General features: G+C 38.5%; 1 protein-coding gene across 2 annotated transcripts; it reads right to left on the reverse strand.

The window, feature by feature from the left end:
• Positions 1 to 29,727: 29,727 nt before the first annotated feature.
• Positions 29,728 to 77,426, reverse strand: LRIG3 (leucine rich repeats and immunoglobulin like domains 3). Of its 2 annotated transcripts, XM_046012968.1 has the most exons (19): positions 77,176 to 77,426; positions 71,464 to 71,535; positions 71,164 to 71,238; positions 48,006 to 48,137; positions 47,311 to 47,454; positions 46,171 to 46,314; positions 45,717 to 45,860; positions 45,156 to 45,299; positions 44,158 to 44,238; positions 43,141 to 43,212; positions 40,652 to 40,723; positions 40,007 to 40,170; positions 37,680 to 38,000; positions 36,290 to 36,571; positions 34,676 to 35,128; positions 33,730 to 33,888; positions 31,981 to 32,124; positions 31,606 to 31,881; positions 29,728 to 30,388 (listed from the first exon to the last, which is right to left on the reverse strand). In XM_046012968.1, the coding sequence occupies exons 1-19, from the start codon at positions 77,421 to 77,423 to the stop codon at positions 30,144 to 30,146; spliced, it is 3,372 nt and encodes a 1,123-aa protein (XP_045868924.1). In that variant the 5' UTR covers positions 77,424 to 77,426; the 3' UTR covers positions 29,728 to 30,143. The 2 variants fall into 2 exon arrangements, with proteins under 2 accessions (XP_045868924.1, XP_045868925.1); XM_046012969.1 differs by lacking the exons at positions 71,164 to 71,238; positions 71,464 to 71,535; positions 77,176 to 77,426 and adding an exon at positions 56,281 to 56,296.
• Positions 77,427 to 144,179: the final 66,753 nt, after the last annotated feature.

A 144,179-nucleotide genomic window follows, 5' to 3' on the forward strand; every position in this document is an offset into this window, starting at 1 on the left:
ACAGACAAGGAAGCCAGAGATTGAAAACACAAGAATGATTTGATGTGTCATTGCTGGCTTGAAGATGGAGGGCGTCACTTGGTAAGGAAAGCAAATGGCCTCTAGATGTGGGCGTGGCCCCAGATCAAAGCCAGCAAGGAAATGGGGACCTCAGTTCTACAACTACAAGGAACCGAATTCTGTCAACAAGAAAGAACTTAGAAACTGGATTTTTCCCAAGAACTTCAGGATGAGAGTTCAAGCTGGCCAATAGTTCAAGCCTTGTGATACTCAGAGTAGAGAATCCAAAGTGCATTTTATTTTAGATTATTAAAATATTTGGTCTTTCTCTTTCATGTCAGTTTTTTCACATGCCTGGTAATCCTTTTAATATTGTAAGTTACATGAGAACAGAGACTGTTCTTTTTCCACTGCTGATTAAATTCTCAATAGGTAATTCTCAAATAAATTGAATGAGTACATGAATGAAGGAATGATCTGATAGAACTTTGTGTACAAGGAAAGAACATTGATGACAGAGGTCTGCTTCATGGTGAACAGACTAGAGAAGGTTCCTTTCAGAGATGAACCCTTCAATATTTTGCCTAGAGTAAGTGCTGAGTCATTATGAACACAGATGATTAAAGGGGAATCAGAAGAGTCAGGGTTCAGCATACATATTTATTCTGTCCCCTTGTTCTCAACCCTCCTTATTGCTTCATTATACCAACCATCCCACCATGCTAACTGGAAAACCTCTTTAAGGTTGAGCTGGGCACATAGGTATCTTCCTTGCCTATAGCCCCTTTTCTTCACATGTTGAGAAGATTCTAGTTTCCTCTACATTGTTTCACCAGTTTTTTAAAATCCGTTTTCCAGAAATTTGCTCATGTCCTTATCTGCTGAAGGTTCTCTCCATTCTTTTCATTGTTAAGGATTTATAACATTTTTATTCTCTTATTTTCATTTTAATATAGTATTGAGAAGGGGAGAGGAAGGGAGGAGACACATTCAATTCACAATCTTGAACTAGAAACCCACTCCCTAATTTTCACTACTTTTTCCTACCTTTAGGGCTGTGACACCACAGACCTTTTATCAGAGTTTGGAGAGAAAACAACCAAACTAAATTGATGTATATATTAAGTTGTAAGTAAATGATGCTACTATTAATGATGTCTTATTGTTAATCTAAACTTAACTGGTGTAATTACAGACTAAGTAGAAGATTCTTTTGAGCCTTTCCTTAAAATAACTCGTAAGTATACTATTTTATAGAAGTGTTGGGAAATAAAAATGGGAAAATGAGTATTAAGTGCCTCCTTCTAGTAGAAAAGGCAAGAAAAAAAAAAAGGTTAAGCTTCAAGCTCAGAACTCACAGAAAGATATCTAAATTCTTGGATGTGTCCCTGGAGCAGAAGAACAAAAGCGAAATGTTTATACTCAAACAGTAAAGTAGATTTCCATGACTCTAAGGCAGGAGTCAGCAAACTGTGGCCCATGGCCCTAATCTGTACTGTCAACTGTTTTTATCCATAAAGTTTTGTTGGAACACAGCCATGCCTTTCTGGTCTCTGCTTATCATATAGAGTGACTTTTGCAGACAGCAGCAAAGGTTAGTGGTACAGCAGAGACGGTATAGCCCCCAAAGCCTAAAATATTTATCATCCAACCCTTTCCAGAGAAAGATTGCCTGCTCCTGGTCTAAGGCAAAGAGGAGAAGCCCATTCCTCTTGCTTGTTAACTGATTTAGGAAAGAGCATATGACCAATCACTGTCAGTGAGGAAATTGTGGAGAAGACAACTGTGGGGCTTTGAGGGTGGATTTTTACCACTTTAAAGGAAACCTTTTTTAATCTACTGCTGTGTTGTGTCTGGAAATGTACAAAGGGCCTGGATGATGTGTTTAAACCATTAAATTGACCAATTTAGGAGCTGTCCTCTCTCAGGACTCCTTATTTTATAAATATTCCTTGTTGTTTAATCATTTTAAAAAAGATTTTATTTATTTATTTGAGAGAGAGTTAGCGAGACAGAGTACAAGGAAAGGGGAGGTAGCAAGGAGTGGGAGAAGCAGGCTCCCACTGAGCAGGGAGCCCGATGAAAGGCTCCATCCCAGGACCCTGATATCATGACCTGAGCCGAAGGCAGACGCTTAACCATCTGAGGCACCCAGGTGTCCCTGTTTAAAGCGTTTGACTTGAGTTTCTCTTATATGCACTCAAAGTCTTCTCACTGTAATACTACCCTGCCTCCAACATGAAGGCTGGCAGGAGGAGAGGTAAGAAAAACTAGGTCTCTGTTTCTATTTCCTTTTCCACACTGTCTTGAGGACTGTGCTGCCCTAGTTACATACTCACTTTTTTTTTTTTAGATTTTATTTATTTATTTGAGAGAGAGAGAGAGCATGAGAGGGGAGGATCAGAGGGAGAAACAGACTCCCCGCTGAGCAAGGAGCATGATGTGGGACTTAATCCCAGGACTCTGAGATCATGACCGGAGCCGAAGGCATTTGCTTAACCAAATGAGCCACCGAGGCACCCACATACCCTAAGGAAAAGAGGCCATCTCTGTGAATGAAATGTTTCTCAGAACTGCAGCATCTTGTCTGTGCCAGCAACTACTTGGGTCCTTTTGTCTGTTGGAAGCTTCTAGAACATTAGCCACTTTAAAAAGAAACTCTTGCTTTAGAAGTATGGAGATATGTCTGTCTGGACTCTTAGGTGTTTCTGAGTTGCTTTCTTGAGGATTAAAGAAAAAAGATAGCATTTAAATGCAAACATCAAATGTATCAGGTTTTCTAGTTTCTATAAATTTTTAACATAGTTATGGATTTCAATTCACATTATGTATATATAGGGTTTAAATATTTTATTTTTTTCTCCAGATAAGGGTATAAAATCATGGTAGTTTCTTGAAGCATAAAGTGATTATTTCATCTTGTCTTACTAATAAATACCGAGTGAAGCATTTTATGCGATGTCCCAAAGTAGTATCTTAAATTGAATTTAGTAAATCCGGTAACTTAAACTCTTTTGATTCACCACCTAATCTACATAAATCAAGGTTCCTCAGAGAACTAATTGAAGCTATTTTCCCATTTGTAGTTGAAACAAGTATTTTTGCAGTGCAACCCCATTTCATAATAAAATTCTTGCTGGTAAATTCTCTTCCAGTACGCAATTGTGATAGTCCTGAAGGCACTTTTAATTTTGTTAGGTGCAAATTGTTCATGCTACCAGGTGCAAACATCATAAAATAAAGGTGAAATTCCCAATACATGCAGAAAAATTTAGATCTCATTATTTATATTCCTCTGTTTTATCTGTTTAATCTTTTATAAAGTTTCTTTGTATTTCAAGAGGACAAATAGACACTGACACACTTTTGAGAGGGGATTTTGAAGTTCTTGGTAAATGAAAGTTAAATATGTGATATTCTTACCTGAAAATATTCCCGTTTTTCCTACTGCTCCATTTATCTATTCCTTAGTCTGATTTTGGCAGCAAAAAAAAAAACAAAAACAAAAAACAAAAAACAAACAAACAAACAAAAAAAAAGGGGCGCCTGGGTGGCTCAGTGGGTTAAAGCCTCTGCCTTCAGCTCAGGTCATGATCCCAGAGTCCTGGGATCGAGCCCCACATCAGGCTCTCTGCTCCGCAGGGAGCCTGCTTCCTCCTCTCTCTCTGACTGCCTCTCTGCCTAGTTGTGATTTCTCTCTGTCAAATAAATAAAAAAAAAAATATTTAAAAAAAAAACAAAAAAACAAAAAAACCCAAAAAACAAAACCCAACAGCAGTTGCAATATTACAGTCTTAATCTCTACTTGGGAAAATACATAAATTCATTTAATAATAGCCCTACTATTATTATATTATATTACATTACCACCATTATCTTGCAATAAAAGAAACCGAAGTTTTTCAAGGGTGGCCGAGGCCACACAGCTCACGAGTAGTAGTTCCTCTACCAAGTCTGTTCTGTCTGACCAGAGAGCCACCCTATGATGTTCAGAGACGTTCAAGATCAACAAAAAGAAATGAATTATTGATATGAATTTAAGTTAAAAAGAATTGTTATGATAAACACAACTTGTCTATAAGATGGAAACATTGGAAGAGAGAATTTAGTTACCAGTTAATAGAGTTTCCACTCACTCCTCTTGTTTTTCTAATAAAAAATAAGAGCAATGGTGAAATAACAGCACCTATTTTCTCAGAACATCAAAGTAAACCGAGGTCTTTCACCTCCATCTAACTCGACTTTTCCAAAATGAATAGGACCTTTACAACTCAATAGCAAAAAAATAAAAATAAAAAAATAAAACAACTTAATAGCAAAACTATAAAACAAATAAACCAGAAACAAATAATCTGATTACAAAATGGGCAAAGAATCCAAGTAGACATTTTTCCAAAGAAGACATGCAGATGGCCAACAGGTACCTGGAAAGGCTCTCAACATCACTAATCATCAGGAAATGCTCATCAAAACTGCAATGAGGTATCACCTTGTGCCTATCAGGACAGCAGTCATCAAAAAGACAACAAGATAACAAGAGTTGATGAGGATACGGAACAAAGAGAAACTTTTGGCACTCTGGGTGAGAACGTAAATTGGTAGAGCTGCTATGGAAAACACTACTGAGGTTCTTCCAAAAATTAAAAAAAAAAGAAATCTGATATGATCCAGCAACTCCACTCACAGGCATTTCTCAAGAAACATAAAAATCTATGTCAACAAAAACCTGTATTTGATTGTTTGTTGAAACCTTATTTATAAGAGCCTAAAATCTGAAAGAACCTAACTGCTCCATCAAGAGGTAAATTGATAAATTGTGGTGTATTAATGCACGGGGTACTACTCAGCAATAATGAACTGCTGAAACACAACAACACAGTTGAATCTAAAATGAAAGAAGCCAGGCACAAAAGACTATGATCCCATGTATAAGGAATTTTAGAAAAAGGGGCACCCAGGTGCCTCAGTCGATTAAGCATCTGCTTTCGGCTCAGGTAGTGATGTCAGGGTCCTGGGATCAAGCCCCACGTTGGGCTCCCTTCTCAGTGGGAAGCCTGCTTCTCCCACTGCCCAAGCCCACTCATGCTCTTTCTTTCTCTCTCTCAAATAAATAAATTAAATCTTAAAAAAAAAAAGGAATTTTAGAAAAAGCAAAATTATAGCAAGAGAAGTCAGATTAGTGGTTTCTGGGGGCTAGGTTATAAAAGGAAAGGATTGGCTGCAAAGACACATGATGAGATTTTTTTTGGGGGTGTGATGAACATGTTCTATGTCATGATTGTGGTGATGATTATGCTACTTTGTACATTGGTAAAAATTCATCAAATTATACACTTAAATTGGTGAATTTTATTATATGTGAATTAAACTTCACTAAAGCTGACCAAATGAAAAAAGAAATGGCAAATATTCTGAGAGTCGATCAGATGTGCACCTCCTTGAATATTGTTTTCCTTATAAACATACCTTCATCTCTCCTCCTTCTTCCCTCCTTTCCTCAGACCGTAATGTGTCCTTTCTCGTGTTTAAGACCAAACTCTCTATCTTGACTTGATTTCATTCTTTCTACTACATTGATTCTCTCCATCTCCTTTAGTATATTGACTCTGTTTATTTTCTACATCCTTGGCTCTTCCCTGGCTCCTCCCTCGTAGCCTTTAAACATGATAAAACGAAACAGAAATACATCGGCCATAGTTTCAGCTGCATTTCTCTTCTTCCCTCTTCAGCCAGTCCTTGTAAAACAGGTTATTCTCTGTGTCTCAGCTCATGCTGTTTCCTTGCCTAGAATTCCTTTCCTTGTCCCTTCATCGGGCACCCTCTATTTTCACCTGATCAACAAAACCTATACAGTCACTGTTATCATTTCCTCTAGAATCTTTCCCTTATATCTTCTGCACCTTTGGGTCTAGATGTTCCATTTTCTCTTCCCTGATTTGCTTATTCCACATTGCTTTAAAGTCAACTCATTTTGAGGCTGTTTTTTTTTTAATATTTTATTTTATTTATTTAACAGAGAGAGAGATCACAAGTAGGCAGAGCAGCAGGCAGAGAGAGAGAAAGGGAAGCAGACTCCCCGCTGAGCAGAGAGCCCAATGCGGGGCTCGATCCCAGGATCCTGAGACCATGACCTGAGCCGAAAGCAGAGGCTTTAACCCACTGAGCCATCCAGATGCCCCTAATGTTAGTGTCTTATGTAACGTAATATTTCATATAAACATTATATAGAACCATGGTATATTCATCAAACCTAAGAAATTAACATTTGAATTTCCCCAGGTTTCCCCTTAATGTATTTTTTCTCAATATTATTTTTTTAAAGATTTTATTTATTTATTGACAGACAGAGATGACAAGCAGTCAGAGAGGCAAGCAGAGAGAGAGGAGGAAGCAGGCTCCCTGCTGAGCAGAGAACCCCATGTGGGGCTTGATCCCAGGACCCTGAGACCATGACCTGAGCCGAAGGCAGAGACTTGACCCACTGAGCCACCCAGGCGCCCTGAGGCTGTTTTAAGGGTATGGAAGTTCTGTCACTCTTTCCACTATAACTAGAACATAGCAACTCTTTTGTGTTAAATGTGAATAATATAGTTTTGTAATGTATAAAACATATAAATGAGAGTCTTCTTTTAAAGTGCTGATACTGGGAAAAAAATAAAATGTTGATGGTGAGCCATTTATAGAAATTAAATTAAATCACCTTTGGGGAAAATTTTTAAAAATAACTCCAAAGATGTGTTACATACTTTAGAAATACTGATCTCCAGCAGAATTTGCAATATGGTTGTGTAATATTTAAAACAATTATCAGATTCTGACATTACATCATACAGATTAAGTAATTCCTTTAGAATTCTTGATACACATGGCTTTCATCATCTTTGTTATGTCTTGTAGGAGAATTACACACATTTCAAAATGCTTTCATATATACTTTGCCATTAGATATGTTCAGGGGCACTATAGCAGAGCTAAGGCACATATTGCCATGTTATATTGTTTTATCTGCTTCAAGGTGTCGTAAAATTTCTGCTGCTGGAGGTGTCGAAGTTGAGGCTGAATGACAGACCATCCCCACTGGGACATTCTCCATCTTTGAAAAGATACAGATGGACCACATAAAAGTCAGTGTCCTCTTGACTCTTGACAATGACCTTTTAGGAGAAGTTATTTTTTATATAGGTCATATGTCACATAAAACTTAAAGTTTTCATTTTTTTCTTCAGAATTAGAGAAATATAATTTAATCCAAAGCAGTCATATTTCACCAGGCAGTCCTTCATGGAATTATGTAATCATAATACATAGTTTCCCTTAGTATTTTAAAAACATGCAGTAGTCGTGACCATCTCCCATCCTTAATGACTTGCCGTTTAAATGGACGTGGATTAAAATAAAACCGCTCCTGGATGTGTGAACTGCCAATAAACTTGACAAACCAAATGTTCCTGGTATCAGATGTCCCATGCTACAAAGAGCTAGCAAATACACTTTGCCTCAGACATGCTATTATTTATGGCTCATATTGTTGACACAGGCACAAATCAATGCAGGTGGTAACTACAGGAAACCCTCATGAGCATCTCTTGAACAATAGGTGTCACTCTTTGTCCTGAATCTGGCCCCAATTTGCTTTGGAAGAGCTAAGGAGTTTAGTTTTGTCATTCGCTGTTTGTAGATACTGTCTTCATAAGTCAAGTCTTTTATTTGCATGAATAGAAAATAGTGTTTCCCTTGTCACTTATAGACAATAATCACCCACTTTACAAATTGCTGATTGAAAAGATCATGGTCATTAACATTTGTTGAGCAGCCCCTGGGTACAATGGGCTATAACAGGAAGAAGAGAAAGGAGAAATGAATGAGAAAGTGAAGGGCAGGTTCCAGAGAGAGTGTTTAAGCTGCCTATCAAGACTCTTAGACATACTGTGTGTGCTACAAAGGCAATTTAATTTAGCAAATATTTATTTACTGTTAACTGAAGCACTGGGATAATTTTAAAAGATGATTTTAAAAGGCCCAGACATTGTATGCTCCCTCAAAGAATGAATGTCCAGTTATACAGAAAGAACATAAGCATGTAAAAGTAACTAACAATACCATTCAGTAAATTAGGTTAAGTGTAACAAAGAGCATGAAAGCTATAGATGTGGACAGCTGTATAAGGAAGACTATATGACTTAGGAGAAATTGATTTTGAGGAGGATCTCTAAAAATGGGCAGCATTTGATGCATGGAAGAGAGATAGGCTATACTGAGAATCAGTGATAGATTCCTACCTCTACTGTGCTGGAGAGGATGTAGAAGTTGTTCTAGAATAATGGGAAGCAACCACCAGAAGATGTTTTGGGGCATGACTGTGGAAAACTGTGAGTAATAATAAATACATTTTGCTTTCATGGATTCTGCAGGACAAAAATAAAGGGATGACAAAATACTTTTTATTTTCTTTTTTGTGCTTGGAAGCTGGTTTTCCTATTGTCTTTAATAACGTCCCCCCAAACTGACTTATAGTTCAACTAACTCACATACCTTGGGTAACTACTCTGAAAGGCATGGGGCCAGGTAACAAAACTGTGCTCCAGAGCTTACTCTGGGCAAATAGAGACCTGATACACAAATCACTCTAATCTAGGCTAGGTACCCTTATCTGTGTAAGAGAGGTTTCAGGGGAGCTGGGATTCAGATAAGGAAGAATGTGTATCTTGCTGAAGGCATCAAGTACCCTACACTTGTGTTGTCTTTGTGACTGAGAGGGCACCACCTTTTGAGTTTGAGAGCTCTTCCAGAGGTTCTTCGAATAACCAAAAAAGAGCTGTCAAAACTCAAGAAGTGGTGCAAATTTCCGGCTCTACGACCAAAAATTGAGGAGATATTGAAGGTGAGGACTACCTCTGAGATATCTGACATCTTTCTCAATAGGTGACCGCTCTGTCTGACTAGAATCACTGAAGCACAAGGAATATTTACCTCTGCTTCCTGTTAACAGTGGGGTGCACATTTGAGCGGACCTGTGTGCCTCTGAGTCATGCATGTGGGTAAGACCATGAGGTCTTATTATATATTAATAGGGCATACCTCATAGTGTCTATTTTATAGGATTAATGTGAGGATCAAATAATATAAATAATTCATTTTAAGTGCTCTAAAAAGTGTTTTTTTTAATAGCAAACACGGGATAATTTTTATGTAAATTAAAATAGTAATGGAAATCCTTTTTTTACTTAAAACTTCAGATTGTCAAAAATTTATAGACATCATTATACTTCTGGTAAGGAAGGACTGGGAAATTAGTTTCTCACATACATTGCCAATTGAGTATAAACTGATGAACTCTTTCAAAAGAATATATCAGCCTTAAAATGTATAAATCCTCTGATCTAATACTTTCTCCTCTAGACATTTGTTCTGAGAAAAAGAGTAACGTTTTTAAACATATTGTTTTCATTAGGGATAAATTAAGTAACTTAAATGTCCAAAAATATGAAAATAGTTAAGTAAATTATGATACAGGTATTCTTTTTATTGAGGTATAATTGAAATATATCATTATATTAGTTTCAGGTATACAACATAATGACTTGTTATTTGTATATACTGTGAAATGCTCACCACAGTAAATCTAATTATATTCTTTAAAAGTATACATGTGTTAAGTATATACATGTAATATATATTTGTATATATGCCAGATATATTTAATGCTATATATATATAATTTGTATATATGATGTTCTATGTGGAAAACAAGACACAAAAATATGATCAGATTATATGTAGATAGTACATGAATATGATGTACACACGGGCTTATCACTGAACAAAAGAAATGACAACTGATTTGAATTTTCTTTCTTGTTTCTAAAGTTTACAATGATTATTTTTATAAGAATGATAATAATAAGTGCATTGCTATTGTTTTCCCTAAAAAGACAAAGAAGACATGGAGGACATTAGGAGAAGGAAAGGAAAAGTGAATTGGGGGAAATTGGAGGGGGAGATGAACCATGAGAGACTGTGGACTCTGAGAAACAAACTGAGGTTTTCGGAGGGGAAGGAGGTCGGGGGTAGGTGAGCCTGGTGGTGGGTATTAAGGAGGGCACGTATTGCATGGAGCACTGGGTGTGGTGCATAAACAATGACTCTTGGAACTGAAAAAATTAAATTTTAAAAAATGGTAAAACATGAAATAAACCTGAAAAATGTGTTTCCTTATCTCTAATTCAGGTGGATGTTGTTAGGAATAAATATAACATTTGAAGAAAAAAAAAGACAAAGACGACATGGGGAATGCAACAGGCATGTAAGGGAAGTTGGCTTTAGATATCTATGTGGTTCAAATTCTAACATGGGAAGAGGGAGGAGCATTATCTCTCGAGCTGCACCTCATCCAAGTGATGAGGGCCAACCCAATCCTTGTTCATTGATTTGTGAGTAACTAGATTGAATGGTTCTTAAAACCAAGGTAAGGCTGTGAATGTCCTGAGCTACGACAAAAGGCAACTTCTTGCCTTTCCCATTGACATCATTTAAACTTTAGCAAATCACCCGCCTAAATGCATATGAATTAGTAACTCATATGGGTGATAGAAAAATTGCATTTGGTTTTCTGACAAACATTTATTGAACATCTAATTCCATGCCAGTGCTTCGCTAGGTCTCAGCAGATACTACAGAAAGGAATAAAGGCTCTAACCTGCTCTAGCAAACTGCTCCCTCAGGCAAAGCAGAGAGAAATGTAACAAGTATTGGAAGCAGAGTAGGGCAGATGTTATGATGAGGGAAGGGACAGCATGCTGTTACTCACTAGTATTTACAACGTGTCTACTATGTACAAGGTGCTGCCACACACTCTGAGGATATATCCAGGAACCTACTAATCCCTGCCTTGGTGGGGCTTACACTCTAGGGAGGGAAGAGAGATAAATAAAAGAAAGAAACAAACTACAATGTAGGTAAGATGGCGAGAAGCTGTACAGAAAACCTAAAGCAGGAAAAAGGGTGGGGGAGCAACTGCAATTAGATGAAAGATAAACGGAGCCTGCCAGAGAAAATAATATTTGCCTGAAGATCCAATGGAGTGAAAGGAATGAGCCATGTGAATATTTACGGTAGGAGCATTTTGGAAGAGGGAAAGGAAGAGGAGGGGGAGTCGGGCAGAAACAGAGGGGCCAGCAAGGGCAAAGACTCTGAAGTCAGAGCATGGTGATGTTTTCCAAGGGCTGTAAACAGTCCCTGTGGTTGGAGGTAGTGAGGGAGGAGAGAACGTAGTAGGCAATGGTAGTAATTCAGATCCTATATGGCCTTGCAGACAAATGTAAAAGTCTTTGCCTTTTGCTGTGAAGTCACTGCAGTGCTTTGAGCATAGGAAGGGCATGACCCATACACGATAGTAGGATTACTGTTATTTTCTTGTAAACACAATAGCAAGGATACTGACTATGAGTATACTGCAGTGATGTAGGTGAGGGTGGAGGTAAGCTACCTTAACAGGTACAGGTTAGAGGCAAGGGGTAAAGTGAGAAGTTGCTGGATTCTGTCTGAATGTACTTTGAAAGTTGAGTCAACAGAATTTGCTGAGGGATTGGAAACAGGGTACCACAGAAAGAAACAAGTTAAAAGTGGCTGTTTTTTTTTTCGAAAGTTGCTCTTCCTATTATCTTCCCCATTTTATTTATCTTCATTCTTTCCTTGCTTAAAAACATAAGCAAGGAAAGAATGAAGATGCCCTTAAATAAAATGGGGAAGATAATAGGAAGAGCAACTTTCGAGGGTGGAAGATAGGAGTTCAGCGCTTGACATGTGAAGGCCGAGATGCCTGAAAGCCATCTAAAAGGAGACGTAAATGAGACAGAGAACTAGTTCAGGGCAGAGATTAGGGCTGGTGCAGACGTGAGCATCATCAGCATGTAGGTGGTATTCAAAGTGATAAGATAGGATAGTATTCAGAGAGACTGGGTATAGACAGATAGATACGAGGAGAGGTTCGGGCTCCAATGTTAGGAGACTGGGAGTAGGAGGGGGAACCACCAAAGACAAGTGAGAAGGAGCCATCCTTGGGTAGAGGGAAAACACTCTGGAAGCCAAGAGAAGAGAATGCTTTAAGGAGGGGGGATTGACTAACTGTCAAATGCTGTTGGTAGATCAGGTATTGGTAGGATTGAGAAGTGACCCCTATATTTGGAAACGTGGAAGTCATAGGTGACCATAAACCATAACAAAGGCAATTTTAGAGAAGAGGTGGGTGTGGAAATGTGAAGGGGGTGAGTCCATGAAAGAGCAGGAGTTGAGGAGTTAGATACAACTGTTCCCAGAGTTCTGTGGTTTAAAAAAAAAAAAAGAAAAAGGGGGGTGGGGAATTGAAGCATATGGAGAAGGACATGGTGTCCAGATGGCATCCAGATTTTTATTTTTAATATGAGAGAAAAAACACTGGTCTGTATCCTCATTTCAAAAATCCAGAATAGAGAGAAAAATTGACAATGCAGGAGAGAAGCAGTTACTAGATCCCGGGCATTGAGAAGGCAAGGCAAGATCGAGGGTGTTAGTGCTGTCCTCCAGAAAAACAAAGCTTCATGTGTTAACATTTTATTGGGAGGGCAAAATCACAAGGAACAGGAATGAGGATGAAGGGCATGTGGTAGGGAAGGAATGAAAACAAATATGAGAGAATATTACCGATCTGACCACAGCTCTGTGACCAACTGTCACAACTGTTTGTCCTTGAAGGACATCTTCAGAGATGCTATATCCGAGAAGTTAGGAAGCCCCCACACAGAGCAGGATTTGTGCAATGGTCCACACCTCCCCTCTGAAAACTCAGGCAAGGAGGCAAGAGAAATGCTTGCGTCCAAAGGAGCAGGGAATTTGCCAGTGGGTTGTACCCACAGTGATTCTGGAAGCTTGGAGCAGTACCCTGAGTGACCTCTTATCTGAACAGCAGTTGTGGTGGCAGCAGGTACCTGGTTCTTTAGTTGTGTAAGCTGTGGTTAGGTTACTCCTGGCAGAGGACGACTGGTCAGTGTATTGATCTGAGGTGATGCATAAGCTGGAAATAGGACAGAAGGTTCTGGCTTTTGACTGGATAACTGACAGGTCCTCCAAAATAACTAGAAAGACAGGAAGTTACTTGGGCATAGATGCATATAGGTGGGTAGTGGTGGAGTCTGTGAAAATTCTTTTCTGTTTCCTTCTGTTTCCTCAACAAAATCAGCTGAGTGAGAACAGGGGATTGATGAAGCTGGGGAGACTCAAGGAGAGAAGAAGTTAAAATGATCATCTAGGTAGGAGTGTGGGAGGAAAAAAAAAACCAGGGAGCCTGGGAGTGCTCATCTTATCTAGGGAGTCTGCAAAAGCTTCTTGGAGAAAGGGGTCTGGAAACTGAGATGTTAAGAATGAGCTGGAGTTAATCAAATGGGTGGGACTCACCTTCTGGAAAAGGGAATATAGAATGTGATAAGACCTAGGAAGTAGAAAAAGCATAACATATATAAATATTGCTGATCATAGTACATGATGAGCAAAGCAGAGGAACTGAGTTTGTAGAGTTAGATGGGTAGAAGAGTCACTTTGCAGGTCTTATATTTCATAGGAGTTTGGTCTTGTCAATGTTGATAATAAAAATACTTGGTGAATTAGGATGATTGAAGTGCAAGTCAAGGGTTAGGAGATTTATACGTGTTTGTGAAATCAGATACACTGGGAATTCCTGATGTCCCAATGAAAGTCACAGTTAATCCCATGAACAGAAAAGTAAGCATAACTGCAATTCACAAATATGGAAAGTGTTAATCATTTTGCAAATAATAGACAACATTATCTTCAGCCCCTCTGCAATATCTCTATGGCTATTACATCAGAGAGGAATTTGATAATACACTTACGATACTTAGTATCTTTAATAGAAGTATCCTAAGAGCACACCCAGAATTACAGAAACACACATCTATTCACATACATAGATATTCATAACTTTGGCAGGGAAGCTAGATAAAATGTGAAATGGAAGAACATAAAAATAAAACCAATTACTATCTTGGCAATAAGAGTTCTTTCACTCTGCTTAGCAACCCTCTGAAAATAAGAGTATGCATTAGCATCAATTCAGATAGTAATATGTTCCAATACTTATATCTCCAGGAGGCTTTTATCCTTCCCACAAATAATCGAAAGATACTTGGACATAATGACATCTTAAACTGTAGAGAATGAAGAGCGGAGGTGACAAAGTAATGAGACTTCATTTTTTTAAAAAGTCGCACTTGGAGTATATTCAGATTTTAGGTCTTCCACTAAACTTGCTACTAGTGTCCTACATATCTTGTGTGTCCTGAAACCCTGCATCATCGAGGACACTCCTTTGATTTGGTTCATTCCTCACTGTTGCGTTGATCGGTTTCCAATGTTCTTAGAGTACTGTTAAAAGCTACGGAGAGGGCGCCTGCGTGGCTCAGTGGGTTGGGCCGCTGCCTTCGGCTCGGGTCATGGTCTCAGGATCCTGGGATCGAGTCCCACGTCGGGCTCTCTGCTCAGCGGGGAGCCTGCTTCCCTCTCTCTCTCTCTCCCTGCCTCTCTGTCTACTTGTGATCTCTCTCTGTCAAATAAATAAATAAAATCTTTAAAAAAAAAAAAAGCTATGGAGAAAACTAAAAGAAGTACCTGCCCTTGGGAAGATTCCCAGAGAAAACTCCTGAGAACGACAGTTCTCCTTTCATTCCCCACTCAACTAAGGTAATTGGCTTAAGACCGTGAGGCTCCTCGAAGTGAAAGAAGGGTCTGGTAGAGCCACATGAATCATGAGTGCTTCCATCATTAGCCATTAAAATACAGTGGAAAATTTAAGTCACCGCATGCATGACATGCTGTGGTCCACAGAGGGGGAGAAGTGGTGTGCCTCCTTTAATTACTCCCACGGAACTGAGCACATGTCTAGCCATGGTCTTTTCTTTTACTATTTTCCAAATAATGAGTACTCTAATTGCTTCAGTTGGAGCGGCCCTTGCTCATTTTAATGGTTGGCTGCCAGGGTTCTTTCTCTTTCTTCCTTCCCTCTATTCTCTACACACACAGTCTCTCCTCCCTCCCCCGTTTTTGGTCTGAATTTGATGAAAGTCTGGTTTTTACTCCCAGAAAGTTTAAGTGGTTAAATTAAATCACAACTTGCTTTGGTCAGTCATCTGGGGAGCTCTTTAGGAATTGGGGAAACATTTTATTTACGACTCAGCTTTCCACCTGTGCTGACATGGCGTGGAATTTACAGCTATATTGAAAGCGTTATAACCAGCAGCTCAGAAATTCCACATTCTCCTGAGCTGCATTATTATGGAACATTTGTCAGGCAGCCAATTGCTGTGTCAGCCCCTAATTGATTTATATTAGCATCTGTAGGAATGAGGTGGAGGGTGGGGTTGATCCTGGGCCCACTTCAGACTACCCAATTGCTGAGTTTCTTATGGGCATTGGAGACTTGCAAACAGAATTGAACGAAAGTACTGGGTTTTCCTTTTGTTTTATTTTTAGGCAACATGTTTAAAATTACAGATGTTAACAAGGCCAGTATAAACTTTTACTACTTTGCGAAAAGTTCGGGGAGCTTAGCCTCTCCCTGCCAGGCCCTATCGCTTAACTGTAAAGAACACCTGCCCCCCTGAGAAATGGGGGGGGGGTGTGGATTAAAAAAAAAAAACAACAACCTAGAAACGCTTTCAAAATGTTTTCCTCTGTCAGCCTTCATTTACAAATAAAGTAGTTAGCTCTAATGGCTCTTTTTTACACTCAGAATCCCCTCCTCCTGGATTAGAAACAAAAATCTCTACTACTCATTTAGAAACACCTGGACTGAGGTTAGGTCCCAGTTGAGGGACTGGAGAAATCAGCAAAAGGGACCATGGAGGAAATGCCCAAGACACTCATTCACTACAACATTGGTTCTTGGGTACCGATGTTTTAGACAAAGGCTCCCAAACGGCAGTGCTCCCAGAGCGTCTTGGACAATGTGATTTTAGGTGTTAGCATCCTTGATGGAAACCATACTCCCTGCCACCTCCTAATGCATCGTATCTGGTTCATGGCACACGTTGAGATTATGTGCCTGGCCCCGTTGGTATATGAGTTTGCGACAGTTCACACACTGCCATCGTGAAGCTTCTGCAAGAGGTATAGGGCAGGGATCGAAGATGATAGGAAATGGGAATGTTGTGAGTATGGAGACCGCAAAGCTGTATCATGAAAGGGAGGTGATCCTTAGGTTTGTCTAGGCTTTAGTTATGGGGCAACTACAGCTGAGAGTAACTCTAGGAAAGCCCTGTCTCTTTCTTAGAGAATGACTGGCTGGTCAGCAGAGGTCCTCGTGGCAGGACTGGGCTCAGCGTGCCTGGCTTGCAGAGCTCACAGAGCTCACAGTGTTCCTTGATTTCCATGTGCCTGGGTTATAGTATACCTTGTTCATAGCATGCTTTGTCACAAGGTACCACATGCCTTGATCACAACCTGCTTCACTTACACTCCTTAGACTTGACACACCTTGGTCAGAAGGCATCTTGGTCACACCATGCTTGTACCACATGCCCCTTGATCTCCACATGTCTTGGTCCCAGCATACTGGCCACAGAACCCCTCTCAGCATGGTACATCTTTGTTGTGGCACCATATGCTTTGGTCATAGTAGATCTTGGCCAGAGTATCCTCATTTTCTTCTGCCTGTGTCCCTGTGGATGGGTCACAGCAGCACGTGATCATTGTGGGCCTCTGTCCCTACGGTCTTGGGTCACAGAGTACCTAGGATGCTTTAGCCATGGCATGATGATGGTCATTCACACCTGGGTAACTGGGTGCCAGAATCATGCCTCATCCAGGTCATAGCATTGTTGTGGTTATAATGTGACTTCTGTTTACAAAGTAATGGTAATTAGAAATCCTCTCGTGGCCTATAGTGTTCTCATGGGATGTGGAGAGACAGGTGGGATTCTAGAAGCCAAGTTAGAGAGGCATCATAGAGCCAGCAATACAGGTCCTCAAATTCAGGTTGATATACATAGTAACAGAATCTGTGTCCCAGAATGTTGAATTGGGCACTTTAAAAACTATCTCTATGCTAATGACTCCTGAATTTATAAATTCTTCCCAGACCCGTATATCCATCTGCTGGCTTGACATTACCACTTTTCTGTCCCTCAGAATTGATGCGGTTCCAAAACTGAGCCAGTGTGTTCTTCTAACCTGATTTTCCTGCAGTCTCCCCTCTGAGATCAGACACCTCCATTCCTCAGATTGTTCAGACCAAAACTTGTGGTCACTCTTTTTTTTTTTTTTTTTTAAAGATTTTATTTATTTATTTGACAGAGAGAGATCACAAGTAGACAGGCAGGCAGAGAGAGAGAGAGAGGGAAGCAGGCTCGCCGCCGAGCAGAGAGCCCGATGCGGGACTCGATCCCAGGACCCTGAGATCATGACCTGAGCCGAAGGCAGCGGCTTAACCCACTGAGCCACCCAGGCGCCCTTGTGGTCACTCTTGACTTTACTTTTCCTCATACCCCACATCCAACACATCCAACAGCAAATCCTGTTGACTCTCAATTCAAAATAGGTAGACCACATATAACCCTCCCTACCTTCGTAACTGTAACTCTAGTCCAGAGGCCATCTTGCTGGGATTATTAAAATGGTCACATAATTAATCTCTTGTCGTCTTTATCTATTATCAACACAGATAGTAGATGAACCTGTTAACATAAAAATCTTTGCTCTGGTGAAAACCCTTCAAAGTCTATGCCTGCTGCACTGGGAAAAGGCCAGTCTTTGCGATGACCCCTAAGGCCCCACAGTCTGAACTGTGTGACCTCTCTGGCATCCTCTCCTGCTCGTTTCGCCCTTAGCCATCCCTGCCAGCTGTGGGCTCCTGCTCGGACACCTTTGCACTTGTACTATTTCCGCCCCACGCAGAGCACTCTGCCCCCAGATGCCAACAGTGCCGAATCCCTCACTTGTTTTCAGCACTTAGCTCAAATGGTCCTGAATTTTGTCTTACTGTTAAGCGCATTCCCTTCCTTTTTCTTTTTAGCATTTTCTTTTTAGCATATGTACCATATCATGTATTGGACTCATTTATTTTGCTTATTGTCTGTCCTCCACAGTACGCCAGGGAGGGCAGCAACTTTCATTTTGTGTGTACTTGCATTCCCTGCTGGTGGAACAATGCTTGACATATGAAAAAGTGCTCAGTGCATGTTTGCTGAATGAATGAATATTAAGCAATTACTGCAGTTTAAATTTCATTTCTGCTCTTTGTTTTTCATTTACCCTTCTGAAAACTCTTTGAGGCTTTAATGTTAATCCCATGTTACCCGTTTGTCTGCCTTTTGGTTCTTTTATTTATTCCCTCTACAAACTCTTCATCTCATACTTCTCAGGACTTATACTAACGTACTTGCTAATCATTCCATGCGGTTTTCTAATAAGGTCCTCAAATTGTATAAAATATAATTCATTGCATTCTACCAAACTTGTCATGTTCTATAGCTCAATTAATGATGCCATAATCTATCTCGTCATAAAAATTAGAACTTGGTGTCTTCTGCAGTTTCTCCATGATAGTTATTTCTAACTTCAATTAGAAGACCTCTTTTTGGCCAGGATGACATTTTGATTTCTTGTTTCCATCTTCAGTTAGCAAATACAAACATTTATATATACATCTATGGGCCTATGTGTATAAGATGCATGCACACACACACACACACACACACCCCAATAACAGAGGTTTTATATAATATAAATAACAGAATATAATATAAAAAACAGAGGTTTTAAATAACAGAAGTCTTTTAAAATTTAAATTCAATTAGCCAATATATAGTACATCATTAGTTTTTGTTCTATTAAGCTTTAAGTTAGGAAACTGGCAGGTACAGCCAGAAGTTTGACTAAGAGCCACAAGTTCCTCAGGTGTCAAAGAGAAAGCAGCCAGGCTCACTGCATGAACTTGGACACTGAGGCAGGGCTCTCTACCTGCAAATACAATGGAAAAAACAGTGACTCCTGACCAGGGTGAAGGTATTTGTCAACCTACACACTTGTAATGCTTGAAGGAGGTACATTGGGCTTGAACCAAGCTGCCAGCCAGCTGCCATGACTGAATTTGCTAAGTGCCGTGTATCACCCATAGCTTCTACTATACGAACTGCTTCTGAACTAGAGGTCCAGCTGTGCCCGCAAGACAATCATAAAAAACACTATAGAGAAAAAAAAAAGTGGTCCTAAAGGGAGCAAAGAAAAATTATAAACCTGTAAACGAAAATTCCAAAGCACATAACTAAAACTAACACTAAAAGAAACAGTCAATGGTATTGACAAGTGGGAGACTGTGTCGGTCTTTAAAAAATAAAAATAAGGGAACAATCTATATGTGATTTTGAAATCCTTTTAAGATTCTCAGAGACACAAAGAAAGGAGGACCCAGGGAAGAAAACTGTGAAATGCCAACCAGCAGATATAACTCAAGAAGAAGTGGTTAAAAACAGACACAACTAGCAATCATGTATATGTAGACAGAATCCTTGACTTAAAAAAAAGGACCTTCTAGAATGTAGTCAAAGAATTAGAGAATTCAGACATTATTGAACATTTGCCTAGAATGAACACAGGAGAGTAAATGAAAAAATGTAAAAGACAATTTGAGGTTCTAAATTTCATCTTAAAGAATTTGAGAATTCAAAAACAAACAGAAAGGCATATAAACAATTATCTAGAAACTAATTTTTCAGACTTGAAGAAAAGAGTTCTACTAAAAGTGCATCCTTTGTTTCGGGTATGGTAAACAAAAACAAACCCACATCTGCACCCATCACGGTGAAACTGAAAAGCATAAAAGATAAAATAAAAAGTTTTGAAATTTATGAGAGAAAAGATGGATTAGCAGCAGAAGAATAACAATTATACTTAGAATTTATTTCAACACTATCTCTGAAATGCCAAGAGAAAACTACCATCAGTTTAACACTTTACGTCACGCTAACCCACAATCAAGAGTGAGGACAAGATGAAGATATTTCTAGACTCATAAATGCCATGAAAATGTACCTTTCAACAAGTTAAAAGAACTTTTAAGGGATAGAGTTCATTGATAAGAAAAACAAATCAAAATTAATGAAATCGAATATGAAGACAAAAATGAAGGATTGGTAAAATTATGTTAGACAATCTATAACTCATGTGAAAGAAAATTCTAGAAACAACATTGAAGATTGTGGGGGTGGTAGGAAGTGGTAGGAACTCAGTGTGTAGGAAAAATGTACTGAAGTCATTAAGAGAAGGACAAAAAAGCTTCACTTCTTGTTAGGAAAAAAAAATGAGAGACAGAGAGAAATGCATGTTAAAATTTTAGTAGTTGGGGCGCCTGGGTGTCTCAGTGAGTTAAGCCTCTGCTTTTGGCTCAGGTCATGATTTCAGGGTACTGGGATCGAGCCCTGCATCAGGCTCTCTGCTCAGCAGGGAGCCTGCTTCCCTTTCTCCCTCTCTGCCTGCCTCTCTGCCAACTTGTAATCTCTGTCTGTCAAATAAATAAATAAAAATATTTATAAAAAAATTTAGTAGTTAATTCCCAAAGAATTAAAGTACAAACAATATGTTGAAATAAGCAAGGGATAAGAAAAGTGAACAAGAAAAATTTCAGCAATCTAACAGAAGTCAGGAAAGGGGAAAAATGAAGAAAGCACAGGAAACAGAACAAAATAAAATGGTAAAAACATTTCCAAATATATTAACAACCTCAAATGGTAACAGTTGAACTCCTCTACTAAAAACTAAAAACCACATTGGGGAAAAATTTCAAGTATGTTCTGATTATAAAAGATACTTTTTTACTGTGGCAAAAAAGACAACAAAATTTAGCCTCTTACCCCTGAAACAAATAATACATTATATGTTAATAAAAAAATTAGCCTCTTAACCATTTTTAAGTGTACAGTTCAATAGCATTAAGTGTATTCATATTGTTATGAAACAGATCTCCAGAACTTTTTCATACTGTGAGTCTGAAACTCTCCTTATTAGAGTAGAGCTCTCCTTCCCCCTAGCCCTGGTAACCATCATTCTACTTTCTGTATCTATGAATTTGATTACTTTGGATACCTCAGATAAGTGAAATTATACTTTTCAAATCACACTAAAAAATGGAAAATGACAGGATTGGGAAAGATACACAAAGGAAATAGAAAATTAGTTGGTATAGAATAGATAGAGTCATACTGGACACTCCAATCAGCTTAAGCACTGAGCAACACCGCTCTTTAAGGAGTGGGCCATGGAAAAAGCATCCATGGAGGAAACCAAGAAAAAATGATTGGTAGAACATGAGTAGAAGAAGAAGAATGTAGAGATTCAGAAAGTAAGGATCATGCAACTATGTAGTAGGTCAGTCAAGAGAGAACCTAAACACACGAGGAAATTTGAAAGTTCAGAGTACTGGTGATCCCTATTGGTGACCTTCGCAAAAGCAATTTCAATTGAATTTGAGCAAATTCCTCTCTCTCAGATTGAAGAGGAATTATGCTTTTGAGAAGTTTGAGAAAAATAGGAGAAATGATAATCTAGAGGTGAGGCTGAGGGAAGATAAATATTGCTTTATAGGACTCATATAACCATACTGATAGATTCAGGGCAAAGAGATTAAAATGGAGGGGTGGCAATGTGTCTCTCCAGCTGCATCTACAGCCCCCACAGAATTACATTTTCGTTAACAGGGAGCCACTCACTGGTCCCTGAACAACCCCACATCTTTACCTCTTTTTGATAATGATTACTATTCCCAGGGCATAAAATTTCCTTTCCTTCTTTTGCCACTTCTTACTCATCTGTTTAGACTTAGCTCAGATATTCTCTCCTTTGTTAAATCTTCTCTGACTCTCCTATGAGAACTAAACTCTCATCCCATTGTATTCATTGATAATGACAATAAGGTATATGTTATTTATATATGGAATATAGTTATAATTTTTTAAATATCTTGTCTACTAGTTCTATTATGCATGTCATTTCTAAGTATGATTTTAGCCATGGAGTCCCCCACCCTTATTACAAGTCGTAGGTTCTTCTGCTTCTTTACACACCTGGTAATTTTTTTGTTCTATATCAAATATTATGGATTTGAAGTTGTTGAGTGCTGGATATTTTGGTATTTCTGTAAATATTCTTGAGTTTTGGTTTCAAAGACCGGTGAGTTACTTGGAAGTAGCTTGATCCTTTTGAGCCTTGATCCTTTTAAGTGGGACCCGAACAGTTTTAGGGCTAATTTTGCCCCATTACTGAGGCAGGGTCCTGAATACCCCACCTGATGTCCACGGAATTACAAGGTTTTCCATTCTGGTTAGTGGGAAAACTACTGGCCCTGTGGCAACTTCAGGAACGTTTCCTTCTAATCCTTGTGGATGCTTCTTTTCCTGGCCTTGGGTATTTGCCTCACATGCATGTGCTAGTGGGTATTCAACTGAAGACTCAAAGGGGACCCTCTGCAGATGTCTGGAATTCTGTGTGTTGTCCTCTCTTATGTAGTATCCTAGACTCCCAGCTCTGTCTCCTTGACTCAGATAGATGGCTGGGCTCCATTCGGCTCCCTTTTCCTGAGCCACAACCTGGTATTATAGGGTTCACCTCGTTAATTTTTATTTTCTTAGGGATCATTGCCTTTGTGATTCCCAGTGTCTGACGTCTGAAAATGATTGTTTCAATAATCAGTGTTTCAATGAGGAAAAAAAAATAGGAAAGCTAGTAGCAGTTTTCAGATTAAACAAAAAGTCAACAGTAAAGTTTTAAGTTATAAATGCATAGCTGTAAAATTTAAACATTACTGATTAAATTCTTTTAATCAAAATGAGATTTTGCATAGGTTTAATGGCTTTTCTTTTCCTATACAGCTGTTATTATTACTAACAAAGAGCTTTTTGGGTATTGGCATCTATGTAATATGATATGTAGACTATAAGGTCACTCAAAAGAGCAAGCTATGTGGGCAACAGCCCTTTATTTTCTAGTAGTGATCAGATAATAATCAGTTGCGTCCTGAGAAAGGCAAATCACATCCACTAATTGATTATATTAATATCTACTTTTATTGTGAACTTTACCATAAAAAAATCATTTTATCAGGATCTGACTCCCTCAGGAGAATTCTTTGGTGATCCAGGCCATGCCTCATTCATTTTTGATATCCCCAGAGCCTAACACATTGCTGGAACCCACATATTATTAGGAGCTAAGAGGCCCTGAAACACAGTTGCAAAAATCTGGATGACCAAGTATACTCAGTAAGCTTTCTTTAAAACTGCATCTACAGGGCGCCTGGGTGGCTCAGTGGGTTAAGCCTCTGCCTTCAGCTCAGGTCATGATCTCAGGGTCCTGGGATCGAGTCCTGCGTCGGGCTCTCTGCTCAGCAGGGAGCCTGCTTCCCCTCTCTCTCTGCCTGCCTCTCTGCCTCCTTGTGATCTCTGTAAAATAAAATCTTTAAAAAAAACTGCATCTACAGTTGAGATGGAAATAGGATATTATAACAGTTACAGGATATACTATTGCAATAAGATATTCAGTAAATTCTAGTGGGGTCAAAGGCTTAGTGACCTACCACAACAGTGGGACCCAGGTCCTGGCATCTGTGTTAAGGCTGCTCACTGAGGCCACCTGCTCATTTTTAAAAGGGAGCTTTATAAATTAATGAAGAACAACGTCAATAAGAATCTTAGGCTGTTCTTCACATTAAAATTACTATTTCAAGTTGGGGCAGGACAAGCTGTTGTAAGTAAACTCGAAATACAATTTTCCAAGTGCAATAAACTTTTTCCTCACTTAAGTTAGGCTTCAAAGCAAATACTCTGGGTTGGTGGGGAGACCATACTCCATATAGCCATTGAGAGACCCATTCTCTTCTACAAGTGAGGTCAAGAAAGAGTAGTTTTTGGCTATGGCTTTCCAATCAGATAGCTGCAAGAAAAGGACATGGAAGGGTGTGTGTAAAGGTTTTGTCGGCCAGGCTTGAACACAGTGCTTTACACATCTGTGCACATTCCACTGGGGAAAGATGTCATATGGCTACAGACACACCTAAACACGAGGTGACTGAGAAATATGCAGTAGCCGGGCAGCCATATGTGCAGTTCCAACCAACCAACCAAAAAAAAAAAAAAAAAATCTGTGACACACCTGGCCATCTGTTTACTTTTAGTAAACTGAACAGGAATTGATATTCCCACCGACTGTTAGACCACATCATCTGGTGATTGTTTAAAAAAAATACAGATCTTTTGACGTCCTTTCTTTATTTCTAGATGTCTTATTGACATACAGGTTAACTGTTCTTAGTATTTCTCATACAGTGACATCACAGCTGGCTTTGTAAGTGACAGCTTCCCTCTGATTTTCTCATGACACTTCATATAAAGTTCTATGGGAAAACACTGCTATGTGTGGGGCAAAAAGGAAAGGTTTGTTTTTGAAAGAAGTTCTGTATTCTAACAAAGGGGAAAAAAAAACACTTCAGGAGAATGATTTTGTTGTGTGTCTAGGAGTTTCTTTGGGGAAGAATATTTATTTTAATATTTTATTTATTTTATTTGACAGAGAGAGAGGTCACAAGTAGGCAGAGAGGCAGGCAGAGAGAGGGAGAAACAGGCTCCCCACTGAGCGGAGAGCCCGATACAGGGCTCGACCCCAGGACCCTGAGATCATGACCTGAGCCGAAGGCAGAGGCTTAAACCACTGAGCCACCCAGGCACCCCAAGGATATTTATTTTAATATTTGTATGTTAATAGCCCAGACATCTAAGATAGGACCTATCACGGTAGATATTCAAAGGCTTCTGAATCAAAACTGAGACAATATGCATAAGGACCAAGTGTACTTGTTGCCAAATTTCAACTTTGAGTTGCACATAGGTCAACGTAAAGCCACAGAGGTGCCTAGGGGCTGGTCAGGGGTACTGTACTGTGAAAAGCTGATGGGTGGGGATTACATACGGGGTATAGCTTGAAGGATGGGTTGGATCAATGAGTGGAAGGTCTTATACACCATAACTGGGATTTAAAGTGTAGCCATCAATGTTTTTTTTTTTTAATTTTTTTTTATTTATTTGACAGAGAGAGAGAGATCACAAGTAGAGAGGCAGGCAGAGAGAGAGAGAGAGACGGAAGCAGGCTCCCTGCTGAGCAGAGAGCCCGATGTGGGACTCGATCTCAGGACCTTGAGATCATGACCTGAGCCGAAGGCAGCAGGTTAACCCACTGAGCCACCCAGGCGCCCCTCCATCAATGGTTTTTTTTTTTTTTAAAGATTTTATTTATTTATTTGACAGAGAGAGATCACAAGTAGACAGGCAGGCAGAGAGAGTGAGAGGGAAGCAGGCTCCCTGCCGAGCAGAGAGCCCGATGCGGGACTCGATCCCAGGACCAAGATCATGACCTGAGCCGAAGGCAGCGGCTTAGACCACTGAGCCACCCAGGCGCCCCCCCATCAATGGTTTTTAAACAGAAAAGTAACCAATCCAGATCTACGTTAGAAAAATAATTCTGTGAACCAATGAATTGGGTAAGACAGAGACAAAGGGCAAGAAGACAATGATGAGAAAGACAGATACGGGTCCGAAGCTGGCAGTGGCAATGGGCTAAGAAGGGAGGCATAAACAATCTTGAGGACTTTCAGGTGCCAGATCCACAGGATTGATGATTACTGATAATTAAACATGGAAGGGAGTACCAGAATTGCAACTGTTCTGGGATGCAGATGGAAAAACCCAGCTAATCAACTTGCTCAAGGACATGCAGAGCGAAGTGCATGTAATGCTTCTAGGTAGTTCAGTTAGACTTAGAGACAAAATTAGTGTCGGTTTCAGGGGCCCTACTAAGCTATAACACTTAACACAATGTATTATAAATATTTATGAATTTGATTCCTGTCCCACTGATAATTAGGACAAGGACCACTTTGTTTCTACATCACCTATTCAAAATATACAACTAAGTATATATGAATTGTTTGACAACTGATAGTGTGCTCTCTGTTTTCAACTCTGAGATAGATCAAAACACAATCATATGCAGAAATATCAAAGTAACTACCAAAACAATGGCAATAATCTCATGAAGGCTTTAGGTGTTATGTTCAAACAGGATTTAAAAAAAGTTAAACTTGTTAAAAGCCAAAGTCAACCATGAAACCCAAAAAGGATATGAGAAAATTATAGCAATCCAGGAGTGAAACTGTAACAGTTGTGAATTGCTTTGCCTTATTCCTTAAAAGGCATTCTAAAAATTCTTTAATTAAAAAAATCTAAGTCTAATAAAAAGCTACATGTGAATACCTGTTATAATTTCTGTGTTCATGCATATCAATCACCATATGGGAAGGTATAGGATTCAGACCCTTGAAACTAAATACAGTAGGAATAAGAAATTAACTTGCAATTTTACAGTAGTGAGAATTTGAGAAATGGTACACATTTCAATCTACAATATACTTTCATGTTTTTTATCCTAATATATCTCAAGTAAAATCAAGCATCTTTACTAAAATACACACATCACTATCAGATTTCTCAAAAAAAACACAACAAATGGCCCCCAATATTGGGATAACTCAGCAAATATACGTTGGCAAAACCTTTTTTTTTTTTAAGATCTTATTTATTTGACAGAGAGAGAGAGATCACAAGTAGACAGAAAGGCAGGCAGAGAGAGAGAGAGGGAGAGGATGGGAAGCAGGCTCCCCGCTGAACAGAGAGCCTGATGTGGGGCTTGATCCCAGGACCCTGGGATCATGACCGGAGCCGAAGGCAGAGGCTGCAACCCACTGAGCCACCCAAACCTCTTCTCTCTTACCCAACTGAAGTATTTCTGTGCCATTTTTGGACAAATCTAAAAACTTCCTGAGATTCTTTCAGGACTTTCTTTTTATACATTAGTTTAAGAAATGACTCATGGGGGGCGCCTGGGTGGCTCAGTGGGTTAAAGCCTCTGCTTTCGGCTCAGGTCATGATCCCAGGGTCCTGGGATCGAGCCCCACATCCAGCTCTCTGCTCGGCGGGGAGCCTGCTTCCCTCCTCTCTCTCTCTCTGCCTGCCTCTCTGTCTGCTTGTGAGCTTTCTCTGTCAAATAAATAAATAAAATCTTAAAAAAAAAAAAAAGAAATGCCTCATGGAAAAGATAAGTTCTGGTAACTGGATATTTCTAGAATATTGAAATTATTCAATTCACAAAGAAACTGTACCCCTCTTTGAAGACTCTAATAGTTTTTTTTGGCAGGACACTGAGTTATTCGATGTGTTAATAGAATGCTGTCTTAAAAAATTGTGAGTTCTAAATTATCCTATTACACAAGTCCAGCCACTGAAGATTCCAAGAGTGGGAGGCACAGAACAGGCACTCGCGGTAACATTTGGTTCTCATTTTCTTTGAAAAATATCACCGTAGCACATCTATTGTAATATTGGCTATGAATTACTTCCTATCACATTAAATCAAAAAGACCAAAACCCCTCAGGTGTATACAAATACCACATCACTTTCTTTTTTTGCACAAAGTTTTTAAAAAATAGTACCAATGGCTTTATTCTGAGGAATACCTTTGGTTTTTCTTCCTGTAAGAAGACTGTGAAAATAAGTTTGTAAATGTTCCAGAGATTATATTTTATAAAATGTTGCCTGCCACAGTTAAGGAATAGTCATCTCTCAACATCTTAAAAAACAGACTCTTTATACATAGTAATGATGTTATCATTAGTGCTGATAATGAAGAAAAAACAGTGCCAAAGTTGGGTGAATATCTATTTAAAGACATGTTGTACATGAATTAGTCTCTATCAAAAGGCATAGAAAGATTAAACTGAAAATTTTAGGCATCTCTTCTCATAAAAAAGCCAAATGACTTGATATTTATCTACTCTTTTCTGAAGTCTGTATTATTTTAGGATACTTTAATACCTAGTAGATGCATTTTAATATGGAATCTCAGTATTATATATCCATGAAAAACTGAACTCCTCCTGTAACATAAAAACATATAACATAAACATGTTATGTGTTTATATAAACAAATAACATAAAATACATGTTATTCATAGGTTTTAGCACACACAGTGAAAGGGAAAAATGGTATTGATGTAAAGTTAATCTAATTTTTGAATCTCAAGTGTTAATCATTTAAACACTTGTGGCTAAGTCTAGAAAAATTAAATCCTTTAAAAGGGGTTCAGGGGCGCCTGGGTGGCTCAGTGGGTTAAGGCCTCTGCCTTCGGCTCAGGTCACGATCTCAGGGTCCTGGAATCGAGCCCCGCATCGGGCTCTCTGCTCAGCAGGGAGCCTGCTTCCTCCTCTCTCTCTGCCTGCCTGTCTACTTGTGATCTCTGTCTGTCAAACACATAAAATAAAACAAACAAACAAACAAATAAATAAAAGGGGTTCATAAACATTGAATAGAACCCTATCAATGCTTGCATCACATCTGGCAATAATGAAGACAAATTAACGGTAAGATTGAGAATCTGGCAAGATGATAAAGTCAAAGCATAAAAATCACTTCTCTGCACTTAGTCAGCGGTGGTCCAGGGAAGGATCAACTTCCTGGACTCTGGTGTCCAAATGAAAGGAGGAAAATCTTAACTGCAATCTGGGGTCCAGGTTTCTGGCTCATGAACAACAAAGCAACATGAACAACAAAGCTCATGTACACTCACAAAGCAGAAAAACATCACCAGCAACATATCCTCTGAAAGGAACCTGCTTTTCTAATATCTGCTTTCACTTTAACTCAAAGAACTGACAATGACATAAATTCACACCTTCTTCAGGTAAGATTTTAAAGCTTAATGTGCTATGTTAACTCTTCCCACATGTATTTAATTTCTCTTGGGCAAATGGATTTGTCTTTAAACCAGATGTAGACAAGAATTTGCTTTAAAAAAAAAATCATTTGAATTGTCAAACTTAAGTTTATGTCAATTACTTGAAACAATGTCACTTAACTTTAAAAATGACTACATTCATTTTGTGCATGTATATATGCCAGTCATGTAATGCCATTTTTGTCTAAATACTGTTTAAAACAAATACTTTAGTTTAATAGATTTGATACTTAGTTTTTGACAAGTAGAGCAGGATGACCAAATTAGAAAAGTTTAAAAGTGCCTTTTCTATTAGAACTGTTCATCCAGCAGAAAATCAGTAAGAATAGCCAACAGTTCCATCAACATCCCATTATCACGGGGAACAGTAGATGAAAATTCACCTTTGTCATAGCCATTCTAACTATAGAAATGTGCAATAAACCACGCTCTTGTTGTAATTAAAGGGATGGTGAATGTGAAACTATTTGGAAAAGCACAAGGCATTAGACCACATAAGGCATTATTATAATTAAAGAAACATGGCTTGAACGGTGATTTAAGCCATGGTAGCTGTATTGCATTATACCAGACTATATCAACAAATCTTTTTTTATTTGTAAAGTTAGGGATAAATTAACATACCTCAAGTCTTCACAGCTCTTTTTCATTCATAATGGTGTTTTCACATACACTAATCTGATTTGAGTCTGTATTACCCCAACTTTGCATGATATGCAGAATGGTCATTTATTCTGCTCATATTTTAATGTGCTGAGTATAATTCCATCAACTTGAGACATGATAATATGAAATTATTAAGCCTAAAATGTGTTCAAAACAATAAAAACTGTAATTGTATATATGGGGCTTGGGATCAAAATGACACATTTTATTAAATGCAGTGTGCAAAATAAAATTAAGTGAACTCTATTTAAAAAGGGTACAAGACAGGTATTATTTAAAATGCTTTAGTACTTGTTTTCAATAAAAAGGAATCTGGCATTATAAAAATACATAAAATAGTCATGGATTCATACCATTAATTTACATATGATTTTTTTTTGCATAAAACAAAGTTAAAATAGTTTAAAAAGGTATTCTTATATGAAAGTTACTCCCAGTATAAAATTTTTATAACATTTTGTAATTTTGGTCCATCTGTATAAATAAGACATTTTATCCTTTTAAAATTCATAACTCCATTTAAAAAACATAGGATTCTCTCTTTTAAATAAAAGTCCACTTGAGGTAGTATGTTTGAGCTCTTCTTGGCTCCCATTCAGTCTATGTGTCCAAGTCATAAGACTGAAAGTGTGGAGTCCTATGGTTTTCTAAGGTCTGTTTGTAGGTACATGTGTGATTTTCTTGCTGAAAATCTGTCCTTTCTTTCCCATATTCCTCTGACTCAGAGTCCAAGTCTGGAGAAGAACGAGCTTTCAGGGGAAAGGCTCTAGGCTGACAATCCACCGGCTGTCCAAAGCTTGAAAAGGCATCCAGATGAGCTCTCTTCAGAGGCTTTCCAAATGTTCCTGAAAGGAAGAAACCCCTTGAGCATATGGGTCCTTTGGCTAGCATTTAATTCAAAACACATTTCAAATGGAGGAGCATCTTAGCCTGTAAGCACGCATAAGTGGGTTCTATAAGCCATTTATGGTATCAGGTGTATGTGCATTCCTGATATGGAGAGAGAATGTACAGAACGGAGCTGGGGAATGAATACATATGTCCCCTCTTTATCTCATTTCATCACTCACAGTAATAGTAATCATTGAGCAATGAAGTTCCCCAATATAATTTCTTCCAAGTCCTGGCTTTAGTTCTTGCCGGTCCGCAATTCTCTGTGAAGGAGATCTGGATTGTTGGTTATAAGTAAACTGTGCCTGGATATGGAAAGTGTCTTTCAAAATAATCCTTGTGCCTTGCCCTTTCTTCTTTACTGGCAGAATGTTACTTAACTGACTCAAACTCTTGTCACAGTCACATAAAACATATTTGCATTTTTTTAAAAAGGAATATAAAAAATTATACTGTGACAAAACATAAAATTTCATAAAAGCTGGGTAAAATATTTTAAAAATCATTTTTTTTTATACAAGACAATCTGTGGTTCATTTTCCCATATCTCCATTCAGTGAAACGATGATCTCAGTTTTTCCATCTACTGTCCCCATGTACAGACAAAAAAATTCACAAGCAAGTCTTGGCGCTAGCCACTGTCTACCACCCCCAACTTATGCTTTAAGGCTCTGGCAGTCTTTTCCGCCAAAGCAGTCAGCTTGGCTGACAAGCAGTTGTTGCCAGGTGGGATGCTGTCCACCCTCCCTTTCTTTGACTGTGGTCAAAGAGTGAGCCACCAGACATCCCAAACCACAATCATGCAGCGCATACAACTCCACCCCAAGAGCTGCTGTAGCCCAAAACCACTTTTTCCACATGGGTGACAAATGGAGCTCCTAAGTCACTCCCAAAACTTGTCTTCTAGATGATGCCACACACAGAGTTAACCAGAAAGCGTCTAAGGCTTAGTTACGGATTAGACACATAATCAAGTAAAATCCCCCATGTCTGACTTTGCCTTTAGAAACACGTATACTAACTCACAGGATGTCATGACTACATGATTAAAAACAAACAAACAAACAAACACACATTTTCACAAGTTTGGCATCTGAGACTCACTGCTCTCCCACGTGAAACTTGGAATAGGAGTCCTGAGTCAAGGTGTCTAATAATTTAATAAACTTACCCATGAAAGAATTACTTGAAGTAATGGATGCTGGCTCTGGACTTGGACTAAAATCCAGAGAGGACTTGTTTAGACACAAACTTTTCATTCCAGGTCCTTCATTTTGAGAGTAAGGAGAGCTGATTAACTTCCTCACATGGGAAGGCCATCCTATGTCACTGACACTCTGTTCACAGGATTCTTCTGAAGGGTAAGAACATGGGTAGCACTCCTTTTTCTTTATGTAACTGGGCTCGCAGTGGTCTATTAAGGCTGTTCTCAGGTCAGGGCCACAACCTTTGACATTTGGGGACAAAAACGGAAAGAGACAGAGTTAGCGCCTCTGGGAAGTCTCTCCAGGAAATAGAACCGAACTCAGGGAAGAAAACCACATACCTGTATGATAGGCTTCAAATGGATCTGAGCCGTACACATTCCCCTTCAAATACACAGGGCCCGAGGAGCCCAAAAAGGGACAAAGGAATGGATCCACGGCAACTTCCACGTCGGCTTCACTACTATTGTCAATATGACACGTCCCTTTAAAACAGACATCTCAGTCACCAAATGAATGTGATTCAAGTACCCTACAACATTCTCTCCACTTCGGGGATTTTCCGTATTTGTAAATAAAAAGTTTGGATTGAATAGCATGTAAGAGGGAAAACTGGAGAAATTTGTAGTAGGGTTTTAAAACATTTGCTGAGGCCTACGGATTAGTAACTGACGAAATCTGTGCCATCTTACAAAGACAGGACGTGACGAACCACTGCACTGCATGTGTTCACTGGGCACTGGCCCCCCCAGTGGCTTCCCAGAGAAACTGATCTGTGTATGCACACTGCAGCCAAAGCAGCCACTGAAACACACAATGCCATCAGCACTGCCCCCTCCCTCCAGAAGGTCAGAGGAGCAGGACCAGGAAGTAGTATTCAACAAATCATCTCTGAATGCCCAGATCAAAGAGAAGCTTGGCAAAAAAAAAAAAAAGCTGTTGTGAGTATCGGAGCCAAACAACTCAGAAATGACACACCAGTTAGGAGTGGCCACAGCAGTTGAAGGACAAGAGATGTAGTGCAGGCGAGAGATGTTGCAATGGGCCATGTGCCTGGGAAGCAGGAACTGGGCACTGAGTGGTCTCAGAAGAGACTGTGTAAGATGTGATCCCTAGTGCCGGTGGCCCTTCGAGCACTCAGAGCAGACCCATCCCCAGCCCTTGCGTCTAAGTGACACAGCATTACTATGTTCCAGTTCTGTCGCTTTAAACTTTCCTAAATGTCTTTTCCATAAACCCTGCTACATTTGAACAATGCTGCAACCAAATGAGTCTAACCAGAACACCCACCTGTATTTGCAGTCTTCTATCTCTATACCCTCTATCACTGCCTTGCCAAGTACTTTGTGATTATTTGTTGCAATTTTCATTTCCCCACAGCCTACACTATGAGACTGAGAGCACATATCCCTCCCCGTCAACTACAGAGTCCACCACAGAGCACACTTTCAATAAATGCCTGTGGGAAAAGATGGTAAAATGTTTGAAAAGAAGTCAATAGTTTTCTCTTTTGGAGCCCTTCATATGTACCAAGCACCATGCAGTTTTCCAACATACCATTTTATTTAGTTTCACAACAACCTAATAAGGAAGTACTATGTAACTGCCCAAGGATACATAGTAAGCGACAGAAGTGGGTCTTGAACCAAGCCTGTGTGTGTGTCTGTGTCATGGTGCCTCCATGATTCTTAAAACCATGCAGTTCTTAAAGCAAGAGTCAGAATTTGATTTCCCTAACAGAATTTTGAACCATTTGACTTTTAAGACCTTACATGAAACCAATTAATGTCATTTAAGAAAGGAGAACATTCAGGGCCAAAGAACATTTATAGTGTAAAGGAAGTATCACGTCGCATGGAGAAATTAAATTTTAATTCTCCTACTTGTCTTCTCTTATTATCCAAAGCAAAGATTTTTCTGCTATTTAAGAGAATGGCATAATAGTATTTAATTTCAGCTTTGCCAGTGAGCTTGGGCCAGCTCCTCAACCTATTAATGTATTGATTGCTTGTGAAAATTAATACTGTACTTGAGCCTTCCATCAGATTGTTTTGAGACAGCTGCAGCCTACGTTCCTTTTAAACACTTACCATTGCCGTCGTGTTGTGGTAAGAAAAACCCGCCTCCTGAAGACGTGGCGAACTGGTGGTGGCTTCCACTTTCTGAGGAGATGTACCCATCCTGTCTGTCAGCTAAGGTTCCCTGAGATGACAAGTAACTAGGGATATCTGCCGGCAAGTTGGTCTCATCTATAATCCAACAACAGCGTTCTGTTAACCAAGACCGACCATACATACCCCACAGACTTCCCTGATGAACACTCTATACTGTTTTGGTTTCTGTACAAATCAAATAAATCTACCCCTGAGAACCCACCTTGACTGTCTGGTCTTCAGGTTAGCAAGACTAGGGCTCGCTGCTCTGGGAAGCACAAGCCAATTTTCTATTTTGTCTTCTATAGGAAGCCCCTCCCAAGTGTCAAAAAAAACAGATGTTTCAAAAGATAAAGCCTTAGGAATTTTTGTGGGGTAGTAGCTAAGCTTTTGGATTAAGCTTGATTTCTGCCATATCTCTAACCAATATTCATCGATGTTAAGAGTTGGCACATATTAGGTCACAGCCTGCTCCCACTAGTAACAGATCCTCCCTAGACGCCTGCACACGTATGCACACGGCAACCTGTGATGAGAGAGAGAACTACGGCAGAGTGTAAACCTCATAAATGAAGGGCTGTTCCTGTTCTCCATCCCCTCTGTGTGAAGGAGTGAGACTGTTTTACACTGTGCTTTGGACTATATCTCACAGCCAACAGGATACCCCGATGAGGTTTTAACAAAAAGGATTAATCTTTAAACATCAGCTTTATTTTGGGCTGGGGTGTTATTTTTAGCTAACCATATTGCTGCAGCTTGAAACAAATGAGTCACCCTTCTGACATGGCCTCGGGCTGAGAGACACACATTCTGGAAGAAAATTACCCCAGGACCACGAGCACACATGACTACAGCACCCCGTGCCAAGCTTCTGTTTACACACCTGTGTTGGTAATGCTGCAATCTTCATTCCTCCGCCTTGTGTGGTATATGATGACCACCCACACGAGCGACGTGCCCACCACACAGCACACCACCGCTATGATCACGACACCCACGGTGGCCCATCCATCATCATCTAATGATGAGGCGGTCATCTGAGGAGAGTCACAGGTGGGAGTGGGGATCACGCTGAGGCGCACGTTGCCTCTCTCAGTGCCCAGGGTGTTAGACATCTCACACGTGTATTTCCCCGCATCACTGACATCAGAGTCCACAATGATCAGCAGCTGATTGCCTGCTGCAAAAAAGTGCCTTTCGGTGACCACCAAGGGGCTGTCATCCTTGGTCCAGTTCAGTCTGGGAGGAGGGCTGCCTCCAGCGATGCACTGCAGGACGGCGGTTTCTCCCTTGGTGACGGTTCGGTCTAACAAGGGCCGCAAAAATGATGGTGTTTCTGAAAGGACAAGTTATGTTTTTAATCTCCTAAATGATATCAGGTTTTGCATATTGTAAGACTGCCCACTTGAATTTACTAAAACTGGAATCTAACACTGTATTCTTCCACAAATTCATACGCATGCTTCTGTGAGAGCCGAAACATGGGTACGACATTCAGAGCCTCATTTCATTATTTGCCTGTCATTTGTTATACCACCTGTTAAAGATAATGTTTACTGTTTTTTTAAATCTCTCACCTCTTGACAAGATTGGGAATGGTGGAAGAGGGGCAATGCAAAATATTCTAGTCAAATGTATAAAAGTAATTTCAAGGAGTACCTGGGTGGCTCAGTGGGTTAAACCTCTGCCTTTGGCTCAGGTCATGATCTCAGGGTCTGGGATCGAGTCCCGCATCGGGCTCTCTGCTCAACAGGAAGCCTGCTTCCCTCTCTCTCTGCCTGCCTCTCTGCCTACTTGTGATTTCTCTGTCAAATAAGTAAATAAAATTAAAAAAAAAAAAAGTAATTTCAAGCATGGGGGGTATGTTGATGGGTAGAAAAAGTCATAATGTTTAAATTTTTAAAGGGAAACTTTCTAGTGCTAGATGTCCAAACCTATGCATAAATTCTGAACGGACTTTTATTACTTGGTATTAACAGGTTACTTTGCTCAACTCTTCTTGAGTTTTGCTCAACTCCTAAGAAACACGTATGATTAACATATTCACATTTTTTTTAAAAGCTCCTGTTCTGGCAAAAGATAAAAGACAAACTCTGATTTCCAGAATGGTAGGGTAGGTCTAGAAAATAGAGTAGATCTTTCCCAATCTGCGAACATGTTCTATATATTTTTATATGTGTTTTATAGTGTGAAGACTATCAGTAGCACCTGTGTGATGGGAAGAGGAGAGCAGAGGAAGGGGAGGCAACAGAGCATTTACTTTTCCCCTCGGAACAGAGGAAGCAGAGTCATCTCACCGGCCACAGGCTAAGATGTCATGCACTCCTGACTTCAAAATTCCTGAGAAGCCATTTGTTCTCTCCAGGGAAGGGCAGTGTCCTATGGATTACCTCTCACCCTTACAACGCCTGACACCAGTACAACTCCTGACACTTAGGGCCTTCGAGTCATTCGGCATCTTTAATTTCTATCACAGAATCTGACAATAGCCGCTTACCTAGGACAGTCAGAGTTGCGTTTGCAGAAATGCTTCCTGCAGTGTTCTGAGCTGTGCAGCTATAAACCCCGATGTCCTCTATCTTCACATCCACGATAAAGAACACATCATCCTCGGGCATAACATGCATGCGTCTCTCCCTCGCGGCGGGGAAGTCTGTGCCCCCATCCTTTTGCCAGGCTATCTGTGGGGCTGGATGTCCCAAGGCAGCGCACTCCAAGCGCGCCATGGCCCCGGCACGGATGGTGAGGTCCATGGGGGTCTTGGTGAAGGAAGGAAGCACTAAAATCAGAGAAAGAATGAGGGCATTAGTGCTATGGCGTTTTAGAGGTTCATTTTCTTTTTTTTTTTTTTTCTATATATACTTACAAACGCCCCTGCCGTAGGTTAGGCTGGAGTTATTTCTGATTACAAGAGAAGGAATCTGAAGTTGAGATAAGGAGATTCCCTCAAGGTTACACACAGGTACAGAAATGATGAAGTCAGGCCAAGACACAGGTCATCCCCTATACAAACTGAAGGTCTTTCTCCTATTTTCTAGTTACTTGTTAGTTTCCTCAGTAATTATCTGTGAGATCTTGGGCAGATCAATTAATCTCTGTACCCTGATGACTCACTTCATCTTTTTTTTTTTTTTAAAGTCCCTTCTGGCTCTAACATTCTATGACTTTAGATATGTGTTTTCTCCTACAACTTTAAACTCAAAATTGTTCTGTGTGTCAGGCCTCACCAATCATTTGTAGAATGAATGCATTAATGAATCATATACAAAAATTTCTACCATGGAAAGTACAAATGATTACTTAATACAGTGGTAAGGTTCCTGGCATAAAAAATGTATTCAGGTCACACAGAGCAAACAATTATAATTTTTATTAATAGCAACTAATACTTACTGCATTTGGTGAGCATTCACTGTATCCCAGGCTAATCCTTTACACCAACTATTTTATCTAATTATCATATCTCTATAAGATATGTACGATTGTTCCTAATAGAAAGATGTAGAAATGGAGGCACAAGATGGTTAAGTACTTTGGTAAGAGTTACACAGCTGTATGCAGGAGTGGCAGGAATCCAACCCAGATCTCTGAATTAAAGGTGGTATGCTGTAATGCTTCACGGCCTCCCACAGCTGACGAATACATTGTGAACTCCCCAAGAAGCACAACCCGTGTGTGGCTCGGCTCTGTGCTACCCACCATGGTGGGGTCCTCAATGCAATCACCGCCGATGCAGATTCCAAGTATCTTAGTTTTGCGGAGCGAGAGGCAGAGAAAGGAAGGGGGTTGGTGGGGAACTACAAACAGAAGACAGGATTAGGAGAAAGAAAGAAAAAACAAATCTAAAAGGTGTCTTTAAATGCAAACGGAAAAGTTAGATCACGTACTGTTGACTGTAAGCTTGGCTTTGACCGAGTAGGATGAACCGAAGTGATTGGAGATGACGCACTGGTATTTCCCTTCACTGGTAAAGTCCACGTTGCGCAGCCGGAGGATGGTGGTGTACTCCATCACCTCCCCACCTTGGGCCCGCAGGTGTGCATAGTTCTCCATTTCCGCATCATGCAGTAGTTCATTGTCTTTCTTCCAAGCAAACGTCATTGGGGAATCACTGCTGCTGGCGGCCGAGCAGACAAAACTCAAATTGGAACCTTTTATTGCCGACTGTGTTTCTGGCTGAACCGTGATCTGGGGTTTAGGAAAGTCATCTGTTGAAGAGGGAGAGGAGGAAACAGAACAATTTTAAGGCTCGACAGTCCAAATGCTACTCAGTTTTTAATACCAAGAAACCCAAAACAAGTGAGGGCTTAGGTTTTATATACTTGGTGTATGTTTCACAGATGGACTACCAGTCCTCATGTTGAAATGATGGCCTGGGAGAGTGTTTATAAACTAATTTGTTCACTTCAAATAGGGGCTGGCACCTATTTATCAATCATTAACTGAGAGACTATTATTCTAGACTATAATATAGTTTATCCTAGACCCCTTATGTTTTTTTTTTAACATAAATATGAGAAGAAATCAGCTAAGAAACTTCTAGCTCACGGATCATCTTTAAACGCTACTAGTAGAAACTGCAATTTTTTCCATGTTATTCACAAAAAAGCAGCAGCTATATTAAGAAATCAATATCACCAAAGACAGCAATTAACACCCCATTCACTAAAAACAGAACCCATATTAAGGAGCAGTAATCTTTAGATCGAGTTGAAACAAATAATTCTGTCCTCTCAAACTCCCCATGAGAGCCTGGCTTCAGCCCGGGGTTGAGGGTGGACCATCAGTCAGGCCAGGCCGCTGTGCTTCACCGTCAGAACTACATGATAATTAGAGCTGGGCAACTCTTTCATTCCAAACGGTTATTTTTAGTTCTCTGTTACTTTTTGGAAAAGTTACCTTTTTTGAACTGCAGTTTCTTGGAGAGGGTCTAAACCCATAAGGAAACAGTTTAGATCTACCAAAATGTATTATCTGCATGCTCTGGAGAAAGGACACCCACTGGCCTGCATGTGTGTGTGTGTGGGGGGGGGGGGTGCGTGCGTGTGAGTGAATGGGCTGTGGGAAGGCTCTGGGAGCTCCAGTGCGGCTCACGTCCAATACCGTGCTGTCATCAAGATGGTTTCTGCTTCTGTACGGCTACTCTAAATTTCTCATCTGATAAATTAATGTTTAGATTCACAGTCGAGGGACTGAAAGAAAAATCCAAGGATACCGTAGACACGTCCCCAAATAATAGAGAGTTCTAATCTTGGGACTAGAGAACTGCAAAATAAGCACCATGGGAACGGCATGGCTCAGGCCCTTCTAGATGAATGCCAAAAGCTTATTTAGATCCAAAAGCTACATCAGACGTTTTATGTCCAGAAACCGCTGGCACTGTTTAATGCTGCAACCTAAAAAAATATATTTTTCTTATACTTGACTAGACAATTGTAGGCAAAGCAGTTTCAAATAAATTTTTAAAGGCCAACGTAAAATTAGGTTCTGTAATATCTTAACACACACGCTAAAATTTAAGCAAACTTTGATTTTGTGTTCTATATGTGCATTTATTTTTACAAAGGTCTCCATGGCAGTGAATAATAAATAGCAGTGTAGTACAGTCGACAGAAGCCTGCACCAGGGAGAGGAGAACCTGTGGTTTTGATCCAGATCTGCGGACTAGCTATGTGAGATTTGAGGTTTGAGATTTCTAGCACTGAGATTCTTCATGCTAGAACAAGGGACTTATGCTGACTGATAATAAATTCAAACTTCCTATTACTTGTAATGCTTCAACCACCAGGAGCAACATTTTTAGCAGCCTGTAAATTATGAACTGATAATTTTCCCTTCGTACCCCAATACACAGCAGTGACATGGGTTAGTTCAGCCTCTGCACAAGCCCGTAAGTGGGAAGGGCAGTCAGCACACATCCCACTTCACATACGCAGACACAGAGATTGAGGGAGAAGGGAGGGCTGTGACTGCCCATCAGTGCTCCCAAGATCCAACGTCCTTCTCGTTCCACCAAACCCCCCTGATGTCCAAACAGAGACATTTGAGGACATTCTCTCTCATCTGTAACATTAAAATCATCAGCACACTATAGATTCGTTTTCATCTACCTCAGCAGAAATAAAAGCTTCATCAAGGCAACATAAGCTTATTCAAGACCATTCACTGGAGGGAAAAAAAGAAGAATGAAGACAGAGGCAACAGTCACACTCACCGCACACAAAGCCATCTGGGCTAACAGCAAAAATACTTCTTCCTTTTAGCAGCTGAGGATGGGCGCAACTGGCATTTATGAAGCTCTGAAAGTTGTTTTCCGCCACCCACTGTGGGAGCCATTTTAGTTGGCAATCGCACAAAAGGCTTGATGTATTTAAATGCCTGAGGAGAGTAATTATGTTCAATTTGTTTTGTATGAAATGCAGATTCTATGAGTAAACTAACTCAAGTAAATATTAACAAAGCAATGAATGTGGAAACCAAATACACAGCCCATGCAATAAATATTCTCTAGTCCATCTTAAAACGTACGAAACATATTAGCACCATGTTGTTGCTGTTTCTGACCTACTGAGGGAAAAGTGCTGATATACTGAAAACACCTCACTCCTGAAGGCTTGCTACCCTGGTCAGGCCTTGCACCACATTAGGTCCCACATATTTAAATTGCAAATTCGTTAACAGAAAGAGAAAGAAACTCCTCTTCTCAACAAGGGAACAGATCGCCAACTCCCTTTGCTTTCTGGTATAAAAATCAAGCTAAGAACGCCCTAGATGCTTTTTATAGACATGTGATCTAGGCTGACATGCCCCCTGACACCAGGTCTCATTTGAAACTCTCAGAAAGAAAAGGAAAGCTTACAATTGCTGAAGTTTCTTCATTTGTGAAAATGCATTGCCTTGTAATGACATGATTGCGTTGTCACTCAGATCTCTGAAAACAAATCAAATACATTAGAGCGAATTATGGTCACTGCCTGCCTCAGGCAAAAGCTGGGCCCACACTGCCCACCCCATTCGCCAAACTACTCCATGTGCTGAAATGCACCAACCAGGCAACTCCAGAGAACCCATTAGGAAGCTTCGATCAAAGAACATGAATATTTGTATCAGAGGCAGATCTGTTATAGTAAAAAAGATTTGCTTTATATCCTCATGTCTATGTTATTGGACTCAGGAAGGCCTACACTGTTCTGTTGTATTTTTTTTTTTTTTTTGGTAGTTATATGGTTTGTTCCTGCTGTATTATTTTACTGTTTCTCAATATTCAAATGAGTAACCAATAGTAACTTTTAAATACACAAGTAAAATTTCTCATAGTTATGCTTTTTAAAAAACCCATCATGTGTAAAATACTTTCTATGACATGCACTGGGTTAAAGGATTTACATTTACATAGTATTACATTTATTCCTCACAGAAACCCCAAAGAAGATGGGTTTTACTACCCTGTTCAGCATGAAAAGGGCAGATAAGATATGAACTCCATTATTTTCCATTTCAACACCTATGCTCTTAGTCAGTAGCCCATTCTGCCACGCAAAACTCACGAGTAGAGACAGCAAGGTGTTCAGAAAAGATGTACTTGCTAAAACACACTTTAGGTAGGACATTTATAAAACCAAAGAATATTCTAGGCTGACTTTATTTTTAACTAGTGCTTACAAGCAGTTTGAATTAAAGCAGTCTCCACAACGATTACTACTCTGTTTTTCTTTTATGGGGTCAGATTATACAAAAAGGATTTTGAATGAGATGAGGGGCAACAGAGGACAGAGGGAAGGTACCAAACATGTGCAGAAAAAGAGGCTGGGAGAGTCAAGAAGGTTTTGAAAACTGAAGCAGAGGTTAATACTCCACTGATCCACTAATTCCACTTTCCCAGAAATGGAAAGGGTCAGATGACAAACCCTTTGGCTAGTTTCCCTTTGAAAATAATTTGTTTCAAGGAGTCCAGCAACACTGGTCTGCCCTTCCAAATCCGGCTTTGCAGAATCATCCTACTCCAGCCTGAACTGCTTCTGTCAGCGTGGCTAGCAATTCGAACCTCCCTTAAACTAATAAGTGAGTCAGGAGACAGAAAGATGGTTGCAGATAATTGGTGAAATCGTCTCTCTCAATACACAGTGCAAATGCGGGTTTGCCCAAATGTGTTCCGAACTTCTTTTGTCCAAGTTAATAGATATTAAAACTTTTGGTTATAAGCATTCCCTCAGAGTGGAGATATTTTGTATCACTTTGTACTCTTGCTGTACAAGTGTAAATATTCCCATAGTTGTTAAGAAGCTAGTTGGTTCAGTGCTCATGCAGGTCTTGATTCCTATCAAGGGTAGCTAGCTTGCCCTCCTAGTGGCTGGAAATACCTGCATCCCTAAATGTCATTTCAAAAATGTGTGCCAGCAGTTACTAAGAGGGGATGGCGCAGAGACTGTGAAGACAAGAGCTAGTGGCACAAGGACATGGACAGCAGAGGCAGTCCTGGTGTGACTCCTGCCTCAGGCGACTCTGAGCTGATGGGTTGGTAGCAAAACGGAACAAGAGAAAGAATGATGGTGGAAAAACAGGTCGTATGTTTTATAATTAAACAACAGCAATGACAAATAAAAGTCTCAAAGTAATGTCACTACCTTCCTAATATCACTCTTAAGGACCATGGGGAATTGCTTTTTTAATCTTTTTTTTTTCTTTTTTTTTGTGCAAAGATTTTATTTATTTGACAGAAGAGACACAGCGAGAGAGGAAACAAAAACAGGGGGAGTGGGAGAGGGAGAAGCAGGCTTCCCACTGAGCAAGGATCCCAATGTGGGACTCGATCCCAGGACCCTGGGATCATGACCTGAGCTGAAGGCAGAGGCTTAACCCACTGAGCCACGTGGGCACCCCTGCTTTTTTAATCTTTAAAATGTAAGTCATCCATCGTAACTGTTCAACACAATCAGTAGACACTCAGAACCTCCACTTCTTTAATTAAAAATAAACAGGAGCTACTGAATAATTTTCATATGAGAATTAAATGAGACTATATATAAATACCCAGCAAAATGCCTGATGTATAGTAAGTGCACAATAAAGGGTCGGTTTTTGAAAATTAAATATATCACTACTTAAGAAAGATAACTCAAAGAAAACCCAATAAATATAGTTCCTCAAATGCAAAGGGAAATGTATACCTATATACTTCCATATAGATATAGATACATAGATAAACAGGTAGAAGATAAACAGATGTGCAAAATATACGTCATGGTACAGAGAGAATGCCAACAAAATTACATTCTAGTTTATCTTTCATGACACATAAATAGATAACCATCTTAGATTCCTTTAGGTAACTAAATTCCAGTCACTCACAGATGTTCTAATGCGTCCAAACCGGTAAAGGCTTTTTTGGTAATAGATCGAATCCGGTTTCCCTGGAGTATTCTGAGGGGGAAAAAAAAAATATATTGGAATAGTTAAAGACATTTGGGGGTGGAATTCTCATGAATAGAATCTCTTAAAATCATTGTGGAAAAAAGAAATCACTGTGAATAATTCTATTTTCTTCAATTAAATGATGCAATCTGCACAAGTGTATTCATGCCATCTATTTCAGTAATACAGTTCAGCATGATCTCAAAGCATTCAACAGAGAGCCCAGCAAATATAGGTATTCAATAAGTTACTCCAGCAGTTAAATTAAAGCCGTGACTTTCAAAGTCTTCTGAAGAGGTAGAAAATTCCTTCCAGGTAAAGGGTTTCAGAACTATAATTAGTGAGGCAGGTTAATAGTGGAGATCTTCTCCTTCCCCTCCTTCCCCACAGATACTTTTATCATTCACGGGAGTTTTGGGCTACATGGAACTCAACTTGAAAACTTAAAACACAAGGCCTCTGTAAGGCCAAACCGAAGCCTGTTTCTTGCCTGTATTGCTCTGTGCCCACTGCCGTATTATCAGGGGACACTGGATCATGTCACTTAAAAAATCCTGTGAGCAGAATGGAACACTCAAGAGTTTCAAAATGGTGAAATTAGGAAGTGTCCTTTTACACAGTGATAAGCCCAAGATTCTAAGTGCTCAAAACAATTTAAAATTCTTGTCTAGATGTTAAAATAAGTCGCATCTTCCCAAAGTGTTGAATAAAACCACCATACCAAGGAAGAAACGCAAATTAATACCCATCTTGTATAGCAACACTCATCTGGGGAGATGGCCAAGGGAAGCAACAAGATTCAGCCTCTAGTTCTAAACTCTCTCAAATCTTAACCTGTAGAATGGACTTCAACGAGTGTAGGTCAGACAGAGAGTTCAGCAGATGTAGGTCAGACAGGGAGTTCAACGGGTGTAAGTCAGACAGGGAGGCAACCATGAAGCAAATCCTACTCACAGCCGCCTCAGTTTGTCAAGCCCAGAGAAAGCACCGTTCATATCTTCAATAGTCCAGGAAATTTCATTGTTCTTCAGATCCCTAATTATAAGAAGAAATGCTATTGAAACTTGTACCAGGTATTTAAAAGATACAAGCATTCTCCTTAGAGAGATGCTCAGAAAGCCAAGATCACCACCCAGGTGGCAAGTAATTCGTAATAAATTCCTCATAATCCCCCATATCATCTCCACCCTTTTCAAAACAATAGAAAACTCTTTCTCTCTCCCAACACTAAGTTTTTGCTCAAAATCAGGAGAGTTGATTCTGTCCTATTAATTCCTCTATCAGGATGACTAAATTCTGAAAGACCTGAACAGTCTGAAAAATACATTAAACTTTAAAACCACTGATCCAACCACACAAGTAGGAGTTAGCCAAAGCACACAGCATGTCTTCCAATTATGTAATGCTTCAAATAGTGAACAGAGCAAAAGCTTCTGACCGTGCAAAAACCAAAAGCCCATTGCACAACATTAAAATGAACATTTCAGAGATTTTTCAAAGGTCAATTAATCCAACTCTCTCTTCTTCCTCTTAGGATGGAGTTCAAGCCTGGATATAACTGGTATACCAAACAGGCATCTTCCTTTGTTCTCCTTGTGTATCTTTTTGCGCTGGGTAATTTCTAATCTGCATTTTTATAAAAATCGGTGGATTTCAGAAAAATCAGTGGATTTAAAATCGTTTCTCTTTTGAGCATTTACCAACTTCCTGGAGATCTGAGAAGGTTAAGTGTAATCACCAAACCAATCTGATCATTGTCCTTTTTAATCTCTCTACGAAACACATATGGATGAAATGGACTGATTTTAATCAAACTGATCTGGGAAAGATTAAGACACTACTTCTGAGGCTGTACATATTTCCTTCACAACAAAGGAAATCTGCTTGGAGAAAAGTGGGCACATTTAGGAACCAATTAGGTTCATGCACGGAGAGTAAAATGTGTAACTTACAAAGTCTTTAAACTGGAAAGCCCCCGGAAGGCACAATCAGCAATATAGCTGACTTTGTTATTCCCAATGTGCAGTGTATTTAGTAAGCTTAAGCCCAGGAAGCTTGAATCATCCAACCTCGATAAGTGATTGAAAGTTAGGTCCCTGTTAAAAGGGGGAAAAAAAAAAAGAATAAAAAATAAATAGTAGCCTTTATTTTCCAGTTCAACAATGATTTGTTTTCAAACAACAGGTAATATATGTAACTATAATAATCCTTATTTTAACACTCTGCCGTCTTAATAATACTCAGGTAAACATTATTTGTAATCCTAGTGGTTAAAAAAAAAATTCTCTTTATTTGAAAATAAACAAACCGTCACTGATTTAGCCCATGTGGCCTAGAACTCAAACAGCACAGTTGGCTTCAACTTATCACAACAAAAATATGACTAGGTTGCATGTGAACAAAGCTGTCACCTTGGAAACTTTGTTATGAAAATTTCACAGATCAGTGGTAAGAAGCTCATGCTCCAGCAGGATCCCTGCTCTCGGACCTGAGGAGAATAAAAGGCAACTCACAGCTCGCTGAGTTTCTGGCAGAACTCCCAGGCATCGGGGCTGATCCTGCTGATGGCATTTTGGCGGAGATGAAGTTCCTGCAGCATCAGCAAGCCGTAAAGCCAGCCTTTGGTGATCTCTGTTAGGTTGTTATGGTCCAGCTGCCTACATTTACAAGAAGAATCAAAAGCAGGATCACAAGCTCATTATCTCTGCAAAGGAGACCTAGGATTACAACCTATTACATATTCCCATTGTTACGAGATGTTTCGGTTTTGTTGTATAAAGACATCAGCAAAAGATACCATGGGCTTATAAATTCTCAGTCATGTTACCTGAAACAAAACTGAGTATTAAATTATAAGACTGTAAATTATGAGATTTTTAACATAGGATCTCAAACAAAGCTACAGCATATTCACTGAGCACTCCATGATTGTACTATCAAAGCAGGAACTGTGATAAGCTCACTTACAAGATTTCCATGTTGCTCAGCCCCCAAAAAGCTCCATCCATAAGTTTTGTTACTCCATTTCTTTGCATTTTCAGAGACTTTAGAGCACCGAGTCCTTGGAATGTGAGCCCATCTACGTTTTTAATCTTGTTCCGGTTCAGTTCACTGCATTGGATAGAATAGTTAAATAGTTTATATGACAAAATTCTGGGGGTAGTAATAAAATGTGACATTACCACAATACAGTTAAACCACTCAGTGTTAAATTACATACAAAGTTTTAAATTTCTAAACATTTTTATTGAGAAGAATTCTGATTTATTAGCAGGGAGTGAATTTCCTCCTGAAATGTGTGATGCATTTTTGGAAAAATGAAATATTGAAACTAGACTACACTTTAATTTCTTTAAAACGCTTATCTACTCAGTGTATTTGTTTTTAAATTATCTAGATTTAGTATACTAAATATTATGTTAAAACATGAAATCTATTCAGGGGTAGGGCTGCCAAGCTTATTCTGCTTACAAAAGTTGGTTACTCTCTCTTTCAAATTCTTTTTTTGTTTAATGCTTTCTCTTCAAGGCAGTCATTTTCAACCTTGGTTGCACACTGGAATCACCTGGAGAGCTTTAAAAATTACCAAAGCCTGGATCATACCCCCAGAGGTTCTAATATAATTGGTCTAGGGTGTGGCCTGGACATTGGGATTTTTAAAAGCTCCCCAGTGCCTATAATGTGCAGCCAAGGTTGAAAACCACTATATTGCAGGAGCCTATTCACAGATCATTCCACCACTATTAACGAGCAGCTCTTTGCAGCCACTTAAGCTATCAGAGCCTCCTGGAGTTGTCAGTATTATTTTCATAAACCACAGCTGTTGGGCGTCGCCATGATTTCGCCAGGGCCACAATGATGCCTTTGTATGGAGACTGTTCAATGATGACACTGTTCATTTTTTCAGTAACAATCTAACCTGCCCTGTCAGGCAAGAGTTTGCACTACGTGGCTGCGAAGGCTCCTTCTGATTCAGAAATTTAGCCACTCCAGTTCTCAATGGGAAGAGAGCCACATTCTTGCTTCGAAACTCCTCTTTGGTCACGTTGTGGATTTTAGGGTTTAGAGGACGTGAAGAAACACCATCTAAGAGAACATCTTACTTACAGGTGTTGTAGTTGGGGCAGTTTAAACATCTTGGGCGGGATAGCTGAGATCCGGTTCCTATTCAGCTTCAACACCAGAAGTGTGTTGGCCAGACTGTCAAAATACCCAGGTTCCATTGAAGTGACTCGGTTGCTATTGAGATACCTGTTAAAAAGTTGGAAGATGAGCTTCTTCTTCTGGCTCTTTGGAAAGTTAAAACACATAAATTCTCTGTATTATAATATCCAGAGAACCTAACCATCATTTGCATCAATGGACACTTAAAAATTAAGTCCTTAGGTTCTTGTGGATGAATGCTGACTACGATTCACACATACTGCTAAGGAAGGAATGACTGGAATGTTTGAAGGGTATAAAAATTTGTTTCAGATACTTATCCAATTTTTATAAAATTCATTTATTAATGAAACAAAGAGTGGCTTAATTTTCTAAAGAAGCACTTTTAACTCCACATAGCTTTTCTAACAAAGGATGTCTAATTTTTTATAATCTGAGAGTATAACAACAAAATAAAGACGGTGGTTATTTGGGTTTGTAGCAAATTACACGTCAAGAAGAAAGTTAAGGTTACACTGCTGATATACCAGCAGTTTAAAAACAAAGGCAGACTTTATTACATTTTAAAGTTGATTTATTATTATGACATGGTATTGTCATCATAGGTGAATATCTTTGTTAAAGAAGACTTGACTTACAGATATTTGAGTTGTAAGGATGGAAGGGGAGTTTTAAGCTCTGAAATATTATTGTTGCTCAGGTCCAAAGTTTCAAGGGATTGAAATTGTTTCAGATGTTCAGGTAATATTTCAGTAATTCTGTTTCCAGCTCTAGAAATTAAAGACAGCACAGATGACAGGGTTAATAATACAACAATCTGAAAGGTGTAATAAAATAATTTATATTTCTAATTTGTTCTTTAAAATATGGAAAACTGATTGTTCTAAACTGTACTTTTAAAAGTTAAACAGCAATTCTTATGTCACTTTAATTTCACCTTAAATAGTAAATCATAATATTCAAATGTGTGAAAAACATTCCTATATAAATCTGGGTGTGTTTAACAGCTATGCTTACCCAAATGTTAAGCACTTGAAAGTTATCTGATTTTTACGTTTTTTTGTTACCAGTCCTTCTTCCTTATCATTTTATTAAACGGTATATAAAATGACTAACACTGAGTTGGCATTCCAGGCACTGATGTGGTCTTTGTCTATTCTTTTTTCTTTTAACAAAGATTTATTTATTTGACAGAGATCACAAGTAGGCAGAGAGAGAGAGAGAGAGAGAGAGAGAGAGAGAGGAGGAAGCAGGCTCCCCGCCGAGCAGAGAGACTGATACGGGGCTCAATTGCAGGACTCTGAGATCACGACCCGAGCCAAAGGCAGAGGCTTTAACCCACTGAGCCACCCAGGTGCCCCCTTTGTCTATTCTTTTCCTTGATTCCTAATCTATTTCTAATTCTTCTCCTGGAGATTATGCACACAACAGTTACTAATGAATTTAAAATACTCATCAGATTGGGATTGTTTTTTAAGCCATGCTAGAGAGCTTTTTCTTTAAGAAACAGCAGGTTTCAAGGTATTGCCATAGTCTTCAAAACCAGAGGATACGCTCCAGGGCTTTGAATATTATAAAAGTATTACATGTTTAATACATAAATAATCTCTCATTAATTAGATTAATAAGGTTTGACATTAACAGTCTTAAACACCAGACCACGATGACCAATATGGTAGCCACAAGTAGTACTCTAAATTAACGGTTGAAATTCAGTTCCTTAATCACAGGAGCCCCATTTCAGGTCCTCAACACACACATGTGCTTGGTGGCTGTCAAATGGGTCAGTGCACATACAGATCATTTCATCACTGAAAGTTCCCTTAGTGAGCCCTATACTAGACCACAAATGAAAAACAAAACAAAACAAAAAGAGGGCAAGTCAAATCTCTTAAAAGGTCATCAACACAACAGCTTTCAAGGGGAAACTCAACATTAAATGACAATCTTGCTAGAAAACAGGAATCAAATTGATGTGCAAGCCATCTTATTTGGCACATTAGATCAGGGAGCCTGGACTTTTTAGAGCATCATTTGGCAGGGGAAAACAACATGTCAACGTAGGAAGGCCAGGACGAAAACAGAGTTCACTTACAAAGAAGATCTCTTTATAATACACCGAACAATCAAACAATGTGGAGGCTCTAGGCAGAACTCTATACATGATATGCCACATGCTGCTGTTTTTACACATAGTCGAAGAGTAAGCCTCATTTAATGAGAGAACTTAGGAAATACATCTCATGTGTGTATCTTTCTACCAATAATGTATTTCTGTAGTGCTCTGAGAATTTATTAAGCTCTTTTGCATTATTATAGCACACAGGCCTCTCACCATCTCAGAAGGTCTCTGAATTAAGAGTCCCTCAAAGATTTTCACAAAAAGATTTTCACAAAATCTTATGTTGCGTTCTGACACAGCGCTTTCATGCGGCTGGTCTTCTCTGCCATACTCTGAGGTCCTCTGAAGTAAGGAGATAGGTCTCTACCCCTCTGTCTTGGACTGTTTATGAAACTGAAGAACGTGGAGAACATCTTAAATGTCAAGCTGAGGCTAAGGATTGTTCATATATTACGCCATTTGGCATTTAATCACAGTAACATTTCCCCCATAGAGGTATTATAGACAACTGTAAAATTAGGAAACTGGGGGTTTTGACCTATGAGGTCATACTGGTACCAAACCAATCGCTGAAGGCTTGTTTCATAGACTATAGTGTAAATATATTTGGCAGTTAAGTTCTTATGTGGAGATGCACACCCCCACCCCTGCCCAGAAAGGGTCACAACTTCCCACCCTTGCAGAAATGCTGAACTTCTGGTTTCAAACTAATGTGGGAATCAACACTGCCTCATGGAGCCATAACCATGCCAACACTAGGGATGTCCTGGAAACAGGGTCTCCCAGTCTTGCTTGTACCCCAGGGAGACAACCGAGGAGTGTACATGTTTGCCATGCACCAGAGTAGAAGACAAACTTCCTGAATAAGCGCCAATGTCAGGCGCTGATTTCACCGCAAGAAAGAACAGTAAGGGAGAAAACAGGTTGGACTTTTTCTATTTAAACTACGATAACCTAACAAAACTTCTCAAAATACTGTCAAAACCCTCTGTATGTTACTTTTAAGGACTGCAGGGAATCATGTCTTTTGATCCAGGTCATCTGGGAATCTAACTATGTTCTCAAGTAATCCTATACAAGGTAACAGGCATAGGTGATGCATATCTTAAGAGCTGAACTTGTCTGTGATTATAGTAAGGTTAAAAAAAAAAAGGTTCAACAATCCTATTTACAAGTAACAAATATCAAGCCCCTTAGTCTCCCATAAAGTCTTACAGACTTTGTTTAGAGTCAAGTCAGCCATGACCTCTGATTTTGACCATTTCCCACATCTGGATTTGCCAGTGTATAAACTCCTTGATCTAGTTGTGAGGTACAGGGTAATGCAAGCGAGACAATTAGTCAATTTCTAGATCCCGGAGATGGATTTAGTCCAAGAGACAAGCCACAGGGCCTTAGGGTCAGGGTGTGTGGGTTAAACAAAACCACACTTTAGGGAACAAAAATGTTCTCTTAAACACATAACCCAAATGTTTGCATTACCAGGATGTCCTCCCACAAACAGCAGAGTAACCCTGAAATGCTCCCCTCTCTCCATTGCCCTCCCCTGTCCCTAGTCACCACCTCCCATCAAACTCTGCATCTGGTTTTGGCTCCCAGGCCGTCTGAGGCTAGTATAGCCACACTTAACATTTAACAACACAAAGAAAATGCTCAGCTATAGATTTTTGCAATAAACGGAACAAACTGGTTTTTTGTGGGAGGGAGAGGGAGACCCACAGGTGTCTATCACGTTGGTCAAATAAGGCCACGAGTTAGATAACAGGCCATACAATCTTTGGTTTATATGTTCGTTTGTTTATTAAGTAATTATGAACAAGGTATTAAAACTGCCAATTACTTGAGTGACGAATAAAATTTTCCTTGCAGTTAAAGTATGCTCCAGCCAAAGCCAGCAATTTCCTGAACTGCACACTTCCTAAATTGCAGTGTGAAAGTGCTCTGTTACAGACGGAGCGTGCACAGTGCCCTCTTTGTCAGCCCTGCTTCCTCGCACAAAAATCCCTTACAACTGCCAGGATAATAGTCCTTGTATCACAGAATCTTAACTCTGTTCTAATGGAACTGAATTAAATCCAAATACCAGTTTCATATTAGCTCTCGGAGACTGACATATAACCACGTGATTTGTACCAGTTTAAACAAAACAAACTTGCTCTGTATCATGTAAGAGTTTGTAAAAACGGAGACAACTCCATTAAAAATTAGATTGAAAGATTTTTTAATCACCTAAAACCCTCAAAATAAACATAATTCTAATAGAGTTGGCCACAAATAGCTGCTTCTAAAAGATAAAGATTCAATTCAACTCCAGCTTTAATTTTTCTCCAAATATGGATGAATGCCAAAACCGATGAACACACTGAAAGCACTGTGGTTAATTAATATTTCTGGCAGGATGTGCAATGCCTTAACAAGACAAACAAACAAACAAACTGAGTGAATACTTTTTTCCATGACTTGATGGAAGTATGATATTTCCATTGTTCAAAAATCACAATACGTAAGTCATATAAGTATTGGAAGGCATTGCAACGTTGTGCAAATCCAACCCAAAAGGACAGCGAACATTTTGGTCATCTGTGTATGTTGACAGTACAAGGTGTTCCGTGGTCAAATCATTGCCGAGGTCAAGTATAATTAGTCCCTTGTGGACACACACAGACCTGGGCGCTTGGTCTGTCAGAGCATGGACGGTTCCCTCAGGCATCTGAGAGGCCACAGGAAAAACAGGAGTCCCAGCTAGTTTCACTCAGCCTTGGCTTCTTGGGCCCAACTATAACGGTTTCACTATGTTGCTAATTTCCCCTTTTGTAACCCACTTTGCCAAATACCTTTAAAATGCAGAGCCAAACATAGCCTGCCATTTTCTTATGGTGAGATTTGCTCTGAGAGTGCTGAAGATCTACCAAGGAATAAGATGGATACGGTCCCTGAACCCATGTAGCTTACATTCTAGCAGGGGGAAGAGGCAGACAGATGGAAGGGGTCACCACCGTGATGACCACCGTGATAAGATGGCAGTGGGGAAGAAAGAACAGCCTCCTAAAAAGGAGTGGCAGCGGTCAGCAAAACTTCCCATGGCAAGAAGACAGGCTAGCGTTCCAAGCAGAAGCAAGTGTGAGGAAGGCAAGGCTTCCCTTTGAGGAAATGAAAGGAAGCCTTGTGGCTGCGGTAGAGAGTTCATGGGTGAAGACTAGGTAGCCAGGAGCAGAGGAATGTAGGTCAAGAGGGACCCTATATACCTCATAGACATTGGGCCTTTATCTCAAGATCAGCTGGGGGAGGAGGACAGAGGATTTCAGAAGGGGGTGACTATATCACGCGAAAGTGCGCTCTGGCAGCAGTGGGTAGAAACACTGGTAGGGGAAACACAGGCATGACCAGGTGCAGGAGCACCAGGAGGTGCAGAGGACCAAGACAGTGTGTTGGGATAACAATGACCTTCTACCTAGCGATCCACTTTGGGGGTGAAGTAGTACTCTACATCTGGTTCCCCAGAGCACAGGCTGTGCTTTTCTCTCCCACTGACATACAGGCTCAGGTTTCCAGCTCTGGAGCCTTTGGACACTGGAACCCAGTCTGGCACCCCTAAAGTTCCCATCCACTCTCCGTTACCACTTCTGTGTGTGCTGCTGACACGGAAGGCCTTCTAAAGCAGGGGGCGCAGACTGGGATCCCAGCTGGCTCAGGTGTGAGATGCTCCTGACCATTTTAATGTCTACTGTCACTAGGAAAAGGACAAGTGTGTTATTCCCATAGATAAGACTGTGTTTGGTTGTTCTGATCCTCTGAACACCTGCACTGAATGTAAACCCAGACTAAATTATAACAGGAGCCTTTGGACACTGGAACCCAGTCTGGCACCCCTAAAGTTCCCATCCACTCTCCGTTACCACTTCTGTGTGTGCTGCTGACACGGAAGGCCTTCTAAAGCAGGGGGCGCAGACTGGGATCCCAGCTGGCTCAGGTGTGAGATGCTCCTGACCATTTTAATGTCTACTGTCACTAGGAAAAGGACAAGTGTGTTATTCCCATAGATAAGACTGTGTTTGGTTGTTCTGATCCTCTGAACACCTGCACTGAATGTAAACCCAGACTAAATTATAACAGCAAAATCAAAGTTATGAGGTTAGTGACATGATCACTTGGTAAGATGATGATTGGTTTTACTTTCTGACTCACTGCTATCTCCACAAAGTGTAAGAGTCCCAAAAGAATTTCATGGACTCTCAAGTGCATAAAAATGGTGTCGGTTTATTTCCAGAGTCTAAAAGGAGAGTGGAATATTCTTTGTGAGGAACTAGACTATCAGGTTTTTTCACACTGGAATTCCTGACCAATTACACTGCAGCTTCTTGGTGAATAAGAAATATCTGTCAATAGTTTCAATGGTCTCCTACCTATTACAGATGATAACGGGAAGCTTAAGGCTTTGCCACTGTGATATGTGAAGAAAGATGTGCAATCTTGGGTATATAAGAGGTTATATGTGAGTGGCACTGACCGTTCAGCGAAGGTGTGGGCAGTGAAGCTTACTTTGAAACCATTTTTTGTATGTTGCAATGCCCTCCCTTCTTAGACTGTGTCACTAACCGCACCCCTTGAGTCCAATTCAGTTAGTGTAGCTAACAAATGGCTGAAGTTGTAGTCATTCTACAGAGAAGGCATATTAACTGTACTGACTGGGACAGTCAGCCCGGCCCCAAGGAAATACTGATTTCTATGTATAACTTGCAAGCAACCACTTCAGCACCCATTTATAAAAGAATTATAAGTTGTTAAAGAAAACACTGCATTTTGCAAATACATTAAAGGTCACTTACATTTCCAACAATAACCTTTGTCCCCCAACAAAATGCTTCCTTGAAAAACACCTTGGCTGGAATAACTAACACCCCATAATATTAGGCTTCTTTTAACAGAGAGACTTGGCAAGCAAATGAACCTCTCCCATGCAGATAAAAATAAACTCTCTTTGCTCATCTTTTTTCTAAAAAAGATAATTAAGAAGTTTCATTAAAAGAACACATGTTCAGACTGGTCCCCTGGTACTGTGGCATCAAAGAATAAAGCCAACTGAGGAAACTTTTGCAAGGAGAAAGATTCTTGATTAAGAACTAACAATACTAAATAGCAAATGGGGCACTGTAAGGAGCAGAAAGTCCATTCTGTCAGCTAAAAGCCAGGTGAACATAGACTATAACTGCCTTTTGGATCAAGAACATGAACAAAGATGGCCATAATACTTTAATACAAACATCCTACAATGATCAGAGCCCTATTTATGGGCCAGTTATAATACAGGTTAAAAATGAAAAAGAAATAGGGGTCAAAAACCCATTTTCATCACAAAGAAAACCACCCCTTTGGATTCCCAAGCGTGAATTCAGTTTAGTTCTTTATGGAAACAGAAATTTAAGGGTGAATAACTTGAAATTTAAGATGCCAAAGAGACTTACTGACCAAGTATTTTAATCTGAAGTAATTTAATTACATACAATAAAAATTAATTCTAATTTAGTAAAGTTTTTTTTTAAATATTTTCTTTCTTTATTTGACAGACAGGGAGCACGTGCAAGGGGAGCAGCAGGCAGAGGGAGAGGGAGAAGCAGGCTCCCCACTGAGCAGGGAACCTGATGTGGGGCTGGAGCCCAGGACCTTGGGGTCATGACCAGAGCCGAAGGCAGACGTTTAACCAACTCAGCCACCCAGGTGCCCAAATTTAGTAAACTTTAGAAGTTTTCCCTTTCTCTTTGAGGCAGAGGCTCTCTATACGTTTTTTCGTATGCCAGACCATTGTTACAGTTCAGCTGTGAGTTTGCATTTCCCACCTGGCTTGTGATTTGCTTGTTAACAGCGAGACTAATTCATCTTTGATCCCCCAGAACTCGGGGTTCAGTGAATGGGTTTGAAACCCTAAGTGACCAGTGCTTCATCCAGAAATTCTAGATCGAGCTTTAGATTGGCTAGTAAGGATTGATCTGAAGTGTGGTTCAAAATGCATATGTACATCAGAAAATGGGATGACCATTACAGCTGCCAGCCAAAAAAAAAAAAGCAAAACTGCCATTTTGTTGAAGCAACAATTCCAATCATAGTTCCCTAGTAAGGGGATTTTGATTCTCTTCTTGGTTGTATTTTGATTTACTAGACTTTGTGGACCTTGATTTTCTCACCTGTCAAGCAGGAGGACATTGAATGCAATGATCTCAAGCATGCCTAAGGAGCTATGATTCTGGATTTCGATGACAAGCCCGGCAGAAGATCAGATTTGCTAGAAAGGCTTCAGGCAAACATTATGTAGAAAATGGAACCTCTTGCAGAACCTGGTCTTGCTTTGGGGGGGACCTCTTTTGGGAGTCCCACTGCCGGGCTGCCCATCTTCACCCTTGGTTTACTCCCTCATTTTCCTGGGGTATATCCTCCATTAGCTCTCCAAGAAACCATGAACAGAGGTGCTCTCCTCAGCCCCCATGTTTCAAAACGTCTTGATAGGATTGACAGTTTGAGAGCATACAGAATTTCGAAGTCATTCTCCCCTAGGATTTTGAAGACACTGTTTTACCCTATCCAAAGCATTCATGAAGTGCTGACAGAAAAGCCAGAAGCCATTCTGATTCTCTGTCTCCATGCTTCTCAAACGTGGGCAGACATCAGAGCCAGAGGACAGGGGCTTCTTCCAGCAGGTTAGACGGAACCTGAGAATCTGCATTTCTACCAAGTTCCCACGTGATACAGGTGTCACTGGTAACACACAAGGAGAACGACTGTCAACCCCCACAGGTCACCTGTGTTGTTTTATTGTTTTCCTCCTCTCAGAGCTTCACTTTACTCCTGGTATTCTGAGACTGCCCAGGATTATCTCCAGTGGTAGGCCTTGTTTCAACTGCTGGCACTCAGTAGGGCCTTTCAACCTAGAAACGTATATTTCTTAGTTCTGGGATATTTTTTTGTTTGTCTGATCATTTCCTTCCTTCTATTTCCACACACATCTCTGTGGCATTCCAATAAGGTAGGGAATAGATTTCTGCCTGGTTTTCCTATTTTCTCATTTTTTCCCCTCCCATTTTCCATCCCTTTGTCTTTCCGTTCTTCTTTTGGATAAATTTTCAACTTTCTTTTGACACTTCTGTTACCTTTTTAAAAGTTTGTTTTATTTTTACCTTTCCAAAGTTCGTCCTTATTTTCTCAATATTCCTTATTATTATTACTAATGATTTAACATTCTTTGCTTGCTTTGTGGCTATCACATCTCTTTTCTTTCTGCACGTATTGGGTTTTCCAGAGGTTTCCTTTTCCTTCCACCGTCTCATTCTCTTTTCCCATTTATTTCAGACACTGATCTTATTTATTTATTTAATTTTAGAGAGGGGGAGAAGAGGGGTGGGGGGATGCAGAGGGACAGAGAGAATCTTAAGCAGGCTCCACACCCAGCATGGAGCCTGACATGGAGCTTGATCCCCTAACCCTGAGATCATGACCCGAGCTGAAATCAAGAGTCAGGTGCTTAACTGACTGAGCCACCCAGACACTCCGTAGACACTTGATCTTATTCGAAACATCTACACAAGTCTGGCGATCACTAGGCTAACCATTCATATTTAATAAAAAGCACTCAAAAGCTTACTGAGAACAGTATGCAGAATAATAGACTTGTTGACTGGTGAGTCCCACCATGGTGGCAGAGAGGGGACCTATTTCATGATGGGATCTCCACATGTCTTATTGCTCTGATCTTCCAGTCTCCAGTCTGGTGGGTCCAAGCATGATTGCTAATATCTAGGAAGGCTCACAGGTAAATAAGCTGGGGCAAGGAAGTGTCATCCTCAGTGTTCAGATAAGATTTAATTTCCCTGATTGCAGAATATGCTACCCTCAATCCTCATCCTTTCTTTGCTCAGTGTGGCTTGTGTCCCAAATTCTAGAGACTTAGTCTTTCAACTCTCCAGAGGGTAACTTCTAATCTTCTGCTGATGTCAGTCACTAGGCTTTGAGTTTTGGAGGATGAGTATGGAGGAGAAACTTGGAGATCTCATTGCTTCTAAAAGAGTTTTAACCTTTCCCTCAATTTCAGTCCTACCCTGTGCCCTTATAGGCTTTGAATTTCTGAACTCAGAATGGTTCTGCTGAAAACAAAACAAAAGAACCAAGTTGCTGCTTTTGGGATCCACTCCATTTTCTCTCTTTTAAGTCAGTTATAATTTGTTCATCTGCTTGCAAAATTTTTATGACATTTCTTATTTGGACTGTCTTCTTTCCATTTTAAGGGAGTTTTAAGAAAGAGCAGAGTTAAATGAATATATTCAGCCTACTAAGCTTAATAGGAAGTCTTCAACAGAAATCCAATCAATGAATAAAACGTTTTTTCTCTAAAAGGCAAAATAAACCACAAAACCTTCCCTCAAAAGAGCTACTGTAATTTTTTTACCCAAAAATTCACCCAACTCAGCTTTGTATATTTTAATGAAAAATTAGCCTATACAAAGGATTTTCGTTCAAGATGATAGTACAAACCAGAAAACACATCATTATTCTGAACCTCAAATTAATAAACAGTTCTCATGCAGAAGATTAATTCTGTATGAACACATCAGGTTAAATTAATGTTATTTTATTTTCTGATATGGTTCGCAGACCAATGGACTAGGAACATCACATTTAACCAAGTATTTAAATTGTTCTTGTGAAAAAGACATGGATAATATGGTGATGATGATCAGACAGGCAAGTGAGCTTATATCCCTTAAATTTATCTTTATCCAGACTGACATGAACCTTTAAAGAAAGTTGTTAGGATACAAAATCAATGTACAGAAATCTGATACATTACTATATACTAATAATGAAACAGCAAAAAGAGAAATTAAGAAAACAATCCCATTTACAATTGCTCCAGAAATAATAAAATACCTAGGAATAAATTAACCAAAGAGTTGAAAGAACTATACTCTGAAAACCATAAAACACTGATGAAAGAAATTGAAGAAACACAAAGACACGGAAAGATATTCTGTACTCTTGAATGGGAAAAACAAATATTGTTAAAATATCTATACTACTGAAAGGAATCTATAAGTTTAATATTATCCCTATTAAAATACCAACAGCATTTTCCACAGAACTAGAACAAACAATCCGAAAATTTGTATGGAACCACAAAGACCCCGTAGCCAAAGCAATCTTAAAAAAAGAAAACAAAACTAGAGGTATCACAATCCCAGAGTTCAAGATATCCTATAAGCTATAATCATCAAAACAGTATGGTACTGGCCCCCAAACAGACACAAGGAATAAACACCAATTATATGGTCAATTAATCTCAAAAAAGGAGGTAAGTATAAGCAACAGGAAAAAGTCTCTTCAACAAATGGTGTTGGGAAAACTGGACAGATAACATGCAAAAGAATGAAACTGGACCACTTTCCTTACCATACACAAAAATAAATTCAAAATGGATTAAAGATCTAAATGTGAGACCTGAAACCATAAAAATCCTAGAAGAGAACATAGGCAGTAATTTTTCCGACACCAGCCATAGCAACATTTTCTAGATATGTCTCCTAAGAAAACGGAAGCAGCAACAAACATAAACTATTGGGACTACATCAAAATAAAAGGCCTCTGCACAGGGGAGGAAACAATCAACACAACTAAAAGACAACCTACCGAATGGGAGAAGGTATTTGCAAACAACATTATTGGATAAAGGATTAGTATCCAAGATATATTAACAACTTATATAACTCAACATCCCAAAACCAAAAGATCCAATTAAAAAATGGTCAGAAGGGGCGCCTGGGTGGCTCAGTGGTTTAAGCCACTGCCTTCAGCTCAGGTCATGATCTCAGGGTCCTGGGATCGAGTCCCGCATCAGGCTCTCTGCTCAGCAGGGAGCCTGCTTCCCTCTCACTCTCTCTGCCTGCCTCTCTGCCTACTTGTGATCTCTCTCTGTCAACTAAATAAATAAAATCTTTAAAAAAAAAAAAAAAAAAGGTCAGAAGACACGAACAGGCATTTCTCCAAAGAAGACATCCAGATGGCCAACAGGCAAATGAAAAGATGCTCAACATCACTCATCATCAGGGAAATGTGAATCAAAACGACAATGAGACAGCATCTCACACCTGTGAGAATGGTTAAAATTCAGAAACATAAGAAACAACAAGTGTTGGTAAGGATGTGGGGAAAAAGGAACACTTGTGCTCTATTGAGAATGCACACTAGTGCAGCCACTATGGAAAATAGTGTGGTGGTGCCTCAAAAATTTAAAAATAGAGCTACCCTCACAATCCAGTAATTAATTATACTACTGGATATTTATCCAAAGAATATGAAAACACTAATTCAAAGGGATACATGTACCCTTATATCTATTGCAGTATTATTTACAATAGCCAATTATGGAAGCAGCCCAAGTGTCCACTGATAGATGGATAAAGAGACGATATACACACACAGACATACATACACTCAGTGGAATATTACTCAGGCATAAAAAAGAAATTTTGCCATTTGCAATGACACGGATGGAGCTACAGTACAAAATGCTAAGGGAAATGAGTCAGTTAGAGCAGGACAAATACCATAATTTAACTCATATGTGGAATTTAAGAAACAAATGAGCAAAGGAAAAAGAGAGAGACAAACCAAGAAACAGACTCTTAACTACAGAGAACAAACTGATGCCTGCTAGAGGGGCGGTGGGTGGGGGATGGGTAAATAGATGGTGGGGATTAAAAACTACACTTATCTTGATGTGCACTGGGTAATATGGAACTGTTGAATCACTAAATTGTACACCTGAAAGTCATATAACACTATTAACTATGCTGGAATTAAAATAAAAAAAAAAGGAAGCTGCTAGTGGCTGTGACTGGGTCAGACTGTGGCCCTTGTGGGGTCAACATTTGTATGAGCAAGGACAGTGGTGGGAACAGTCAAGTACAAATGTCACAGAACTACACGTACAGTGCATCTATTAGATGAATCAGCATCCCAACCTTTCAACGTACTAAAATGATGGTCTAGAAGCAACCAGAGAAATTAAACTGGGATAAGGCAGTGTTTTGAATTTTTAATCAATCATTTTAAAAAGGCCTATGTAAAAGCAATTCCTATGAAAATGACAATAGACCTGGGGAGCTTGGCTGACCACAGCTCGATAGGAGCCAATAATACAACACGGTCCTTAAAGGCTAACATAATTTTAAGCTTCATTTATGTCCATTTTTTTAAAATTTAAATTCAATGTAGTTAACATGTAGTGTATTATTAGTTTCAGGGGCAGAATTCAGTGATTCATCAGATACATGTAATACCCACTCCTCATTGTATCAACTGTCCTCCTTAATGCCCATCACCCAGTTACCCCCTCCCTCCACCTCCTCCTGTCCAGGAACCCTCAGTTTGTTCTTTATCACTGAGCGTCCTTTATGGTTTGCCTTCCTGTATTTTATCTAATTTTATTTTTCCTTCTCTTGCCCCCATTCATCTGTTTTTGTCTCTTAAATTCTCCATATGAGTGAAATCATATGGTATTTGTCTTTTTCTGACAGACTTATTTAGCTTAGCATATCTTGTTTGGGTGTCATATTTTACACTGTCATGCCAGATGAAGTGTATATGGGAGGACTTTAAAAGTCTAGACCTGCATTGTGCATGTGTAGCTACTTAAATTTAATTGAAATAAAATTAAAAATGGAATTCTTCAGTACACTAGTCACATTTCAAGTGTTCAATATCCATGTGTCTAGTAACTACCACAGCAAACAGCATAGATATAGAACATCTCATCACTGCTGAAAGTGCAACTGCAAAGCTCTGGTCTAGACTGTGTATCACACAGGAAAGGATAATTGGGATTTGAGCCAGGAAAAAGAGAAGGCTTTAAAAAAACCTTGAATTTTAAGACTTATAGGTATTAATTTGAAGAAAATATAACAAAGTTATTCTTTCCAACACACAGAACTGACACAACAGGTAAAGGTAAGGGAAGAGGTCAGCTTAACAAAAAGTCCCGGTAATTAGGACTATTCACAATGGAACAGTGTGTCACCAAGAAGTAAGCTTTTGTCCCTGAAAAGGCTCAAAGGGAGGCTGGATAACTTCTTCTTTCCAGAAATCTCTCCATAGGGAGAAATGTCTCTTCCCATTCTAAGTTACCAGGATTACAAGCAGATACACAAAACCAACAAAAAAATTGGTTTTGACCAGTTATACAATCTACTAAACCATTGCTAATTCCTCTCATCCTTTAGTTGATACATAAATGGGGATGACGGTGAGGAAGTGAAAGCAAAATGGACAGGAGGAGAAGAATAAGAGAAAGAGGGATTTATACAATTAACTACATTTCCTGAGTTTGTAAACATCCATTCATCTTTAAAATGTACTGCCTCTATTCCTAGGCCAGTGTCTTGTGCAGGATTACACGGCAATTAGTGATTAACTTCAAAAAGCATCTTATTTTTTTTTCCCTAAAAAATAAATGCTCGTTTTGATTCTATTCCAATGTTTGTTTTGGAATAAAAACATTTAAAATTGCTCATGCACAGTAAAACTGACAGTCCAAGAATGCACACCATGTTCATCCTGTGCTGTAGGGTACTTGCAGCATGAATATTACCTCGATATTTCATTTTGCCTTCAACCTTGTTCTAGAAACGGCTCTATCTGCCACCTAAAGCTTCACAGGGAGGAAAGGAGACTGTCAGGCAGGTGATTTTAGAAAGGAAGTGCTTATACTTATAATTGCCTTTCCTTTCATGTTTTGAATTTAGCACTTAAGTGACTTTCAGCCAAGGAAAAAAGTGGTGGTACTGGTTAGCAGCCTGTTTCATTGTTTTGGTCTCTCTACCCAACTAGAGCCCTGAGCCTCTCATCTGTGGAAGATGGCAGAGATACTAAAATGAGGATGAGAAGGAGGCAAAGGAACTAGGCTGGGAGAGAGACATGTTGACTCTTGCCCCCACTATCATGAAAAGCAATTGGCTGTAACGTTACTGTTTTGTCTGTCTTGGCAGCACAAGCTTGGCTCAGCACAGAAACGTCTCTGGCAGAAGCTGCACTTGATACTTCAAAGCAGCAGTCAAAATGGCTAGCATGACATTGAAGGGAGAGATGAGAAAATGGTGCAGGTTCAGGATAGACACTGGTAATACAGGAGAATTTCTGGCAAGCTATGCTGGAAGGACAAGTTCAAAACCATTTTATGGGCTCCGAGAATGGCGAATGAACAAAGTTGTCCACTGGTTCATGACGTCATATCTAAGAATGTTGTTACTTGAAAAAAGCAAGTTTTAGTCATGAAAATGATTTTTAAGTGTATATGGAGGGGCACAAACAGAAAGGTTAACTGAATAGTTTTTTCTACAATTAACTATATACAATATTAACTGGGTCTGGGCTATTCATTGAGTCATTCATTCAATAACGGTGCATTCCTCCCAGGTGCCAGACACGGACCTACATGCTAGGGTTATGAAAACACACAGGCATGAAAACACACATGCTTTCAGCTTTTAGGAAATTTCATTCTGGTGGGGGAAAGGGACATGAAAGAATCACAGATACACAATTGACAGGTGTCACCACGTGTATGATAATAATGTGGACTCTAAGGAAGGGCGATAGGAAAACAACTCTGGGCAAGGGTGAGTACTGTAGGCTGAGAGCAAAGTCTGTAACGGGACCTGACACAGAACAAGCTAGCACACTGCTAGAAGGGAGAAAGAAATCTAGAGGAAACTCACTGGAAAAGAGGACTCAGATCATCCAGACCATTGGAGGTCTTGGGACAGATTCTGCTCTTGACCTAAGAGCAGTAGGAAATTTGTCAAGGGTTGAAAGCACCACAGCAGGATTACAAATTTACGTTTCAAATCTAAATTGAGAATTCGAACACCCAGCAAACTTGTATTGTGGGGACTGGTTTATGATTAATTGTGAAGATAAACATAGAGGGTAGAGAATACATCTCTGTGTACAGTAAACTCTTTTATGTGCAAATCACGTACAAACACTTTAAAATCCAATAAAAGAATACAACTTATCGTATTACAATGTTTATGTATTTATTTTGTAAGACTTGAGCTTTATGAGCTAATTCCCATTAAACACTATAACGTCTGGTTTGTTTATTCTGGTGAAGGCTATAGCCCTCTGATGCAATGTCCTTTAAATACAAAGACACTAGTCCATTCGTCCACATCAGTGGGGCATACATTTGGGGATGAACTTTTCAGTTAAGGGGCTCAAATTCGATGGGCTCATCTCTACCGACAAATGGGTGAAGATGGGATTTACCATCTTAATCAGAAAAAAGCTCCCTGATTCCCCAGAAACTTAAATTCTAAGGTTGACCAAAGCTTCTCCCTACTTCCCTAATTAATATGATGCAATGGTAACCTCCTTTCAAAAGCTGACTTACATTGGTTTGGTTTAAAAACAAATAAACAACTACTTGAACTTTACCACAAAGTTACAAAATTACTTATCTACATCATCACTTGAAAATGTAACACTTTGCGTTCCCTGTATGAAGCTGTGTCTCTGAGCTGTGAACTATTAAAATATCGATATGCTTTAAAAAATCACAAAGTAAGTTTGATAAATTATTTAAATAAACTCACTGCCATACAACCTAGCAATAGTCTCTCAAATTACTGTCTCCCGGTTTTTTTATTAGGCTGATTTTTGAAATGTTCAATGAAAAATGCATGCTTATGGATGAAGTTCCCACCTAATACAGTGCTGGGGTCAATATATTGATAAGAGAATACTGCAGAGCTGATTTCTGATCACTCACCCAACCCTACCCTTTTCATTATACACACATCATACATACATATATCATACATACATCATACATATACCATACACACATCACACACATATAATACATACATCATACATATATCATACATGCATTATACATACAAGTCAACAATTACATGACATCCACCCTATGGTCAATTTCCTTTTGTGGGGACAAAGAAAGATATAGCCCTAACATAGAGCAAGGCTCAGAGCTGGGATAGTTTTAAGGATGGCTGGATAGCAGGTATTTGGCAAGTCATAATTGTTTATGATTAAAAAAAGAAGCACATTATTTATCTTCATGGCCTTTGATTTTTAAAATGAACATGGTTTAATGACTACCTGAAAACAAGGAGAGAAGATGATTCTGTGCGTCTATGAAATGTAGTCATTTCATTCCCCTAAGAAATACGTCACTCAGTCCCCCAAACCTTTAAAACACCTAACTGCATTGCTACCAATGTACCCCATGTCTTTTCCTTCTCTAGACCTCACACACCCTTGCCCTCTGCACACACGGAAGCTACAGCGCTCTTCTGCACTGGCCCAGCGGGGCATCTCCCCATCATCCAGGGCATCATCCTACGGGGAGCATGTCTGTATTGTCCATCTTCCCTTTGTTCATTATTCAAAGCCCCATGAGGGCAGAGGTCAAGTTCTATTTTCCTTTGTTCCCCAGGACTTAACACATAGTAGGTGGTGTTGCTGGGCACCCAGAACAGCTTAAAATCCTCCTTATAGACGCACAAGCCCTTGGGCTAGAAATGTTGCTCCGTTATTAATTACAACTGAGTGTTTACCAGCTCTTTGAACTACTTGAAGAGAGCAAAAGTTTTCCAGATAACCTAGTTCAGATGCAAAGTTCTTTCTCTCTCCCTCACCTGCTGCTTCCAGGATAAGGTTTCTAACTCCTGCTGTCCTTCTTGGATCCAACTGTTGTGGCTCACACTTTTCAGAGTCCTCACCTGTGCTTTATGCTATTCGATTCTGTACTGGAACTACCTGAGATAGAGGTACAGACATCTCCCACTGCTCTTACAGATAAAGCAGAGGTAATTAAGCCTGCCTGAGGTCAGACAAGATACTAGCGAGAGACAAGACAACAACATGTGTGCCCTGTTTCCAGCTCGGGCCTCCCTCTCGTCCACTCAGATGTTGAAGGAGAACCTCCTCTGGGCCAAATTCTGGCCTGGGCATCTTGGGGGACTGACAGTTCAGTGAGACCTGAGTTCTACCCTGAAATGCATGAGGGAAAACATCTATCACTAACACACCCTGGAAGATCCCTTATAACACGAGCAAGGTGTTCTTATGCAAACACATCTCCTTCCCTCTCCCTCTCTGAGTCCTAGAGGGCCAGTTTTTTCTTCAGTATTGGAACAGATTGATTTTGCATTTTGTTATTGTTTTTTGTTTTGAATTTTTAGTTTAGGACCCGATAAAGTAGTTCACATGTGTGCTGGACACACGGTCTATGAAAAATCTGTATCTCTGAAGACAAAAGCCATCCCTGGTGTATTGAGATACTGAAACTGAAAAAGGCAAATATAAGAGGGGACTTTTATTTCCCACACACTGCCATCTCAAACACACTATAGGGCACATGTTCACTGGTGAGAGTGGTGAGCTGAATCCCTTCCCTACTTAAGCCACTTCTTTCTTTTACTTATTATTGTTGCTGTTGTTACAACTTATTACTATTATTTACCATTCATGCAGAGCTGAACATAAGTTAAGTAAAACATAGGCATGCTTTGTTTCCACTGTAAATTTTTAGCCAGGAGCACAGACAAATACACCTGCCTGGATAATGTTAAGTGCATGTGGCTTTCCATAAATATTCCTTAATTGTTATACCTAGCACCAGCTATATGCCATACACCTGCATTTAGTGCTGGGGAAAATAAGAGTCAGCCACAAGCCCCAAAGTATAGCATGGGAGAAAAATAGAAACACACTCATTCATTGCCATGTAAGAGTTGGACATAATAGGCAAGATGGACCTGGAGAGGGTAGGGGAGGCTTAAGGAGATGACCTTCACCCCCAGGGTGCTGCACACAACCCTTACCTCCCCCTTCCCCCACTCAATTGTCACCTTCCTAGCAAGCCCCTCCCTGCATCCCCATTGAAAACTGTCAACCCCTATTCTGCCACACACACTCCTCTGCCTCCTTGCTGCTTTTTCCTCCCTAGCACTCACCACCTTCTGACCACATCTTTTACTTGACTTTTTGCCCTTCTCCTTCCATGAGAAGGCACCTCTGTGAGGGCAGGAATGTCATCTGTCTGTTCACTGCTGAATCTCCACCTTAGACCAGTACCCAAGCACGTAGAAGGATTTGGTAAATACTCAGAAGGCTTTCCCAACCACATTAAAGGGCTCTTCTGGTCCTCCTCCCTTTTCCTTGACAGCATGTATCAAGAAAATGAAGTGATCTTTAAAAAAAAAAATGTTACTCATTGTTCTTTTACTTCTCACTAGAATAGAAACTTCATAGGAGCAAGTTGTCTGGTTTGTTCACTGCTGTATCCACAGCCCTTAAAACAGAGCCTGGCCCTGCTCATTTATTCAGTGAATTTCACTCAAGTGCATGATCGTCATCATCATGATCACACCTCATAGTCACTGAGCACTTAGCATATGTCCAATGGCTTTTTTTTTTTTTTAAAGATTTTATTTATTTATTTGACAGTGAGAGAGAGAGAGATCACAAGTAGGCAGAGAGGCAGGCAGATTGAGAGAGAGAGGGAAGCAGGCTCCCCGCCAAGCAGAGAGCCTGATGTGGGACTCGATCCCAGGACCCTGAGATCATGACCTGAGCCGAAGGCAGCGGCTTAACCCACTGAGCCACCCAGGCGCCCCTGTCCAATGGTTTTATCTGCATTATTTTTCCAAATCCTCACAACAACCCTATAAAGTGGGCATTGTTATAATTCTCATTTTGTAGATAGTAACTTGACGAAGATCTCAAACCTAGCAAAGGGAAGAGGCAGCAAATAACTCTAAGCCATCCAACTTGAGCTTTGCTTTAATCACTGTTCTGCTGCAGTGACACAATGCTGTCATCACTCTTGGGCTCCTGCGGTGGTTCTTCCCTCCTACCCCACGGTGATCTGCCCTCTCTATACCACCCTCGCCACCGCTAGGACATCTTCCACACTAAAGCCACACCGCTAGGACATCTTCCACACTGTCAAATAGCAAAACTGATCACTTTACTCTGTTTTAAATCTCTTCATTGGCTGTCCATTGGTAGAACTCACATTTTGGGATCCTATCAGCAAAGTGATCAATATTTATAATAATCACTCTGGAAGGATGACATTGCCATTTTCAGAAAAATTAGAGACTATGAAGATCATGGTGGATAAGGGAGAAATGCTCTACCTTTGAGATAAGAAATAATGAGAAAAGGCTTATTTGATTATAACAAACTGGGGTTTATCAGTAGTTCCAGAAATATTTATGCAGTATTTCATCAGATGTGGTAAAGTAGATGTGTTAAAATGGATATTCCTGGGCCCCGCCCCATCTCAATTCAGAATCTCTAGGGATAGGGTCAGGAAATCTACATTTTTGACAAGTAATCGGGGTACTTCTTTGACACTTAGGGACCCAAATCTTTTCAATTCTAACATATAGATAAGTACTTACATGTTGGGCACTATTATATAAACCATCAATGTCAAGACTAAGACCTAACCAGCTTTATTTAATGACCAATGAGAACTCTCTTGTTCAACAATAATGTTATAGGACTCATGGATTCAAACCTGTCCTAACTCAAGTCACAGTTTTCAAAAATGTCCCATGCTTGAGTGGCTCATGCCACTTCACAGGAAGCTGAAACTACCATGTCTGGTAAAATCAACTTACTTATGCCAGGGCAACAGTTTTACTATATGTTCATTCCAAACCTTATGCATTTCTTCCCTTAAAATATAGCATCCTGGCTGGTAAGGCTACAAGATAGCGGAAAAAAAGAACAACAAAGCAAAACAAAACCCACAACCATGTCCTACCCCTAGCAGGGGCTTGACTTCTGAGATCATGCTAGGTGGGATTCAAAGGAAAGCAAATCTGTTCAGTTCTTTGGCATTCTCACAGATCCCCAAAAAGGTGAGAGATGAGCTCTGTTAATGGAGGAGTTCCATGCTCATCCAACTAGCACCCCAAGACCCTGGTACTTTTCCAGGCTTCACTGACATTATCAGAAGTGCTCTGAACATTATCAGATGTTCATCTCTGGACATGGGGTACCATTTGCTGCTAAAGATGAGCAAGGAGGAAGGTTCTCACCAGGTAAACTTCCCTGCCTCCAGCTGGGAAGGGTCCCCACTGCTCATAGCAGCAACAGAATGGAGCACCAACATTAAATCTTCTGCTCAAGATCCCAACTGATTTTTCCTTTCCTTTAACATATTTTCAAATGATTTAACTTGTGCAAATGACCCCCAAAATCTGCTTCTCTCCACAAAATGTTAAAAAACAAAATAAAACAAAACCCTTGAGCAAATAAAAGTCAAACAGCTCTGAGAGCTGCTTGGAATGACATGGTGTTTAACCATGGTGCCATGGAAATTTTCTAACTTAAGCCATGGTATATAGTTGAACAATTTCTTATGAAATTTCAAAACCTAAGTACCAATTTTTAGCTCTGATGGTCAAGTTTTTCTATATAAAAGAAAATGTTCTACCCTATATAACACAAGACAGAAATTAATGGTGCTTTAGAAAAAATGATGGTGTACTGCAATATCCAAAGACATCTACAAGAGAAAACAGTTGTAGAAGAGCCAGAGAAATACATTTTCAACATATTTCATAGGTATGAAGACAATTTTTCACAACCCACATTGAATTAGCAGTCTCATCACATAAATAACCCTCTGCAGATACTACATAATCTCAGTAATAAGTAGTATCTACCATTCCATAAAATGAACAAAATAATCCCTGGTCAGATGCAATGCAACAAACTAAGGAGAAAGAAAAGTGAGATTATTCAAGGTCAGTAAGGATTACTTAGCACTCACTAAAATGAAACAAATGAAAATAGGGAAAACAATTCAAATTTTGCAAGGTTTCCATCTTTCCAGACTGCATTTCGGTTTTCTAATTACAAATGAAAGTTTGTAAGTATAAAATCACTGGGTAATTTATTCCCAATAGAAGTTTCTAATTTCCTTACAAGTTATTAGGATTTCAACTCTATACCAAGGCAAAGGGAAGACTGTTTTCTCCACCCCACCCAGATTCCAAAACTCCACTGTGGACCCTCTCAGCCATGAAGCATGCAATGACTCTCAACTCAAGACTCTCTTGAACATGCTGACAGAATCTGCCAAGACACAGAGTAAGAACAGCAGGGGGAAGCAGCATTCCCTGGGAGTTAGAAAGGCCCCATTGGTCAAATGAGAATAAAGCTGTTTAAGATTCCAAAACCAGTATTTCACTTAGACTCTAAATTCTTAAGCAAATGTGAAAGACAAAGAAAACAGGTATTAATGCTAGCATAAAAATGTTTTTGAAATTTAGTGTTTATTTGTCAAATACCAATGACTCCTTTTTTTTTTTTTTCCATTCCTTTCTGTTTCTGATCTTTGAAAAAACCACATCAGTATCAAATGTCACTTAGTTCTTATTCAAACAGAGGGAAGCAGACACAGCGGCTGCACCCGTGACTTAGGTGACCTGGGCCCTCAGTAAAAACCGACCTCTATAAATCACCAGATGTAAGCAATTGGGTAGTGATCACTTTAATTAATTGAACAGCTTTCCTGAAATTTACTGTATAATTTTAACCCTCGTGACACCTTTCTCAGAAGCAACCAATAATGGTGGGCTTTTAACTTGTTTAAGGAAGGAAAATATTTTAACCTCGGTGGCTTAGGTATATTTTTAAATTATTCAAGATTAAGGTGGCAAGCTACTTAAATTTTAGAAATAAATACTGCACATTCTAAATGCTACCCTTAAGTGCCAAAAGTCAAAAGTATTCCAAAACATCTCCAATGCATGACTATAAACATGTTAGGTCTTAAAAATACAGAAAATTTAGCACAATTTTTATTTTATTTTATTTATTTATTTGACAGAGAGAGAGGTCACAAGTAGGCAGAGAGGCAGGCAGAGAGAGAGGGAGAAACAGGCTCCTCACTGAGCAGAGAACCTGATGTGGGGCTCGATCCCAGGACCCTGAGATCACGACCTGAGCCGAAGTCAGAGGCTTAAACCACGGAGCCACCCAGGCGCCCCTAGCACAATTTTAATTTGAAAACTCATCTTTGCAAAACAACATGCAATGGTATTTATGACTTCAATCACATACTTAATTTTAACTGTATAAAGTTGATATTTTGAGTTGATGTTTCTGAACCTTGATTTCTACTCCAGGTACCACACTTAAAAGAGAACACTCCAGTGCCTTATTACCAACTCCCACTTCCTCTCACAAAACTACTCCGATCACCCTCCAGTAGCAACTGTGTAATACCCAATCCACAGATCCCATGCCGGCCACTGAGTAATGACCAGAATTAGTCCTAGTCTGCAGGACATAATCAAACCCATGTCGCTATGAGGTGAAGGCAGCTTCTCTGAATCTGGGATACCAGTTCAGCAATGATAACAACATGGAAAGTGTGTTGTTAAAATGGTACTTAAAATTTCGGAAAGAAAAAGGATGGAAAACAAGCCAACCAATTTTTAAAAAAACTTTCTCCATTATCTGCAGAACGAAGTGTTCATATTTTGTTCATAAGACACTTACTCCAGCCCATACGGAACTGTGAAACTGCTACCCATGGTCCCTGCAAACATACATGCAAAATCCTATTAACATTCACTTACAAGGACAGAAGTGTAATATTGGCTGAGACTGGTCCTAGATTCGGAATGGTCTCCAATTCATTGTTGTTCAGTTTCCTTTAAGTGCCCAAACAAAACAAAACCAAAAAAAAAAAAAAAAAAAAAAAACCAGAAAAAAAGAAAAGCTGATTAGATCACCTGTAAATCACGGAGGTGAAAACGTCATACAATTATTTAAAAATACCTCCCAAGTTAAAAATATTTTAATTAATTGCAATCCAAATGTTCTTTATGGTCAAATAGCATATTTTATTCAAATCTCAAATAGAAAGTAAGACTCACACTTCTCGAAGGTTTTGAAGGTGGCTCATGGAATTTGCCTTGATGAAAGACAATCTGTTGTGACTCAAGTCCCTACGAGAAAACAAAAAAGTCAAGTTGTAAGTGGTTTCCAAAAATCACTAGTAGTGTTTAATGATGTGCAAGATAGAACGGATTTATGAAATACCTCTATCGACACTAGTGACAATGTACAAAGATCTGGTTCATCCTGTCCCCAAACTAGATGGCAACCAAATTGCCAAACTCAAAAATACAAATTCTGAAGACAAAATTAGTTTAGGAGACTGGTAGGTTCAAGTGCTTTAAGCCCACAGATTTTTAGGAGATCTTTTTTTGGCAAAGGGTGAACAGGTCTTTTGTGAACAGGTTGTTTTGCTTCACCCTCCCCATCTCCTACCATCTCCTCACCTCCAACATGATATGATGAAGTCATGGCCTATGAAAAGTGGCTCGTTAGGCAGGCTGTTGAAACTCAAACCTCTAAAGAAACCTTTTTATTATTATCATAAAATTAAGCATCAGTATTCTTATTATAGGCAAACAAAATAGAAATTGCTTTTCATACCTATTTGTTTCTCTGGGTTTAGGTACCAAATTACTGAAGGTATCATTGCGCGTATGTGTGTTGAGAGAGTCGAAAACAACAACTCTGCTTTCCTGAATTCCCCAAATCTCAGTAACTGATAATATAATGTATAATTTAAGCCACATAAACCACGTACAATGCAGGCTATATAGGAACCCACGATCAGATTTCTTTGCAATCATTAAATAAATCTGCTTCTTAGAGACTTCATCGAACTTACTAACAATTTCCATAAGACACTGTTATTTTTAAAAAAGTGAAACAGAATTCCTACATAGACAATATTCCTAGACTAGGCCATCCTGGCATTTAAGACTCCGCAATGTTAAAGAAAGCCCAGTAAACGTTCGCTTACATTCCTTTATGTGTTGACACACTGAGTGTGTGCCTGCCGTGTAGTGAATTGAAAGTGAAAGGCTGGAACAGCTACTGAAAACCAGACTTACAAACAGTATGGCTGAAAGCTCTCCCCTCCAAAGAGGTTTACCAACCCTTACCAAATGAATTCTTTCAGTGTTTACTTTTAACCAACCAGCGTTTTAGAGAACCAAACTGTACTGGTGCAAAGCATGAACCAAAAATGAAAGGCAGAAACATCACACCCAGAGAAACACAGTATAACCTCGTCCAGTCTACAATGTGAACAATGAGAAATCAGGGATCCTTTTAGTCTTTTCATATTTGTTTTGAGAATAAACCTGGATTTCTCCATTTTACCTAAAAAAAAAAAAAATCTGCAAAGGTTTTATTTGAAACATGTTTGCCTAAAGACCTACCAGACAGTAACAGACATGAGTAGATTTGTTCTGGTAGAGTTATAACATGAAAAAAAATCTGGCACAGTCTTTAAACTATAAAAATCCTGCAATTACAACCACTGCTGTGCATGCTCACCACGCTGGAGCCAGACACTTTCCCTCCCAGCCCAGCTCACGTCCGTCTGGAGTTCATCAAGGAACCCGTGAGCCCAACAACTCATGTTAGGATTCAAACAAAACCTATGTGCTTTTAGCACCACAGACAGTCACAGATTTCCCACAGGGTTTCAAAAACAACCAGAAGAAAGAGTCCTTCACCTGGGAGGTAGCCTGAATCAACAGAAAGTCTCATTTGGATCCACTTAACGAAAGAATATTGAACCAGCAGAAAACTGCATCCCCTATTGTTTTAATGTTTAAAGGGAAAAGGGGAACCGATCTGGCATTTACATTTATTACAGGTGGTTTTCTTTTTAATTAGAAAAAAAACGAAAACCACACTTCGCTTCAATTTAAGGATTATTTTGTAAGGCAATCCTATGAGAAAAGAGGATGTTTAACTCCCCCCCCCAATCAGTAATGGGACGAGTTCTCCAACAAAAGACTTCAAAAATGAGAAACTGCCTTCCGAGAAGTGTGCACATGCTGGAGACCACTCATTTCTGATCCAGAAGCGGGAGCTGGCAACCTTAAATATTTTAGTTATTGCAACACACTTCCATTCCTGAGTTTTGTGTACTATTAAAACCACACTATGTGGGAGAAAAAAAAAAAAATCACCTCTTAAGTGACTTTTACTGCTAAATACTTAAGCCATGAAAATTTAATGTGTCTAAATTTAGGTTTAATACAGTTTATGTTTCAGAAATGATTATTTTCCAGTTAAAGGATGTCACATTTTCCTAAATCTTCCCTATATTGTTTTTATGGATAGACCACATGAAAAACAAAAACAAGTTGTTCAATGTCGATATTTTCTTAAACCCATGAGAATGTTCAGTAAGAAAAGAAGATTCTTCATTTTCAGAGTTCCATGTATTAACATCTTCCCCAGGAAACCTTTTCAAAAAACTCTGTGTAGTGAGGTTAATAAATGGGATAAGTGGTAAGGTGGGGAGGTGTTAACTATTTACCTAGAACTCAGCTGGCCAAATGTTGGAAAATCAAACTCTACATGGTAGAAAAAAATGTCTTTCCTCCTGCACATTAGCAAGCGAATAAATATATATGAAAATAATTAATTTATAACATTTGGTTCCAGCCATCATTTTCTTCCTTTTAGCATTTGGAAATCTGACTTCCAAGTCAAATTTTAAAATGCAAATCCAGCACAGCTTCTTAATCAATCCCACTGGGGCCTGCAGAGCTGCTAATTCAGCAGAAATCTGGAAAGCTGAAAAACAAAAAGCCAGGCTGTAGCTGTTTTAAGACACTGATCCAAAGTGACTCATAAATCAGCCTATGTTCAAGTTTTAGTCTGGAAAATATAGAAAAACAGCTGTGAAAACCATGAGGACCATGACCCCCACCCCAGCCCCAATTCTGGTACCGACCAGACGATTTATAACAGGCGAACACTAAAGAAGCCACAGCAGCAGAAAGTACCTTTCGGACTTTCACCTCAGCCTAGCTCATGCAAACATTTCCATGTGATAAGATAAATAATTCTGAAATTCCAGTGAGATTTTAATACATTAAGCTCTCATTGGCAATTGAGCAACTTTTCCCTCTTTTGGCTAACATATTCCAACAAGCAACTCCTTTTTGGGTTCAGAACTCTTTGTAAGCACAAAATCCAGACGTAAACTCAAGTCTGCCTTTAAAGGCAGTTGTAAGCAAAGCTTCAAATAGTTATTGTTTTAAAAGCCACTTTCATTAAAGTATTACAAGTCACTCTTTGAAAGGAGAACTACAATATTATTATTTTACAGCTCAAACTAATTTTTCACACGTGAGATTCTTAAGGCAATAAATTACAACTAAATAAAGTGAAAAAAAATACATGCACACGTATTTTAGAGAAATTATTTTTTTAAACTTGCAAATTCAACAAATGATACAAAAGATAAAGTTTCCTTGAATGGTGCTCTCTTAAATTAGTCCCAAGGCAAAGGTTTACTATCTTAATTACCCGAGAAAAAGTTAAGATATGGGAAAAAACAATATGTATTTTTCTACTTCTGAACTCTGAAACAGTCTACCTACTTATATAATTATGTAAAATTTAAGAAGCAGCTATCTTATGCCTCTTGTTCCAAACACCGAGTAAATGAGAATTAAAGCCCAATTCCACGTGTTTTTCTGCCTTTTTCAAAGGCAGAGAGGAGATCTCTAGAGCTTTAGGCACAAACAAAAGAAACATTTACAATAAAGAATTCAGACCACATGGTTTGGTGACAACTACAAAGCTGGTTAAAAGTCACACAAGTCCAAGAATGACAGAGCTGTCCAATGAGTGATCACAGTGGGGCTTCTGACAACAGACCTAGTGCTTATTTGTACAAGTGGAACTTATTTTCACATATATTTAAGGAATGTGGACTTGTATTGAGACAATTTACTGCTGGCGGAAATGTAATTAAAGATTGTGCTAACCAAATAAACTGTAATTTGTTTTTAGTGTGCCACCAAATTATCTGCAAAACAAAATCCTTAATTAGGTCAGCTACTTTTAAGACAATGTTTAAATAGGTATCAAAACCCTTTTGGTTTAACTCAACTTCTAATCAAGACTAATAGTTTTTTTAAGACATCCAAATACACACACAAAATATATATTGTACACTGGCTTGACCCAGTAAGCTACTTGACAAGGAGAAACTACTAATATGAGCTAACTTTGGTGAATCATTCAAGCATTTCTAAACACACCCCAGGAAGAGCTATTCATTTTCTTTTCCTCATCTCTCTATTATTCATACATGTTCACCTCCAGTTCAGTACCATATGTTGTCAATAGAGCCATTCACATTTCATGAATAAGGCAGCATGACCTCCACAAGAGGCAATTGAACAGAATTAGCCACAACTAATTGAAAGCCTTCCTGCTTCAGGTTAAAGCCCTTATCTCCTTCTTCAATTATAAAACAAAAACAAAACCAAAAAACTATTAAACAAGACATTCCATGATAAGAGATTAGAAAATCTAAAACTCTGATTCCACTTTTTTAATAAATTAAGGTTTATTAACACAAAGAATATGATTTTGATGGCTAACCATCGCACAATTCACAAAGATTTTGATTAGCACAATGATTCAATGCTTTAAAAACCATTTCTTAAACTATGGAACCAAACTTCCTACTACTATTATTAGGATGTTAGGACAGTCTAGTAGAATTGTTTTAAGAATGTAGAATTTCCATTGCAATTCTGCTAGGCCCAAATCTGAGGGTTAAGGATGGACTGCACTTTATTTCTTTTAGACAAGATAACTTTTTTTTTTTTTTAAAGAAACACAACTTGTAATTGCTTATATTTTACACAAGTCCGCCAATTTTAACAGCACTCGTGCTGGGAGAGAATAAGGAGATGACATTTGGAAAGAATCAGCCTTTCCAACTAAACTACATTTTCTTCCTTGTTCTTCCACGCAGTTGGCAGTGATTTCAGGTTTTCAGAGTTCACAACTCGCATCCAAAAACTTGCATAACAGCGCCCAGTCCTCTCTCTTAAACTCTTTGCTGCAAAGCTACAGAAATCACGCCCTTCGTTCTGAAAACTCTAGTTCCTTTCTTTCCATAGCTACTGATTAGTTTCGCCAACTTCTTACCGCAACCAGGATGTGTTACAATTTGGTTGAAGCTTTATGGAATTTCCTACAGCGAAATTAAGCACAGGGGCGAGAACAAGACGATGTCTACTATAGCTTGGACAGTGACCGAACTCTGGTGAGGAGGCTTCTCAAATGAAAGGAGCTCATTCAATCACTGGCTGGGAACTGGAAAGGGGGCCTGAATGAGTTAGACACTGTAGTTGAGCCCCAGGACCGCACCCTCCGGGAGAACTGCGAACTCTAGTAACCCGCAGATTGCCACCTCTGCTGTCCCGCCCCCACAGGGGCGCGCATTTGAATCCACTTGGCAAGCTCTGGGCTCAGGACCTGGACTCTACTCCTCAGAGTTGTCAATGGCTCCTTTCCCTCACCCAACTGCGGCCAGGTGGGGCAAGCCCAGGGCCCACCGCGCGGCCCGCTAGGCACGAGGACTGGGCAACTGAGGCCTCGATGGCTCCTTTTCCATCTCCACCGAGCACCGCTTGAGGCCCGGGTCAGGAGCAACTGCCCCAGAAAAGGCAACCGCGCGCCCAGAGAACCGGCCCCTCGCTATTCTCAAGCGGGTCCCCTCAGCCCTCAAGGAGAATACTTACAGGCGAGCGATCCAGGGCGGGAGAGACTCGGGAAGGCGCGCCAGCCGCTGGCGGCTGCAGTCCAGGAGGTCCCCGAGGCACCGGCAAGGAGCGGGACACAGGCGCTCGGCGGCGACCTCGGAAGACTGCCCCAGTGCCCCCGGGCTGCCGCGACCGCTGCCCTCGGCCGGGCCCAGGCGTCCCAGCACCGCACCCAGCAGCAGTCCCAGTGCCACCGACTGCGTGCGGAGCTTCTCTGGGGCGCCCATCGCGCTCCTGCGGCCTCTCACCCTGCCCGGCGCTCCGCAGCCGGCGCGCTCTGGGGGCCCGACACCAACTTGCAGCCGAGAGTGGCCGCGTGCGTGCGCCCTTGTCCTGCGCTCCGGACAAAGTCCTTTCTTCTACCGCCAGCAGCTCAGCCCTTGCATGCCCCGGAGCGGCGAGAGGGAACCCGGAGAGGACGGCCAGCGGCGGCTGCGCTGCAGTCTGGGCAGCGTAGGCGCTCCCAGGTCCCTCTCGCCCGCAAAGAAACTTTTTCGCCTCCTCCCCGCGATAATGCGCCAAGTCCCGGCGCGGCGGAGTCGGGAGGCGGGGTGTGCGGAGCAGCCGCGCGTCCATTGGCCGGCGCGGCCCGGTCGCCCCGAGTCCACGTGACAACAACAGGGCTCCAGACCCCGGCGGGAGCGCGGGAGAAAGTGGAGCTGAGATTGTAGGAAACTCGGAGTTATATTTTCCAGCCTCTGCGGCCAGCAGTCTCCACTACGTCCTGGGAAACATATATCAAATGGAGTTGAAGAGAAAAAGGGAGTGTGCAAACAACTGAGCAAAATTGGGCCAGCTTTCGAGTTGGAGGTATTTTGACGGACGTGAGGGGAGTAAAGTTAGCTTTATCAGGAAAACTTTAAATTCCAAATCGAAAAAAAAAATTAGAAATTATCCTACCATCCACAGATGAAACAGTGGTTTCAGTGAAAATACAGTAATATTGGTCGATTTTTTCCCGTTTAGCTCAAAAAATAAAAGCAATAAAATTGTTGGAAATGGTATATTGCGTTACAAACAGCCACCCTTAGTGCACTGGCTAGAGCTATGGGGAAATTATGGTAAGTGACCTTCTAATAAGTTGTGATGTCAGTCATAGAGTGTATGCAATAGCTGGAAATAATAAAAATAGTCACAGTTACTTCAAGGCAAAATGAGAACTAGGACCTTGAAGGAAAAGATTATCATAGGCACCCTGGTCTACCTGGGCTTTGAGTGATGACAAATTCTTAATGAGAATGCTACCAGGCTAGAAGTACTTGTCTACCTGCCTGGGGTGGGGGGTGGATTCAGGCACATGGGACTTCCCCAGTGAAGTCTATGTTCTGATATGACTCTTGCAGGTGATTGGGGCAGCAGGATTTTGGAAACCCCAGAGTTCATCTGTGAACACCCTGCTCCTCTAGGTGAGGATATATACCCAGAGAAAGTTACTAACCTGTTTGTGGTAAAAAGAGGGAGCTTATTTTAAAAATGCGACTTCTGCAGTCATTGTTTCTTATGCTGTCTGCCAAAGCATTCTGTAGGGGCTGTTTAAACTGCTCATTATTGAGGAGTAGAGATAGTTTGTAGAGTGGAGACTTTAACTTTTTAATTTCCACTGTAGCAAATCACCTGTTAAAGCACTCCCATTCTTGAAGGAGAGAAAAGACTCACTCTGAAGGTGGAAAACACTTTAGGTAAGATATCCCGCCCTCTTCCAGTTACTGTCAGTGTCAACCCCACCACTCTTTCTGATGATGTGCAATTAGGAAATATTTATAATGATGGCACCTTCGTTTTGAACAATCATTCTGCCTGCTTGGAGTCAAGAAACAGAACAGTCATGCTATGGATTTTTCAGCTCAGTCTTCTCCATCTATTTCATGTAGGGAAAGTCAGGCGTAGTTCATCAGAGTTTTTAAAAAGAAGTATGCTATTATACACATGACTTTGTGTATAAGTGTGGCAACTTGCTAAGTAACATATCACCCATATGACAGAAATCGTGAGAAATGGGCTACCATTTTGAGGAAGTTTGGCTTGGTTTCTTTCCCCATTTTCCACTTTCCTTATTTCATTTTCTGTAAATGTATTCACACCTATGCACTGATATTTACCATATCCATATTTCTGGCCCCATCTTTCTCTTAAACTGTAGACTTCTTTATTCAACCACTCATAGGTCATCTCACACTGGATATTCAAATGTAACATGTCTAGAATTAAATTTCATCACCCCTCAGCCTTACCCTTTTTCCTCCTGAGTTCGCTATTGTGAGGAATGATACCTCCCTCTGTCCCGATGTCAACTACTCCAGAAACCTAGTTCACCCTTAATATTTCCTCATTGTCACTATCACCTCTACAATCAGTTAGCAAGTCCTAATGAAGCTAGCGGCTACATGTATATCTCTTATCCATCTCCACAGATACGATGCCAGCTGAAACCACCAACAGCTCAAGCTTGGATTACTGCTACAGCCTCCTCTGTCTGGCATCGCAGTCTTTTCTCCACATTGCACTCAACATGATAAGCCAAAAGCTCACATCCGAGCCTGTGACTCAAAAGCCTGATTCCTGCTTTTCTCAGAGTAAAGTTTAAATTCTCTAGCATAACATGTGTTTGGCTTCTACTCACCTCTTTAATTCATTTTGTTTAATCCTGTTCCTTTTACTCTAGGAACTACTGGCAGTTCTTTTCTTATGCTGCCCTCATTGCCTTTGGCTCTCTTTCATCCCATGGGGCCTATGTCTCTCTTCCATCTGATTGGTTTGGGCTTCGACTTAAGCATTCCTCTTTTTGAATCCTGTTTTAACTATCCCTCACACTTCCAGCATATCCACTATTCACTGGAATATAATTGGCCATTTTTACTCTGGAACTTCCTAGATAATGCTTAGAATTTGCAAGTCAGTTCCCTGGATTAGCTGTTACTTTCAATTCCTTCTGTAAGATTTATTGACTAATACCGATGAGTAGCTGAAACCTAGACGCAACCAGCCCCTACCTAGTACATCCTTTACAGGGTTGCTCCTTCCAAGAGGAGGTCGATCCATAGTAGTTCCGGCTTACTTATGTCTATAATTACACAAGTGAATTGAGTATTATGTTAACCAAATAAATCCGAGTGCAACCGGAAGTAGCTTTATTCCATGTAACAAATAATGAATTTGGTAGCTTAATGCTAGCTAATGATGAATTAGAAACTTGGGAAAGATTCTTACAAGGTAATTACTAAAACAATGCTATCAGATTAGGTATGGACAAGACAATTGAATAACTGGGGAGAAATTATAGATTAGGAGATTTCTTCACACGGATTGCTGTGCAAGCATCTTGAAGTTCTTCTTTCACTTCAAAGTAATTGCAATTGGGAATCAATCAGCAGAGGATATTTTATGGACATGGCTTATGCTTGCTCAGAACTTCACATGGTCATTGGGAGAGCTAACAATGATGACATGAAATGGTTTTAGCACACATTAATATGGCTATTCTCCATCTCAATACGACCTCAATGATTTAGTCAATAGAAAGGGGAACTAGTTCTACATGGGAACTTTAAATCATTGTACTATTTTCCCAGACTTCTAAAACCCTTTATGAACCATAGAAGAGAACTTCTATGGTGTGGCTACTGAATGAGCAGTATCCTTACACGCCTGTGCCATTTCATTTGTAGGTATGTAGACAGTAGGAATGGAGGCAGAATGTCAGGAAAGATGGTTTGTAATAGAGGAGGAGAAGGAACGTAAAACTCTGTTTAATCTCCTCGAATTTATTGGTGGATAACAGTGGTCCAGGAACAGTTTTAACGTGTCATTGAGTTCTCTGATCTTCATATGAGGTAGTTTATCTGTGCACACACATTCACACCCGCAGACACAGACACACACACACACACACATACATACATAATAGTATCAAATGTTGATTTTCCGTTCTTTTGGCTAATCTCTCATAAATAAGGATTTAGTGTGAAGGAGCCAGATTCATTTTGAACGAAGGTCTTTTAACATTTGGATTAAAAGGAGATCAAGTGCTGGATTTCTGTACTCCTTCAGAGGTTTACACTGGTTAACTGGGTGGTTGAAAACTGACTATGGGAATGACCTACATCACCCCAGACAGTTTCTCATTAATAACTTTGTCCTGGTGAATGGCAATTCCCATCCATTTTTCTAAAACAGCCTTCTGTCGCCCATTTTGTGGTTAGTGTAACCCAGCCCCAGTTCTCTTTTCAGTTTTCCTGTTTTGTTTTGTTTTTCTCTCTTCCTCTCTCTGGCAAGTGTGAGACTTTCTTATCTTGAGTGTTGGCAAGGGCAATGACTCACCGATAAAAAGTAATAGAGGTGCTAAGCTGTCAGTTTTAACATCCCAGGGCAAGAATGAAAGCTAAACACTCAGTACTTGCTTTATCATTACGATGAATGACACAGTTTGTGTAAGTGTGAACTGTGAAAAGGGAAAAGAGATAAGGCAAAGGAGGAAGAAAAGCACAAAAAAACCCCCAGATAATGATGCCAAAAGCAAATGTTGCTGTACTCTGTAACCTAACCATATCTTTCCCCATTCATTAAGGCATTTTAGAAGAAATAGATAACCCTCCTCTCTCACAAAAAGTGCAGTGCTTTACTTAGAGAACAGGAGAATAGAATCTTACTTTATAAAAGCCCTGCTATGAATATGTCCTAACTCTTCAGAAAATAGAAAAATGAAGATGACCACCCATCTGTTTCTCTCAAGTTGGCCAACTGTGTGATATTATTGTAATCGAAAACTATGTTATCTGAACATTCTATTCATTTAACCACAAATTACACATATCCTATCTTTTATTTTACCCATTTCTCAAGTCACCCACTAGGAATAATGAGTGCTCTGAGCAGAATTCATATTGTGGACAGAACTAGATACCCTGGAAATCACCTAGGTGTAGCCAGGAGATACTGGGAGCGGGGAGCCCTGAGGTGGGTGTAAGGAAAGGATGAAAGCTCAGGGCTGTGACCTCCTCCAGATTCTTCTCAGTGGTGTGTCCTTCCCCCGCAACAGATCCTTTCAAGGGTCTCCGGTTTCTCCATTCCTTTAAGGACTTCAGGGCACATTCTCTTCTTTCCATGTCTATTCCCTTCTTTTTCTGTAGCCAGCAGTATTACTAAGACCCTACTGGGAATCTCAACAGATAAAAAATAGCCGACCCTGTCAAAAATGCAGAAATCCAAATGATTGAGAGTTTGTTATGGAGGATGTGAGATATTTAGAAGGCTGACAGGGAGGTCAAATGCAGTGTGTAGCTTTGGTGTACATTACGTCATGGTGTTGGTCTGTAAAACAGGTGAAGACTGACACATTGCTAAATGTGTTTGCGTGACTGCAAAGCCCTGTGTAGATTCTAGTTCCTGTTACTAAACTCCCAAGTTGCTGTTTTCTTTTCATGTTTCAGGGATGTAAAGTAAGTTCACTACAGAAACATTCTGCTGTTGGGGTTTTTGACCAATGGAATACTGGAATTAAGGAAACCCTCAACTATTTGTCCTGAGGAAAATAAAATTTAATCTTAAAATGGAAAACAAACAAAACATTTTATAACCTTCATATAAGACCCTTAATCTAGGTGTTATGACAGCATACTATACATATCATGAGATTTTTAATAAGTCTCTTATGCCATCTCCAAAAGTTACTGCATAACTCAATTTGTTATGATTTATGTCATGAGGTCAAAAAGAATCATTAGGCATGTTTACTGAAAAGACTCATATATCCCCCCTGAGAACTTTTCTAAAGAATATTTTTCTTTCACTTCTTGGATGTGCAGTTGGTCTATACAGTATTCGAAGAATTAATTTGCATTTCCAAACTGTAAGAGCCTCATAAAGGAGTTATTTATTGCTTTTATTTACAGATTCATCCTCTTACACTCTTGATGTTTACCGAGGTCTATCAGATTAAGGTGACTCTGTCATGAATATTCTCAAAATCAAGTGCCCTGCATTAAAACTCTGCTTCTATGCCTAAATATAAGGATCTCTATCAAGCTACAGTGTTTACTCTATCATTACACATCAGAAGGATTCTCAAATAGAAAATGAAGAAGAATTTTGGTTATATGGGGTCAGCTTCAACGTAACACTGTGCTCCTGTCATAGTGAAAGCAGAAGAAATACTTTTGTCCTAAAATCTTAAGATTTTAGCCCAAAGCTTTACATGTTTCTATTATGTTTATACACACATACAGAAAGATTCCCTTGGAAATATATACGTAGAGCTTGAAGAAGCTTTCAAGGGCACCTTACTTATCCACTTGCCCCAGGCAGAACCATGTCTGCGGCAGGCAGCATCCTATGCTCCCATGGCAATACTTTCAGACTTGAACACCTTTTTCACTCACAGGACTCGTCCTTACAGCCCACATAAATAAATTCCTCCTGCTCTCTTGCTGTCATTGGATTTTTTCTGCTTCTTTGGGGCAAAATAGAAACGGTTCCTAGAAATATTTCTTAGTTTTCTTCTTTGTGAATTAAATAATTGCAATTCTTTCTTCCTTACAAGCACTACCGTTCCTCTATCTTGCACCCTCATGAGATCAAGAATGTCTCTTTTCTAGTCATTTGCCTTGCATAGGTGAGTGTGGCAAAGGAGAAGAAAGAGATTCCTGGGACCCGACAAGTGAAGATAGTCAAGCCCTGTCAAGCTTTCACTATTCTTAAAATTTTCTTAACATTTGCTGTGTGTCTCCTCATTTATTACTTACTACCACCCTGTATGATATCATCCCCATGTTGCAGACTAGGAAACTAAGGTATGGAGATGCTAAAGAATTTGCCCATGTCGGAGATGGGTTTGCAACCCAATCAATCTTACTCCATGGGTTTGCAACCCAGTCAATCTCTGAAGCACCATGCTACACTGCTTTCCACTAGAGTCAGAAGAAGGAAGTTTCCAAAGCCTGCCTAAATGCTCCAGAGAAGCATGTCTCCTTGGTAGGTTGGAATCAATTGGGGAAGCATGCATGGAATTTGCCTGGTAATTTTTGATGGTGTCTGACTACAGTCATTCCCTCTCCTTTCTTTCCCTCCTTCTCCTTTCTACTTTAATCCAAGTTTAGGGAAAATGATTTGTCTTTATGTAGATATATAAATCAGTCACTTGACTTTCGGATTCATAAAGGTTAATATGCCTGCCCAGTATCAGAGTGTTCCTTGAAATCTAACCATTAGAGACTAACTATGGGCTCAGACATGACTGTCTCCCTAAAGTTCTCGTCTGCAATGTCAATACACTCTCACCGCCAGGAGTGTCATGTAAGGTGTCACTGGCATTTCAGAGTCAGTGTTCTATAAAACTCCAAATGGCTAGCAGGAGAACCTAGGTGGTTGCTAATCAGAAGATGGTAAAGATGCAGAAAAGGAGACAGGCTTGGCTTTCTTTGCAATTTGTCTAGGGCTGTACCTAATTAGGGGACTCATGAATGGGATACATTTGTCTGAGAAACCCAGAGAAAAGAAATATTAATACTAGAGATTATATTTCAGCTGTTGAGATGCTTTATATGTGGTAGCAGAATTTTCTTTAAGCTTTTGGTTTATTAGGTAATGTTAATTTTTATGCTTTCTAAGTCTTCTAACAGTGTATGGAGAATTTTTCTTAAAGTGTCCCAGATTGGCTAGTTTTGCATTCTGGTTTCCCAAACAACTTTTTTTTTTTTAATATTTTATTTATTTGACAGAGAGAAATCACAACTAGGCAGAGAGGCAGGTAGAGAGAAGAGGAGGAAGCGGGCTCCCCGCGGAGCAGAGAGCCCGATGCGGGGCTCGATCCCAGGATCCTGGGATCATGACCTGAGCTGAAGGCAGAGGCTTTAACCCACTGAGCCACCCAGGTGCCCCCCAAACAACTTTTTTTTAAAGGGTGTCCTTCAAGTCCATTGCCCCAGGAACATCTCAGAAGCTTCCTTTCTTTAGGGGACTCTGTGCAAGTCGTCTCAGTGATGCTTGAGCTAGAGTCTTTCTCACATTCAAAGACCCAACTCAAGTTATGAGAGAGTAACTCTCATTGTCTTCATTTACGCTTATTAAGCCATCACCATGACAAATAGTTTCTATTCTGAGTAATATAAGAGACATCATGAAAATGAACTTATTGGAGTTCTGATAAAAAATCTATATTTTCTAATATTATAAGAGAAAGTGCTAGAGACACAGGCTCCCCTGTATTAAAAGTTGTTACTTCATTTTTGAATTTTTATTATCATCCAATGTTAAGAGCTCTCATCTATGATTTTATGAGTCTATACACAAAAATAATTCATATAAAGTATATTGATTTTTTTCCAGTTATTTCTTAAGTTATTAAAAATAAAGTTTATTTGAGCAGTTTTTCCTAGAGCATTAAATTATTTAATGCAGTGGTAAAATTTTTAAAAGCCAAGACCTATCTTAAGAAGAGGAATATGGACACAATCTTTATTTCACCTAATGAGAGTATACCATAGGAAGTTAATGAAAACATGAATAATTAATTATAATAAATGCTGATGGGTCTGTCCTGAAAGGATTCTATGGCATTAGAAGTTGATGAGCATTTTCCTGAAGTTTGTGATTATTCATTGAAATTGATATGCTTGTAAAGGGAACAATAAAATGTACTATTTTTTTTTCCTTGTAACTTTGGATCTTTTCCTATATATAGTTTTTCCTATAGTTTTAATGAGAGTCCATGCTAAATATCTCAAGGTGAGGGTAGAATTCTCCATCTTGTTAGTAATTATACTTGACTTCTTGTGATCCAAGACGAAAATATTGGAAACAAAATTATGCATAATTTGAACATACTGATTGCAGTCACAAAAGCTCTTTCTAAAGTTTTTGCCCTAGGCAAGAAAAAAAAAATTAAATCACCTTTTATAAAATCACTCAAATGTAGCATGCTTGCCTCCATTAAAAATAACTAAAATATCCTAAGGCAATCCATATTTGGAAACTATAGTTACTTCTTTAAGATGTGTTTTATGTGTGACTAGATCTGAAGTTAAGAACAATCTGTAGGTATGCCATTAAATTTTGGGTTCTTTTCTAAAAAAATAAAAAATAAAAATAAAAGGTTTAGGTGAGACAATCTTTGAAACATCTCTCATCTTTTGTTGTCCTTCGTTCTAAAACTTTATACTGGATATGACTCATCTATGTACTATTTAGAAGGCACAGGATAAAACAAGGGTACTTATAGATGATAGTGTTTCTCTAGGGTGATCAGTATAACTTTAGTATCAGACCCAGGGTTGACTTAATAAACAAAAAGACTGTTTGGCCCCTTTCTCAATGTACTGAATAAAAAATTCTATAGATGGGTTCTGCATTTTAACACCCCCTCCAAATTTTGGGAATCTGCAAGTTGCCACTCTGGAGTTGTGGGAGTTTAATTCTCCTATTACTATGTGACCTTTCTTATAGTTTCTTTCCATGGGTGATGAAACCCTTACCATGAGTGCATGAAGCTCCTCTCTCTTCCTACTCTGCTCTGTCTAATATAGATGAATCTTATGGAGTACAGAAAAGGAGACTATGATTCTATCCTGAGTAATCATGGTTGCCTAGGACCAGTATGGAAATCTGGCAAAAAAGAAACATCCTTTCCCATACATTTACAGGGACAAGAAGGATACATTCTGTGGTGACAAGCAATAGATATTTATATGATATGTAACTATAAATAATACGTTACTGTACAAACCAATTATACAATCAGCCAATACTAAAATACCATGTATCTCAACAGGCCACACTATTCAGTGTGACCTATTTATGTTAAAGGCAAAAGAAGAAGCACTTACAGTTATGGAAAATCCAGAGATCAGGAAATTCCTGAGTGTATTTGTGTTACAACACTTGTCAGGTGTGTGTGTTGGTTTCTTCCCTATGATGCAAGTTCCTTGAGTCTTTGAGACCAGGAACTGTCGCGAGTCGCCATCTCAGCTGGTGGCACCACCTCTCACCTGTTCACTGGGGATTCTCCTCCACTCTTTCTCTCACAATTTGCAACTCACCTCTCACTTTGGCAAGTCCTGTTGGTTCTATTTTTGAAATATATGCTGATTCTCACCAGTTTCCACCCCTCCATTCCCACAACCCTATTTCAGCTGCCTTCATCTTTCTTCTGGATTAATAGACAAACTTCCTACCCATCTCTGATGCCACTCTTGAATTCCTATTATCAGTTCTCCACAAAGCAACCTAAATCTTTTTAAACATAAACTAGACTCCTCTATGCTTCTGTTCCAAATCTATCTGCAGATTCTCTCACACTTGGTATTAAATCCAGAGTTTTCCCTGTGATGTGGTCTGCAGGGCCCACAGGAGTTGCAGGGCCCACCTCTCTGCTCTGATTTGTATCAATCTCCCTCTGGCAGCACCATGCTTAGTCTCTTTCCTCTTGTTTCTGGAACATGCCAAGGTTATACTCACCTGAAGATAGTTTCAGTTGTTGTTCATTCAGCCAGGCCTTGGCTGTGCTTCCTTGATCACCCCCTAGATCAAATTTCACCTCCCAGAGAAACTTCCCTTCCACAGCTTTAAAATAACCTCCCTTTCCTCCCTCCCTGCTCCTAGATAAGCTCTAGTTCTTGCCTTATTTTACTTCTTTGTATTATCATTACCTGATAATGATTATATCCTCTCTCTCTATTTCTTTTCCTTTTCCTTTCCTTTCCTTTTCTTCCCATTCCTTTCCTTTCCTTTTCCTTTTTTATCTTCTCTTTTCTTTTCCCTCCCTATCTTTCTCTCTTCCTTCCTTTCTTTCTTCTTATATCTCCCACCAGAAGGTAGCCCCTTGGCAGAGTGGGAACTTGGTCCTGTAATACCACTAAAACTCCATGCCTACAACACTGTCTGGCATGGCAGAGTAATCAGTGAAACTTCATTGAATGTTTGTATCTTCAGAGCAATCACATAATGAGAGGTTTGTATACGGGGCTGAATGTCTCACTGAATGACTATTAAAAGCGTTGTGTTTCCAGTTTCAATATTCCCCTTAAGCAGAATGTGCCCCCTTCCAGATGAATGCCCTTACCTGGTCCTCTCCTCTGTCTCCTTGGTCATATGTTTTTCCATCAAAACAGATTTGTTTTCTCCTGTTTGGATTGAAAGAAAGTTAAGGAGAAGTTAGTTCTTATTAAGTAAAAAGTAGCATTGTGGGCTGAAAGTATGCAGGGGATAATCTCAGTCCTTTGGTATCAGTTGAGACCTGATTTGTGACCCAGTATGTGGTTTGTTCAGGAGAAAGTTCCATATGAGAAGAATGAGTATCTTTTGTTTTAGGTTGAAATGTTCTTATTTATCTACAAAGTCCCTCTGGTCCAATGTATCATTCAAAGCTATTGTTTCTTCGTTGATTTTCTGCTTAGACTATCTGTGCATTGCTATGAGTGGACTGTTGAGGTCTCCCATTACTAATGTATTATTATCAATATGTTTCTTTATTTTGGTTATTAATTAGTTTATATAATTGGCTGATCCCATGTTGTGGGCATACATATTTACAGTTGTTAGATAAAAAGCAATTTGGGGCTCATTTCATCCTATAAAATAATCTAAAAATTAATTTTGCCCAGCGAAAGGATAGAGAGTGTAGACCCTAACTGCCTCACTGTCACATTTCTAAACAGAAAGTCTATCTTTATGGAATGGACACTTCAGAACATGTATAATTGAAAAGCTGAAGACTTTTCAGTGGTACAGTGGTCTTATGGAAATGTATCTTCCTCTTAATACCTTAAGAAGTATCTGAAAAGTATCATCTATTATAGGAGGGGAAGTATGGCTTCTGATAATATTATCTACAATGTTTGGGAAATAATGCTGATGATTAATGCAAATGAACTAATAAAATTCTTTTTGTTACAGTCCCCCATCCCCACACTTAGAATTCAGTTTGAGGATAATTTCATATTGGTGAACAACTGCTTCCCACATGTGAATTACACTTGAGTTATACCAATGATGTCACTGACATGGAATAAAAAGTGCTGTGATTTTTAGTGATGGCCATTTCACCACAGCTGTGAGCAATGTGTTCCATAAAGACTGGTATAATTCTCCCAGGAGCCATGTTAAAACCTCACTCTTGCAACTCTTTAGTAAAATAATAATGAATTAAAAGTGGATGCTAAAGACATTTACCCACAAGGTCAATATTTTATGTATTTCCTAGTTAATAAGTGAAAAAAGAGGTTCTGATATTGTTAAATACATGATATATTAGGCTAACATGCAGAACATGCTTTATTATTAAGCAAGTCTGCAAATTAAAATAAGAGGGTGATCAAGTACAATAAGGGTGATTTTCTGGTTTGAAATAAAAGTATAAGCACATGGTGCCTTTGAACTTTAAATATTTGAAGAAAAATAGCCTGGGTCAAAGGTAGAGCTAGATTTTTTTTTTCTTTAAAAGCTTTAAGATTGCCTGCTCTTATTTTGGTTGGATTAAAGCAAATCGTTAGCATTACTGTAACCTGGGTCAGAGCCGGCCTGAGGGGGATGGCTGTGTGCCCAGCAGACCCATTCTGTGGGCAGCTGCCATGGTGGCCCTCTGCCCAGGTGTCCTCCACGGAGCACAATTCTCTCCTTGTGGGGTCTCGATGATTCACCATTGAATTTTTATTGAAGAGAGTTTTCCAAAATGGGAAAGGAAAACAACACCCAGCAGCTGAATAGAAGCAGCTGTATTTAGCATAGAGAAAGTGAAGTCACTGCTTATGTTCAGAGTCCTTCACCTGTACGTCCCACATCTGATATGATGTGACTGAGCAGATTGCTGCCTTTGCCCGAGACATCTGTCTGTCTGGGCCGTGGTTTGCCACATTTTGCAGAAAAATTGTTTATTCAAGTCATTGCAAGAATAAAGCCACCTGGGTTAGGTTTGTATGGGGAAGTATGGTTATCCAGGAAGGTCGAAGACTTAAAGTGAATGTGGAAAATGCCTTTTCTGTCTGTGTTCTGAGTTATGTATTCATGAGCTCTGAGAATGCATACATTATTTCTAAATTATCTTTCATGATATACCCTGAACTTAGCCATGTGCCTAGCACCCAACACATTTTATATGCTGAAAAGGGCTGTATGTATGTGTGTGTGCTGGAATGAATAAAAGGGAAAGGAAGAAACATGAAGTTGGAAAATAAAAAGGATGCTGAGTATCAAGTCTAAAAAGTGGTATGTGGCCATTTTCAGAGAAGTACGTGGATCTCTGAACTGGAAGAGCTAGGCTGTCGAACAGACTGCAGATCAGTGTGGGTGTTCAGGACTGAGATGGTACATTCTGCAAGGTAAGGATACTGAATGCCTTTCTAAAAGTTCCTCATAGTGTGGACACAGGGCTGTCCTGACAGTTTACAGAAACTGCCCCTGGCAGGGACAGACCCTGCAATGGGCACCTATCCTCCTGTGGTTAAGTCCTTCTTAGTAACACCTGCCCCACTGTGCAGTGCATTTTTTCCTTGTGCTATCCCCTCCTACTTTCCCCAATAGAGTGCACATAAATCTTAAGAACACCATGGATTGGCCTCTCGGCCTGGGAGATGTAGAGTGGTTTCCAAAGACACTTAATGTGCAATCAGGAAGTAACTCAGACATCAAGCTATTTTGGCTTAATTAAGAAAAAAGATCTTTGACAGCTACAAGTGGAAAGTTCTTGGGATGAAACAGCCTTTAATAGCCCAGACTTGGCAACCCTCAAAACAAATGCTGCCAGGTCTTAATTTTAAAACTAAGGCTATATTTATGCAACATTTAAACAACTGGTTAATTCAGTGAAACTATTGCCACAATTTAATTTGATGACATGTAGATGAATAGACCTTAGATTAACTAATTCACCTTCCAATCACTTGTCAAGATGTTGCAAAAGTAAACTGATTTCTATTTCACACAACTGAGATTTATGGTATCATTAAAGAGCCAAGGTTCAATGACTTTAAACTATGCTTGAATTATGACTTAAAACACTGTCTTGCATTAATAATGGTGGGGATATGAAGATTTGCTTTTAAACATAGTGTGACTTTTTGGCTTTTACTTTAGTGACATATTTATCAAAGGTAAGTATGTTTTTTTGCTTTTGCCTTATACTCAGAAAACTACAGCATTCTTTTTATTTTACATTTTATGATGTTAATCTCTTTCCTCCTATATAACCTATATTGTTAAGGAAATCTTAAATATTATTTCGTAGTGTAATTTTCATCCTTAAAATCTTTAATACCAAATATGTGTACAAATATCATCATACTCAATCTAACTGAACATATGAAAAATAATAAAAATTTGGACAGGTATACATGAAGGTAAGGAATATGAAGAGTTTAACTGAATTTTAAAATTCTTGTTTCTTATCTGTTTTCTCATTTTCTGTGATGAGTGTATCTTGCCTATGGAAAAATTTTTTAAATTTCTTTTTGTTTTTATTTTTTATTTTATTTTTTAAGGATTTTTAAAATTTGTTTATTTGAGAGAGAGAGCAGAGAGAAAGATAGAGAGTAGGCACAAGCAGGGGGAGTGACAGGGAGAGGGAGAAAGAGACTCCCCACTGAACAGGGAGCCTGACAGGGGGCCTTACCCCAGGATTCTGAGATCATGATCCAAGCTGAAGGCAGACACCCAACTGACTGAGGCACCTGGGCACCCCCTCTTTTTGTTTTTAAAAGTTTGATTTAAAAAAAAAGTAGAAAGCACATAAGAAGATTATAGAAATTATCCAAACATTGTAGTAGTCGTATCATAATCAATGTAAATAAGTTAAACTTTCCAATTAAAAAGTAAATCTCAGGTTGAATTTTAGACCAAATGCAAAAATAAGCCATGTTCAGTTCATGGTATACGTATTTAAAATATTTGGATGAAGATTTAAAGTCAAAGGACAGAAAAAGTTTGTTTACCACCTAGTGGTAAACAAAACAAATTGGTGTAGTATTTTATTGTCAGAAAAAGTAAACTTAAAGTCTAGAAACATTCCTAAATATGAAGGTTTCAAGTCACCCCTCAGATGAAATAGTTCTCATTTTTTTAAATAATCTCTACACCCAGCGTGGGGCTTGAACTCATGACCCCAAGATCAAAAATTGCATGCTCTACCAATTGAGCCAGGTAGGCACCCATCACAGTTCTATTTTTATATGCATCTAATAACGTAGTCTCAAATTGCACTAGGAGAGCCTATATCTCTCAGTAACTGATAGATCAAAGCAGACAAAAACTTCAGCAAAGCAATAGAAGATTGAACAGTACAGTTAATAAGTTTGATCTGTTTAACATTCAGGGAACATTACACTACACGATTAGAAAATAAATATTGATATAATACAGCTCATATTTCCTAATCCTAAATTCCAGTGAAGTTAGAAATTGATAATAAGTACGAATCTAGGAGGAAAAAACAAAACACTTAGAAACACATTTTCAGAGAACTAATTGATTTTAAAAAATCATAATTGAAATTATAAGTATTTAGAACTAATTGGTAACAAAAATACTATAAATAAAAATTTGGTGTAGAAACTGGACTAACTTTTGGTATGGATTGTATAGCTATAAATACAACAGAAGTGAGCTCAAAATTAATGATTTAGATTGTTTATACTCATAATAAAAGATGGTTTAGTAGTAGAAAATCAATTAATGTAATTTACTACATTAGCACATTAATTGAGAAAAGGTGTTTAATTATATTAATGAAAGCAGTAAAAAAAAAGTTGGACAAAATTCAACATTCATTCATGATCATAGATCTTCCCAAACTAGGAATACATTGGAGCTTCTTTAACATGAAAAATATTGTACACAGAAGTGTACAGCAAGTGTTCTACTCAATGTGAAATGTAAGAAGCATGTTTTTAATAATCCAAAACAAGCCAAAGATGCCCTTATCATTGGTTCTAATCAATGTTAAGCCAGTAAGGGAGTTTTACAAGTTTATTTCGTATAAAAATCAAAATACAAAACAATTCTATATCCAAGTACCAATAAAAATCAGGAAAGGTAATTAAAATAAAATGGAAAAATATGTTCTTTCTAATATCCCCTAAATTGATAACAACAACTACCCACCATTACCCACAACAAAAAAGCCTATCAAAATATGCATGCCTTTTATGGAGAAAATCATTATATTTTATTGTAAGATATTAAATAAGATCTAAATAGGGTAATATATACCGTGTTCTCAGGTCCTATATTACAAAAAAGTGAATTCTTTTGAATTTTGTCTAAAATTCAAAGTAATTCCAACTTGATTTTTCATGGACTTGAATAAACTAATTCTAAAATATACATGAAAGAGCAGAAATGAGTGATGTGATGTTACTTGCGCAACCAGATATTATAATAGTGTGTATTGTCACAGAAGAAAGACAGTTAGACCAACGGAGCAGATAAAGGATCTAGACAGATCCTTTCCTATTTGGAGTGTGACCTTTGGATTAACAGGCACTGTAAATCAGTGGGAAAAGAAGGAACAATGTTATAAATGATGCTGGGAAAAGTGATAATTCCTGTGGAAAAAGTAAAATTGGAGCCCTGTCTCCTCCCAAACACAAAAATTAATTCTAGGTGGGTTAAAGGCTTAAATGCAATATTTGAAACAGATACTTAGAGAAGACAATATAACAGGATATTTTTATATTCTGATATTAGGGTTTGGAAGCATCTCTTAAGATATTTAATAGACATTTAAAATAAATAATTTTGTTTAGCAAAAGAAACCATAAATAAAAAGAGTAAATAATAAGCCAGAGACTGGACAAAATATTTCCAGTATATGTCACTGAGAAATGTTTGCTATCTAGTTATGTGTAAAGAATTCCTTTGGCTCAGAAAGTTAGGAAGAAAACCCAATAAAACCTAATAGAAAAATTGGCAAAAGGCATGAATAAATGTTTCACGTAAGAGGAAACAGGAAAAGCTCATAAGCATATGAAAAGATGGTAAATATCATTAGTAATTAAATAAAATTCAATTTAGTATATTTGTATGTTAACCCACAATGAAACATTTCATATGCACCAAGTGAGCAAGGATTTTAAAGTCAGAAAACTCCAGGTGTTTACAAGAATATAAAGGTTGGCAAACTTTTCTGTAAAGAAAGTATCTTTTCTGTAAAGAAAGAAAGTAAAGATAATAAGTATCTTAGGCTTTGAAGTTTATAAGATCTCCTGTGACAACTCAGCTCTGCTTGATTCCTGAAAGCCGCCAAGGACAATAAGTAACCAACTGGTGGCTGTGTTCCAATAAATCTTTATTTACAAAACAGGTAGCTGATTTCATTTGGCTCATAGGCTGTAGTTTGCGGACCTCTGATACAGAGAAAAGAGAAATCACATGGGCGTGTATGTTTTGTTGAAGTTATAAACCCAGGAGTCCACATACAAACCACTTCTATATATGTGATTTAAAGTAACTCCAGCACATGTACACTGGAGGCCTATGCAGGAATGTTCATATCAGGATGTTTATAATAGCAAAGTAGAGAATAATCTCAAATGTATGTCACCAATAACACGGATAAATTTATTTTAAAGTAGTCATGCAAAGAAATACTGTATAGCAGAGAACATGGGTGAACTTCAGCTAGAGGTGAAAATATGGATGCATCCCAAAATTATAGTGTTGAAAAAAAGGAATAGGTCACTAAAGAAGACACTATGAACCCATCTGAATGAAGTTCAAAAGAGACAACACTAAACACGCCTTTTTTAGAATGACGTATAAGATGACAAAACTCAGTTGAGAAGCAATAGAATGATTATACAAAGGGCAGGCTAGTGTCCATGTCTTTGAGGAGTGATAGAATATGATCTGGGAAGGCTACATAAGGGCTTCTAACAGAGTAGGCCTGTGCTATTTCTTAACTCATTTGGTAGATCTTTTGGTTAGGTTTCATTTTATTCTTTCAATGCTAAATATATATGTATATATGTTATCTACCTTTGTCTATGTGGTATTTTGTAATAAAATATCAATTTAACTATAGTGTGTAACTGGGGAACCTGGGTTTCTCTGTTGTTTATCCAATTCTTGATTTCAGTTCAGGTCTTAATCTCAGGGTCATGAATTCAAGCCCTGCATTGGGCTCCATGATGGGGATGGAGCCTACTTAAAAAACAAACAAACAAACAAACAAAAACTGTAGTATGTGATCAAGTTAAGTAATGTTTCAGGAAGATTACTCTGGTACTCAGGACAAACCAGAGAGGAGGAAGAATTATTAGGCAGACTAGTTAAGAAGACCACATGTGTAGGGAACAGATATAAAGGACTTGGGTAGAGGGAATGGGAAGGATGGATAAACTAGGTGAAATTTTGTTGTTATGATGTTGTTGACAATTTGGGTCTCTTTTATGTTTTCTGAGCACTTGTTATAAATATTTAAGAAAACAAAGGAAAAACTATTGAAGAATTTTTGAGTAAACCAAATAATTTCCCCCTAGAAGAGCCTAAATGAAATGTTTACTGGAATAAATACAAAGTAGAAGACACAAACAAAAATTTGTTGTAAAAATCCCCAAGTAAATTTGAGGAGCCTTTGTTTTGACATAATGAAAGAATAGGTCATGTTAACATTATTTAATGAATAACAAACCAACCCCTGGCTCCATACATATATACCTGCGTAGAACATAGAAACATAGGAAGAAATGTGATCATCTTACTACGTGGTTAAGAGCCCAGGTTTCAATTCTGAGTGATCTTTGACAATGTTTTTGATCTTTCTAAAGCTGAGTTTCTAGTCTGTAAAATGGGCGTAATGATATCTATTTCAGATAGTGTTTATGGGGCTTAACGTAATGCTCTTATGTGCTTACTGTGTTGCATTCCACACAATAAAAACTTGGTAAATGACAAGTAATGAAAATATGATATTTTGATAAATATAATTAGGTCTTTTTAAAGGAATAACTGGTAAATTTTTTCCTCTAACATTATCTGGGTGTATTTATAATAATATTTTTACAAGTGGAAATATCAGCCACAAAGCAGCTTTGCTGGTATTGCTTTTTCCTCCATCACTTTAAAGAAATGTTGGATAATACAACTGGATTTATTTTAGTTCATACTTTGAGACATTTACTTTTCTTTCAATGACTTTGGAAAGGGCACATTCACTGAGTTAGACTAGTTATGATTTCACAGAACATATCTCACACTTCTGTGATTTGGGGGTATATCCTTAAAGAAAAAAAAATTGAACATATACAACTCACTCCTAGCCTTCTGCAAGAGATAAATGGGTAAAAGCTGAGCTTACTTGCATTTAAATTCTGAGTTGTGAGCATCTCTTTCCTGTGGGAAACTCAGTTATAATAAAAAAAAATAGTATGTGTGAAAGGAAGGAAAGTAAGACCCCATGCAAAAGGAGGGAAGACTGTCACAGTTTAGAGTGAATAATTTAAATCAGCTGCCTGTACAACCCAAATTGTGCTGATAAGGGTTGAATTTCCTGCTTTGTTTTTTTATTGGGAACATTCAGTCTTTAATGGCTCAAAACTTTTCTCCCCCATTTAATAGTAAGAACAATAAAGTCATGTCTTAGGTACGTGGATGGGGATTACTTTAAGATTTTAAAATTGCCTTGGGAGAAAAACATACAACTTTCAAGGTGAAACTTGAAATATTGCCTTTAAATTATTAATTATATTTTATGGAGATACTATTTCAATCTCACTTGACTTTTGAATGCGATTATTTAATGCTTGGGGCCATACACAGCCACTCTAAGAAATTAACTTCAGAAATATTTTAAAAGAAAATAAAGACAAAGAAAATGGAAACTCTGCATCTTTATGAAAAACCTGAAAAATCTGTCTAGTAATTTTCAAACTGATTAAGGAGGTGATCTTTTATTTATCATATTTGTAATATTTTAAGTTACTAATCATCAAACTAACATGTATATAGAATCACTTTGCAGGTGATTTTAGTGTTTTACATACGAGGAAAAGTTAGATTTTCTTGAAGAGGTAGCTGGTCTTGGAAATTTGTGGGGATGCATGGAGGGCAGTGGTAGGCTGATCATTCTAATAATAATTTGTTGTCATTCACTTGGTCTTTCCTACATTTTCATATGTCAATCCAATTAGATAATGAGAAAAGGAAAAGATCAAATAAATACACATGGAATAATGGACATTCTTGCCAAGGAATACATTCATTAGAAAAATTCCACAACAGTATCACAACTTCCTTCAAAAACTAGGAGAAAATAGGTGATGACCAATATAATGTTTACATAGATGAAAAGCATGGATACATTCAATCATAGCAATTAAAAAAATTCAGTTTGGTAAGATCCAGTTGAATGTCTTATGACTTCTTAAAACAAATGATCTGAATGCATGTTTTGCTTTTTGGGAGTTAAATGGAGAGGAGCGAATCTCAGTGTTGGTTTTGTAGGATAAGCGTCCTTGTGAAAGCGGATCTGATGGTTACAATGCCCGTAGCTCTCTCTGATGGGTGACAGAAGAAATGGTGAGCTGTGGACTGAGCTGAAATCACTCAATCATTGTTCACTCAGACTGTTTACCATCTCTCAGTGATGAAGGATGGAGGAATATGGCAGGCAGGAAAACCCAAGTGTGTTAGTAAATAAAGTGAAAATTGAGAGCTAGGCTCAGGCTTATTAACTCCACAGCAATAAGAACATAAATGACAGAGTCCAAACTCCATAAGATTGAGAAATGATTATAATGGCCAATATTTTTTATTTAGTGCTTGCGGATACCCTAGAAACTTGACAAGAATTTTATATCTCTCGTATCATCTCTTGACCTTCCTGACAACACTATATAGGAGTTACTTTGTTATCACCATATAATGAGGAGGAAACTGAGGCCACAGGAAGCTAAATAAATTGGATCAAAATCACAAGTTAAGTGAATAAATTAGCCAGGTTTTGAATTTAGGTCTCTGATTCCATAGCCTATATTTTCAGTCTCTTACTGTGGTTCAGGAGTAAGAGAAGACCTAATGACTCCCACTGAAGGAGATCCTATTGTGACACCAGGATTAAGTATTCATTTGATACTAATATTCTTGATCAGTTTGATTTGAGGACCTCGTAGAATATCTATGTCCTCTGGGTGACCAATAGTAAATATGTAAGCTCTGATAAGAAACATTGCCTGTTTTAATTTAGATAAGCTGAAGAAAATATTCTTTAAATGTTCCATCTGTTGGCTAAAGATTGTTTTATGAATATCTGTCAAATTTCCAACCGCCTATGGAGGTTCAGAACAAAGGGTATCAGAATAAAGATATCCCTAAAGAATTTATTTTAGGGAAGCTGTGAAGTAAATGAGGGACAAGGCACTAAGTTAATTATTGCAGCCATTTAAGATAATAACATAAAGTCTATGTAACATCATTTAAAAAAGTAATGAAAATAATAATTAGCATATGTAGAGTATAAGTTGCATGTATGATTATGGTTATATTTTAAAAGGTACTCTTTTAAAAAACACAAAAATACATCAAATGCTAACAAATGGTTTTATCAAGTTATGAAGATTTTATTTTTCTTCTTCTAATTATAAATTTTAAATAATGTAATTTAATTATTTTTTATAATAGGAAAGAACGAATAAAGAAAAAACCAAAACAGAAAAGCAAGAATATGTTTGAAAGAGACATTTAAGGCTTCTTGACCTGTGTATGTGCTTGATGATCAATAAGGAGGAGCTGAAGGTGATTCCTAGTTTTCCTGAAGAATGAGATGTCTTCTCCAAAATAAGAGGAGGAGCAGGTTAGGGAGGAAGAGAATTGAGTTCAGTTTAGACATTGTTGAGTGTTGCAATTAACCCAAATATTGAATGCAGGAGAAGGAGGAAGAGATTTTTGGAGGAAAAAAAAATCTTTTAAGCTTTTGTCATTAGGTTTGTCATATGCTGACTATCCACAGGACAACTGGTAATTTTAAACTGATGTTTGGAACAGAATTTAGGGCTAGTGATTATCATAGAAGAGCTACCTGCTGATGCATAATGACTACAATTCTGAGAGTGTGAAATTACTCAGAACAAAGGTTTTGGGGAGAAAACAGAACAAAGGACAGAACCTTGGGAGACTTGAGTATGAGCCATGGATTTGAGCAGGTGAGATTGGGGGCAAGGAGACCATTTCAGTTATTATTAGCCCTATGTTTCTTTGTGAGTTATTGAGAACATTGAGAATGGAAGCCAATGTGGAAAGTAAAAACAATTTAGGTGTATAACTTTGTTAGAAAGGTGCTGAAGAAAGGAAATCAGTGTAACTTCAAGGTACCTACCGGTTTGAGTGAATAAGTGAAGGGTGTTGTCACAACTGATTGATGGGATAAAGAGGTTGAGCAGATTTAGCAAAAATTCATGAATCTAGATTTTGAGTATCAAATGTCCATGGTCCATCCAGGGAGAAATAGACAATCAACAGATAGATCTGATATGAGTGAGGTCAGGGCCAGCGATAAAGATCAATGTGGAGATGGTGGTGAAAATCATGGTGGTAGATACAACATTCCAGAAAGAGTAGGTCAAACAGCATCAAATGCTGCCGAAAGGGCCAGGACAAGGACTAAAAGGTTATCATTGATTTGGCTGTGGGAAGAGTCATTTGTACTTTGGTCAGGGTATAAGACCGAAAGTCCAGTTGTGTTGGGTTAAGTAGTGAGTGGGAGTAGCAACAGTAAAGACAGACAACTTTCTCAGGAATGTTGGTAGATATAAGGGGTCGAGTCTTTTAGACTGAGGGAGAGAGGCATGGCACGTGTTTAGGATTTGAAAAGGAGTTGGAGAAGGAAGAATGGTTGAAAGTACTTTAATATAGAGGTAATGGATAAAGTAGGCTCCCTAGAGATGGTAGATGGGGGTAGAGTAGGAATGGAGTTGCCATGGACAAAATAGTGATACCTACTTTTCTGAGCAGACCACCTTGAAGTGCTTTGCAAACACATGTTAAAACAATAGTTCTCTCCCTTTCTACGCCAAACTTAAATCTATGTTACAAATAGACTGGCATTATTCCAGAAAAATAATTAGCAATCTTCAAGCTAATAAGTTCTCACCACTTTTCACCCTTGAGCTAGCTATTGGAATTACCCAAGTAAGAAGTAGCTCTATTAATAATCATCTCCTGATATTCAGATTGTCTGTCCTTTTGACTTTGAAATCACAGCCTATTTTCTCTCAGCCCTTTGGCAGTGGAGAGTGTTTTACGTTTGAGATGCCACTAAGCCTTCAGTGTGAATAATCTGTGGGGCTTATATCTTAAGTCAGATCACCCCAAAATGTCCTCCAAATTTAGTGAAAATCCATGAGGCAAAAGTAGAGAAAAAATCAATTTCACTTATATGTATTTTAAGCATATATTACATATTTTTCATCTATTGCCCCAAACCTTCATTTTCAGAATGAAGAAAAAACTAAGAGATCTGGAGGGATGAGGTAACTTGTTTTGGGTCCTAGTGCTGGTTGGTAACGCAACAGGAGCTATGAATGAGGCTTCCTGCCCTGAATTCTAGTGCTTTATCCTGTGGCATACAGTTAGCACTTTACGAGAAACATGTGGATGCTTTTTTGTTCTTCACCCTTTTCCTCTAAAAGGATATCTATACTTCATTGTAGGGGCCTCAGCATTGTAGGGGCCTCAGCATTGTAGGGATGATGTAAGGCACATCGTCTTATTACCCTGGATGATCTAATTTAGGTCTTTTTGAAAGTTCTCTTACCAATGTATGTGACAGGAGCTGGCTGCCAGAAATACAATTTCTGCCTGCCTTATGGGGGATCTTCTAAACCAGCTGGGAGCGGTCTGGTTCCAAATTATCCCCTTCGTGGGGAGAATTGACTTGGAGGACTTCTTCAGCTTTAACATTTGCATGGCACGATGTACTGTATCCTGAGTAATACATAAATGAAGATGAGGGGTGCCTGGCTGACTCAGTCGACAGAGCATGTGACTCTTGATCTGAGTTGTAAGTTCAAACCCCACATTGAGTGTAGCGATTACTTAAAAAAAATACAATCTTAAAAAAAAAAGAAAAGAAAAATGAAAATAAACCTATCTTAGAACTGGTATGTTATTTGTCCCAAAATTTGATTGGTTCTAGTTTTATAGATTTAAATATAAAACATATGAAAAGATTCTTTTGAAAATTGAGACTTTAAGATTTTCTTCGAGGAGGAGGTTCTGCATGTGTCAATTGAATTAAACATGACATGGGATTCCCAGAGTGGAAATTTGAGTCTTTCAGGGAGTGCTAGGCAGTTAGACTGAAGGGACAAATAAACCAGACTTGGAAAGCTTATAGGTCTTATCAAATCTTATTTACACTCTTGGGGGTGGCAGAGTGTAAAACAAATTAAGATGTGTCACTGTTGCTATCTAAATCCCATGATCGTTTGTCAACAGTTTCCTGGAGTAACAACCTTACTTAGTTTGGGTTGATGTCATTTTGTTTCAGAATTGGAAGTTCTTTTCTATTCCTTGGACTTTTGTCTTTCATTGTAATTATATTTTTTTTTAATTTTTTTTTTTTAGATTTTTTTAATTTATTTATTTGACAGAGAGAGATCACAGTAGACAGAGGCGGGCAGAGAGAGAGGGAAGCAGGCTCCCTGCAGAGCAGAGAGCCCGACTCGGGACTCGATCCCAGGACCCTGAGATCATGACCTGAGCCGAAGGCAGCGGCTTAACCCACTGAGCCACCCAGGCGCCCCTGTAATTATATTTTTTGATGCTAGAGATTGAGCATAACTAAGCAAAACAAACCAATACCCATTGCTGACTGTGTTGTATTTAAGGGTATTCCTTCAAAGAGAAGACATAAATAAAAGTGTATCAATTAGGAATAGGTTGGTCTAACTTTAATAATTAGGTGGGCAGGAACAGGCTTAAATTATAGTTTAGCTGTTGGGGAAACCCTTCTTACTCTATGGCTGAAATCTGTAACTTAGAAGTAACACTACTGTGTTAGAAGTTCTTATATGTAAGTCTTATTTGCAATGAGTATCACTATAGTGCATGCACTTTGGCATTTCAAGGTCTGAAAATTATCACAGCAATATTTTTTAATGTTTATATCAGGTGATTTTTTTTCTTTGATTTTAAAAGTTTTACATGCATCTTGTCTTAAATTTATAAAAAAACAGAAAAATTTTTTAAATTAAAAAGATTTAGGGTGCCTGGGTGGCTCAGTGGGTTAAGCCGCTGCCTTCGGCTCAGGTCATGATCTCGGGGTCCTGGGATCGAGTCCTGCATCGGGCTCTCTGCTCGGCAGGGAGCCTGCTTCCCTCTCTCTCTCTCTGCCTGCCTCTCTATCTACTTGTGATCTCTCTCTGTCAAATAAATAAATAAAAATCTTTAAAAAATTAATTAATTAATTAATTAATTAAAAAGATTTAAATTATAAACATTTTTTAAATTTAATAATTTTTAAAAATTTAAAAAAAATTTAAAAGATTGCATGCATCTTGTCCTAAATTTATAAAAAAACAGAAAAATATGAGTAGAAAATTATAGTCCCATATTAAACCTACTGTGTAGAAGTAACCACTGTAAACATTTGGGTCTTCTTTTCTCCTAGATTAAAAAAAAGTTAATCATTATCATAATACAACAATTCTAGCCATGCCAATAGTTATAATAACATTTATTGAGAATTATGAACCAATAAATCATTTCTTTATTGAATTTATCAAATGAAGAAATTAATATAAGCACATAGAGTAGTGCTTTATATATTATAGGTGCTTTATGGAAGTTTCTTCATTTTATCCTCACAAGCATATTATAGAGTAGGTGAATACTACTCTTCCCATATTACAGGAGACTAAAATATGGAGAGGTTGAGTAACTTGCCGAAGAACACATAGAGTAAAGTGGTGGAGTACTGAATTCAAATTTAAGCAGTCTTACCCCTGGGTCTGAATATTTAACCATTACCCTTTGCTGTCTCATATACATGCTCATTTATATTTAATTTAAATCATACTGCAGAAGCGATGTACTATCTGCTTTTTCATGCAAATGTATTATAACAAGGATTTCCCATGTTAATAATTCATAAACATAATTAATCACCCAGTGCATCATTATATGACTGCATCCTGTTATATGTAGTTATTCTCTTTAGAATTATTTACAGACTATTGTAAATTGCATTTAGGTTATTTACAGATTGTTGATGTTATAAATAATGATATGATTAAATCACTTTTATGTAAATCTTAGCATTTCTTATCATTTTCTTAGGATAGATTCTAGAAGTCTAGAATTATTGCTTGCTATGAAGACATTTTAATGTCACACTTTTTAAAATTACAATGAGTACAAGTTAATTTTGGAAAAGAATTACCACATCTACAAATAAACTCCAAGTCTTCTTTTTTTTTTTTTTTTTTTTTTTTTCCCCCTTTTATTAATTTTTTCAGCGTAACAGTATTCATTCTTTTTGCACAACACCCAGTGCTCCATGCAAAACGTGCCCTCCCCATCACCCACCACCTGTTCCCCCAACCTCCCACCCCTGACCCTTCAAAACCCTCAGGTTGTTTTTCAGAGTCCATAGTCTCTTATGGTTCGCCTCCCCTCCCCAATGTCCATAGCAAGTTAATTAATGGGAATACCTATGTTTTAGAAGCTTTTATGATGTGATGAGAGAAGGCAGGGGTCCAAGCAATGGGAAACCATTCTCTAACTCCAGCCTGACCTTTGCTCATTAATAAGCCACAGCCTTATCTTTGTACGAAACCCCTGGAGTTAATCCACACATGGATTGCCCATTGATTTTGAAAAAGCTGTCTTAGAGCAGCTTTTTAGGGACACACAGAAGGAAAAGAAATTAGGCCAGAGATTGCAAAGCTTCTATAGATGCTTAAAAGTCACAACATGCAATGTTGTTTTTAATCACAATTCACAAAGATCTCTTTGTAACATGAAAATAAAATAACAAAGCAGAACTCTGTTCTAAAGTAGCATTTAGCACGAATATGGGAATTTGGAGGTATATTATGAAATAAAGGCATGATGAGCTCTCTACAAACATCTGCATTTTCACAGCAGAAGCCTGTTCCAGTAAAGTGAGTAGGTCTAAGATTGTCTTGGTGGGAATGCAAGTTAGTGCAGCCACTTTGGAGAACAGTGTGGAGATTCCTGAAGAAATTAAGAATAGAGCTTCCCTATGACCCTGCAATTGCACTGCTGGGTATTTACCCCAAAGATACAGATGTAGTGAAAAGAAGGGCCATTTGTACCCCAATGTTTATTGCAGCCATGGCCACGGTCGCCAAACTGTGGAAAGAACCAAGATGCCCTTCAACGGATGAATGGATAAGGAAGATGTGGTCCATATACACAATGGAGTATTATGCCTCCATCAGAAAGGACGAATACCCAACTTTTGTAGCAACATGGACGGGACTGGAAGAGATTATGCTGAGCGAAATAAGTCAAGCAGAGAGAGTTAAGTATCATATGGTCTCACTTATTTGTGGAGCATAACAAATAACATGGAGGACATGGGGAGATGGAGAGGAGAGGGAGTTGAGGGAAACTGGAAGGGGAGATGAACCATGAGAGACTATGGACTCTGAAAAACAACCAGAGGGTTTTGAAGAGGGGGGGGGGAGGTTGAGGAACCAGGTGGTGGGTAATAGGGAGGGCACGTACTGCATGGAGCACTGGGTGTGATGCCAAAACAATGAACACTGTTATGCTGTAAATAAACAACAACAAAAAAAGATTGTCTTGGTGAGACTCAGTAGCTGAAAATGTGGCCGGCTTCCTTTGGTAACTCACCTGCTGTTTGCTGTCTTCTTGCATACAGTACTTCTCTTCTGTTGTTCCTGCTGGCTTTATCAGTATCATCCCCTGACCCAATCTTACTGAACCCCCTTGCTGCTTTCTTCCTGTCCACTATTTTCTATTTTGCTTTCGTTCCCTGCACTCTAAAAGTTAGAAAACCATTTATTTGGGTCTACCTAGGTTTTTATATACATACATACATTTACACATTCATGTACACATGTGTACATATGTGTGCACCTGTGCATGGTTTATATGTATAGACATGCATACACACGTGTGTGCGCATATAAGTAAATATATATATATTTTAATGTATGGAGATGTGTGTATATATGTAAGTGTACGGATATTTTAAATATATTCATCTTCACTAACCAAAGGATTGACCCCCCAGCTGAAAATGTGAGTCATTATTCAGTGTTCTGTCTTTATTCTTTCTCTTAACTCATTCAGTGTTTTCTTACTGTCCTGTGTCACGGGCAGGTTTTCCCACCTGGGCCCAAATTTGTCATGACCATTTTCTGAAAAATGACAGCAGCTAAGTAATTGAATGAGCAAATTCAAGCTAAATGAAAGGACATGTTCCTGGCTCTGGTAAACTGAAAAATGAAAACGAGAGGATTAAATATGAAGTGATTACAATGAGAATACATCAATATGCACTTAGGTTCATTAGGAGATTAAGTTCCTGCAGTTACACCTTTCCTTAAATAACAAAGAAATGCCCCCTTTCCAATGCTCCCTTCAGAGAGGGTAGAACTATGTATAATGTTACCTATTATAAAGGATCTATCAGATTTAAATTCTTGACTTTTAAGGAACACTATTAAAGAACTCCCTTTGGTGAATCTAAATACTAAAAAGCAATGGCTCCGGAATTTGGCTGCACATTTGAATAACCTGGGGAGATTTATAAACATGCAATGGGGCCTACAAATTTATATTTTTCGAAAGTTCTCCAGCTGATTCTGATGCTTAGCCAGGTTTGGGAACTGCTATTTAAGTGGCTGCTTGAATATTAGCTACGTCAGCTTTTGTGACTTCAGTGGGTATGCAGTAGGTGGCTAACAGTTGTTGAGCTCCTGTGTTGTGCCAATCACCCTGACATTTTATATCCTAGGAAATTTACCTAAGTTTCTAAGTGGCAGAAACTGGTCAAAGAGGTCAAAACAAGACTCTGCCCACTCATTCTCTGGTAGCCTCTCAACAAAATGTTGGTGACTAAGATACAAAAAGAGGTAAGGGACAGGCTGAAGTTAAAAATTCACTCTTTAACTCTCACCTAAGTCAGATTCTTCACCATGAAACGGAAATACTATCTTTATAGGATAATTTTTACCTACTTTATTCTAACATAATTCTCTACTTTGAGAAGTTTTTGTAAAGCTGGTACAGTCCTTTCTATGTACACTTCACCCAGCTTCCTCTAATTTTAGCGTCTTTTTTTTTTTTAATTTTATTTATTTAATTGACAGAGATCGCAAGTAGGCAGAGCAGCAGGCAGAGAGAGAGGAAGGGAAGCAGGCTCCCCACTGAGCAGAGAGCCTGACCCGGGGCTCGATCCCAGGATCCTGAGACCATGACCTGAGTCAAAAGCAGAGGCTTTAACCCACTGAGCCACCCAGATGCCCCTAATGTTAGCGTCTTATATAACGTAATATTTCATATAAACATTATATAGAACCATGGATATTCATCAAACCTAAGAAATTAACATTTGAATTTCCCCAGGTTTCCCCTTAATGTATTTTTTCTCAATATTTTTTTTTAAAGATTTTATTTATTTATTTGACAGACAGAGATGACAAGCAGTCAGAGAGGCAGGCAGAGAGAGAGGAGGAAGCAGGCTCCCTGCTGAGCAGAGAACCCCATGTGGGGCTTGATCCTAGGACCCTGGGATCATGACCTGAGCCGAAAGCAGAGGCTTTAACCCACTGAGCGACCCAGGCGCCCCTCTCTATATTATTGAGAAATAATTAAAACACCTCATTATTTACATTTAAGGCATATAGCTGGTGGCTTGATTTACGTATATTGTGAAATGCTTACCAAAATAGGTTCAGCAAACATCCATTTTCTCATATAGATACAATAACAAGCAAAGAATAAAAAAAGAAGGAAAAAATTTCTCCTTGTGATGAGATCTTATAGGATTTATACTCTTGACAACTTTCCTGTATCTCTCTTTCTATGAGTTGGTGTGTGTGTTTTGTTTAGCTTCTCCATGTGAGTGATATACAGAATTTTCCTTTCTGTCTGACTTATTTTCTCAGCATATTACCTTCAAGTTTTACCCATGCTGTCAAAATGAGAATTTCCTTGTTGTTTTTATGGCTAAATGATATTCTATAATCTCCACAATCTTCTTTATCTATTTATCCATTGATGGACACTTAGGTTGCTTCTGTATCTTGGTTATTGAAAATAATGCTGCTGTGAACACGGGGCTACAGATACCTTTTGACTTAGTGGTTTCATTTCCTCTGGATATATTCCCAGAAGAGGAATTTCTGGGTCATATGGCAGTTCTGTTTTTTTGAAGATCCTCCATATTGTTTGCTTAGTGGCTGTACCAATTCACAATCCCACCAAATGTACGCAAAGGTTATGTTTTCTTCACCTCCACACCAACATTTATTATCTCTTGTCTTATGATGGCCCTTCTGACAGGTGTGAGGTGATATGTCATTGTGATTTTAATTTACATTTCTCTAATGATTAGTGATGTTGAGCAACTTTTCACAGACCCATTAGCTTTGTGTTGATCTTTGGAAGTCTATCTATTCGGGCCCCTTGCCCTTTTTTAAATTGGGTTATTTGGGCTTTTTGCTTGTTTGCTTTTGAGTTGTATGAGTTCTTACATATTTTGGATATTAACTTCTTATCAGATATGTGGTTTGCAAATATTTTTTTCCTATCCTGTAGGCTATCTTTTCACTTTGTTAATGGTCTCTTTGGGTCTGCGGAAGCTTTTTTTTTTTTTAAAGATTTTATTTATTTGACACAGAGAGAGAAAGAGATCAGAAGTAGGCAGAGAGGCAGGCAGAGAGAGAGGGGAAAGCAGGCACCCTGCTAAGCAGATAGCCCGATGCAGGGCTCGATCCCAGGACCCTGAGATCATGACCTGGGCCGAAGGCAGAGGCTTAACCCACTGAGCCACCCAGGCGCCCCTCTGCGGAAGCTTTTGTTTGAGGTAGTCCCACTTGTTTATTTTTGATTTTGTGACTTGTGTCATATCCACAAAAATTATTACCAAGACCTATGGCAGGGAGCTTTATTCTCACCTTTTCTTCTAGGAGCTTTCTGGTTTCAGGTTTTACATTAGAAGTCGTTCATCTATTCTGAGTTAATTTTTATGGCCGTTGTAAGATATAAGTCCAGTTTCATTATTTTACATGTGAATATCCAATTATCTCAGCTCTATTTATTGAAAAGACTATCTTTTCTCCATTCAGTATTCTTGGCTCCCTTGTTTAGTACTAGTTGACTGTCTATGCTTCAGTTTGTTTCTGGTCCTTGATTCTATTACATTGGTCTATTCATCTGTTTTTATACCAACACCATACTCTTTTGTTAACTGTAGCTTTACAGTATAGCTTAAAATCAGGATGTGTGATGCCTCCTGCTTTGTTCTTCTTAGGATTTTTTTGCATATTCAAGGTCCTTTGTGATTCCATATAAATATTATGAGTATTTTTCTTCTATAAAAATGCCATTGGAATCTCAGTAGGGGTTGCATTGAATTTATAGATGGCTTTGGTAGTATTAACATTTTAATAATATACATTTTTCTAGTTCATGAGCACAGGACACCTTTCCATTTATTTGCAACTACTTCAGTTTCATTTATCAATGTTTTGCAGTTTTCAGAGTGAAAATCTTTCATCTCCTTAGTTATATTTATTCCTAAGCATTTTATTGTCTTTGATGATACTATTTTTTAGAGATTTTATTTATTTAATTGTCAGAGAGGAGAGAGAGAGAGAGCAAACAAGCAGAGGGAGAAGCAGGCTCCCAGCTGAGCAAAGAGTCTGATGCAGGACTTGATCCCAGGACCCTGGGATCATGACCTGAGCCGAAGGCAGAAACTTAACTGACTGAGCCACCCAAGCATCCTGGATGATGCTATTTTAAACATAATTGATTTATTTCTTTTTTCAGAAAATTCATTGTGAGTATATGGAAATGCTACTAATTTTTGTGTGTTAAATTTGTATTCTGCTACTTTCCTGAATTTTTGGATTAGATCAAATAGTTTTTTGGTTGAGTTTTTAGGATTTTCTATATATAGTCATATCATTTACACATAGAGTCAATTTTATGTCTTTCTTTCTTTTTTTTTTTCTTACAATTCTTATACCTTTTTTTTCCTTGCCTGATTGTTCTAGGAGGATTTCTACTGCTGTGTTAAATAGGTGTGGTGAGAATGCCCCCCTCCCCCCATCTTGTTCTTGATCTTAGAGGAAAAGTTTTCAACCTTTCACTGTCAAGTATAAGAAGTCTTTTGTTGGCTGTGGGTTTGTCATATATGGCCTTTATTATGTTGAGATATGTTCCTTTCCTGCCTAGTTCGTTAAGATTTATTATTCTCTATAGATGTTGAATTTTGTCAAGTGATTTTTCTGCACCTACTAAGATGATCATATGATTCTTTTCTTTCATTCTGTTAATGTGATATATCACATTGATTAATTTGCTTATATAAAACCATCCTTGCATTTCAGGCTTCTTTTAATGTGCTGCTGAATTTAGTTTGCTGTATTTTATTGAGAATTTTGCATATTCTTTGGTGATATTGGCCTGTAGTTCCTTTCCTAGTAGTGTGCTTTTCTGGTTTTGGCATCAGGATTATACTGGCTTTATAAAATGAGTTTGGTAGTGTTCCCTCCTCTTGGATTTTTTGGGAAGAGTTTGATAGGTATTGGTGTTAATTCTTCTTTACATGTTTAATAAAATTCACCAGTGAAGCTGTCTGGTCTTGGACTTTTCCTTGGTGGGAGATTTTTGGTTACCGATTTAATCTCCTTACTAGTAATTGGTCTATTCAGATTTTCTATTTCTTCCTGATTCAGTCTTGGTAAGTTGCATATTTATAAGAATTTTTGCATTCCTTCTACATTGTCCAGTTCTAGTTCTTTAGGGTGTAGAGTTAGTGTGTTTATTTTAGTGATCTTAATGATCTTTAGTGATATTTCTTGCTCTTCATGTAGGTGTTTATTGCTATGAACTTCCCTCTTAGAATTACTTTTGCTATATTCCACTTCTGGTATGTTGTGTTTCCACTTTTGTTTGTATCAAGAAACTTTTTAATTTACCCTTTAATTTCTTCTTTTATTCTTTGGTTGTTCAGAAGAGTGTTGTTTAATTTCTCTGTGTTTGTGAATTTTCCAGTTTTACTCTTATTATTGATCACTAGTTTCATGCCACCGTAGTTAGAGAAGATACTTGGTATGATTTCCATCTTCTTGAATTTGTTAAGACTTGCTTTGTTGTCTGTCATAAGGTCTATCTGGGAAAATTTTCCCTGTGTTCTGGAGAAGAATTTTTATTCTGCTGTTGTTGTATAGAATGTTCGTATATATCAGTTTGATCCACTTGGTGTATGGTGTTGTTCATATCCACTATTATTGATTCTCTGGATGATCTATCCATGTAAAAAGTAGGGTATTAAAGTTCCCAACTGTTACTGTGTTACTTTTCATATCTCCTTTTAGTTCTGTTAGTTTTTTTTTTTTTTCATTTTTTCCTTTTTTTTTCTTTTTTTTTTTTTATTTCTTTTCAGCGTAACAGTATTCATTGCTTTTGCACCACACCCAGTGCTCCATGCAATACGTGCCCTCCCTATTACCCACCACCTGGTTCCCCCAACCTCCCACCCCCCGCCCCTTCAAAACCCTCAGATTGCTTTTCAGAGTCCATAGTCTCTCATGGTTCATCTCCCCTTCCAATTTCCCTCAACTACCTTCTCCTCTCCATCTCCCCATGTCCTCCATGTTCTTTGTTATGCTCCACAAATAAGTGAAACCATATGATACTTGACTCTCTCTGCTTGACTTACTTCACTCAGCATAATCCCTTCCAGTCCCATCCATGTTGCTACAAAAGTTGGGTATTCATCCTTTCTGATGGAGGCATAATACTCCATTGTGTATATGGACCACATCTTCCTTATCCATTCCTCCATTGAAGGGACAGAGAATAAAGAAGCCGAGCAAAAGAGGGACAAACAGCTACTGGACCATGAGGGGAGAATTCGAGAGATAAGTGACACCATAAGACGAAACAACGGGAGTTCTGTTAGTTTTTGCTTTATATATTTAGATGCTCTGATATTAGGTACATAAATATTTATAAGTCTTATAACTTCTTGATGTATTGACACTTTTTCATTTTATAATGACCTTCTTTGTCACTTTTTACCATTTCTACTTTAAAGTCTAGTTTGTCTGATATAAGTATAGCTACCCCTGCTTTTTTTGTTTTTTTATGTTTTGTTTTGTTTTGGTTACCATTTGCTTGAGATGTCTTTTTCCATCTCCTTACTCTCAATCTATGTGTGTCTTCAAGGCTAAACTGTGTCTGTTGTAGGCAGTATATTGTTGAATCTTATGGTTCTTCTTTTTTTAAATCCATTAGCTTTCAATTAGAGAATTGTCTTTTAATTAGAGAATTTTACACCCTAATGTTTAAAGTAATTCTTGATAGGTAAGGACTTCTTATTGCTGTTTGGCTAATTATTTACTGATTATTTTGTAGATCCTGGTTTATTATCCTTCTGTCTTTTTTATATTTTGCTGTTTTGGTGTTTGTATGCTTTGACTTCTTTATCATGGTTTTTTGTGTAATTATTACAGGATTTTTCCTTGTGGTTCCTGTGAAGCTTACAAAAAACTCCTTAAACTTATAATACCTTATTTTAAACTGATAATAACTTCAACATAATTTCCAAACTATACTTTTACTTCTTCTCCCCCCACATCTTAAGTTGTTGCTGTTATAATTTACATTTTTATATAGTATAATTAGTAATATGTTATTGTACTTATGGTTATTTATACTACATTTTTTCCTTTTGATTTTAAACTAGCCTTATAAGTGAATTATGCAATACTATTACCATATTGCAGAATCTATGACTATATATTTACCATTACTGGTATCTTTTTATTGTTTTTATTTTATTATAAAATTTTATTTTATATTTTCATATTTTAAATATATTTTTATATATCTTTTTATATTTTTATGATGTTAATTAGTGTTTGTTTAATTCCACTCAAAGAACTCCTTGTAGCAAATCTGGTAATAATGAACTCCCTAACCTTTTGTTTGTTCAGGGAAGTTTTTCTCCCTGCTTTGTTTCTGAAGGACATCTTTGCTTATAGAATTCTTAGTTAAGAGTTCTCTTCTTACAATATTTTGAATATGTCTTCCCACTCTCTCCTCGCCTGAAAATTTTCTGTTGAGAAATCTGCCCATAATCCGAGGCTTCCCTTGTACATGACTACTACTCTCTTTTCTCTTGCTGCTCTTAAAAATCCTTTTTTTTTTTTTTATCTTTAGCTTTTGACAGTTTAATTACAGTATGATGTCCCAGTGTAGCCCTATTTGGATCCAACCTATTTGGAGTCCTCTGGATCTCATGGATCTGGATATCCAGATCCATATCTCTCCCTAGTTTTAGGAAATTTTCAGCTATTAATGCTTTAAATATGATTTATTTCCCTCTCATTTTTATTTCTCCTTCTGGGATTCTCATGATGTGAATATTGTTTCTTTTTCATTGTACTCCACAATTCCCATAGGCCTTCTTCTCTCTTTTTTATTCTTTTTGCTGCACTAATTGGGTAATTTCCAATGTCCTATCATCTAAGTTGCTGATTTTTTTCTACCACAAGGTTGACTCTACTTTTGAACCTCTATTGAATCCTTCAGTTCAGTTTTTATATTTTTTCAGTTCTAGGATTTCTGGGTTTCTTTGTGGATTTTATTTATTTATTTATTTATTTTTGATGGTGGCTATTTCCTTGTCAAACTTCTCATTTTTTCATACATTATATTCTCAATTTCACTTGGTTTTCTGTATTTTCTTGTAGTCCATTAAACTTCCTTAAGGGGATTATTCTAAATTCTTTGTCTGATAGTTAATAGATCTCCATTTCTTTAAGGTCACTTTTTGGAGTTTGATTAGTTTCCTTTGGTGGTGTCATATTTAACTGACTTTTGTGATTCTTATATTGGGATCTATACATTTGAATAATTGGTCTCCTCTTCCAGTCTAAGCAGATTTGCTTTGGCAGGGACAGTTCTTCACCAGTCTGCTCAGTTTGGGTTTCCAGTTGTGTCTGCTGGTAATGTCTTTAGGAGATGAGGCCTCCTATTATGGTCTGTTTTTGGTCAAGGCAACTGTTCAAGGTTGAGGATAAGGATAGGGGCTGTACCACTGGCTGAGGATAGTCAGATAAGACTGCTGGATTGAGTCTGTGAGTGAGTCTGTAGGATGAGCTCTATGGTTCTCTGATCAGGCTCAATATATGGGCCAGGGTACCGTATTCAGTAGTACATGGGGCTATGAATTAACTTCCCTGCCTTGGCAGGTCATCAGTTCAGTACTCAAGCCCTGTACAGCTCATTGTTAGGGGATCCAAATCAGGCCAGGGTGTGCCCTGAATTCCCTGGTCAGGTGAAGTTTGAAGATGAGGAAAACCCATGAGCTGTGCTCTTTGTTCGGGTACCATTATGTATGTATGTATGTATGTGTATATGTATGGCTTTTTAATGGGATATGTACTCTGGTTAAGTTCCCTAACCAGAAAGGCTGAAGGTTTTATTCAGAGATGAGTGGGACTATGAATTAGGGTTCCTGCCCAGGGGCAGTGGGAGAAGCATCTCTAAAGCTGGTAAAACTCTTTGTTTGCTGTGTTAACTCAAGCTGACCTATACCGAAGTGTCCTGACTGAACAGGGACACTGGCTTTTTTCTCTAAACTATTGGCTCTTCCTGCCCACCTCTTGGCTCAAGTACCAGTGTGCTGTGGGCTACACATCTTCTTGTTCCATTGCAATAGGCCCTTTGAAAGGTTTTTTACAATATTACCTCTCAAAAATATTTAAGAAGATACTACATGACTATTTGCAATGCTCAAATAATCCTTGCATTAGGCAGGATCTTCAAGACCTTTTCCAGCTCTAAAAGTCTAAAACTAATAAGTGAACATCACAAATAAAAAGTCACACATATGAGATGATTATTCAAATTATTACCCAGTTTGAATTTGGGTAGAATTCAAAGACTAGAAAGAATCAGCTCTCCAAAGAATAACCTCCAACTTAGAGAGTAGTAGGGTTTTCCTACATGGGGACTAAATTCGGAATGTGATATCTCCATTATATTGGGGGCTTTCCCCCATGTGAAGGCTTTATTAGAGTCCCTGAAGAGGCATCTGTAAATAAATCTTTTCTGTATGTAATTAAAGCCACTGAGTTGCTCTTGTGTTTTTCCTTGTGTTACTAAAAATTAAATTGATGTGTAATAAGTGGAAAGCAATCTAATTTGAAAGAAAGCTGTGATCTGATTCTAACTATGACCGTGGTTTGGATATGTTAAGTTACCTTTTTTGCTTAATTTCTCTGTGAATCCTAATTCTTACAGAAACATATATTCTTATACTGGACTCAGAACATATGTCCAAGAGCAGAAGCTGCGGACAGGTGATTGGAAGTGATGATTGGGATTTAACCTATACACACAAACTTTCATGTCTCCTTTCCAATTTGAGCTTGGTTTGTTTGGACTGCCCAGTGAAAAGAAGCTACTTTCTAGTTGTTTGATAGGCTCAGGTTGGAAAGGCAAAGCTACGTGTACAATGGTGCAAACTTCCTTTCTCCTTCCTTCTGGAGCTTTTGTCAGCTCTAACTAAAGGGATAGGGTGAAGAAATGCTAGCAGGAGAAAATGCCTCAGAATTTTTGAGAAATGTTGATATTTGAAGGTATAGAACTACCTTCTGGCCTGAGGCAGTGACCAAACCGTAAGGAGCTTTATTGTCCTATCTTCAGGATACATAGACAGGCACCCTCTAGATGGATTCATTCTTTTTTAAACCAGTGTTTCTGCTCTTGGTTCACTAGAAGTGAATGCAGTTATTAGCTCTTGCAAGGCAACTGTGAAAGATAAATACTGTAGCATGGAAAACAAAATAAATCTCCAGAAATACAATGCCTACCCCTGGCAAATGGGATGATTTCATACTTCAACATGTGTATTATAAAGGTGCTTCATTAAATTTAAAGAATGAAGACACCAGGGTCTCCTGGTTGACTCCGTCAGTTAAGCATCCGACTTTTGCTTTTGGCTCAGATCATGATCTTAGGGTTGTGAAATCGAGCCCCAAGTTGGGCCCCACTCTCAGGGTGGAGTCTGCTTGTCCTTCTCTCTCCTTGCTCCTCTCTCTACACACGCTCTCTCTTGTGTCAATACTCTCTAAAATAAATAAATAAATAAAATCTTTTTTTTTTTTTTTTTTTTTAAAGAACGAAGATACCAAATAAACTGATTTATTTTAAATGGACTAAAGTTCCTTTGGAGAAGTGGGGAACAACTGTGACCCTGCAGATGCCATGTTGGAATGTTTAGCGTATATATCCTTGGAAAGACTGTGGTGCCAAGGAAAATGCTCTTGGAAATCAGAATGCCTGATTTAGGACCAAGGGTGCAGCCACCTACCAGATGTATGCACCCCCCAAAAATCTCACCATTTGGCTTCTTCATCTATTACATTAAGAAATCAGACATGATTTCTAAGATCCAGTTTCTAAATTCTATATTTTTAAAATTTTTTTGAGACTTCATCCTTTATATTGATGAAGCTGATGATTCTGTATTGCTAGTATACTGTATATAAATATATTATACTTAAATTCCTTTAATATTCAGGAAATGCTTGATCATATACTTTTCCATATTAAAAAAATAACTTGTAAGTATCCTCACACAGTTTAATAATTTATTTGAAAAAATGATACATCTCTGTCTTTGTGTTTCTTAACTAGATAAAATGCTTCACTCTCAAGGGAGAGAATAGTTTTGTTATGAGATTTGAATATTGGAAGTAGAAAATAATCTTATACATGAATATATGAACAATTTAATGAATACATTGTCTATCTGCCCAAGATCTTCCAAGTTATTTTATTGGCAGGAAAATGGCTAAGTGTTTGGAAAACAGTTTCATTGTGATAAGTATAATCAACACATTTCCTGTACTGTAGTTAGAGACCTGTTCATAAACAACATTAAAAGAAAAATAAAATGACATAATGTCTGGGAGAGAATTCTCTAATAGAAACAGACTCAAATCCATGGTTTGTGGTTTTGCAAGTACACAGTTCCTTCTAGGAGGCCCTTTTGACAGATTTGTCCTGATCACAGGAGTACTGTATAGCTCTGCACAAAGGTGGGATCATTCCACTGTGGTCTGTTCCATTCTGTTATCCTTGCTTGACCAAAGAGGGAGAAGCAAATTACCCAACCAACTCAAAACTGTACTACTCCTCCTTCTGGAACTTTTGCCAGGTCTGACTAACCCTTGAAGGCATAGGGTGAGAAACATTTTTTGAGGATCTTTAATGACCTTCAGTAAATCCCCCATTACACTGAGAGGCAAATGGAACTTTGTGGTAGGTCAGATGTCTCATGAATAAGTACACTTGTCACTTCACATTAAATTCTATTCTGCGATCAGGGCGCCTGGGTGGCTCAGTGGGTTAAAGCCTCTGCCTTCGGCTCAGGTCATGATCCCAGGGTTCTGGGATCGAGCCCCGCATCGGGCTCTCTGCTCTGAAGACAGCCTGCTTCCTCCTCTCTCTCTCTGCCTGCCTCTCTGCCTACTTGTGATCTCTGTCTGTCAAATAAATAAATAAAATCTTTAAAAAAAAATTCTATTCTGGGATCAATCCCAATTTTCAAGTTATTTGCTTTTAAAAATAATGGGGAATCAAGTTCTTCATTAATGGTATTCTATAATGGTCTTAATGGTTTATAATAAACAAAATAAACATGTGGACTGCTTCAGTAATCACTCTCAAAGTCAGAATAGTTGCAGTCTATATAGGAAATGGCAAAGTCAAACATTTTCAATAATATATCTGAAACTTGTCAGCACACTGTGAATAAGGATACCATACTTCATTGTCAGTTGTGTGATAAATATTTAAGAACTGGCTCTCTGGAGAATAGCTATGATTTTTGTAGTGTTTGTCCATGTCTGTGGTGTAAATATTTTCTCAAGGGTCAATTTCAAGCTGCTAAGATTACTGATATGGAATTAGGAAGAGCTGTGGAAAGGTCAGTTCCCAGGAGTCAGGACTAGCAAGTTTTATCACAACACGAATTATGCCTGTTACATGAATGGAGAAAGAGGAAGAACAAGGAGGCAGAGTTAGTGCCACGGATTAAGAAACAGGAAAAGGCATGTTTCCAGGTTCAGTCAGGCAAACCCAGCAATTTCACAGGCATCCCTGTCTACTTCAGAAAATTAAGAACAACCTTCTTCATAAAAATAGATTAAAATCAAGATGTAATTCTTTTTCCATAAGGCTTTGTACCACTGTTTTATAAATTGGATTCTTAAGAATTATGTGTTTTTCATCCAAAATTATGCAGTTAAAGTACTTCCCTGTATGAAATTAGAAAGTAGTCTTGTGCTATTTGGCATTCCAAACAGGAGAACCCACAAGGGAATAGTGAGTGTCCTGCTGTTCGACTTCTGAATGAACACAACTCTGTAGATCTCAGCCCAGTTCGGCTTCTTACAACTGTTCTGAAGAACAGAAATTTGGGAGCTAGGACTTTGCTCCTATGGGCTGTGCAGTGTGATGTGGGTGCCTTTTGGGGTAATGTTTTAGCATCATCAAAACCCCTTTCTTACTCTTGGTCCAAATTGAGCCTTATTTCTATGTGTGTGACCAAAGAGGAGGTAAACTACTGTCTTAGCATTTGACAGGAAAGACTCTGAAGATGAAGCTGATAATGGTGACTTAAGAGTCTTATTTATGAGAGTTTTTTGGAAGTGTTTTATGGTGTTTGCTGTAATCAAAACACTTATAAATCTTTTGGATTGCTGGTATTCCTTAAGTGTCTGCTTAAAATAGCTCTTCTTCAAGTTAAGGACTTCCGCCTCCCATTTGTGAGGGGGAATCAACCTTAAATGTTAGCTTCACAATTTTTAAAAAATATTTGTTTGTTTTGAGAGAGTGAGAGAGAGAAAGTGTGGGGAGTGGCAGAGGGAGAGAATCTTTCAAGCAGACTCCCTGCTGAGTGAGGAGCCTGAAGCGGGGCTAGATCCCACAGCCCATGAAATCATGACCTGAGCAGAAACTGAGTCAGATGCTCAATCAGCTGTGTCACCCGGGTGCCCCTGCTTTACAAATCTTTTAAACACTTTTTCTTTTTCTCCTGTTTCCTTTCCTTCTTTCCCACTCTCTCCTTTCCGTCCTCCCCACCCTTCCTCCCTCTCAGCCCCTCCCTCACCTCTTTTCAGGGAGAATGAGAAGAATAAACCTAGAAAATGGATTGCAATTGAAATACAAATACAGGAAATTCCAGGGCTAAGCTTCATATGGCAAAGTTAACTTGGCTATCAGTGTGCTGCATTTTTTATTTTTCTGATGTACTGACCGCATTAGTATAAGGTAACCAGATGTCCTGCATTAGGCAAGACAGTATCTTAGATTTTTTTTTTCCCTCATGACAGTATTTCTGCAGGAACTTTCCTAACAGGGCCACTCTGCTGAGTGGCTTATTTTGATTGCAGCAATGCTAAAAGCCTCCCTAAAATAAAATTGTCTTCTGGAGTCCCTGAATGTGGACATTTGATCTGAGATAACTCAAAGTCTCAAGAAGCAGCATCAGAGAACTAAATCCTTCACTAATAAGATCTCTTCATCTAATAGATAGATTACCACTTATTGCCATCTAGCAGAGAATGTGATCCATAACAAAGGACCAGGAATTTTTTTTTTTTTTCTAGAAGAAGGAAATAAAAAAAGATGTTTTTCCTGAGCAGTGTCAGGGCAAACAGTAACGGGAGGCAGAAGAAAAGAGAGGATAGATACAGGTAGAAGTAATTACCTAAAGAAGGGTGAGGGAAGTAGGAAAAGCAAGAGACTACCTGGGCACCTTTGACTTTTCTGACTGCCCCGTGGTTCTCAGAAACCTCTGCTCTTACCCCAATTCCCTGATCTTTCTATTCTTCACCCTTCCCTTTCTTCAAAATTCATTTGCTTTTGCTACTCAGGGTAAGATTTATTGCTAATCCTTGGGGCATTTATTTCTCTAATTTCTATAACTAAGGAGAAAAGCCCATCCACCTGACTTGATTCATTCTCCATTCTCTGATGATGCTCATTTACTGATTTGGTACATCCTTCCTAAGACTGATCCTTTAACCCAGCACACTCCTAACCTGCAGTGAGCATGCATCCCACATCTATGCTAGGAATCTCTAAATTTGAAATCACATCTAAACATAGGGTGACTTTATGCTAGTGATAGAACTCTAGGTTTAAATTTGTGCCATCACATAGTCAAATCCTCTGGATTTGACATAGTGTTTGGTCAAATCCTCTGGAACATGCAAGTCATTTGGGAGCATTTGTTGTCTGACCGCCTGTCATTATCTACCACCCCTAAACCTGTGCTCCCAACATCACAGTTAATCACCAAACAATGTCACATACAGATCTTCTGTCTCTGAACAAACTTTTCCTGGATTACTGAGATATACTCTCCCAGTGTCTTTTCGTACTTCCATTTGAAATATGTGTGCTTTTCATAATGAGGAAGATAAAATACAGTTTTTATTTTAGAACTTAAGTATGCTAAATATTATTTAGTAAAGTAAGTGGATAAGAACAGGTAGAAATTTTTTGAAAAAAAATAGTAATGGAACAGTAGTAAGAGATAGCCTAGTATTAACCATATTATCAGATGTTAATAATGAAAAATCAATGAATTAAGTTCAACTAATTAAATTTTATAAAGGCTTAGAGAGGTAGATCTAAATATACAGAACCATGTAATGATATATCATTATCATAATGATCATAGATATAGAGTCTCAATCATGAAACATTCTTCCTAAGTACATTTTAAAATAAATACTATTTATATTACAATTTCACAGTTTTGTTTTTTTTTTTTTTCCACGGAAATTGACAAGCCTAATCTGATTGGGGAAAATGCTCAAGAATTGACATTTTTTTAAAAGAAGACAAAAGAAACACTTACTCTACTGTATACGGAATAAAAAGAGTTAATAATAATTAAAACAGTGTGGGGCTAGACTAATGAATCAGTGAGATAGATACAATAGAATCTCCAAAAATGGATAATATCTAATTAAAATTTGACATATGACAAAAAGAATGAATACTGTTACGCTGAAAAAATTAATAAAAAGGGAAAAAAAAAATAAAATTTGACATATGATAAATATGGCACTTCAAGCATTATGGGATAACTCTATATTGAAAATACAAACTGTGTTTCTATTTCCAACACTTAAAGAATGAAAATAAAATGTATTTAAAAATTCAAGAAAAAATATAGAATAATATCTTTAATATCTTGAGCTGGTGAAGGCTTTCATAAATAAGTTGAAAATCAGTTTAAAAAATAAATCCTAAAGTTAAAAGAAAAGCAAGTGAAAGTTGGGATAACTACCTGTAACACATATAATAAAGGGTTGTGTTCTCTGTATTTTAAATTTTAAAAACTGCAAAAGTTCACTAAGAAAAAGACCAGCCAGTAGAAAAATGGGACAGGTATACAAGTAGTCAATGTGTAGAAAAGGAAGTATAGATAGACAAAAAATGTATAGAATTATGTTTTACTTCATTAATAATCAAGAAAATATAAAAGAGAAATTAGCTGCTACTTTTAAACTGCCAGATGGACAGGCTTTAAATATTTGCTAATAGCATATCCTGAGAAGGGTGTGGGGAAATAGGCACTCACACATATAGCCAAGAGAGCAATATGGCTCCATTTTATTAACATTTAATTGCACATAACCTTTGAGCCACCCGTTTACTTCTCAGTAGACATCAGAGAGATTTGAACAAGGAAGCATTTGCAAAGATATTCACTGAGCAGTTAATTGAAAGACTGAGAAACTTAATTTGTTTTATCAGTAGGAGTGTTTAAACATAAAGAAACTATAACGTACTGTAGACATGTAAATGCATCTATGGTATGTCATTGAGTAAGAAGAGGACATTTAAATAAGAATAAATGATATGATATTTATTAAAATGCACACACACTTGGTACTTCCATATTTGTATGCAAATGTATAGAAAAAAAACTTTGAAAGGATCTATACCAAAGTGGTAACTTGGCTGTCTAAGGGGATGTGCCTTGGAGTGGGAAGGTAAATGTTCAGCCTTTATCAAAACAAATCCTCTCATTTTTCTGAAACACGGGTTCTAGCACTAGGCTATGATATGTCCATAAAAGTTTATCTTTGCATTTGTACTTTCACTGCTCAGTTCAAAGCTGTAGGTCCTCCTTGTTATCAGTAGATGCATGTAATGGCAAGTCAACTTGGTAGAAGCCCCAGCCAATGACAGAAGAAGTCCTTCGGGAATATGTCTTGCCCTCTAATCTTTGTACAAGAGATGTCAGGAAACAACCTAATACAGTTTCTCCACTAAGGGTTCTTCTTGTGAGACTGGGTGGCTGCCCTGCTCCAAGTCCTCTGAGGAGGCTTTTCATTTAAGGAAAACAAGTGTTAACATGAAACTAGGTATTTTGGGGAAGCTTAAACATGAGATAATGCCACATGCTTAGGGTTAAAATGTGGTTTTGCTATTATGTTTATTGATGTATCTCTGAAGAGAATCCTTGCTTTGAAAGTGAATTTTGGGGCATGGAGAACTTATTTTTTCCTCTCCCTTTGCCTTGTCATTCTTTGTGGCCAAATCAGTGCTTTGGGAACATCCTCTCTAGTTCCTAGCATTCTGAGCCATTGAACACTATATATAAAATTTCTAGCCTTAGATATTGGGAGAATCAACATTTGAAGCTTTAGTCTTAGGGATCCAAATAGCCATGGTCTGGTCTTAGAAGATTATTTTTTTTATTATTTTTTTTTTAATGTGCTGGCTTTTTGTTCTTTCCTTAAGTTGTAATTACTTGGAAATAGGTATGTATAGATGTTCATTTGGAATCATTGATGGAATGGCCACATGGAGATTTCTCTGTTGAGAATCCATGTGAGTGTTGAAGGTCTTGAGTGTCTGACCTATGTACACATGTGGCCGAGATGAACCCTGAGAACCTGTCAGGGTTCTAGTCTCTGTGGTGTGTTCTTCCCCAGACTCTCTCTCTTTTTTTTTTTTTTAAAGATTTTATTTATTTATTTGACAGAGAGAGATCACAAGTAAGCAGAGAGGCAGGAGGAAGCAGGCTCCCTGCGGAGCAGAGAGCCCGATGCGGGGCTCTATCCCAGGACCCTGAGATCATGACCTGAGCCGAAGGCAGCGGCTTAATCCGCTGCGCCACCCAGGCACCCTCCCCAGACTCTCTTGAATTTTCCAGGTAAGGGCTCCTATTCCTAACTTTTCTGTGTTAGCCGAGACCTGATTCTTGTGGTAGGAAACGTTATGACCTCCCTTATTTATTGGTGGGCCTATTTAAAATATAAAAAAATGATACTGTCTAACTTTGGGGTCCTCAGTATCCCTATGAGAGAGATGAGCAACATTTATTCCTTGGAATATTAGTATTTTAGTACACAAAATAATATCACATAAGCATCCATTATAATTTATATTAGGTCAAAGTTATTTATTATGTCAGGGATACTTAATTATGGTAAAATTTCAAATAACGTATTAAGAATGGGCCAGTGAATGACTGGCATCACAGTTCTGAGGGGCCAGTTTCTGTTTGGTGTGAATTGAAATGTGCAAGGTGAGAACAGTCCCCTTCTTGATTCTTTAGCATTCTGTTTGGCTTGGTAAAGGTTAAAAACTTAGGAATAAATAGATTTTTATGTGTGTGTTTTGAATTATCATAAACATTAGTTACTTCCTCATCTTTATGTTAACAGTAGCTTGTTTCTATTTTGTCTTTTTTTTTTTTTTCCTTCTACAATTTCATCTGACTTTGCTTGGGCCTTTATAATATACGGTATTGATGACTGGATGCTGTGTGGAAAGAGCATGGACTTTGGTATTAGGGAGGCTGGACTTCAAAGCCTATCCCTGACACACACTAGTTTACTTGTGTGACCCTGGGTGAATTGTTCTTGAGTTTCTTATTTAATAGTAATGTGGAATATTGTAGGGGCTTTGTGATAATTACAGAAAATTTTCTTCATGCAGTAATGTGTACACATGTGTGTGCAAATGTGCATACACATGTATGTATATACTTGTGTTTACAATGCACAATACTCTATTATAGGTGAATTTGTTCAGTGGTAGTATATGATTTTTTTTTCATGTGTGCATTTTTCCCTACCACTGGAGTCTAATTTTGAAAATAGCATTAACTAAGTAATATTTATTGGGCATTCTTCCTGCAGTATTTAGTGTAGTGATTTGCACAAATTAGGTACTCTTTAAACATTTGTTTCATTTAATTATTGAGGGTTTTTTTAAAATAAGAATAAGTTTTATTGAGACCTGATATCTAAGGTGCTTGTGAATTAATATTCAAAAATAAAACTTTGCTGTATTAGCATCTTTTTCTTTTCTAAAAACAAAAGAAATCAGCTTTTATTGTTAAGTTCCTTGGCTTCCTTTTGTCTTTTGGGCCAGATCAGGGTTTGGAAATCAAATGGATGACAGGAAAACGCAATGCACCGAACCACTCTGGGGGAAGCTTCAGCCATCATAGCACCCAAATGTTTGCAATTTTTCAGCCTTGCTTCATCTGTAAGTGATTCTGTTTTGGAGACTAGGAAGAGGGAAGTTAAAGGTCAAGGGAATCCAGTTCACTGGAGTAGTTTGTAACAATCAGGAGAACACAGAAAGCTGAGGGAAGCCGAAGGTCTTCCTGTCCTGGCTATGTGTAGCACATGGAAATCGATTTGTACTACAAAAGGGGGGGATAGTGTAGGGATAAACCTAAAGAATATAAACAGATTTAGTTTGAAATTGTAATGGGAAAAGCTAACAAATGCCAGTAATTGGCATTTGTCTCTAAGTTGGTGTTTTGAATCTTGCAGTCTTTTGAAGAATGATCTAAACAAGCGTATTTTTATGCTGTTCTTCTAGTGCTCCTTATTTCTTTTTGGTATAAAGGCCTCACTGATGTGAACATTCACTCACCAGGGGTAATTTGTGGCAATCCTAGCAGCTTCATTTGCCTAATTAACACGACATCAAGGTTATGTCACTATGCCAAGTTCATGAGGCCACAAAGGCAAGAAGGGGAAGGCTTTGATTTCTTATGTATGTACAAATGGCAAAAGCGCCAGTAGTCTTGAATCTTTCTAAGTATGACATATGTATGTGCTTATATGTAATATAACTCATTATCTATATTATGTATAAATGTGAAAGAAAATAGCCTTTAAAGTATTGTTCTTGAATTTTCCAGGGCAAAGGTTCCTCTTTCAAAATATAACTTTTGTAACATAGAGATGAGCAATAGTAGCCAAGTGCTACATGTTCCATTCATGCAACAACTATTTTTGGGTGTCTGTTATGTGCTAGATACTATACTAGGGAAGTAGCATTGAACAAGCAGTATCTTAAAAAAAAAAAAAAAAAAAAAAAGAGGGGCACCTGGTGGCTCAGTGGGGTAAAGCCTCTACCTTCAGCTCAGGTCATGATCCCAGGATCCTGGGATCGAGTCCCGCATCGGGCTCTCTGCTCAGCAGGGAGCCTGCTTCCTCCTCTCTCTCTGCCTGCTTCTCTGCCTACTTGTGATCTCTGTCAAATAAATAAATAAATAAATAAATAAATAAATAAATAAATCTTTAAAAAAATTAAAAAAAAGAGATTTATTTATTTATTTGAGAGAGAGAGAGTAAGTGAATAGAGAAAGGGGCAGGGGAGGGAATCTCAAGCAGACTCCCACTGAGCACAGAGCTGATGTGGGGTCCGCTGAGGGGGACTGCTGAGATCATGATCTGTGCTGAAATCACAAGTTGGACACTCAACTTAACTGGACCACCCAGATGCCCCTGAGCAAGTAGCATCTTTATAAAACTGATATTTTAACAGGGGAAGGCAGGAATTAATAATGATAATGTTAATAACAATATTAACAATAATAATAATGGTTTGTAACCAATATTTATAGGATTGTATGCAGGGCACCTTAGTACAAGCCAAGATGAAAAACTTAGCTGGGAAAAAAAATTTTTTTTTAAAGATTTTCTTTATTTATTTGAGAGAGAGAGAGAGAAAGAGGGAGGGAGGGAGAGTGGGGGGAAGGGCACAGGCAGAGGGAGAGAGAGAATCTTAAGCAGACTCCCTGCTGAGCATGGAGCCTGATGTAGGGTTTGACCTTAGAACCCTGAGAGCATATCCTGAGCCGAAATAAAGAGTTGGACACCCAACCATTTGAACCACCCAGGTGCCCTGAAAAAATTTTAAGTTTTAAAATATTAGCTTTGAAAGCTGCTAAAAATGGAAATAACTTGGTCGGATTTGCACTTGGTAAGATAGATCATCCTGTGGAGAACAAATTGGGCTTGGGGATGGGGTCATGCAAGATGAAGGTGGAATTTTTCCTAGCTCTTTGGTGGCAGTCTTCTAGAAGCTCAGATCCTTCCAGGCAGGTGCAAATACTTCAGGGCCCCTGGAAATACATTCTAGTACTGAATATGCATATGGGAGTGTAGGAAGCAGGATGGTTGTCAGGCCTTGCAAAATTCAGGTCTGTGGAGTGTTGTTGGCTCATTGCTAGGTGGATAAGATGGAGAAGGCCCTCCTCTCTGGGTGCAAAGTGATCAGGTATTAGGAGCTCATGAATGTTCTCCCTGCCAGTAGAGTGCCTTTCCTGATTTGTCTGTGTTTTGACTTGTGATCAGCTTAGACCTTGACTCGACAAACGTAACTGTTTTTCCATAGGAGACTTTGCCTCTCGTTTTGCTGCTTTGGCTCATGACCCCCCAGTATCTGAACAGGTTTACAACCCATTTGCCAATTGTAGAAAATTTCCTCTCTGAAATCAACTTTCTAAATGAAGCTTTAGGATTTTAAAGGTATCGACAAATTGCAATATATCTCAGAAAATCTTGAGAGAAAGTTATTTAAAATAAAACCCAAAATAACTTGTCTATTGGAGTAGAAATCTAGACATTAATAAATTAAATTAGTTTCACTTGTTATTCCACTGCCAGCCCCATTTTCAAATGTATGCATACCTTTTAAGCTCTTCATTATGTTGTCACTGAACCTGGTTAGACACCATTTGTTAACTGCAGGTTAACTGCTGCATTGCAGGTGGGCAGTGCATTTCCTCTGGATTATAGCACATGCATGACTAGACAGCTGTTGCATGACTTCATGCCTAATCCTTTATATGTGCACAGTGGAAAAATAATATGAAGGGAGCAGATGGCTACCTCATTCCAGGAATGTCCTAATCCTTAAAGTTGAAAGTGATCATTGAGAGAAATGAGTTGCATAAAATGGAACAGAATTTGGATATTCTGAAATTCAACTCTAAATGTAAAGTCAGACTTAGGACTCATCATTGAGAGTCTACTTAAATGCTTGAAAAGTTCTTGCTTTGCTTTATAGTTCTTTTGATGATCTTTGATACTCAGAGTCACGAGGAATTACACTATAAGTAATCACACATGTACTGTGAGAGAATGGTTTCTCATGCATACTGATACAGTTAGATTTGGCTTTTTTTTTCCCCCTTTGGCACAAGACATACCATAGTAATCAAATTGTTAGCTCTAATTGTACTTGCTGTGTTTCCACATTTATTTTATTGATAACTGGTACATGATTTATGAACATGTGTGCTGTTTTCTGCATATATTATGTGCTCACATTTCCTTTCTTTAAAGTTTTAGCTTTAATTCTTTCAGTAAGAGAGCTATTTTTATTTTAAATTATATTCTGCATATTTAGGGTAGAGTTTAGAGATTCTCTTTCATAATCATTTATAATTAATGAAGTAAGTTGTAAAGTCTTTAGTCAAAGATCAATTGAAATTAGTGGAGTTTTGAAATTGGAACCTTAGTAAGAATTTTTACCTGCTATAGGATGAATTATTTCATTAAAAGCAAATTTCTACCTAAATCTTTAAATCTGCCTCATTCTCTTCGTATCTTAATTTAGTTGAAACTATCAAGCTGTCTGGGAAATTTATTGTGATTTTTGGTCTTCATTAGTCATGCTTTGCTTTGTATAATAAACATATATATATTTTTCACATTATCTTCACATATGTTTTTAGATTATACAATGGATGCCTTTGGTAACAGAAGTACATATCATTTTCAAATATAAAACCTTTGTAAAATATACTAGGAACACACTCAAATCAATGCTGTAGAACCTTATGCAAAGTAAAGAACACAATGCATATTGACCACCTGTTGTGTTTGTTTTGTCTTTCTGGATTCTTCTACTTCAGGATTTTCATAAAACAGGGCTGTTTTCTTCCAGGAAAGAAGAGGGAAACTGCCTCTCCTCTCCAATCTCACTACAAGCTGTGGCTCTTCCGCAGCATCTTTCCCCAGTCCACATCCGGTAAAGCAGCCTCTGGACAAGAAAGTTATCTCCTGTAGGGAATGCAGTTTGGGGCCTCCTTCTTTGTATCGAGGACTTCAGATGAAGCCAGGCTTGGTTAAGAGCTACCCATCATTTCAATGTAGCCTTTGCTGAACTCACCTGGGGTAATCTTTACATTCATTTGCAAGGGAATTGTAATCTGTTGTGCATTAATTGCGTTTTCTGAGAGTCACTTCTCTGTCTTCTACACTCTTGATATTGTTTTCCCTGAGCTGGCCTGTCTAGCCCAGTTCTGAGTATAAATAGCTCCAAGTTTGCATTTCTTGAGCACTAATGCCTAATGCTCTGTGCTGTTGCTGGGTTATGTGAAACCCTTTCTTATGTTGAACACAAGAAGCCCATGATTATTGGTACCACAGATTCTCACATTCTTAATCAGTTCCACCTGGCCAATAAACAGTAAAGCCAGGACAGTTTCTCTTCTGTGTGGGTTTTCTACTTTATGGGTAATAAAACTGTCCTCAGTGTGATTTAGGAATCCCTTTGATGCCTGCTCGTTTACTGTATTGATATTTCAGGGGCGTTGGCAGTCTCTGGTGTGACTTCACTGCTGGTATCCCTGCACCTTGGTGGTGAGGTAGTGTGGGCAAATCATGGGGGAGACACCCATGGTAATGTATTATTTTTTTTTCAACTTAGTTCTATCAAGGAAAAAAAATTAGAAATGGTCTTGTTCAGGAAAGCAAGCTTAAGGGTGGTTAGGTTCCTTTCAAACATGGCAAAAGGAAAGAAAGAAGAAAGGAAAGGCAGAGGAGAGAAAAGTGGAAGAGGGGATGTAATGTCATTTCATGAACTCCATGAAAATTCCACATTGTTTAGTTGCAGTGGTACTTTGCTAAAATCAAACCATCGCTGGAAATCAAGCTCCTGGTCTGCAAGTTAAGGAAATGATTGGACTAATTATTAGCTTTTCTGTATCGAATTAGCTAGTGAGTCAAAGTGCTCTCTTCAATTTCGGGGAAGAGAGAGGTATTAAGAACATTCTCTCTTGGCCCTTTTCCAGCTCCAAGCTGAGGTCTTTTTATTTTCAAAGCATGGTTCTGGTAATGTGTTCATGTTTCCTGCGGGTGGGGGATGTCATGGTCACAGTGGTGGTGGTTTTTATGTTTTTATTTTTGTTTGTTCTGGCTGATTAGTGTAAGATATTTGAAGTGGGAAAGACTGTTGTAGGAGTTTAACTTGTATCAGATCGAAAGAGACAAACTGAGGCATCTGCAAGAAGTGGAAGTTTTGTGAACGTGGGAAGCTCTCATTGGTTGGCACTCTTTATTTTCGACTATTTCTTTTAACCACATTAAGCAATAACTGTTAACATGGGAAATCCTTTGGAATTTGAAACAGTTTTGTTACATAATACCCTTCTTATATTAGTATTGCCTTTTCCTGTCTTTAAGTAATGATGCACATCACTTCTTGAATGGAATAAATGCCACCAGCCTTATCATTTCTGTCATCTCCACATTCTAGTCATAGCTACATCTCAAAGACTAGGGAAACTTCTATAATATACAAGAGAGCACTCTTCTGTAAGTGCCTCGTGCCCAAGGGGTATTTATCAAATGTCAGATAATTACTGTCAACAGCTACGTATATTTTGAAAGATCCAGATTTTTTCCTATAGTATTCCCCTCCCAGTTAATGTACATTAACGAATATTTTCAAAATATTTGTATAGCTTTCAAAAGATGTTACTGTAAATATTTATTACTCTACCTTGCATATGGTAAAATAAACTGCAGCTAGAGACTGGATATGGTGTGGTAAGAATGAGCAGAATCTGTGTATGTGTGTGAGACCATTTGGCGTACATCAGCTAGATACTGTAATAACTGCTGGAACTAAAAAATAAGGAAGGCAATAGTCCCTGTTTTTAAGAATTATTTAGTGTGATGGAATGAGATAGATTTTCAAGTCAATAATTCTAATAGAAAGGGACAGAACTGAAACAGAGGCTAATTTTTTCTGAGGTTGTTGAGTCAAGCTCCCTGAAGAGGTAGATTTTGAATGGAGTTCTGAGTGATGAGTAAGGGTTTGGTAAAAGCAGCGCAAAGAAGAATATTGCAGGTAAAGGGAGAAGTTGAAAAATTCATCCAGGAGTGAAAATCATGATCTGTCTGGGAAGAGCTGGAGTGTGGAAGAGAAAGACAGGAATCAAACAATGTACTTCTCTCTGCCTAGGTTTTACTTACTAGCTGCCCTGATGGAAAGCTGATGAAGGAGCAGGTTGACACTTGTGTTCAATGTCCTCCAAATGTAAATAGTTGAAAGTATTTTAGAACAGAAGAGTAAAAAATACAGCAATTCTAAACCCAAATGGTGGAGTCTCCAAACATTACCTCATGACCACAGTGTCTAATTCTTCCACTACTGTTAGTGTCTGCTCATATGAATTCTTTAGGCATGTATGCAATTATTCATGTTTGCCTGGTCTTTTTTTTATTTTTATTTTTTTTAGATTTTTTATTTATTTATTTGACAGAGAGAGAGATCACAAGCAGGCAGAGAGGCAGGCAGAGAGAGAGGAGGAAGCAGGCTCGCTGCAGAGCAGAGAGCCCGATGCAGGGCTCGATCCCAGGACCCTGAGATCATGACCCGAGCCGAAGGCAGCGGCTTCATCCACTGAGCCACCCGTGTTTGCCTGGTCTTTTTAAAATATCTGAAATAATGATTTTGATAAGTTCATATTTGATGACAACACAGGAATTTCTTAATTTATGTAAAATCAACATTTCTAGCTGGTTCTAAAGAAAACAACTAGTCATTGATAAAATTTGGTTTCAGTAAATCTTGACTGTGAGGGGAAAAGACGGTTTTTTCTCAGTTTTTTTGGTCTACCACCGTTAGTATTTATATTACTTTGTTTCATGTGTTTCTCCGTTGAAATACAATTTATTCAAATACTAGTAAGTTAATGTGCCATCTTAATTGGAGGTTGGCAAGTAAGAGATGCTCAGTTACGCTCCCCACATTCCATATGGCCTACTTCTTTCACCCTTGGGGCATCTGGAAAGGGAAATGTCAAAATCTCTTTTGAAATGCTTATATTTTAAAACTTAAAATAGCACAGAGTGGGATTTTTGGTTTAGGAAGTGAAGTGGGATATCGCTGAAGAATACGTTGCTGGACAATTAGAAGTTTCCTACAGAAATATAACTTTCTGTGGAAAGTTTAAACATTTAACCTATATTACAGTGTAGGAAAATTGTTTATAAAAATATAGAATATGATTCAATCTTAAAAACCAGGCAATCCTGTCAAATGCTACAACATGGATGAACCTTTAGGACATGATGCTAAATGAAATAAGACAGTCACAAAAACCAAAAAATACATAATTCCGCTTAAATGAGGTATCTAAAGTAGTCAGACTCTTAGTGCTAGGAAGTAAATTGGTAGTGCCAGAGGTTGGAGGGAGGGATGAAAGAGGGAGTGGTTGTTCAATGGGTATAATGTTTCAGGTTTGCAAGATGAAGACGCTGCAGAGATCTGTTGCAGAACAGTGTGCATATAGTTAAAACTATTGTACACTCAAAAATGGTTAAGATGGTAAATTTTATATTAATGTGGTCTTTACTATGATTTAAAAAAAGCAACAAAGCTAAAAAACAAAAGGTATTCATTGTACTGTGAAGATTCACATTAAAAAGAATTTCAACCCCACCTCCCCCCAGCAGCCCCCAGTTTGTTTTGTGAGATTAAGAGTCATTTATGGTTTGTCTCCCTCCCAATCCCATCTTGTTTCATTTATTCTTTTCCGGGGGTTATGGACATTGGGGAGGGTATGTGCTATTGTGAGTGCTGTGAAGTGTGTAAACCTGGTGATTCACAGACCTGTAACCCTGAGGATAAAAATACATTATATGTTTATTAAAAAAAAAAATGGAAGGGGAGGCGATTAAAAAAATAAAATGGAAGGGGAGGCGAACCGTAAGAGACTATGGACTCTGAAAAACAACCCGAGGGTTTTGAAGGGGCGGGGGTGGGAGGTTGGGGGAAGCAGGTGGTGGGTAATAGGGAGGGCACGTATTGCATGGAGCACTGGGTGTTGTGCAAAAACAATGAATACTGTTACGCTGAAAAAAATAAATAAATTTTTTAAAAAAAGGAAAAAAAAGAATTTCAAGATACAGCTTTTAAAATTCTTGAAATGTACTGTGGGTGTATTTTTGAGCCTCTGGGCACATAAAATTTTAATTTAAGCTAGTTAAAATAAGTTAATTAAAGATATAATTTGTGATATGTGATATGAAACTTTGTCTGCTTTAATTCATTCTTTTATTTTATGGTTAAGTACCTTATAACTTGTAGATGTTGTTCCTTGCCAAATGCATTGTTTCGTGCATTTGGGCAGGAAACCATTTCCTTCCCCTGAAATCACAATTCATTATTTCTCTGTATTTCATACATGGGAAGGGCTTATCCTGGCTGCCTTGCACTGTTGCTGGCTTGGTGGGAAAAACCAGGAGTGAGGAACTATAATGACTCCAGACTGCGAGAAGCACTGGACTTGTCCCTGAACAATGGTTCTTCCTACCGCATTATTTCAAAGCAAGGAGAAATTGGTGGGAGAGATATGGTGATGAGACCAACCAACCCAGATGCCATGTTTTGGGTTTTTTCTTTACAGCTGAGGATGGGGATGGGCTGGTTGTAGCCAGAGTTGTACTTGAAATTATATTCTTGGGCTGTAGGGTTTCCTGAGCCCCACAGGGTGGTTCTCAATAGTGTTGAGATGTACTTAAGAGTACTTCTTCCAAAGGAGTATTTGGTCAATGGTTTCCAAAACTATCCTTGTCCCTCCTACACCCAGATGACCTTAGCACTAAAGCAGACATAAAATTTACTTGTAATTTGCTGATGTGTCCACTAAGGGAATCATTAGGAATTTGCTGTAAGGCCAACCATTTTCCCTGCTTCTTCCCTCATAGTCTCATCTTAAACAGTATCACTATTCACCTCCTAACATACTGTTTAATTTACTTATTTATTATGTTTTTATCTATGTTTCCTCCACTATTTCCAGGAAGATAAGCACCAAGAAGGCAGAGATCATTTTGTCTGTTTCATTCACTGATGTATCCCAAACATCTAGAATGGTGCCTGGTCTGATAGATATTCTCTCAATATTTTCAGAATGAAATTGATCTTAAATTTAAACCTCAAAGGATTTAAAAAATATATCCTTTCCTTTGATTACTACCAACACACCAGCGACTTAAGGATCTCTTGTCAGAACTCTAGCTTGATGTTTAGGTTCTTATAACCAACTACAGGGGTGGTTTCAGGGATGCCTAAGAACTGTCTGATTCTGTGTAATTCAAATGTTAAACAGAATGGTCTTAAAAGCAAGACCATGCTATCATATAGACAAAGATCTGAAACTTACAGGTTTTGTAACTTCGGATACATTGTTTTAAGTTCTCTGAGACTCAAGTTCTTTATCTATAAAAGTGATACAACAATAATTATTGAGATTGTTGAGAAGAGTAAATGATCTTGTTTTGTGCATGGCACACAGTAAGCTGTTAATGAGTGAAAGCTGAAAGGAAAAGGAAAAATTATTCTGGTAGTTAGAACTCTTTTATTATGCTATTGAAAGTATTTCATTTTCCAACACTGTAGGACTGGTGTCATCCTATGGAAAATCAGGACAGAGGTCACTCTTCTTATGATATCTTTCACTAGCAGTACCAAGTAGGACCTTCCCAGAATAATAGTTATGCTTTCTATAAATCAAGGATCAGTTTGCCATTCCTGATGAATGATCAAGGGAATCCCTTGAGAAAATGCCATTAGTGATAATGATTGCCGTGGGAAAAGATGGAAAAGGCAGAGTATTTTTTTCTACTATTTTACATTTCATACAAATTCTTAAATGAATTTGAGTTCCTTGAATAGAATTCATGGTAAATAACTAATTTCCTGACATATTGTTTCAATCATTTCTAGCTCTCTAGCTTGTTCTCAGAGTGAGTTCTGAAGGCTTTCCCTTTACACATGGAACAAGAGTGTGAGCACTTTGAGGGCCGTGTGAGTTGACAAAGAGATTTTAGGCTATAAGTCCCTGACCGGCATCTGCTCTTGAAGCCATCAGTACCTGTAAGAGCTAGTCAGACTCTTGCAGGAAGTGCCTCCCTGCAGTGTCAGTAGCTGCTACATGATTCTTGGGCAAGTCATTTCTCTTTTTCCAATTATATGATTTTTAATGTTTTTTCGTGGTCAACAGTGCTATCCTATAGAGCTAGTGCTTAATGTCTTTTTGAAAACTTAATGCTTTCACAGGATAATCTTTAATATGTAGGGTTTTTTGAGTCCTAAGCAGTCTAACAAAATGCATATTTTATAAGCCCTTACTTACACATAAATTAGATGAAAAGGGTAAATGGTGTTTGTCAGACTACAGTGATACTTGGTAAGCTCCCCAGCTTAAGGACAAGATAGCCTGGGAGCCAGTTAATAAAAGTTGAGGAAAATTAGATCACGTGATATCATTTTCTCCAAATTATTCCCTTTAGCAGAATCCTGCATATTATGATCCGGGCTTCACTTTATTCTCTCTCAGTTGTCCACCATTTCAGACTTTTCTGTTAATTAGTCACAAAAGGCATATGACTTAGGACCTGAGAGCTATTTTAAGTCCCTTTGAAAATATTTGAGTCCTGGAAACAAATGATGTGCTCCGAAATCTGCCAAAGAAAACCATAAAACTAACATTGATCAATGTTTAATTAAATGGCTGCAGAATATAATATTAAATCAACTTCATTAATTGTTAAAATTACTATTCATAAAATTTTCATGACATTTGGAAACGATCTGTAGTTTAGATTCCTCTTTTTGTGAGACTTCTTGAATAAACAAGATGTTTATCATAAAATATAACCAATTATAAATTTACCGAGATGCCTAGCCAAAGAATTTCAGAAGCAAAACTATAAAAATCCTTTCATAATTTTCTACCAACAAAACAAGCTGATGTATGATTTGAGTGTATTTTAACATATTGTTATAGTAAGTATAATAACAAGGATAATAATGGCTAACATTTACTTAATGTCCATTATGCGCCACATATTATTGTATGCTCTTGTCAATTATAGATGTGCCATTGCTTTTTTCCCTCTCCCTCTGCCTCATTTCTAATCAGTCCCCAGTCCAACGTTTTACGAGCAATCTTCCCTTAAAGCTGTCTAATTCTTTTTCTCTCCATTGACACCTGCGTCTTCCCTCAACCCAGGACCTCACTGTCTCTTGAATGAACTATCGCAAAAGTCTCCATGCGTCCCCTCCTGTCTCTGCAGTTCAGTCTCCAATGGTAGAGTGATCCTTGAAAATGAAAGTGCGTTCAAAGCCTTTCATGTCTCCTGTCACTACTATGAGAAAGCACAAAATCTTAAACATGACCTACAAATGTCAACCATCTTACAAGCAGCTTTTTCTCAGGTGCTCCCTCTTTATGCTCTGGCCAAGGAATTAGATGTGTCCTGTAGCCTTCTGCCCCAGGGACCAGGAGACAGGACCCAAGACTTGCTTAAGTGGAGTGTGTCTGATATGTCAAGGTGCTGGGAGTAGAGGAGGACGCATGTAAAACTGGGTTACTATCAAGGGGGGATTGAGAGCTGGAGAAGGAAAAGAGGAAGCTTGATGCATGCAGGGTCTGGCTAGGTGCTTTACATTCATGTGTCATCTGGGAATAATGCTCAGCACAGCCTGTAAGGTTGGTGTGATGACTGAGTGCTCAGTCATGTGCAGGAAATGGACGCTAAGGCTGAATTGCCAGGACAGGGCAGCTTGTGAACTTTGGGGTTTGGAAATTGATTCCAAAGCTGGGGTTTTCCCCACTCACTACACCATTGCTGTTTGATCACCGTTATAACCCCAGCTGCTTCAAGACACCAGGTATCTACCCAATAAATGATGGGGAAATTGAACCCTAGCAGAAGTCACCTCCAGCTTAGGGGAGTCACCTTTGAAGCAAACCATCCCACTTTCTCCTAGGAGTTGAGGTGGTTCCTTTTGGGGCCGAGTGACTCTTTCTACACATATCTTTCTTCACAACTGCATTCTAGAGATTTGAGACCATATTAGTAATTTACTGTTAGGGACAAATCCGATTTTTATATATCTGCACACATAAATTCTTTCAGCATGACTGCTAATGAAGTATTGTTTTTTCAAAAATAAAGTTTAGCAATTCCCTGAGTATAATGACACAGTATTTCCATGACTTTTAAAAGTACCTGGGTGCATTGTACTTTTTAGTTTTTATTAGCATGTATGTATAAATATTTTAAAAGTTCCACTCGAGTGAGGCAGGTAACCACTTGGAGGCTTGCCTGACAGCTGCTTACCACCAGTCAACAAATTTCTCATGCCAAAAGCTCCTTCTCTTGGCAAAGGAGCAGATGAGCATCCAGATGATAGCCACGTGTGAGAGGTGGCCTGTCAGCCTTCATCAAACTTCCTCAGAAGTTAATGCATAATTCTATTTTTCTTTGTTGCTTTCTCTCTGCATGGTTTAAGAAATCTGTTTAAAGATGTAACAAAGAGTTCTGACACTTGAGATCAGCTCTTTGACTTCAGTGGAAACAAGCAGTGGTTTCAGAATTGTTCAGAATTGTTCAAGTTGCTCTCTCAGCCTTGTTTCCTGAATTTTTAAGCTGACAGCTGTGATATTTATTTGCACAAGCTACTACTTTGTATCTCCTTATTGGAAGTTTTCATTACGGAACTTCTGATTATATTTTCTGTCTGATAAATCAGAATTCAGCAAATACAATATCTTGTATCTGATTAAATGTAAGATGAGAGGAAAGGTATGGCTGCCCAGGAAGCAACTACAGGCATGTAACTGGTGTGAAGCCCGCAGTGGATCTGCACTTTGTTTTTATTCCTGGACCTTACCTCTCCCTCTCAAATCAGGTACAGAAAGAACTTCTAGCTCACTCCATACGGTAGCCAAAAGGCTCCTCTGGGATGGGTGAGAACACTGAAGTAGAAACTGGGGCTCTGTTGCATAACTCAGATAGCACTCATGTCCTCAAGACTGTGTGTGATATTCTCTGGGTGAGTATGTGTTGTTGGAGTTAGTAGCCTGGAGTACGGAATGGGAGTGAGAGACGTGTAGATCTGGGTGGAGTTCCGTTCCTGCTGTTTTCTAATATAGGACCTTGGCCAAGTTTCCTAACCTCTCCAGTCTTAATTTCCTTATCCATCATTGCAGATCATAATACCTTTCATAGTATTGCCAAAAAGAATAAATTAAAGCAGGTGTATTAGTTTCTTAGGGCTGCCATAGCAAATTACCACAAACTAGGTGGCTTAAAATAGCAGAAATGAATTCCCTCATAGTTCTGGAAGCTAGACGTCCAAAATCAAGGTGCTGACAGGGCCATGCTGCTTCTAGGGAAGAATCTTTCCTTGCCTCTTCTAGCTTCTGGTGGTTACCAGCAATCCTTGGCGTTCCCTGCCTTGTGGTTATGTAATATCAGTCTCTGCCTCTGTCTTTATATGGCTTTCTTCCCACTGCATCTGTGTTTCTCATATGTTTCTCTGCTTATAAGGACACCAGTCATTGGACTTAGAGGCCACCCTAATCCAGTGTAACCTCATCTTAACCTGAATATGTGTGTAAAGTCCTTATTTGAAACTAAAGTCACAATCATGGGTACTGGGGACTAGAATTTCTATACAGTTTTGGGGACACAGTGAACCACAACAGTATATAAAATGCTTTGTACTCTCTATATATGCTCATTTGGGAGCCTATTAAAGTTTCAAGGTTAGATACGTGAAACACTTATCTTGTTATTGGCGAGCTTCCCTTTGATCCCATGGAGATCATTTTTGTGAGCCTCAGTTTATTCCTGTTTACTTATGTTCCATGGTTTATAGAAGAAGCTGCCCCATCCAGCTAGTTTTGGAATAGGTTCTAAAGCATCTCTGACAAGCTGTTGTCTAGCCCCTGCTGATACAGCTTCAGGACAGGATTCTCAGAACCATTCAAAGAGCCTACTTCAACTTCTGATTATCAGCAAGTTCTTCCATGTTGAAGGTTTAGTCACCAGTGCAGGTCTAGATCTGGGAGCAATATAACAGCAAGCCTAATTCCCCTTCCTTATCTCAGACTTTCACCGAGTCCAAGGCAGTGAACAGGCATACCTAACCCCTCATTTTTTTTTTTTTTTTTTTTTTTTTTTTTCTCATTTTATTTATTTTTTCAGCGTAACAGTATTCATTCTTTTTGCACAACACCCAGTGCTCCATGCAAAACGTGCCCTCCCCATTACCCACCACCTGTTCCCCCAACCTCCCACCCCTGACCCTTCAAAACCCTCAGGTTGCCCCAACCTCCCACCCCTGACCCTTCAAAACCCTCAGGTTGTTTTTCAGAGTCCATAGTCTCTTATGGTTCGCTTCCCCTCCCCAATGTCCATAGCCCGCTCCCCACTAAGCAACCCTGTGTCTTTATCTGGGCTTCTCTGATATGATTACAATTTCACCAGGTGACAGAAGGGAACACTGAAGCTCAGGATGGCAAACTGACTAGTTCAGAGTTGTATGGCTAGCTGGTGGAAGAGCTCACATTCAAATGTAGTCACTCTCTCTCAAAAATCTGTTCTTATAACCGCTATGCTTTACTGCTACTCTGGAAACATACATAAAAATATAAAGTATCCTATTCACATAGTGTATTCATGTAGTGTATTACAAAATGATGTATTTCTCATGGAAATGGAATTGCTAGAAATAGGCAACATTTAATTGATTTTTGAAGTTTAAATTTACTAGATTATTTTAGTCCAAGTTCAACAAATTCGATATTAGACCCATATTAGGATAGATCTAAATATTAATAACTGTGAAGTCTAGATTATATTACAGGTGTTTTGTGCAATATTAGGAAGTCCTTGTACTTGGATTTAGCTATAAAAAATTTTTCCTTGGGGGCGCCTGGGTGGCTAGTGGATTAAGCCGCTGCCTTCAGCTCAGGTCATGATCTCAGGGTCCTGGGATCGAGCCCCGCATCGGGCTCTCTGCTCCGTGGGGAGCCTGCTTCCTCCTCTCTCTCTGCCTGCCTCTCTGCCTACTTGTGATCTCTCTCTGTCAAATAAATAAATAAAATCTTTTAAAAAAAAATTTTTCCTTGTGTGTGTGTGTGTGCACACGCGCACCCCCTTGGAAGAAAAATTAAAAGGACCATTTTTTAATAACACAGAAATTATATTCTACTAGTCTGAAAGATTGGTTTTTATCTCTTGATTGTTAGAGGGTTTACTTCCCCAATAAAAACCAAGGTAAGTCATAGTTTGCCTTAAGTCCCCTTCTCATGTCTGACATTCCAATACTCCTAGTCAGGTGACACCCCTGCTGTGAATGACTGAGTTTCTAACTTCTGCTTTGTACCAATTTGAAAAGGAAAACTGTTGATGAAACTGGGCATCTCCCAAATTCTTGCAGTATTTATTTGCCTGACATTGCTCTTTCAGGTCACCAATACTTTTGGTGACATTGATAGATGAAGTAGCAGGTGATTCCTAGGGATGGATATCCTGTTCCAGATCTAATTGATTGTGGCACAAAGGCCTTTTATGTGTTTGTCCCATGACCAAGGGAGAGGTAAGGAGATTATACCCACTGCTTTCACAACATGTGGGAAATCAGGGTTAGAGGAACCGTCCACACTGGTGGTGGCTGGATATAGAGGTTGAAAGGAGGATTGTCTGTTTCTCCGACTTTTGTTTGTAGAACACTAATTAGATATGAGGTTAGTGGAATGTAGTCTGTGCTGTAGAGAAAGAGTATGGCATGATTATGAGCCTGGGCTCTAGAATTGGATTCCTTGGGTTCAAATGCGCCTCTTATTGCTTCATAGCTCTGTATTCACAAGCAAGGTACTTATTAACTCTGGGCTTTAGTTTCCTCATTTACAAAAGAGGAATAACTATAGTAACCGTTTCATGGTTTATTATCAGGATTAGCAGTTAATCCTTGTAAAACACTTAGAATACTAACTGACACATAGTGAGCCCTCAGCAAATGTTAATGGTAGCCATTATTGCCAATAAAGGATGCCACTATTTTCTTCCACTTATGACTGGCAAGCTCCTATTAATTCTTGGATATCCCATTATCCCTTCCTATAAAGTCTTCTCTGACAGCCATTTACTCCTCCTTGGAACTACGGTATTAAATTCCCCTCCACTTTCCAAGAATATGCTTTTATATTTTTCTTCTCCACTAACATTTGAACTCTCAGATATCAGAAATTATTTAATTTGGGGACAATACCCAGCACAGTACTTAGTATATTAGACACCTGTGATTAGTAAGTAAGTAAAAATTGAGAGTTTGCTGAGATACAGCATGGTCTTTTCAATATATATTATCTATTTTTGCTCCTAAGTATGCTAACAAGATGAAGTTCATTGCCAGAATCCATTACTGATAAGAGCAAGACAACTGAACTAACCTAAAGAAAGTTACCAGAATCCCACTAAAATAGAAGATATGGTTTTGAAATTACACTTACTTTTGGCAGAATGATAGGAGCTCATACAAATTCCAAAAATCATAACTGGTCTCCCTGCATTTAATCTCAGTCCTTTCTAATCATTTCTACTTCTTTCCAAAAGATGATTCTTTCTAAAACACTGCTTTCAACATATTTTTTCCTGCTCCATAGCTTACATGTTTTCTAATACAATTATAGATACAATTATAATAGCTAAATTTGTGAGCGATTATTTGGTACCGGGTACTGTGCTAAGCCCTCCCATGTGTATCTCACTGGATAAATACATGTGATATGTTTATTATAATGATATCCTATTAGAAGGGAAATTCAATGAGGATAAGATCCTTGTCTTTTTAAGTCAAAAATAAAACTATTTCCAGATTAATACCTGACTAACACTTTCAAAACACTGGGTGAATGAGTTAGGTATTATCATTACTGTTTTGTAAATAAGGAAGGTAAGAAACAGAGAAAATAACACAGAAAATGAAAGAGCCTGGTTTTTAACATGTATAGGCTGTCCACCTCTTGGACAGCCTAAAGATTAAATGCCACACTTTTCAGCCTAGCATTCAAGGAGCAGCAAATTCTGCTCCACCACAAGTTTTAGACAGGCTGCTTTTCTCACTTGTTCATTGAACTTGCCATGCTTACTTACAGTGGCAAAGTGCTTGCCCTCCCTAGATTGTCCTTGTATTTTTTTTTAAAGATTTTATTTTTTATTTATTTGACAGAGAGAGAGAGATCACAAGTAGGCAGAGAGGCAGGCAGAGAGAGAAGAGGAAGCAGGCTCCCCACGGAGCAGAGAGCCCAATGCGGGGCTCGATCTCAGGACCCTGGGATCATGACCTGAGCCGAAGGCAGAGGCTTAATCCACTGAGCCACCCAGGCGCCCCATGTCCTTGTATTTTTATTTAATTCTGTTGTATGTATTGCCATTGTTCCTAGAAGTGGATTCTTAGAGGGCAGTGTGTTTTACTATTCTTTATTATTTCTCAGTGGTCCAATTCCAATAGTTGAGCTTTACACTTAAGAAAATTAAATATTCATTAATTCAGTGAATATTTATTGAGCACTTGTATGTGTGTTTTTGGATATGGAGATGAGGCAGTTCTCCTGAAAAACAGTGCTGTTATTTTCAAGAAACTTATATCAGAAGGCAAAAAGTAAATAAATACATATATTAAGACAGAGATGAAGATAAGTGCAGTGAGGTAAATAGAACTGAGGAAAGAACTGGCAAGTGATGGGAACTGGCAATATTTGATGGTGGTGATGTGGGGGTAGAGAATAGGTGAGGAAAAGTGTCTCTGAGAAGATAGCACTTAAGGTAGGCTGGTGAGATCTGAGAAAAAGGGGCAGCTGTAAGAGAATCTGGGTCAGAGTGCTCTGGCTAGAGGCAACAGTGAATAGAAAAATAAAAATAAGCTTGACATATCTGAGGAAGAAAGAGGATTTCCTAAATGGTTGGGTCATGGTGATAGGAGGGAAAGACATAGGCAGTGACTAGATATGTGACATCTTGTGGGTCAGAGAAAGAGGCTTTGAATTTATATAAAGTGCAGTGGAACCCCACAGAATGATGTGAAACAGCAAAGATAAAGATTTGCTTTGTGTTTTAAAAGATCATTTTAATTAAAAGATAATTTTGTAGCAATAGGAACTCTCATTCATTGCTGATTAGAGTGCAAAATATTCCACTTTGGAAAATAGTTTGGCAATTTTTATAGAGCTAAGCATATGCTTACCATATCATTCAGCCATCACAGCCCTTGGTATTTGCCCAAGGGAGCTGAAAACTTATGTTTACACAAAAACCTACACACAGTTGTTTATGGTTAGGTTTATTCATAATTGCCCAAACCTGGAAGAAACCAAAATATCCTTCAGTAGGTGAATGGATAAACTCTGGTACGTTCTGTCAATGGAATATTATTAGCACTAAAAGGAAATGAGCTATCAAGCTATGAAATAGCATAGGAGTATCTCAAATGCGTATTAGTAAGTGAAAGAAATCAATCTGAAAAGGTTACACTCCTGTTTGATTCCAACTATATGACATTCTAGAATAGACAAAATTATGGAGGAAAAGATCTTTGGTTGCCAGGAATTGTGGACGGAGGGAGGGATGAAAAGATGGAGCACAAAGATTTTTAGAGAAATGAAAATTCTCTGGACAAATGTCATTTGTACATTCGTCCAAACCCAGAAAATGTACAACACCGAAAGGAAACCCTCACGTAAATCATGGCTTGGAGCACCTGGGTGGCTAATTTGGTTAAGCGTCTGCCTTCAGCTCAGGTCATGATCCCAGGGTCCTTGGATTGAGCCCCACATTGAGCTCTCTGTGCAGTGGGAACGTGCTCTCCCTCTCCTCCCCATTCATACTCTCTTCTCTCTATCTCTCTTGCTCTCTCTCTCTCTCTCTCAAATAAATACAATCTTTAAAACAACAATAGCAAAAACCATGGGCTTTAGGGGATCACAGTGTGTGTTAATGTAGACTCATCAATTGTAATAAATGTGCCCCTCTTGGGGAGGATGTTCAAAATAGTGGAAGCTATGCCTATGTGGGGATAGGAGGTAAAAGGGATACTTCTGTACCTTTCTCTCAACTTCACTTTAAACCTAAAACTACTCTAAAAATATAAAGTCTTAAAAAGAAAAAGTAATTGGAGTAGAATAAGTGGAGAATAATGGAGAGTTGTTAGTAAGCTCTTGTAGTAATCCAGAATAGAAATGATAAAATGTATTCCAGCGCAGAAGGGATAGAGAGGGAGTGGAGAATTCAAAAAAAAATCCAAGCAGGATATCGTTTGAGGAAGAGCCAGTAGAATTTACTGATGAATTGTACATGGTGATGAAAAAAGAGAATAGAGATGATTCCTAGGTTTTTGGTATAAGATCTGGGTAAACAATGGAGCCATTTACTGAGGTGAGGAAGGCTTGGGAAGGGACAGAGGATAATGAAATTAATCAGAGGATCAGGGTTAATCAGTGGATAAAGAGATCAATTATAAGCACTTACTTAGTTTCTTACTTATTTGCCACCTTGACCCATAAAGTATTTTAATCATCTTATAGTGGAAACATACATATTTATAATATATTTATAATAATTATATTTAATATCATCAATGATATATTATAAATTAATAAATTTATAATACACAATATATCTATAATTTATAATAGTTAATATATTTAATATTCATGATATTTAACATATTTATAAATAATATTATAATAATGATAAAATAGCCATAGAAAATAAGGATGAAGAGGAACATAAACAGAAGTAGAAAGTCACGTGGGGGGTAGGAAAAATATTTGCAGGTGATTAGACTCTAAATAGTTACTATTATTCAGCCTCAGATTTGGCTCTGATGGAAAGGGAATCTTGGTCAGTTTGTTAATTTCCATGATCAAATTGGACAGAGTATAGCTGTGCCTCAGGAGAGCAAACTTTTTCAGTTTTTAATTTTTAAAACAAATTCTTCACAGTGAAGCTGAGAGGAGGGTGGACTGAAACATGCAGTGTGAGAATTTTGATTCAGGCCCCATCAAGAGTGTTCTTAGGGAAGGACTATAGTAAAGAGACCTAAAATGCCTGAGTAATTCAAAGAAGTCAAAATTTTGAACAGTAAGTATACGTGAGCATTGCCTGGCCTTTATAGCTTCTAAGCTCAAACTCTTCTTAAGGGCTGTCCTGGACGATACTGACTGGCTTCAGTAGAAAGACTCAGCTACCAGTCTCTTAGCTGTATTTAGCTGTTGTTACTCATTGAGGGCTCTAAAAGGTCTACACTAACCAATAGTCTACACTAACTTTGTAATGGCTCTATGACCATAAAGGCCTTGGTTTGTCCTAGTAAATCTCAGAATG

The sequence above is a fragment of the Meles meles genome, chromosome 7, assembly GCF_922984935.1.
Source record: "Meles meles chromosome 7, mMelMel3.1 paternal haplotype, whole genome shotgun sequence".
Lineage (NCBI taxonomy): Eukaryota > Metazoa > Chordata > Mammalia > Carnivora > Mustelidae > Meles > Meles meles.

Bases quoted from the DNA above. Each gene is read 5' to 3' on its own strand.
- LRIG3 (XM_046012968.1), bottom strand. From the start codon at position 77,423: ATGGGCGCCCCAGAGAAGCTCCGCACGCAGTCGGTGGCACTGGGACTG. The intron at 71,239-71,463 runs GTGAGTCTTACT...GGGCACTTAAAG, and splicing joins CTTCAAAACCTTCGAGAAGT to GAAACTGAACAACAATGAAT. The intron at 43,213-44,157 runs GTGAGTAGGATT...TTTCCCCCTCAG, and splicing joins CTTGACAAACTGAGGCGGCT to AATACTCCAGGGAAACCGGA.